The 122108-nt window shown below is 40.1% G+C and overlaps 2 protein-coding genes across 7 annotated transcripts; both read right to left on the reverse strand.

Moving 5' to 3' along the window:
* Nucleotides 1-34332: 34332 nt before the first annotated feature.
* usp31 (ubiquitin specific peptidase 31) lies at nucleotides 34333-86708 on the reverse strand. Of its 3 annotated transcripts, none has more exons than XM_088613009.1 (17): nucleotides 85104-86708; nucleotides 71649-71786; nucleotides 69219-69310; nucleotides 68673-68765; nucleotides 62181-62316; nucleotides 61290-61437; nucleotides 60744-60918; nucleotides 58334-58445; nucleotides 57835-57929; nucleotides 57423-57500; nucleotides 56227-56356; nucleotides 53893-54012; nucleotides 53065-53290; nucleotides 52029-52187; nucleotides 50632-50784; nucleotides 48071-49369; nucleotides 34333-34591 (listed from the first exon to the last, which is right to left on the reverse strand). In XM_088613009.1, exons 1-17 carry the CDS (start codon nucleotides 85626-85628, stop codon nucleotides 34482-34484), a joined length of 3789 nt encoding a protein of 1262 aa, XP_088469135.1. In that variant the 5' UTR covers nucleotides 85629-86708; the 3' UTR covers nucleotides 34333-34481. The 3 variants fall into 3 exon arrangements, with proteins under 3 accessions (XP_088469135.1, XP_088469133.1, XP_088469134.1); XM_088613007.1 differs by lacking the exon at nucleotides 34333-34591 and having other exon boundaries at nucleotides 40969-49369; nucleotides 85104-85664; nucleotides 86033-86707; XM_088613008.1 differs by lacking the exon at nucleotides 34333-34591 and having other exon boundaries at nucleotides 40969-49366.
* Nucleotides 86709-94470: 7762 nt separating this feature from the next.
* Nucleotides 94471-114849, reverse strand: cog7 (component of oligomeric golgi complex 7). Of its 4 annotated transcripts, none has more exons than XR_015928528.1 (19): nucleotides 114582-114849; nucleotides 113293-113552; nucleotides 112533-112681; nucleotides 110613-110729; nucleotides 109922-110090; nucleotides 108557-108639; nucleotides 106752-106874; nucleotides 106212-106410; nucleotides 105050-105177; nucleotides 104386-104540; nucleotides 103565-103681; nucleotides 103087-103152; nucleotides 102584-102770; nucleotides 102148-102288; nucleotides 101551-101634; nucleotides 100341-100455; nucleotides 99147-99290; nucleotides 96180-96319; nucleotides 95481-95616 (listed from the first exon to the last, which is right to left on the reverse strand). XR_015928528.1 is itself a non-coding variant. In XM_088613011.1 (18 exons), exons 2-18 carry the CDS (start codon nucleotides 113456-113458, stop codon nucleotides 95450-95452), a joined length of 2310 nt encoding a protein of 769 aa, XP_088469137.1. In that variant the 5' UTR covers nucleotides 113459-113469; nucleotides 114582-114848; the 3' UTR covers nucleotides 94471-95449. The 4 variants fall into 4 exon arrangements, 2 of the variants coding, with proteins under 2 accessions (XP_088469137.1, XP_088469136.1); XR_015928527.1 differs by lacking the exon at nucleotides 96180-96319 and adding an exon at nucleotides 98570-98779 and having other exon boundaries at nucleotides 95488-95616; XM_088613011.1 differs by lacking the exon at nucleotides 96180-96319 and having other exon boundaries at nucleotides 94471-95616; nucleotides 113293-113469; nucleotides 114582-114848.
* Between the last annotated feature and the right edge of the window lie 7259 nt (nucleotides 114850-122108).

A 122108-nucleotide genomic window follows, 5' to 3' on the forward strand; every position in this document is an offset into this window, starting at 1 on the left:
TTTCACATAAAAAAATCTGTCATCAAATATAGGTTTACCAGCCTATATGAGGCTGCAAAAGTGAATATTTTAATATAATACAAAGCACTGAAGAGTTCACTTACACTGCAGTGAGGTTTTTTTATTGTGTGATGAGGGAAGCCATGCACAAATCTCACAATCAACACTTTTGATGGAACAGTAACTAGGGTTACCAGTGAAAATTACTTTTTGGTGGCTATGTGACAGGTGAATTAAGAACTGACAAGAAATTTTGAAACCTGAGTGGCTGGTCTCAGGACTCTTACCTTTTTAAACTCTGGCTTCAGTCTGAAATCCACAGAATGCTATATTAATTACTATTATTACTAATAGTGTATTTGTTTGGCAACAATTACCTGCTCTGTACACATGGATTTTAGGTACCATTTCTGCAGCTGACTTTTCTGTCACAATGAAGCTTTGGTACTTTGCTAAGGATATAGCAGCAGAATCATCTTCTAAGAGTTAAAACCACACCCCTCTGGTCAGAAGGCCAGGGCCTTAAGCACTCTGCTTCAAAATGCTGCCCCTTAAGCCTTTAGAAGACAAGGTGTGTCTATTTCATACCTGCATTTTAGTATTAAATTGCTTCTAGCTAGAGTCTGGTGGGTGAATTGCAGATTCCAGTCTGCTGTTTACTTTTTAATCATCAGCATTGTATCCAACATATGTTAGAGCAGTTCCCCATATCTATAAGATTCATGATTCTTAAATGAGCTTTTCAAGCCTACTTATTGATGCCAATCAATCAGTGTCTCAGCCACTTTCCTGCTATTTCTGGTAATGTTTTCTTAAAAAATAAAACACTAATTTAACACTAAGAAAAAACAGTATAATCATGAAAATTAGCTTTGCAGCTGAAATAGAAATTAAAAGTATGGCTTACAGGAAGAGAAATAAGTCAAACCAAACGCTATTTTTTATATTCCTAAAATATGTGTCTGATTTCTGGCATTCTCATCAATATCCAGAGGAATCATGGGAAGCTCCCTGCACATCAGTTTTCTGTATTGCTCATCTGGAAAAGGATATATTCTACTGTAAAAATAAGTTTTGCCTTTAAAGTCATTAAATGTCATTCTTTTGATGTGTTCAAAATGAATTCTAAGGCAAAGCCACAATCACCTCCCTGTGTTCTATGGAAGTCACTGCCAGGAGACAGCATTCACTTTCCTCGGGTGTTGCCTCTGAAGCAGGCTAAGCAGACACAATGATAGGCACTGAGGTTTCATATCTGACAAGACTGGTGGTAAAAATCAAATATAATTGTTGTTTCCCACCTAATTTTCCTGAGCCATAAAGCTGCTACATCAATCCCAAACAGCAACGGCAAATGCATAGTTCCTCTATCCCTGTGGTAAAGCTCATTTAATTATTTCACTTGGTTGTTGTTCCTTTAATGGGGGCACCCTGGCTGTGAAGAAAATGTGATGTTCATTGTTTGATGTGCAATATGGGAACAGTGAAAAACACTTATAAATCTTGCATAACCGTCCATAAATCAAAGAAAAAAGGCCTTTCTCCAGGCCTCAGGCTCTTGCTAGGATGTATTATCGAGCAGATAAAAGTCCTACCCCAACCCCTCCCAACTCCTTAAGTCAGCCGGGGGACTCTGCAATACTAATTTAGCACACGCTTGTGGGTTATTTAGCTCCCTGAATTATTAAGCAGTCACTTAAACTGAACTTTCTTTATGAAGGGGAAAATGGATCGAAAGAGCGTCTATAGTGATGGCAGATGCCTGCAAATAGGCAGCAGGAACTCCTGCCAATGCACCAGAAAATTAAATAAAATTGTATGACCTCACCCTGCATCCAATACCATTTCCAATTATATCATCAGTGTCAATCAAGCAAATACACAGTGTTAAAAAATCCTGGTTGTTGTTCCCATTTATTAAAATCTGAATTCCCTTGCCACTCTGCTCTTTTCCTCTTAAACAACACAAAGTTCAAGGCAACATGGTTCTCCAGGGGACTGCATTTTTTTGTTTGTTTTTTCTACACACTTAACCAATAGCCCAGATTCCCTCAGAATCATGTTTGCCATGTAACAATATTTTAGTTTTGTTCCAACACCCTGCTGAAGGTACAATTGTATTCTGATTACCTATGTGATCAGTCTAAGGGACAACAGATTCCTGAAAAGTATAGAATTCATCATGCCTTCCCACTATTAGTATGCTGCCATTGACCTTGTTTCTGCACTGATTCAAAAACCTAGCTTCTCAATCCATTTAAAATATTGTTTATTTTAAAAAGTACATGGCATAAATGTAACTACTGGTTGCAGTCAATGAGTTCTTCATTTTCCCTTCTGAAAGCAGTGTTTATGCACTACTTGTCAGTTGCCCACCCACCTCGTATGTCCCCAGTGAAAGAAACTGGCTGTGAGACACCAGCATCCCTCACTCTGTGAGGTTTACTTGCTGGCAGCTCCATTCCTGTTTCCGCGGACGCAGCTGGAGAACCATGGGAGTCACGCCTGTGGCCTTTTCGCTCTTCATTAATCAACACTTCATGTCTTTTTGATAAAAATTGTCTCTCCTGTATTCGCCTGTATGTACTGTAGCAGCATACACAGAGAAGAGGCTCAATATTCTGAGTTTAGACCTCAAAGTTTCAGCTACTTTCTGAAGAAAGGATGATGATCAGAGAATCTGAGTATGATACTTAACTATTTACTTAACGTAAACAAAATAGACTTTCCAAACCAAGGCCCTAGTATGGAGACCAGGGACACTGTACTGTAGTGATGTGCCCTTGTTCAACAGAGATGTTAAATTACAGTTATTAATTATTAAGATTAATAAAACATTATTAATGTTTTAATCACGCTTAGTTATTTGTCAAACAGTCTGTCTCTAAAACAGGTACTCATTACCAAGCCAGCTGTGTCTTCAGCACAGGGATTGAGCTCCTGGCAGGTCAGGTCACAGGAGCTTCCAATAAACATGCCTGCAACTCACAACTACCAACCCACTGAAGTTCAGCAGGTGTGAGTCTGATCAGTACCTGAATGGGAGACCTCCTGGGAAAAACTGAGGTTGCTGCTGGAAGAGGTGTTAGTGGGGCAGCAGGGGGTGCTCACTCACCCTGCAGTTTGTGTGTGTCCAAATGCCCCAGCATAGTGACAGGGACACATGCTGTAAAAAGGTGCTGTCCTTAAAACCGTGGTCCTGATTCTCTGTGGTCATTAAAGATCCCAGGGTGTTTCTCGAGAGGGTAGGGGTGTTACCCTGGTGTCCTGGCCAAATTTCTCCTTGGCCTTTACCAATCATGGCCTACTAATAATCTCCATCTACAGTATGAATTGGCCATCACTCTGTTCTCCTCCCCACTGATTGTCACAGAAATTACTTTTCCTTTTTCTATATATAACCACTTCAATATATTACATTGCTTTGTAGTAATTCTATGTCCACCTTGCAGATCACAATGTGACAAATAATAATATGGATTAAAAGAATCAGCAGATGAATTACCACAGCACATTGCCAGTACTCTACACTTTGTTTTCTACCCTGCTTTATATTCTGATGGCCGAGTGTTAACGGTTAAAAATCCAATTAACTTCAAGTGCCACCAGATCAATGCTCTCGTAAAAGTGGTGAATCCCTCCCGTCCCTAAATGCTTGTTCTACAAGATTTTAAGGATTTCAAGAAGTAAATCAATCAGATTTCCAATAAGGACATATTTAAATTCACTAACTTGTAATGGCAGTCAGGTTATCAGCGAAGATTAATTCCACTGCCAAACAAAGCAATTCTTCTTCATAAATGGAGGGCACATTTAAAACACACCCTTTGTTAGGGCTGGAAGGCTTTCTTAAAGTTATGGTGGTGCTGTTCTTTCCCTTAATCACTTTTGATGCAGAATATTCTGTTTTCAAAATTGTATGCCCTCCGGCCATTTTACTGGACCTCATATCAGAATAAGACACCTGTTTTTCAGGAAAGCAGGTAAACAAAGATTATTTTATCTTTTCTTTTCAGGTACTATTTGTTGGGAGACAGATGCCTTTTCTTTCTTCTTTGTTACTGCCTGCAAATACTGTATCAGATAAACAATGAAAATCCATTAAATATAATTTCTGGGTTTTTACACTTCATTTGGATCCAGTTTCAAGCATTTGTGACTTAACTCTTTTCACAAAGCTAAAGCAATATTGGCATACAGTATGAAGTACAACAGAGATCTCCATTCCTAATCTTGCAAAGCCCCGGGATAATATAACCAATGTGTTTTATAGGCTGCCTTTAAATCATCAGTTTCTACAGTCCTGGAATAATTTGACTGTGATAAGTTCAACAGGTGGAGTGAATTATTTAAGTAATTTGGAGATGATTTGGAAAACAATTCATAATACTTTTCAGGGTTACAGGGTCACCAAGAGCCTATCTTGGCAAGCAACAGGCACAAGGCAGGTGACAGTCCCTGGGCAGGACGGCAGTACCTGAAAGGACACATACTGTATTAACACACATTAACACCAGGGCCAATTTTCCCAGAATCCAATCAACCTACCAGTATGTCCTTGGTCTGTGGGTGGAAACCAGACCTTCACTGACACATCACTTGCATAATTGATCAATTCCTTAAACAAGTGTTCATAATCTTTAAGTAATATGTGGTTTAGGGACAATTATAAGCATAACTTGATCAAGGTTCTCCAGGGCAAGAAATTGGAGACTCCTGAACTAGACTCTTGTTACATTATCTTATGCTACCTTATACCTGCTGCTTAAGGAGGAACTAAACAGCAGCTGTGAGAGGTATGATGAACCCACATGCAGGTCAAGAGAAAGATAAGCCAGGAAAGCTGCAGGCATTGTGGTGTGAACTAGGACACAGCACAGCAGTGCTGAGTACAGAGGCAGATATGTAGTACCAGACTAGGTAGAGTGTTGAGGAGATTGCAGGCAAGTGCAGTGCAGTAGCAAGCTAGGGAATTGGACAGAAACACAGTCAAGGGCTGTGGTCCAGTGAAACAGTGGACAGAGCCAGGAAGACATAGTAATGAAGCACAAAGGGAATACAAAGTTGAGGTCATGAAATACAAAACAGTATCCGAAGCTGAGTGGAACACAGTTTGTAGCACCGAGGGAGCCACCCAGCAGAGTTAGGTCAAGGGGAAGCTTAGGCCGTGAATCCAGAGAGAAACATAAGCGAGACACATGATCAGAGGTTTCAAAGGTTAGTCAGGAATTCTAGAACAAAGCTGGGGACCAAAGCTAGGATCAGAGAAGAATCCTCTCAAGTATTGTCCAAGCAGACCTTAAACATTCTGCACCACCTGATGTGGGCGTGGCTGCAAACTGTCCCCAGGTGATACAGAGCACGTTTCTGTGTCAACCAACACTGACTGACAGGCGAGTGGAGGTGAGGCTGGCTGTCATGGAACACGCTAGCTCGTCTGCAGCACTCCAGCAAGAATGAGCCTGGCACATTATCAATTGTCTGGATACTTTTCTGACAAGGCTTATACCACATTCAAGAGAGGAATGGGAGGTGCACCGTCCTAAAGAATGTATTAGCATAAATAAACATGAAACAAAATGCACTTAGCATTGTCTGATACTTACAGTAAAAATAGAAAGAGTAAAAATGGGTGTCCATGCATTATGCATGCAACATGCATTAAGAACCAAGGAAACCATGCTTGGAAATCCATGCAAGTCATTACTTTTACAAACTTGCAGCCAATGGAAAGTTCCATTCTAATTGCACTGGGATTCTAAAAACAGATATACAGTATAAGAAATGTCAAGATTGTGGTATGCAAGACTCAAAAAACATTCCATCATACTATATTTGATGCACAGCCAAGAAACACAAGAAGATGGAGACAGAGCTTACAGTACCTTCATGCCTGCCTTGTCAGAAGGTAAAGCTGCTCAATCTGTCTCCACCTGTCAGTCTTCAGGAACCAGCAGAGCTCTGGAGCCTTTCATCAGATTGGTCTGCGTGAACCACATGAGCTGAGTATTTAAAACAGCACAATTATACGAGAACACTGTGTCAGAGAGGCACCCAGGCTGCAAAGTACAACTCTAAAAAGGGATACATCCATGAATTTCTTGCCACTTGCAACAGATTATTGTTCCAAGGTCCATTAATTGTACCACATGTTCTTTGCAGATACCTGACACACAGTCTTTCACTCAGTGTGTTTCACCGGGTCTCAGTCCAGTTAACTTCAGAATACATTCTCACCATGGATCCTGTTGTCAGAATTTAGCAAACTAAAGCTTTTTTTAAACAAATGGACTGGACCTGGACAATAAGCCATGTAACCATTATTAGAACATGCTCAACACAGAAGTGAAAACCTTTAGTTCAAGGACAAGCTAAAGGGCCAGGATTATTTAAATATGGATCATGGAAAGTTAAATAAGTACTAGATTCACTTTCTTTATATCCTGAAAGGAAATGACAAAGTCAATCCCGGAGGCATCTTCGAAATCAATGCAGCAACAACTGGACAGTTCAGGACAGAAAACAGAAGACACCTCTTAACTCAGAGGGTAGCATTATTTGGAAAAAAACTCGCTTTATTGTTCTTCTGAAAATAATATCTCTTAATTAAGTTACTAGCAACTAAATGTGCTAAATCATTCTTCTTATTTGAAACCTTTCTTATATTCTGTGCAATGCCAAGTACAAAAGATCTCTTTCTGAACTAATGTTTCTGTCTCCAGTAGAGACAGAACCACAGTATAAGGGATCTTTGAAGAGGACTATGGCTGCAGTCCAAGTAAATGCCCATTAGTTATAGACTTCTTCTGTACCTCAGGTTAATATATACGGTGAAATTCTTGCACAATTTTGGAAAATTAAACATATGCATAATCTTGCCCCTAGCCCCTGAGCACACATCTTCATTTCCTCCTTAGCTGTATATAGGCTTTTTGCTAATAATTTCTTGCCATGGAAAACTTTGGTTGTCAGTTGTAGCATTATTATAAATAACCTACAGTACAAGCCAATAAGCCGCATGTCATTAAAAAATAATGAGGTCCAGTAAAGATTCATAAGTTGCTCTTTTTGTTTTTGTCATTGTTGCAATGGATATGTTTAAAATTGTATGTCACTTGCAGCTGACAGCAGCACACATCATTCTGATGATGAATATATTACAATATTTTACAGTTCTTAAAAAATACCCATTTATCATCATTGAAATCAAAATGGATAGAAGAGATCAGACAGTTGGGCAAATATGGAACAAAAATGATACTCCCTGATGTGTTCACCACAGTCACAGATGTGAAATTGCAGAGATGCATCAGAAGAAGAAACTGTTTGGTGTTGGAAGAAACAGAAGAATGCTTTGCTAGTGATTGGCAGAGTTTAAAAAGACAAATCACCTGCAAGGTGACAGGTGTCTGTTTTGCCAAAACTGTGGGAAATTAATTCAGACAGACCAAACCAGCAAGCACAATTATTGTTGTCACATCACATTTGAACTGTAAGTCACAGACTATAATCATTAAAGATGGCGTGTTTTGGCACTGTAATAAATTGATGAGCCAGCTCATTTTTCTAGCCTCTAGGTGTAATGAATAGTCAATAATGTCCACAGCACACCATTAGAACAGGGAGATGTAGATACTGTATACAGAAACTTTTCTGAATTGCCAAGCCACATATCATGTGTCAGACTTTTGGAGCCAAAATGAAGGACTGTTTTTTATGTAAGAAATACTGTATGTGGGTCTAAATTATCCCTATGCATGAGTGCTCTGTGATGGAGTGACATAGCATCCAGGGTGTAGTCCTGCCTAGTGTCCTGTGTTTCTGGGATAGGTTTCAGACCAGGTTTAGGTTGATGTGACCCCTACTGTAGATCTCCCTAGTAACAGAACACAACCATTTGGTGCTTATTGAAGATACAAGAAAGAAGGAAGCAGCAATGACCAGTGACATAGAAGATAATTTAATCCTTTCTGGCAGACGTATCTCCATTGTATATTATGCTCCCTAAACTGCCATCTTCATTTTAGCAAACACTTTGTAGCACTTAGTGCATTAAAGATTGATCTGCACCTCAGTGGACTTTATGTAGCAGTTTTTATGCTGTTAGCGAAAGCAAAAAGCAAATGCATCAGATGTGGTCTTAAAAACACAACCCCTCCCCAAAAATTCTTTTTTATGATCTTTTTCCTGGGCCAGAAATGAAGAAAAAACAATGAGAGAAAATAATGGTGTATCAAGCAATCCATACTCCTGAGTTAAAGTGGCAGTCCCTCTAGGGTCGTAGCAATAAATGGGTAATAAATGGCCAAACAGTGTTATCCCCAGCAACATTTTAGAAGGGCTTATTTATTTCCCACAGGTAAATTGCCAAAAACAGCACAGAGGGAGAAAAGCCCTGGACACCAATATAAAATACAGCCTCAGTCATCTTTCAGTGACCATCTAACCAAGAGGTATATTACATTTACACACAGCATGCATTATTAAAGAGCAAACAGAAATAATATTTCTGCGTGGTTTTAGGAGCCCTGTTGTGGCATCAGGAAAGATATTCAAACGCCTGCTTCACAGACAGCTGAGGAAGTGTGTATGAGTTATTATCACCTTCTTAAACAACTGACTATTCGCAAATTACAAAGTGCACGTGTTAAGATCTCAAAAATAACTTTAAATATTGCATTTGTCTGTGTTTACTAAAAACACAAGAACTAGAAGGCTTGTGAACAGGAGGCTACAACTGATACAAGTTTTGTGTTTATTTAAAGATATAACAGCAGTGTTATAATGAAAGCTTGGGAAAAGCCAATAACCCAGCCCATGTCAATAACCTACTCATTGGGGGTGTGAACTGGGGGGGTCAGAAGGCAAGGGTGCCTAGCTCCTGACCAGAAAGTCCTGAGTTCAATCCCAAATTGGGGTAAGTAATGTAGCTTGCTTTGATTCCTTCAAGTCTGCTTTCCAAATGAGTACTGGGGGTTAATCCTTCCCGGTGTAATAGGCTGGCTGGAGTGTGACCCTACCTGGGGTGTGAATACAGCTTCAGACTTTCCTTTCCAAGCAAAAACTGCCCACCGACAGTGCAGCAGCTCTTTGGGTAAACTGCAAAGTTTAGGACATTGTCACTGTCATCTGAACAAATAGAGTAATTATTGATTTAACAATAAGCATTTTTTTAAAGAAGTTGGAATCAACCTCCTTCTTTAACACTATAGCACCCTGTTATTTTAATAGTTTTACTGTGAATCGGGGTCTAGAGAGATGCATCTGACCAGCAACATGAGCTTGGCAAGGCCAGACTCCCTATGCAGTAAGTATTAAATCACTACAAGGAGCCACCTGCTGCTCTTTTTATCTGGTTAACAGCAAAAAAGACTATTCCCCACACACCACTAACACAGTGAGACATGGACACAGGTGAAAATGGTGTGGAAGTGCATTTAAAATCAAGAACAGGAAGCTCTTCTTTATACAAAGGGTTATGCAAGTCTGGAACAAGCTGCCCAACCAAGGTGAAGCTGATATCATGATTTCTTTTAAAAAGTGGTTGGATGAGATCCTCAGACCAGTAAGCTTCCAATTATATAATGGGGCAGAAACATCTAGCAGCCCCCTGTTGTTTGGAAATATCACATTCTTCGCATCTTGGCTTTTGTATTCTTATGCAGACAGAGGCAAAGACTTTTATACAACCAGTCACTTTCATGAAACCAGTCTTGAAAGGATTTCCACTTGCCAGTACAGAATTGTACTTAGAGGCAGAAGCCAGGCTGGACAAACAACGAGAACTCACACAGCGAGCTGTTGCAGTTTCCTTGTGTTTGCTCTCTGTTCTTGTGGTTCCAGTAAGAAGGAGAGAAGAAATCGTCAATGGGTTCGACTCCAATCTGTTAACATGACACATGGCAGGATCAAAACCGATGAGCTGCCCTCCGCTTAATAAACTGAGAGCTTACTCTGCAGTATAACTTTAACTATGATTCATTATCGCTGCTGCCTCATCTACAAGAATAAAGGAAGCAACACAAGGCAATGCAAATTCCCTCTCCAAGAAATTGCTGAGTCTTATTGGATTGAACATTAATCATTTCGGTTTGAGCTGAGTGTTCAGTCTGAAATGTTTACTTGCAGTTAAATACATACATAATATATACATTATGTATGTATCTCTGGAGGAGTTTGACTCCAGATTGGCAGTTTATGCAGGTAATTTGCAATGATCTTGCAAAAGACTGTGACTGGATCCATTCGCTAATGAAAACTGTTTTCAAGATAGAAAAGACAAAGTGCTAAATAAGAACTGGACTCTATATAGTGATTAAAGGAAACAAAAGCTTACAGAGTTTTAGAAGCTCCCATAATGTCAGATGACACATTATATAACAGGCTGATCTTGTACTTAGACTATAGTCAACTCCCTAAGACATATTTGGACTAACAAGACTTTCAAACATAAGGAATGTGATGCTTCTCAATTGGCTATTCACAGCAAGATGCAATAAATTATCCTGTACACCAGGACACTTTGTTTACTGGATACATTTAAATAACCATGAAATTATAAAAAAGAAAGCTAAATAACTTAGCATAGCAATTCACAAAATACATAGAACATTTTGAATGTTACAGTACCAAGACTTTCAGGAGTACTGTGATCTGATGCAAAGCCTGCTGAGAAACTTGCATCTGATCATGACTTTATGTCTGAGGTATTATCATAATTGTTTAATATTGTTATTTAGAAGCAAAGTTTATTCAAAGCAATTAACAGACAAGGAGGTGAATAGTTTCAATAACAGCACCTGCTGGACCACTTCCAACATGACCTTGTTTTGATCTAGTTTCAAGGACAGAGCACAGACAGATTCTGAAACCTTCTCAAGATCAGGTACAGCCATAAAATCAAAGTTCAAACAGGTACCCTCCTTGTAAGAACCCCTTTTAGTTTATAGTTTGCCTTCTATATCCACTCCAAACTTTTTATTTTTCAAAATAAAGTGTTTATAGTACAGGTCAGAACATCAACAAACACAGGGATTCACTCTGTCTATGGACAGGTTATGTGCAATCTGCCCCTTTTTCTGGATGTGGTATTCAACAGGTAAAGAAGAGCTGAAGTTATCCTCTAATGCATTAAAGACAGTGATGTAAAAAAGTAAACATTCCAATCCAACAATGAAGACCAGTAAGTCTATAGCTGCCTTATTGACCTTTTCCCAGGGACAGAGCTCTGGATTAATGTACTAAAACAGTATGGACAGAAACATTAACTTTCAATTATTAATAGAGAAACAAAGGAGGGACTTTTCAGGGTCATTTTCTGCAACATTGAAAGGTCATCAGAAACATAAACAGATGTGTTTTCGTACAGTAAAGGCTTCAATTTAATTTCATGTTCTAAAACAGGTATTTGCTCTTGCTGTTAGTACAAATACACATTAGCGTCAACCACTTGCAAAATTTACCAATTAGACAAAGCAGCTTTGGAACGCTGCTGGCATTTAGGCATTAAATGGTTTGTTGGAATAGGAGAAGAAAAAGGAGGTAAACTCATTAACATTTCTAAAAAGCAAACATGAAGCTTATCACATACAAAGCAGGACCGATGTCAGGGGTATGGTTAGGAAAAGCACATTAGCAGGAGGATGATTGCTTGGAAAATTCAGTCTGTGTACAGTTTTGATTCCAGGGACTGTTTGCCAATTGTTGAAAAAGCTGCTGAAGGCAAGATATCGTACAGCTGCCTCCAGCTGGAGTTTTCTCAACGAATCCCATGTGTCTATCACTCTGTTCCCCGGAGAAGTTGATAAAACTACATTGATCAAAAAAGAGAAATGTGGCTTAATTTATTCTTTAGGTTAAGCAAACACCCTTTCCAACAACACAAGGAGTTCCAACAATAGAAGTGCTTTTCCTACCGGGTTAAAAAAAAACAAAAATAGTCCCACGTAACATCACTTTAAATATTCCATCCAACCAACACTGCAAATGTCCTGTACAGGTTCAAAATATACAGTATTCAAACATAAACAGACATGCTCTGTGTACTGTGGAAAAAATAAAAGCAGTTTAAAAAATGCACAAACACATACTGTAATTTTTGTTTGCAAATGAGAAAAGTTCAGGCTAAAGTGCCTCGTTCAAACATTTCAATCACATAGCGACTATCCACAGGGCTACAAAGTTAATAAAGTACAATACATATAAATATTCATTACTAAATATACATAAGAACCTGTGTCTTTGAAAATGAAGATGACTCGACAGGCTTTAACCTGTAGGTGTACTGTAGAGGATTTTGTTCTCTGGAGATGGGCTTGGGGGGAAACCAAAATAGAAGGTTTCTGGGCCCCTTTGAATGAACAGAACCCCAAGAAAAATGTGCTCTGAACATTCTAGCTCCTGCTGTTTCAATCACCATTCCCCTTCAACTAGCCCAAAGACTCCAAATTAGTCTGAATTATTTATTTGTTGTGCACGTGGCCTCATGAGAACTGAGGACTACTATGTTTATTCATGACCAGGAGACGAATACCAGATTGCTCGCTTCTCCTACCCCCTGGAAGCAACAGCCAAGCTTCTCTCCTGCTGGTGTTGTCGTCAGAGGTTTTTAAATCTGCTGTGTACACACTGGAAAACAAAAGAACTTCTTGCTTTTCTAAGGAATGATCTTATAAGCTCCATATCCCAACAGCATTGCACTTAAATACTGCATGATTATAACACCGGTAAAATCTCATGACACAGAGTTTTTTTAAAAGATACAGAAAGTTTAAATGGGAATTAGATGCTATCTATTTCCTACATGAGATAAGAGGTGATATGCTGTTATTATTCATTATGTTCAATAGGCATTTCCAATTAACATATTGAGTGTCGATCTGCACCAGTTCAAGAATTGTTTGACATGAAAATGGATTGGAGTCACACTCTTCACACTCATATAACAGTGGCTCGCACCGACATAAGTTACAATGAAAAATAAGCCAAGATTTTGGTTCAGACCTAAACATGAACCTGGGCCTCTGCTTCCATCTATTACCTTCCTCTGGCCCTTGTAGAGGCTGAAGGGGAGTGATGAGTCTCGCTGGAACATGGCACATCCACAACTTCTTCCCAGGGGTTGAGAAGGGTGCTTCACCTGTTGTGTGCCATGAAAAGTGAATGAGAAGGCTGTAGATGATTTGTAGATGATTCCTGTAGCATCATGGAAACATAGAATCAATCGTGGTCAGGAGCAGTGAAAGTACTGTATGATAGAGATAAAGTATGATAGTGAAAGAGAGAAGAGGTATGTAAAACATGATGTATAAACCAAGAACCCAAGGAGGATCAAAGAAAATGCATGGTGTGAATGTGGCCATTATCTGCATTGATCAAGGACTTGAAATCTCAAGGCGCACTGGTACTTTTCCAGGTATGAAACCTCAGAATGGGGTGCTGGAATTGCAGATGAATTCTCCCCATTAATTCAGTAAATTATGGTAAAATGTGAATCAAAAAACCCTGTGAAGGGGACATGAAAATAGAATAACAACATTTTTTGTAGGGTTTGACCAAAATTGCTCACTATGCCCCTCTGTTGTCTGTAGATTGGACAGATCAAACCGAATAGTCACTGTTTTTAGCTGCCCTGCTCCTCTCTGTGTTGGATGATGAAACGTTTGCAGAACGCACCATTAAAGCCAAACACTGTGCTTCCTTCCACTGTCAAGCAGCATCAAAACCACCCTAACAGCACCTCATTATAAAAACGGAGATCATCTCAGTCCTAATGAGACAACGACTCTTGATATGTGTTCTTACAAAATCTAGTCTTTGAAAACGAATGGCTTCTTGCTTGCCCTGCTGAGTTTCCTAATGGCGCCTCTGTGTGTGATCACTCATTCTTAATTGTTTGTGGAATTGCATTTAGAGGACACCGTGAAAAAAAGGAATAAAGAATAGGACTGTAGTGGGCAGACAGGTCACTGGACAGTCATGCTCTGTGCTGGCTTTCAACCACAAAATTTTCCTGAGAGATGCGTCAGCACATTTTCTGATGCTGGGCTTTGCTATGAGAAATTCAAGTTTTATGTTACTATAAATCGCTCAAATTTGAACCAGTCTCTACTGAAAGAGGATCAATATGTACAAGAAGAGGTAAAACGCTGATAAAGGGAAACAAAATGTCCTAATTAGAAGAAGGTCTTTTTTTCAAGGGACCAAGGAGTAAAGATGACAGTGTCAATATATTTTGATTTATTTTAAGTCTCTATAGGACACTTTATTTTGGCTGTTACGACTTTAAGACACACAGCAGCTGCATCTTAATAAAGAGTAATACAAAAACCCACTTGCTGACAAATCACTTATGCTGCCAATTTACTTTCCATTACATGATTTCCTGAGCTGCCATAAATATTGTTTATGATACAAACAAATATCATGGGCGTTTCAACAGCAGCTAGCTCATTAACAACACATTTGCATTTTGAGTGTTTAGGTGGATTAGGGGCTGAAATCAGGACAAGACAAACATTCCCTCCTTTTTTTTCTCTCCCTCCCTCTCCTCCCCTAAGAAATTACCAAAATGGCCCAGAGGCAAATACAGAAATGTTTCATAATGCAGCTCATAAGCTGCAGTTATTGTTATTCTGTCTTGAGGCTGAAATAGTAAATGGCAGTCAAGAAAGATCCTACTGCAATTTAAAAGAATATGCGGTGCTATTCCAACAGTGTGGGAGTTCTGTTCTCATAGCCTTTCCTGTTAAGACTACAGACAATTTTGTCAGTCTGGGTGTAACAGCCATTCATACACTCTTTCTCAGTTGGACCTGTCTTGGTTTTTTGATTGCCAGCAGATAATTGATTCAGGTTCTACCAGATATTTCCTGAACTATCCAAGGAAATCTGCCTCATCATTATGGCTTGGAAGCTTTCTTAAAGACATCCAAAACCCTTTGTGTAAAGGACTCCTAATCTGCGTCATGAATTAACAGTCTAAACACACAAAGAGGTCCATGAAATGTATCAATTAGCACCAGTTTTTACCCATGAAAACCAGCAATAACAGGAGTACCTCAGGACCAAAGTTGGGAACCAATTAGATTATAGTAGTGATGCATCTCTCAAGAAAGCTTCTAGGATGCTAATGGAAAGTCCCAGGGCTCACTGTTGCACAGTAACCTGAAGACAGTAGCTGTCTCCTCTGACACTTCCTGTTTCACATAAGGCAAAGCCTGGATGCTGTCAGGGAACCAGTAGGTAGACTGGGAGGATCCTTCTGCGTAGCCATGAATCATGTTGAATGTAGAGTAGCACAGGGACAATATCCAAAACACATAATCCAGGGGATTGGTCAATTGGAGAAGCAATGAGTCCAGTAACCAGGGAAATCCAAGAAAGACAATCCAAAAAATGAAATCCAAAGAGCATGGTCGAAAAAGGCAGGAGCAAAGATAAGGAACCAGGAGTCAAAAAGGTTGAAACGAGCACATGAGAATACTATGAGAGACTTCTCAATAGTGAGCATGAGTTGGTGCGTCAGGGAACTTAAAATACTGAAGGAAAAGGAACGTGGTTGGATAATTGGTCATGGAGTGAGAATCTGGTGCACGTGAGAATGTGATGGGTTCAATTAGGAATTAAATCATGAAACACTGGGTTTGGGAATGTAACGGTGTGTGCGAGGGAGAGTGTAGGGCGTGACAGATGCCAGTGCAGCCTGGAGTATGGGCACCCAAAACAAGCATTGTGGGTGGTTAGAACCAGAATTCGATCAGCTGTCTTTCAGGCACCTCTGAGAGCCCAGCCTACACAAATGGCAGTAGCTGTCTCCACTGACACTACCTGTTCCCCAAAAGACAAAACCTGGACGTCAGGCTTTTTACAACTCTCCATTCTTTTTAAAGTGCTTTAATAGATTCTTACAGAACTTTGATGAGATTTGAAACACTGACCTTGAAGGATCTACCTGTTAAAAGGCTTAATCTAAGACTGCTATCAGTTCGGAGAAGAATAAATAAATACAGCCACAGGTTTAGTATAGACACTGTCCTATACTGTCAGGCTAGAAGATTCCAATCTTTTTAGTCCTGATCAAGCATTCAAAAATCTTTGAAGGCACTGACAAAGCGAACCCAGAAACACGAACCAGAGGACACAAGTGAATTCTATTTGGACGTGCTTTTAAAACCAAGAAGAGGAGGCAGTTCTTTACACAAAAGGGTTTTGGAATAACGAACAAGCTACCCAGTCATGTTGCTGAAGCCAAAAATATTTTTAAAACTTTCACAGGGGTGGAAGTGGTGTATTCTAGAACAAAACCATTGATCGATTGGTTGACCAATTAGAAAATGCTCATTTGTAAGCATTTGTAATTTCTTTTCTTGCTCATCAAACTCCATTACTACTCATGCAGTGCCCTGGATTTATATTGTATGTCTCTTTGAAATCCCAAGTGATCCAGGCCTGATGCGTATTTGCATTTATAGGGGGTTAAACAGAGGTAATATCTGAGCAGCACTGCTTATTGTAAATGTAATTTACTGCAGACTAATCGCAGTCATTAGTTCCCAAATGTGTTAGATTTTAATGTGACAAACCCAGCACTCAGTTATTTGTGGTTTATGTTATGCATGAGGGCAAGTTTTAGTTGTAATTACAGTAGATAGCAGGCTGAAAATCTTACAGCGCTTCTTGGTAGACTGCAATGTAAATTTACACAAAATTAAGAATAATTTTACAGACAGCAGCACAAGTCTTTATAAAGGAAATCACTTGAAATACGTTTCCACATCGTCTGAAACCTTCCACAAATTAGGATTTACTGCTCCACAGGCTTGATTCTTCCTGAAATGCTTAAGAAATATATATAAATAGTAATATATGTGATATACAGTTTATACTCACACATAACTCCTAACTACTTAAATTCCTTCAAGATCATCATATTGATAGATTATGACCAGAAAGCAGGGGGCCTTGTAAATTTCACACAATGCCATTATAGAAAAAGGCCAGAGCAGAAAAGTGCTAATGAAACAATTTATGCTTTCATCTAACCTTTTCCAATTGTATAGTACAAATAAAAGCTGTGGGGTTCATTCATTATTTAGGGATGAAAATACCATTACCTAAATACTAAGTATTGCAACCTGTCAGGTTAATTTGGGGGCACTTTCAGTCCATGATATTTGATACTTTTGAACTTCAATGTCAAAGTTAATTCCATCTCAAGCTGTACTGTACAAATAAGTAAAACTCTCTAGACTCTAGATGTGTCCTGCATTCTTACAGGAATAACTGTAAGAAATAGTAATATTATAAAACTTCAACAGGTGACACAAGAAAAAGAAACAAGATAAGTCTCTGAATCTGTCTACAGCAGTACAGATCCTGTCAGGGAGGACCGGACTTCGGAGGATTGGAATTCTATGCAAGCCTTTTCAGATTTGGAAGGTTAGGAGTAGAGATGGGAGGCGAAGACGTGGTTGAGTACAAGTGCTGGGGTCAAAATCCGGGAAGGAGTCGAGGGTTCGTCAGTACCAAATCGGGAGGTGAAGATGTGGTCGAAGGGAAGCGTTGAGTCGAAATGCCAGGCTAATTACTAGTTTTGCAGGTTAGGAAATGTACAAATATGCAGCTCAGGGAGGATACCTCAATCGTGAGTAAGGAAAGGAAGACTAGTGAGGGTTTAAATAGTGCTGAGAAGATTGGTGCGTGAACATTTAGGGAGAGAAGAGCTCGTGGGAATGTGGGAGCGCTTACATGCCCGAGTGCGATTTGTGACAGTTCCATGTTTCCTGGAATAGATTTGATCATTTTTAATTAGGAAAAAAATATTTATTTTTTTAGGATATACCTACCCAATATGGAATTGATGATTAAGACTCCTCTCTCTGGCAATGACTCCTGTGCACACTTCGGGAGAAGGAAGACCTGTGGACACTGTCACAGCCACCCTTCATTCCTGTAACGTGTTGTACGCTCCCCAGGTCCTTACAGGAGTCAGCTCTGAATGGAGGAGTGGCATGTCTCTCACTGACATCACGGCAGGCCAGCAGGATGATGGAAGATGCTCAGAATGACTCTGCAATGCCCACCCTACCACAGCTGCAGTCCTAGAATCATGAAGAATCCTGGACACACTTGGATAAGTGACACTGCAGGTACAAACTAGCAATGTCTGAGACACAGATTGGGCTTCAAAAAAACATCTTTACTGCTTGAGCCTATAACAGGAGCCGGTCCTGACTCTCATGAAGCAAGTAGTTTAGGACCCTGTATAGACGGTATAATCCGGAAGCGACTGGAGAAGGGCTACAGGGAAAGCACAGTGAGGAATAGAAGGGATGGCAAACAGGGGGCGGTGTTGACAGTGATCCAGGTGCATGGGGGGAGCGCAGGCAAACAAGTCCAAAACAGTCCAAAGGGCAAATCAGGGCTCAGTCTGAAATCCAAAATCAGGTGATCCATCCAAGACAAGACAAGAATAAAAACATGAACAGGATCAGGGACAAGGAAGTTATAAAACGGAGTGACGAGGCCAGGCACTCTGAGCCCCGGACTCAGCTGGTCAGGACGCCATTCGGAAGCTTATGCCTTCAAGTCTGCTAGGCGGGCTTTCAGGTGTTCGTATTCCAATGCAGAGCCCTGAGCTTCAGAAGCACAAGGTTTAAATACTATACGGTGAAATCAGGGACAGGTGTACTGTAAGTGATAATGAAACTAAAACACAAAAAGGGTCGGAGCGCCCTCTAGGGGAGGGATGACGATCGTGACAGAGCCATGCAGAGCCACTACTTCATAACACTTAGTAAGATATATTTTCGGGTAAATGCTGATAGTTGTGATGCTTTAGTTATTTACAGGAAATGTGATTGAAAAAGAAAATCAGAAGTTCAATGCATTCAAAGTCTACCACTGCTGAGAACTCAATCCACTCTAGGTACCAAAATTAGTCCTAATTCCTCCTTTCATGATTAACAATTTGACACGCAGCTCAGGAAAGGATAAGCCGGTTTTTGATCATTATCAACCTGATGGAAAGAAAATTCTGAGAAGTTCATATTTGTATTGTTTACCAGTCTGTTCATTGTATTGACTTGGTAAATGAAAATGAAGACTGCACTGCAAGATTTGAACATGTTTGTTTTTTTTAATTGTTGTGGTTTGCTATTGCTTTATGAGGATCATGCACTCGCATCCTACTGGAATGATTCACAAATATCTAAAGGGATTCAAGGGATTGTTTTCATAAATCCCCAAAAAACCTGAACAGAACACAATTTATGCAGGCAAACCTCTGTTAACTGTTGTGGGAAATAAAACCAAATCTAGGTATTTTGCCTGACTGCTAACAAGCTTGTTTACTTTGAAATATATAGAAAGTTGAAAATAATATATAGAGTTGGTCTGATTCCCGTCATAAGAATTACAAGCAGTTTTCAGAAAATGTGACCACTATAGTGTGTGAATATACAAAAAAGCATTAAACTGCTGGAGCAAAGTGGTGCATTTGGCTCATGTGTTTGTTAATACAAAAGTGACCCACAGCCAGGAGAGGTTTTGCAGAAAGATTTCGGTCCGAGGAAGAAATTGCTCCCCATTTCCTGAACAGAAGGAACCAATCAAGAAAGAGATAATGTGGCTGTAGATAGATTGTTTTTCTGTTTAAACGGAGTTTCAGATAATCAACTGGAGTTGGGATAAAGGAGAGAAATATTTCACTAGGTCAACCAAAGTTTGAAAGCTGTCTGCGCAGTGCATCTGAAGAGATTTGTAAGAATGCCATTATCGTCTCTCTGGGACTTTCAGTACATTATGAATTTCTGAAATCCCTGAAAATGTGTTTGTCAGCAAACACATTCCTCCTCAAGCATTAATACTGGGAAAACAATGTTTCTCATTCTAACTAGGTGCCTAAAATCCATCCACTGTCAGCCATAGGTTATAGTATGAATGACATTCCAAACCAATTGGATTACTTTATTCCTTCCTTGCAATACACCAGGGAAGCTGTGTTTGCATCTAGTAAACTGCGCTGTGGGTAAATATCCAGGATTCTCCTGACCTTCTGTCAGCTGATGTAGATGAGTGCTTTATGGCTCCAGACAGCATTGCCTGAGGAAGATGATGTTTTATTAGTTTACAGACTGTGAATTTCTGTGGCTAACTCTCTTTATTCTCATGACCTACACCAATCTTATTAATGCACTCTACCCAGAATCCAGTGCACTCATTCTTACAGGCATGTAGCAATAATTCCCTAATGTCACAGGCACCACATAGAGATGTGGTAGAATTACTGTATGCTTTACATTATGTTTTCATTTTCTCCTCATTGTTTGCTCTTCCTAAGCCTCAAGATTTCAGCGAGGCCAAAGCAATGAGTGCAGCCATTAGTATACACAATCTGTATCTCAAAGGAGTACATTTTGAATTGGTTAGAAAACCATAATAACTTGCTAAGATGAATGAGTGTTCAATAACTGTTGCAGAAGTAGCACTGTCCAGAACATTATGAACAGACTCTCTTTGTGCAGGCATTATATGGTTGACTTGAGAGCATGAGTTAGTAGAAGGGATGGCAGTGACAGTCAGCAAATCAGAGAGGTCTAGAGTGTTGTTACAGGAGGGATCCCTAATTCTCTGGCCATTAAATGTAATTTAAGGAACTATTTATTACACTTCATAAATTGGTGAATAACTTCTACAGTATTCCAGTGTCTATGTAATTGTAAGTACATTTCTCTCCACCTCTTTGCCTGGAGTGCCTGTGGGACCCAAACAAAATATTTATAATAAGAATTATCCTCTGTTTCATGTAATCCTTTATTTGCTGTTTTTGTCTGTGCCAAAAGAGCACCAAAACTCCCTTTTATTCAATGTAACACCTGATCCTCTCAAATGTTAAAGGAGCTTTGCAACATCTGGGCTCTTGTGAAAGCAGGTGCACATTAAAATGAAAAAAGAAAACAGTTTAATTTAAGAAAACAATTTTCTAAAATAAATAACAATGTCTAATGATAATGTGCATGCAGCCCTAAGTCTTATCCCCTGTTCAAGAAGCTCTCTGTGATCAGAAAGAAACAAAAGGTCATTTGTTTCTACTGATCAAATACTTCCTGCTCTGCGTGCCTGAATGGAGCTTTGTTTAGCAATGGAAATGACACATCTGGCAGCAGCTGGCAGGACAGCACAGTCTGATTCCGTGAGCTTTGCACAAGGCGCACAGCCTGCATGCGTCTATCCTGAAGCATCTCTGCTGTTTGATATTCCTCTGCTGCCATTCTGCATGAAACATTCCTTCATGGGGAACAACAGGGATTTCAGGGAAGCTAAACTCAGCTTATTTGAGTGCTTCAGCTCTCTGTGCCTCACGTTCATTTTTCACAGCTTCGTTTTGTCAGCTGAAGCAAGCCTGACAGCAGGAGGAAGAGACAATGTCCTCAAAAAGATGCCCAGATTTGGCTTTTAGTCTCGTAGACAGTTTGTTGGAGATTGCTGTGAAACACACTTCTCCCACAGTGAGGGCGATGTATAGAATAGCATGATACTCTGCAGTCTAGATTACTGTGTATGTGTCTGAGTGAAGGAGGCAAAATACAGCACTGAGGTCTACCTCTCAAAATGAAGTGTATTGGGCAGGAGAAATGTATCTTTTGATTCAATTCTCAACTAAGTAACTTGACTATTGTGATGATTGACATATCATAGTGCACACCCTAGTCTTCAGCCTGCTTAAATAAAGCAAAAGGCACAGTTCTTTACTTCTTGAAGATTAACATGTCATATTCTAATGATAACATGGATAAAATAAAGACAGTCCAAATGTAATATTTTTCAGCTTCATCATTCCACAATAAAATTGGAATCCCAAAGCTGAAACTGTTGAGAATTAATCGCCAGGATTAAAGTGAATGGAAGAGAACTTCATTAAGTTCATTAAGTGTTGAAAAAGTAACTCTCCAGACAATCAAACCAAGACAGTCTAGCGTTGGCACAAACACATATAGGCAGTCCCAGACACCAAAACAGTTAAGACAAAGGTCAAAATATATACTCTAACTCCATTCATCTGCTTTTCTCTGACAGCATATTTAGTTGGTGATGTCATTTTGTTTCAGCGTTCTTTGTTTTTCAGAGTTTTCTTTCCTTAAACATTTTGCTCTCAGTAGCAGTAAAGCTATTAAAAATCATTAAGTAAATATTTATTTCTACAGAAAAAGGAAAATGTTCCTTTTCTAGAAAAGATGTCCTGTTAACAAACAGAAGGTTATATTTTTCAATCAAAGAACAGTAAAAGAGACTCTCCTTAGGTTACTGCATGGTATCAACAGCTGTTAAATACTAACAAGCTTCACTTGAAAAGAATGGTTAATTTCCTTTTGTTTAATACAGATGGTTCTAAACATAACCTCAGTTCAGCTTAGTTCACATCCTTAAAATGTATTTAAATTTAATTTATGTTGGGTGGCACAGCGGTGCAGTGGTTAACATTACTGCATTGTAGCACTGGGGTCCTGACTCAGCACTTGTGTTGCTGTCTGTGTGGAGTCTGTGTGTTCTCACTGGGCTCGCGTGGGTTTCCTCCCACAGTCCAAAGACACACTGGTGGGTCAGTTGCTCCTGGTGTGAGTATGTCCGTTTCTGTGTGTGGGCCCTGTGATGTACTGACATCCATCCAGGATGCACCTGATGGTTGGACAACTTATCTTTCCTGTTCAAACATTAACATTATTTATTTCCACTTAACTTTCCTAACAAATGGGGAGTACTGGATTAGATCTGGAGTACTCCATTCCAGAAAATATTACACTAATGCCAGGGTATATAAAGTGACAACAGTTGTGTCATCCCCACACACAAAAATAGATACCAATAGAGAAATAGGCAACACTGGTATATGATCATGGGGGCTGAAGGAATTCAAGGCGATAGTAATTCTTAATTTTGAGAACTGGAAAGTGCTAAATCCTGGATTTCCCCAGAGAACCCCTTCCACAGGCCAGTCCAGCTTAAGGACCAACTTTTTACATTGTGGGGATCCTCATATTTTATAAGTAATATCATAAAAGAAAATTATATTAACTCATAATTCCCCTCAGCCTCAGGCAATATTAATATAATCTTAATATAATCACCCATAAATAAATTATGTCCCTATAGTTTAATAATCTGCCATCTGAACTAAACATTATCATCAGGTTTGACAGGATCATATGTCTTAATAAAGATGGATTGCTTTTTTAGGAAATGTTTATATTACATGTTCTGTATATTAAAGACATGATTCTTAAATATAGCCTCCCTATTGTTTTATAACATACTGTATATTAACAAAAACAGGGATAGAGTTTGAATGCTACGGTTTCGGGCTTTGACCTGCATGTGTGTATGTAGATTTAAAAATGCTCCAAACTACAAGACACCACAGAAATGCAGAAGTAAGGTTACTTCTTTTAAAATGGTATGTTAGTACTCTATTCATTTTCTATATCTCTGAATTTTTTTACTGCATCTAGCACAATTTCTGATAAAAGAGAACCAATCTGCTTCTTTTATGAGCCAGTGATGCTCTCCTATTCTCTTTTATTTCTGGACTCATTGGAATAACAGTAAATGCTGCTTTTATCATGAGATTCAGTAGAAGTAGCAGCACTATATAAGAACAATGGCTCTAACTAATTGATGACTGATTGCATAAGACACATCAAAATAACATAACAAAAGATTGGATGTCCACATTCTTCAAACATAACACAAAAAACAACTGAAAATGAATTTGCCTTTTTCAAACATACCCCTCTCACCCTTCAGAATGTCCCTACAACTTTTAAACAATAAAGCTTCTGGTTTGGTCCACACCTTTTTTTACAACACTTCTTCCTTCTTCCCCTGTAGTGGAGGAACACCAATGCATTTCACTTTGGTGTCATTGACAATAACTAGCAATGGACACAAGACTCCCAAAGGGAATAGAAACAATACATTGGAGCATCATCAGCTTGCATATTGATCGACACTTCTGTCAGTACAATCATAAAACCAGCAATGGTGAAAGATAGTAGCAAACAACAGTTCATCATTCATGGTATCAAATATTTCTAATCACTGTTCAGGAATAATGGGATTGAACATCATCTACTCTGTCACATACCGCCATTATTCTCATATTAAACTGTTCTTACTTGGCAAAATCCTTAAACATTTCTGAGTATAATATTTTTTGTAATTTGTAGATCACAAAGCAAGCCTTTTGCTGTTTTTTTTACTAAATATTTATAATATATTAGAGAATACAAAATATGCAATTTAATGAAAAATCAATAACTTGCCCTTCTATGTATGCATACTATGCAATCAAATATCTATTTATTATAGAAAGCCAGCTGGTTTATCTAAATTTCCAATTGGCCCTTACTAATCATGGCCTCCTAATAATCCCCCTCTATGAATTGGCTTCATTACTCTGCTCTCCTAACCACTGATAGCTGATGTGTGGTGAGCGTTCTGGCGCACTATGGCTGCCGTCGCATCATCCAGGTGGATGCTGCACATTGGTGGTGGTGGAGGGGAGTCCCCATTACCTGTAAAGCGCTTTGAGTGGAGTGTCCAGAAAAGCGCTATATAAGTGTAAGCAATTATTATTATTATTATTAATTAAAGTAGAAATGTGGTGCTGGCTTGGACAAAGGCTCTCAGAAACAGTGATCAACAGATGCTCAAAATGTCGGTTGTCCTGAATGAAACTCAAACTGTTTACAAATATCTTTCCTCTTCTTTGGAATATGGCTTTGGATATGGATATGGTTCTTTGGAATATTTGTTCTCCCTCATCTCTCATAGATAGAGGTTGTTGTTCCTGTGGATAACAGAGAGCTTATTTATAGCTTTGTCCTTCAAGTACATTAGGAGAGAAACACACAATACACAAAAACAAATGAACAACTGCACCAGTTTTCAAGGTTTGGTTTAGTTTGTCCCTTTGTGATATTAGTAAAAAATATAAAAACCATGGCCATGACTCAGTGTTGTATGAAGGACATTTCAAGCCCAAAATAGATTTATTTTATATAAGCAACTAGGACCAAAAGCACATGGAATTAAATTTTGTTTTTGTGGAACTTTACAGAGGTTGAGCTTTCTAATGAATGCCTGGTCCTTGTGCAGTTATTCCTGTTATTCTTGTTTTTACTTAATCTTCCATTGTCTTTACGCAAAAATATACATGCATTATTCTGGATGTCTTTTTCCCCTCTGGCCATCATTTAAAACATTCAAGTGTGAAGACAGGAAAACAGATTTTCTCATTTAACTGGAAAGGGTAAAGCACACCTTTAGAGCCTGTCATCACAGAATCCAGCGCAACAGCTGTTATACAGGGAAGAGACGAACCGCAAGGGTGAGACCTGCTCATTGTGAAAGACTCTGAGCTGTGTCACTTTGTGATGACACTCTAACAGCCCTCTGCATGAAAAGCAAGACACTTGAGTTTGTTCAAACCCAGTTCCTGAGTAACTTGGGCACCTGTAGCACCTACCTTCACCTGTAGGAATGCCTGATAAGTCAATGTCCCCCCAAAACTACCCCCCACTTTGCTGAGCATTTAAAGACAGTAAATGAGGAGCCCATTTATTGACCTTCCCTTGCAATGTGGAAAACGATGGCTGTACATTGGAACAATGTGACTGAATGTACAAGAGGATTTGAAACACATTTTCAAATAGGCTATACATTTCCATTTTGTAAGAACACTATATCTGCAAATTTTCTGCAGTATACATAAATCATTAAAACACGATTAACTTCTATATCACACAAATACAAGCGTACCATCTATTTTCTAGCTATCACCACACAGTTTGCTTTCTTTACGCAACACTAGGCACCTGTACAGTACTAAACAGCATCCTGAAAAGCAAATGTGTGTTGCCGTAGAAACAATGCAAATGTGACTGTGACCAAAAAATAAAAGAAGTGAGATTGAGGTTCCCACTCGGCTTTGACTGAAAAGACACACAAAACTCATGTCAGCCATCAGATTTCTTGTCAAATGAAATGTGTATTGTGTCTCATTGGCTATACTAACCTGTATGAGCAAATGCATAACAATTGGCTGAATGAAGTCACTGCTCTAAACAGCTCTTCCTCCTGCTGCAGGAAGGTACGGTTACACAGAATTAACTGCAGCTTCACAGAATCAATAATCACACAGCTCCTCCTGCTATGTGATGGACGTGACTTTCGATCTTCTTTCCAGTACATGCTGTCAAGCTGGCCTACCATACAAATTAACAGAGCTGCTCTTTAGCTCCTCGACAGAGTTATCTGAAAACTGTGGCACCAGGGTCTGCCAGCTTTGATTACAAAAGGTTCATTGCAACACCAGGAGATTTTACTTCATTAATGCTGAACAAGTCAAACGCATGGTCCGCTCCAGTCATTTTGTCAATAACTAACTGATGTTATTAAAGATACAGAATTTAGAAAAGATTTTGCTCCCTTTGTGTGGTTTACCACACTCAAATCACACTGAGGTGTAGCACAGCAAAGTGAAAGCAGGGTCAAACAATACAAAAGATGGAAAGCAATGATGTGAAAGTTCACAGCATGATGAGCATTTACAGATTTAGCCTGGGGTAATAAAAATAATTTTTAAAGACATGACATACCTCCTTTACATAAAATCATAAAATCTATGATTTCACTTCTGGCTTGGTTGATTTGCCCCATTTTTAGATACTCAGATATTGTCTTCACTTGTTAAATTAAATCTGGAATTCAAAACCTTCAGTGCCCTACAAACCAGCAGCAAGCATTAAAGATCCACAGAAGGTCAAGTTAGAACTGGGCGTCCTTTCAAACTTCATAGGGATATGTCTCTGTGACATTCCCATTTGCTGATGAGCTTGAAGGTGTTTTGATCTAAAACGCCTTGCTTAGATATTCTTCACCTTATTGTAGACTGTTCATTCCTTCTGGCTTTACAGGCCTTAGCTTACATGTGCTTGAATTACTAGCTTAAATTTTTTGCCTTCAGATTGCCTCTGCAAATTGAACAGCACAGAACCATATAAATTCATGTAACATCTTTATGCAGAAATTGCTCTCAAGGCACTTTGCAAAATAAGAAAAGCCAGCTTCAGGAAATAAGACTTCGTGGGCAATGTTGGGCACAGACTGGGAGTCAGGATCTAAATGATCTAGTAAGTGCTGTCACAGTATCTGGGCATGCTCCTGAGATTGTTAAGTGCAGGTATAGATATATAGTAGACTGTGTTATTTATTCAGTCAGAATTGTGTATTTTTACAAAACAATTAATTGTAGTTTTGCCATGTTCAGGACTCTGTTTAGGCTGATTATTTAAAAGCAAACTGGTTGAACAGCTATACAGAGGCTCATTAAGAGGAGATGGTAAGATTTTACAATCACCCTGCATGTGTTACGGAACAGTGTTTATTTCAGAGAAAGCTGAGGGAAGTTAGTCTTAGCAGTCCAGAGTCACGCTTATCAGCAGATACCAGACACAGCATGTTGTTGCATGGCTCACTTGATTTCAGCAGTGCTCACTGATGGGGCAGAGATATTGCTTCCCTAGCAAGAAAATATTCTCCTTCTTTATTAGTAGTATCCCCATCAAGTTCAGAATTTAGTCTTTTGAATCTGAATACATTGGTCAGTAAACCACATTAACGTTTCACAGAACAGAACAGCTCTAATTCTAAATCTTCTTGCCTATAGGTTATGTTTTCACATCCTGTTTTTTTCCTGGGTCTCTGAAACCTGAGGCCATCATTGACAGAGAAAGATTTGCAATAATGTAAAAAGAGCTACTATAATTTGAATAATTCCAACACCACCATTTATTAAAGTTCGATGTTTTAAGACAATTTGGATCAGACAAGATAATATGAAACCTAGGTGACCTTAACTTTTGTTTGTGTTTTTTGGCCACAGCTGTGTTGATCTGCTTGCACATCTACGGTATGTTAAAATCAAGGATGTACTAGTCTGGTCAGATGAGAATCAACAGAAAATGCTGCAGATTGTCTGATTTCTGTCCAGCTGTTAGTAATGTGATCTGTCCCTTTTGTTCTGATAATGTGCAAAACAAAAGCAAAACAGTCCAGAGGGAACTGAGAACCCGATCTCCTCTTCATTGTGCTTCTGTAATAAAATGTCAAGCCCTCTCATAAAAAATGCTCTGGGTTTGAAAGCCATTGATTCACAAATCAGGGGCTACAGCATTGCATCTTCCCTACAAAGCCATTTCTTATTAATGAGGGATGTTGTATTACATGCAATGCAGATAATTCTGAGCATCAGCAAGCATCTTTGATCATTTAATATCCCTTTTCATTTTGCTGTCTACTACAGTTTGTCTTGTGTGTGAAACATAGCCCATGTGTTGTTTAAAATATAAAGTGCTGTGGGTCACAGGTGCTGGCCCCTGTTTTACATATTTCAGAATCACAACATTGTCAGCACCTGGCCTGCTATCAGAACAATAAAATTCCAGCCAATGTTTATCAGTACCAGGTAAAAGTAGTGGGCAGATGAAACTTCCACCCATGATTTCCAAATCCCAATGATGCTTTAAATTGAAATCAAGGATTTACTTTTTTTATGGCACAGAGAGCAAACCACATTTAGTCATTCTAAAGACAGTTCCATGAAAATAAAGCATTTCCTTTTAAAAACGTACTGAAGACTTTTACCTGTTTTTCAACCCCGAGACTACTTTGTGGCAGAACTCTGAAGACTAAAATATAAATGCCCTTCTAAGTGGCTCAGATAGTAAAAAGCACATTTTCAGAACTCGGGTTGAGCCAGTCAGCACTGGATTGACCTATGTTACTATGTGACTGCACCTACAATGAACTTAAAATGAACTGAACTGATGTATCCTTGGTTTGCTGTGCAACAATGCCCTCTTGAGGGGTGTCTTAGAGTTCACAGTCATTATAAGCGAGAGCTGCATCACTCTTCCAATTGATGCCAACTGCACTGCAGGTGCTGCATGGCTGTGAGTGTGAAGCACAGTGCTCAAATGTCCATCTTTTGGTGCTTTTCACACTCTCCGCAACAGTACAAAGGTCCCAGTGGTGCAGAAACAAGTTGAATAACAATTTAAAAATCCATATCGAGCTGCTATGAAATTGGGGACAATTCCAAACTGGAAAAAAAGAACAAAATTCAGATATATATGTATTTTATTTTTAGTTTTAGATTACTTTTCAGAAGGTAGCGATACAGTAGATTAAAAGAGAGCTCTAGTGAAGAAAGTAAAGATAGCTTGAAGATTCAGAATAGAAGTAAATAAAAATAAACAGAATAAGAATGATTGATTATGACTTCATCAGGAGTAAAATGGTTTTCCAAACACGAAGAGCTGAATTACTGACATCTAAAAAGACTATTCACCACGAACCACGCTTACCGGTAACTGGGTGGCACTTTCTTATGATAGTTACATTTCTCAGCTATCAGACAGTCAAACAGTTTTCCTTTCCTTATTGTCCCCAGATCAGTCAGTAACCAATTTCCTGAGGTAGGAAGAATGCAGATAGAGCCTGGGAATGATCCAAAACTTAACAGCCACTTCAGCAATAAGTGAAGCACAGTCCAGAGCCATATTTGCAGAAATGCAAAGTTCCAAAACAGGATGACACTAGCAGAGGCACACAGGGGACATCCAAAGACAAAGTCAAGGTAACATGCAAAGCTGGGAAATCCAAACAAACCAACATAGGAGAACAAAACACAGAGATTTGTGACAAAGCACAAAGACTGAGCAGGGAGGTACTGTTGTGGCAGATCCTACATATCCAGTTAGAGAAGGGAAGTGATAATTTAACAGCGCACAGGTGGGATCGATCTGCTCAATCAAGTCGTCACAGCAATTGGTTGGTTGGTGGAGTCTGTTGGAACTCGAACAGTTGCCATGACGTTTCGAGTGCGCTGCCTTGCGGGTGTGACACCCATTAATAGATCAGGACAACCAGTTCAGGCCAACTGAGTGGGTGTCTCAGTGCGGACAAAGGGAAGGACAATATTCACATGACACTGGGGTGAACATTTTCTAGAAGCACAAAAGTAAGCTGGTACATTATACTGCTCTTAAAAACACCTGGATGCTTCAGCACGAAAATCATAGATGCAACAACTGCACAAACACAGTTGACGGAAATGGTTGTGTTTTTTCTGCTGAGTCCAAAAACTTTGTGTCCAAACAAAACACAGCACTGAGACACCACAGACTTTCTGCTCCAGGTCAGGAAGTGAGGTAGCAAGACTAAAAGAACTAATTTGCAGTATCCTGTGAATCAAACCCATATGTAACTGATAGGAGGATGCTGGAGCATTGAGTGAAAACACACACAAATGCTAGCAACATGCAAACCCCTCACAGACTGAAGCTGAATTCCATAATCAAACACAGAAGCTAACCCCCACACCATTAAAAGCGACTGCTGTAGATAAAATAGGAATAGCATTTATAATAACAATAACAACCGTAATACCTTTGGAGCAGACAGATTACCTTCTATCTGAAAGCATATTTTTATCACGACCTGAAGAGCTGGAGTGTTTTGTATGTAGATCCTCACATAAAACATTTTTATTTTCTCCTCCACTAAATGTGCTGCTGCATAATTCATTTCACTGAACCCACAGGATAAAAAACAGAAATAGACCTTTTATTTTCAAATGTGTTTTGAGTAAAGATGGTTCATTTTCCCCTGAGAGCTGACTTTGTGTCAGAATTACAAATGGAACAAGAAAGTGTTTCAATATACACATCGAACATTGAATCATTTTACATTTCATGTTTTTTCCATATTGTGTTCTCTATGTGTGGAAGACCTCTTCTAGACATCTCATAAATTAAACTGGAAGGGATTGTAGTTTGACATCTGTTCAAAGTGGACCCAGTATGTGGCATGTCACATGGCCCACGAACACTGTAAAGCTGATCAGACCTTAGTGTGCTTTGCTAAGGGAAATACTGATGTACAGAAAGACCTGGCTAGAGGAAAGCATGTATATTGTGTAAGACAACAGCACACCTGGCTTATGTGGTGTTCTCAAAGTCTTTAAGGTAGTAACTGGTAGATAAACAAAATACACACAAGAAACACAATATTGGTCTCAAGAAGCTGTTGTACCGCCAGCTATGTCTCGTTCAGATCTGCAACAACCCGTTTTGGTTGAGAGGTCCCATCTCTCCAATGGTATCTAGTGAAAAATACTTAAAAATACTGTGACTTTAATCACCTCTGCACATAGGTCAACCTGTTGTTAGAGGTATTCTCTGCTATGTTTGGTAGAGCAGTATATATTGTTATATGCATTTAAAGTGTTGTGGGAGTCTGGAACATGCTACACAACCACATTATTGAAGCCTATATCCTGGTTTCTTATAAGAAACAACTAGATGTGATTCTTCAATCAATCTAACTACAATCTGCCAAAGGGGCTAGATGGCACAAATAGCCTGCTCTCATTTATAGTTTTTTCTTATGTCCTCACTACAGTTTACAGGCCACCATTCCTTTCTGGCAGGGCTTGTCTCACAGGAATAAAGGCATTACACAATCAAGCTAGCCTTAGTAGTGCTCTGGGAGAGTGAACGGCTGATGAACTTCATTTGGAAACAGAGATAATGGTCTAGTGTGACTAGAATGCCTTTTTCCTAGGAGACACATGGCTCAGCTATGCAGCTCTGGTAATCCAATCATATAAACAGTGGAGGAACGATTTTTGTCTACCATCCCTGCCAAATGACACAGCAAGAACTAATATCTACAAAACAGCTTTTCAATTTCAGACCCAAACTTACTGAAAGCATGCGATCATTTGCTTACTTATAACAAAATGATAGAAAATCCAAGACTTTCTCTGATAACCTTTCCAGACAGAAACATCATCAGTGGGTTGCAATGCATTTTTGCTAGAAGTGTCTTCTGAGGGGCTTGAGATGCAGCACATTAATTCAAGATACTGGAGAAGGGCTCGATCCAGCCAACATCTTTAATCAATAGGGAAAAATTCTTTCCCAGACTGGTCTGTGGGGAATATCGGAGACTCTTTAAAGAATGCCTGTATCGGGTTTCACTTAATGGGAAGGTAATTAGAACTGACTGTACCAGTGTGTGTGAGAGACTGAAGACTGAAGATGGGTGGAGTGGTATCTTAGCACACCAGGAATTGCTCAGAAGAAACATATAGGGAGACTGCAGGATCTGGGACTGATAAGAGGTTAACCCACCATTGCAGGATCATGACCATCACCATCATGACCATCAGGATCATGTTTTATTCATTTGAATGTGAAGAGCTGCAAAATAATGTACTGAAACTGACTTTTGTAGTTTAGTCAAATTCTAATTAAAGCTAAACAAGCTGATGAATATAAAAGGACAGTGGACATACTGTATAAACGTGTTTCGTGTTAACACACCTGGCTGAGGAAAAACAAACAGCACTGTTACAACCCTCCTCACTTGTGAGGAACGAGCCAGGGAGGCAGCTGCAAGGGTGAAGACGGGGTAAAGGGAAGGGGGGGCTAGAAAAGATGTGCAGTTGTGGAGAGCAGGCTAGTATTTATATGTAGGAGTGTGTCTCCTAGGAGAAGGAGAGCAGAAGTGTAAGTATTTAACAACATGTTTCAGTTTCACACCCAAGGCCTTTGGAAATTTTTCATTTCCAAGGTTTTAACAATTTTAAGATCAGTGGGTCGCATCCTGGATCCTTTTCTTCCTGTTTCAGTAAATAATGATCATTTTTGTTTTTACTTAAAAGTCTGAAAATACAAACAAAAGGCAACACAAGCGTTTGTCAATGGAAATGTACCATTTTGCTAATGTCAAAGTGCAAAAAATCACGTTTGTGCATGCACAGGCAGGTGTCTCACACTTCTTTATTAACACCTCCTTACCAGAGTCAGATTCAAGGTCTACACACAAGTCCTAAATTACATTGTTAAGAAGGCTCGGTTACTTCAGCCTTGAGGAATCAATTACTATCGATTTTGTTATAAAGTTCGTGATGGCCTCTCTCAGATTATGTCAAAAGGGGACCAAAGAGATAAAACCACAGGTAAATTGCTTTGAGTTGTCCCCTGTTTACTACTGGAGCTAAAATTATGGAGTATAAAAATCACTGACTTCTATTGTGGGGAGATGAGTTTGACAGCATCTATACAATATGTAGATAACAGTTAAAACAATCAGAATTCAGAAATCAGACTAATCAATCCAGGCTGCATTTCTGAGATCTTTACTGGAAGTTATGATCTGGGGAAATATCTAATGGGTTGCATGTTCTCCTGTCCTACAGGGGGTGACTAGTTGGACTGAAACTGGATGTTTTAAAACACCTCATTGAAAAGCCAAGGCAGTTATAGAAAATACATCACATGGCAACTGGTGAAACAGGAATCTGACAGATATAGATTGTGCAAGAAAGCAAAAAAAGAAAGAATTACAGGAGACATGCAAATGAAATTGCTGTCACCATTTCATAATGCAAGAATCAGAACCACCTCAAAAGCCTTTTTCTTAAATTCTATTGCAGATACCTTTTGTTAAGGCAAACATCCACAGGCAGCTGTTTCACCCTAATTAGTCAAGGTACTATAACACAATGAATTCTAAACAGATCTAAACAGATGTCTGTAGTTGGTCATCTAGACTACATAAAGTATATGTGTAACAAAATTAAAAGTATTTTTAGACTAGCAATTTCATTTTCATATCACTCAGGATTAATAGATAGAATATGTCTGTATAAATATATGTCAGATCCATTTTATAATCTTTTGCAATGTAGCAGAAAGTCTTTCATTGATCACAGAGCCTAATCATTTGGCCAACAGGTGTTTCTTTGTTTAGGTTATTTATTAATGCAATGATTTTTTTCATCCTATTTTAATTTTTCTCTTTTGTGGATAGGCCTCTAAATGTGTTAACATTTGATTAATCTTACCCTGGGAAAGTTAACAGAGCGTGTTCAATTTCCTTGCATTTCGATGAATGGCAAATGGCTCAATTAATGAAACCTGACTTGGAGCTAAACTGTACAGAATTAAATTCTCCCAACTGCTATTCTCTATAGACGTGTTCTCCTGAACGCTTAAAGGGTTCAGCTAGAGATCTACAGAGACTTTGCTCGTATGGTACATTGAGAAGCCACATCAATGGCACAATATAATGACAAATAAAGGGCTGCTATCCTGGGTGATTTCAAAGGGATTCAGAGCTGGTATGACTTTGGTAAAACATGTTATCTTTATTATAACTGAATTTCTACTGTAAAAAATAACTCAAAGGCCATCCTTGTCATTTTCTTAACAAATCACCATTTAATATCATGTGAACTGTACTGAAACATTTTAGAAACTTTGCCCCACATTCAAGGTCAACATTAGGAACGTTAGGCGAAATAAACAGATTAATTCCATAGATTTTGGTGGAAGCAGCATTCCATCATGTTAACAACCAGATTCAGAGGAAAAAAACAAAGTTGAGAAATCATGGCAACATGGGTCACACATTGCTTTCAGGTCAGACATGGGCTCCTGGGGGTGCTCCTCTCTCCAATCTGTAAAGACAGGGCAACATCAATGAAGGTATTTTTCATATTCAGGTATTATCAGATACAACACAAATGGACCAAGGATGGAACCATGAGAAACACCATACCCAACAGTACCCACCTCAGAATTACAATTGCCACATGTCATTCTCTTATACTGACCTCAGCAAACCTGCAGTCACCTAATTAATCCTCTACACAAAACCTTTTGTACCTACACAGGGTCTACTTTAGTATTGCAGAGCAGGGAGTTTAAGCCAAAATGATACTAAGGGCAACCCAGTATGTAGGGGCACCAAATGATGGTTGTACCATTTTTTAATCTTCCTTGTCGGCCAGTTGTTTTTGTAGTAACTGCAGTGCATAAATAAGGTGGTGCTTCCGAGTCTAGCATTTTCTTGTACGGAGTTAACCAGGTTTGGAAAAAGAACAAGTGCTTATTTGCAGTCAGGGGCACAGCTGGAGTCTCATGATATAGCTTAACAGGTTAGCATGGCACAAGTCATAATTAGGGGTAAAACTGTTACGTGTTAAGTGTTTAAGTAAAGCTCAGAAAGTTCCATTCAGATAACTGTGGATCTCACCTTTTACGAGGAACCATTTTGATTCCTTTGATTGTATTAGTGCTATTGTATTAGAGCTACTGTAGTGTCTGGATATTAAGAAGAATAATTCTGAATATCCAGACAATGATTCATTCACATGCTGAGAAATCACAATTTGCCAAAATGCTTTAGTGAATAACTGTACTAAACAAAGGAACAGCAAATAGTTTCTTTGTACTTAATGTTAGTATTAACAAATTAATCAAATTAACATAATAATAAACATAAGTAGCATAATTACACACACCCACACGTCTTGCTCTAATGCAACCTAATTTATTGTTCTGTTGTCAAACTTGTTATATTGCTCTGCAATGTAGAAGTTTAGCATTATGTTAATCTTTCAAAAATATCTTTGTACCAGATAAAAACATCATCTAAACAAATTAAGAATAATGGTGATATTTAAGACTGAAGAAAGAATAATGGTGATATTTAAAAATTTGATAATGACCATCTAGTGCCAGAATTGTAAGTGATTTACCTCATTTCTAAATACTGTAGGTGTATCCATTTGGATATCAACATAATTCTCTGTTAATAAAAGAAATACAAGAAATGTCAAATTCTGTTATTCTTTAACTCCAATGGAACAAAATGTCCATGGTAAGATATCTTCCAATAATAATGTAAAATAATAAAAGAAATTGTATGCCCTCTGAAGTAATATATGATTTTAATGAGAGGGACAGTACCTCACCTGACAATAGATAATGTATCTCTCTAGTGGTTGTTTGTGGTACCTACATTCAAACCACTCTGCAAACTAAGACCAAAAAGCTCTGCATTTAAACACCATAAGACAAATAATACACTACAACATACATCTCTCCAGCAAATCCTTATATTGAGTTTTTACACAGTTCGGGAAGTCTTAAGATTGGCCAGTCATTCTCTGAATTAGACTTGCATTCCTTATTTTCCCTGAAATCTTAGAAGATTAACGCAATTCAAAGCAAACTTTAAAAGCAGCATTATATTATTAATTAAAAAGTAGTGTTCTCTTAGTGTTGTTTTCCTCTGTTCAAAACTGTAAGAGACATGTGCAAGAATCATACATAAACAGAACTACAGTAGTTCCATGCTCATCCTTTTAGAAATTAGAAAACAATGTAAGTTAGGGAATATTTTAAGATGTGTTTTAAAGGGAAAATTGAGGGTTTTCAGTGAGAACTCAATGTTACTGAATCAGTGCGAAGCAGAAATGTTACTGCGACATCATTTGTGAAAAGGGTTAATGTTGATTTGCTCTCTGAGGAAAATCTCTAATGGATGGCATTGGTATCTACAGGTACAGGTACTTGAGCCAAGAAAAAAAATCCATAGCTGTAACTCCACAGATGCAATTGGCAGTTGACTACCCCTGCAGAATCAGAAATAGGTTGATTTTTGTTTTCAAAGAACTGTCTTTCACAGAAAATTTTAGGTCACAGCCTAATCTGTGCCTTCGGTTAAACGTAAACCGCCGTCGATAAGAAGCCAGGTAAAATCAAGAAGTCAGTGTGGACTATTTACAGCACCCTGAAGTGACTAAAGACCAGGGATTGAAAATGCCCTGAGTGGCCAAGTATGAAGGAAGATTATAGCTCCAGAGCAGAACAACATTATTACTGTTCTCTGCAGGAGTAATCACTGCCTAATAGCTAGCACTATCACAGAGCAATCTGTATTGCATCACCTGCTGTTACGGCCTGCCTTCAGCCCAGCTGCACTGCTAGACTGGACACAAGGAAGACATAATAGGATTGGTATTGTATGTTGTAGGAGAGCAAAAATAAGGAATATCAGCACGAGCAGTACATTTCAGGTGTCTGTAGGATGCTCTCTGTGTCTATATTAAACACAGCATTTAGAAAACATCTTTATGGGAGTCATGTTGCTTGAGCTGTGGCACAAGCTGCAGGTGAAGGAGATCAGCTATTATCCCCTTCCAGGACTGAACAATCCTCAAATCTCAATCCCATTTCAAACTGGTGGCAACAGTAGAGCTCAGTCCCTCACACTATCCCCTCACCATAATCTTAGCTGAAGAATGAGGTGGGTCCTGCACTGCAACTGTTTTAAAACACCTCCTGACACACAGGAGAAATTCTGTTGAGTCACACCTGAGGGTCACAGAAGCCATCTCTTCTGGGGTTCCTAATATTTCAGACAGTGTGTATTCACATATGGTGCATGCACATTTAAGAACCTGGCACAGTGAATGCAGATATCTTAAGACAGAAGCAGAGGAGGCCTTTATCCAGGAGCAGCTTGATGAAAGTTGATGACAATAATAATGACTTATTTTGAGGAGATAGGAAGTAATTTGGTACTGACGTGATGAAAGCAATGGAGCTTTGGAAGTGTTTTAATATTGTGGCAATGCAACTGCGTATACAGCTCTTCATTCTTGCCCAATTTCAAGACTATTAAAAGGTTTGTGTTCATCAAGGGATGATATTTTTGGTGTCTGTACTTTGCCTAACTTTTTAGCAAGGGGTTAATATTTGGTTATTTAGTATCTGCCAAATACACCACATCTTTTATGTGGACTACAGTTATTAGTGGTACAGACTGTGAGTGGGATTCAAGCCCAGTAGCCTTACATCCTTTTGCACTGATGTCCCTTTTCCTCTACTATCCTGCCATCACTGTCGCTTAATGTATCATACCTCCTTCAGATTCCTTCTGGACAGCCCATAACCCTGCCAGCTGTACGGTCCAGTTCCCCTGCATTGCCACACTACCCCTTCCCTTTAGCCTGAAATCCATACTCATCTTTAACGCTCAGATATGTCTCTTTACAGTGTAGTCAGATTATTTTATTTTTGTATTTAGAGAGAAAGAGGCTTTGCAAATGTTCCCAGAACCATATACAGAGCAAAAAAATAAAATCCATCACAATATTCTTATTTCCTACCAGAGTCTGTACCTTTTTTCATAGGTCAGTTGGATTTGCAGTGGGCAACCGTGTAACTGGAATCGGCCAGTTCACACAGCTCTAGCATTGTGGTCACCCCACATTGTACAGTATGGACAGTTTGCAGCCTTCTCTCTAGGGTGGCTACTGAAGGGTTCAATCAGTATTCTTGAGAGCACAGGTCAACATATGGAGATCAGTCACTCCGGTGAAGCATGATCCGTTATTCAGTGGCACGCCAATTCCCAGAAGGGGTCCGTCAGAACAGGACAAGTATTACTGGAGGTCTTCTCATCTTGAGACGCCACAGCAATTCCTCAGTCTTACAAAGCACCTGGAGACTTGCAGTGAGGTCAGCAGGATGTGCCACTCTTCCTGTGAGTGCTAACTGTACTGCCAGGCACAGTGGAGCCTGCAGCATTTTGAAAGATGTACAGAGTGGACAGGTAGAGGGCGTCTTCCTTCCTTCCACCCAATACAAGCATTGCAGTGATGAACTGAACAGCTGAAGAACCAGTGCAATACCAGGGACATCTAATTGGGTTGGGGGTGTACAACAGGCTAAATTTAATAAGAAATTTAATTTTTAGAAGCTGCCAGATGCAGTACAGTACATGTGTCCAAGAAACTGTGAAAATTCACAAATATTCCAATACAGAGTGCAGATCTGACTATCACTTAATTTGCACCATCTGACACCACAAGAAATTGTGATTCCTGTTAAAAGCAATTTACAAATCACCTCTGGTGTTACCCCATTGCTGCTACCCTAAAACGGCTTTATGAATGCTTTTTTTTTTGCCCTAAAAGCATAAAGGGGTATCTGACATTTCAATTCTGTGCCAGCTGCATTTGGATATACGCGGCAGGTCAATGCACAAGGCACCAGTTGTCTCGATTCACATAGAACGCAAATCTGATTATAAGAAGGTCAGACAGATGTCCTGAGAGAATAATAAAATTTCCATTCTCAAATTCAGCCGATCTGCTGAACTGAACTATACTATTCAACAAACAGACAAGAAGGGGTGTGTTTGTTACCAAGAAAATGGCTCAAACGCTTAAGTACACACATCCCATAGTAAGGGGATCAGTAAGTGGGACTTTTTCCTTCCAGTGAGATTTAAAAAGAAAAGAAGCCAACAAGGAAATAAACAGCAAAAAAAATTCAGCAGTGTTTTTCATATCCTGGAAAAACAAAATCAAGAGTGGTTCAAGCCTGGAACATCTGAAATCTATTGCCAATACTAATTGCATTCTACAAACAATGCCCTACAACACTGGCGGCACTCACAACTGTGAATAACTTCAGGCAAGAGCAATATCTTGCAATTGTACTTGTCCAAAAGTTAAAGGAGGACATTACAAATAACTCCTGATCTCACCATGGGATTGTAATTTTCAGGTAGGGGGCGAATATTTAAAAACAATTTACGAAGGCTGATTATTTTAAAATTCTTTCCAGCCATGTTTGAGACTGCCTCATGCAGCTCACTGATAAGCTCCTGCATGGAAATGCTTCAGCTCTGATGGGTTGCTTTGTTTAAATGTAAATTCTGATGGACAGGTTGATACAGTGAAACCCATTGACGTCAGTGTGCTTTTGACTAAAATCGAGCCCATTCCATTCTCATTTCTTGTACAGCATTCAAATTAAGAAACTACATTAGGAGAAGGAGGCCTTCAAACAAGACTAAAATTCAGAACTGTAAATCTCTCAAGTATTCCAACAATATTGAAGTGAAAGTGTGCCAAGAAGTACATATAGCACAATCTGCAGGCACCAAGAGAAGAAGTCCACTTGAACTGTGAACTCAACACCAGGACACTGGATAAGGCAAGGACAACTTCAATACCGGTCTTGATTAATGACCTCACTAAGGAAGATAAGCGGCCATTAAAAACATTTAAGTAAGATAAAACAGAATTTTATGATTATCTATGAGCCATTCATTTGATTTGTAAAAAATAAATTAAAGTGTGTCCTACTGTCTACTAAGTACAAATCACTGAAAGTGATCAAACAATTGAAATGTTCTCCATCACTGGTCCAGTTTTCCTTTCCAGTTGATTGTTTTCCACTCCAACACTTTAAAAGTATAAAAGTTGAAGTTAAACATTTTAGTGGACACATCTTAGTTATGTCTCATCTATTCTGAAAGGCAAATAGCTTAACCCAAGGTCATCCCAAGGAAACTAAACAACAGCTCATTTCCTGGTTGTGGAACTTGTCACCATCAGTTCCTCTTGATGACACAAAGCTACAACAGCAAACCGGTGAGCATTACAAACAGCAGGATCAAGGCTGAAGACTCCTCTGAGATGATGACAAGAATGGTGCCCATCTTTAGAACAGACATTTTTGGGTACCCATCACAAGAGAATGGGGACAGAAAAGACTTCTCTTCAGGGCTTGGGTGTGGGTGTTGGGTCACCCAAGAAGAGGTGCTCCTGAGTCAAATCAGCTTCATGTGGGAGCTGACTCACTCCCACACTAGAGTTGGCCTTCTTGCTAACCGACAATGTGGGGCTCCATCACCATATAGAATCCACCCTCCTTGTGCAAAAAAACTGATGACAGATCACTTCACTTTGCCAGCTGCTCTCCAGCCAGGAAAAGAATTGGCAATTTATTTTTTAAAAGAACACAATAAAATTAACAAGATTTCAACCGAGTTAGGAACCAAAGTGCTGTGATTAACTTCGTGTTACAAACTTACCCATTCTTACTTTTCAATGTCGAACTAATTGTGCCTGTAAAAAAAACAAGACAACTGCGCCCTCTAGTGGATACAAATAAAAAAGGATATGGTTTATGAAAAAAGCGCCCACAATATAAGAAACAATCCACGATTAAAATAAATAAAATGAAGAGATCAACGTTCTGCATTTTATTGTGTTGTTCATTGTTTCTTGCATTGGTAAACCATGTATACAAACTTTTTTTCTCTTCCAAACAAATGCATTCTTTCAGACATAAAAAACAAAAATAAAAAAATTGCATATTAAAAGTGCATACTCTTCAGTTATTAAAACACACGAATAAATTAACAAAAAATAAAAAGGCATTAACACAGTCTCATGCATTTACTCCAGAATAAGTTAAAATTTACATTTACATTTTTTATTTAACTTTTATTAGTAATATTAATGCATTTTTAAACAACCTTGTGGAAGACCTGCTTTTTCGTACTACTACTGTACAGGTTTAATGACAGTAAAATATAACCTAGAAAAAGACTACAACAAATAAGTGACCCAAATCATTTTATGTACTACTGTCTTTATTAAAAACTCAGGATTTAAAGTCCAGTGTGTTCACCCCTAAAAACTGACATAAAAAGCATTTCCTTTGAAAACGATATCAATTAGGTCTGGGTCAAATTTCTTTTAAAAAAAGTTTGCAAAACAAATTACCTAATCGGCAATAGTCACCTTTCGATATTAAACACCCTCCAATTTTCAAGGTTCCAATTTGTACATAAGGAAAAAAGAACATTTGCAAACCCTCGTCAAGAACACATGAAAAAGCAAATAACTTCTTAAAAATGACCAGAACTGATCGGCTCTGAAGCCTACACGCAGGTGCAACGCCATCACAGCGCACCGATCGCGCAGGCTGCGAGACGGTTCCACGCGTGCTGCTCCCAGAGCTTCATTCTGAGAACAAGATCATCGCAGACACCTACCAGCTCGCCCCGGGCTCATCGGGAAGCTATTGCAAGTCTTTTCACACGTCGAGTGCAGTAAACACAGGAGCAGAGACGCAAGGGGAAGATATTACACGGAGGTACAGGAAACACTGAAAACACTAATGTGGACCCGATGTGCCAAGTTTTGTGTTTCAAATATGGAGTACACTTTTGATTCTAAAATCAAGAGGATGTCGATGTCGATGTGGTGGAAGTGTTAATCATTCAGACAGCAAAGGGCTGCTCTAATGCTCCGCAAGCTGCCGGTTTTAGTGGGTAGTGGTCATGGTTTTGTACAAGAGATCAATCAGTAAAAGAAATCCCGATATGTATGCATTATTACAGGATTAAAAATGCAAGGAAAACCTCCACGATAAAAGGATAAAAAAATGAGCCTATCTCTTGCAAACAAAAGAAGAAATAACACTGTTTTCCCAGGAATTCTTTTTTCCTGTGCTTGCACGCAGATTAGCAATACCCCCAGACTCACGTGACAATCTTACAGCAAAGGTCTCCCTTCAAGAATGTGCAAATAAAGCATTAGACAGAAAAAAAGGCGCTATACATGCACTCCCTCACTTGGATTTTAAAAAAATACAGTAAAAATATAGTCTAGACTTCTACATTAGCAGTTTCATAATTCAGTGCAGCCAGTATTAGCAACAGACACTTGCATAGTTAAGTACTGTACATGCAACAGCAGCCTACATGCAGTTTCCCCTCCATTAATTCTCCCACGAGAATTTGTTCCGCGTTGAAGTCAGTGCAGTGCCAAGCGGACAGCTCTGCTGTTGAAATGCCAAACCCAAAACAGTGGTCTGCAAAGATTTCCTACGTCCAGGAATACAAATAACTTTCTGGAGATGTGGGCCGAAAGCAGTCTTCGTGTGTGAACGCAACTTTAAAGATGGCATTGCAGCACGTGGGTTTATGATGAGGATCTCTGACCAGCATGACCGGCCTGCAGCAAATCGACATGTTGTAAGCTGGCATCTTGGGTCGGGGGGGGGGGGGGGCTTAAATTCAGCAACGCCTGTGGAACATATTAATGGTTGGCCACTGGCAACACTGAGGTTAAACCCTGATCTGTTTTTTTTTGTTGTATTCCAGCATTGTTGTTGACCCGAAAAAATCTCTAAGTAGATCGTGGCTATGATTTGTAAAAATCACTTTGTGCAAGACTGCCAAAGGAAATCACTAAGGAACAGTGCGTGGCAGAGCAGTTACAATGCAGTTCAAAGGGCAATACTTCACAATTGGCTGTGATTACAATGAATGATAACAATGAATGGATACTTAAGCCTTCCAAGTGGGGTGTCACTGGCATCCAGCAAATTCAACTATCACTCATTGCGTCCTGTCTGCTTTTCTGACTCTTTTCTGACCAGACAAACAGGAAATAAGTGGATTATTTTTTCTGCAATGAAAGGAAAGAGTACAGGTTTTGAATGCACTGACAAATTGTGCATGGTGATCAGAACAACTAAGACAAAATTAGCTTTTTTCTTAAGAACTGGGGCTCCTCCATCATCTTTCTCCCTCATTACCTGCCGCCTCGGGCAGTGGCCACCATCACTACCCTTGCCCTCTGTGGAGACGTGAGCTTTCTTGATGTCTACGGTCAAGTTGCACGGGTCTCGCGTGGCATGCGAGCCCCTGCCGGCCTTGAAGGAGGAAAAGCATCATCCAGAGGAAAGACTCCTCTCTCTATAGCAATGCTGCAAGCTTGCAGGAGTGGGTCAAGTGCACAGGACCACCGCTTGTGCCCTGAGGGCGTTCGGCCCACCTGTATGCCACCACATGGGGAATTCCCTGCCATAGCGGGCTGATGCCACAGCAGGATGAACCGGCTTAACTGCCTAACAATTGTTTTCGCTGAAAAGACAGGCAAAGAATCCTTTGAACATTTATTAAAATATTTGATGCAGATTCATTTTTAGACAACAACATAAAAGACAAAATAAGGTCCCTCGGTTACAACTTTTATATTTTAACTGCTGTATGTTGGATCTCAGTATCTGGAATGTGTAATTTCAGAGGATTTTGCACAAAGTGCTCTCTTCTGACCCTGAACTATTTAAAACCGCAAGTGAAACCAGAAAAAAATTGCCATCTGCAGCAGAACTTGATACAGAATTTATAGGATTGTGACTGCTTTAGAGAATAATGTTAATGCATCCACACATGAGAGTCTGGTGTTTCGCAGTTCTTCCTATACCCTGTGCATTTGAGAACTTGTTCTCATCACTTCAGTACAGTTCTGCTGGGCTCATGTCAGAGGGAGTCATTTATCTGGCTGCAGGGTTACAGAGACACTCCCTCAGCTGCCCCGTCCCTCTTCATTAACCGATAGTTCAGTAAAGTGCTGGGAGACCTGCAATACTGTTGCCTATCAGAATACACAAGAAAGCACAAATGGAGCATTGGAACATCTAATACCAAGGCACACTTGGGAGCAGTTTATGAAAGAAGCCAATGTATAGCACTGCCAGTTGTCAGAGCAAGAGAGCTATAATGACACGCGTAGTGCTTCCAGTCTATAAAAAGTGTCTGCAAGCATTTCAGCGGAAGCACTGGTGATCTCACCTACACCCCTTGCCAAAATATTGGGAACTCCACTCCCTCTTGTAGGGGTCTGCTAATCCTATCAGCAGGCAATGCAAATCTGTCACATGACAGAGTCCAGTAATCACTGCTAAGGATAACTAGGAAAATTGTAATCGAATGATATTAGGAGGGAAAAGACTAAATCTGTGCAAGATGACGACCCCTGTTTCAAACAAAGTATCCACCTGCATGGAACCACATGGTTAGAAAGACCAGTTGCAGGACAGGGACAAGTGACCCTTGGCTCACCAGGTGCAAAAGAACAGGCAGCCTACAGTTTAGCAACAGGAGGAGGCCAGGTGTAGTCCTTTTCCGCCCATTTCAACGTCAGCCCTGCATAAGGAATAGCAGTACACAGGGGTTCCCAATAATTTGGCCAGTCAGTGTAAAATCCATCTGAGAAATTGAAAGTTAGACTCTTCCAAAAAAACCCTGTTCAACATGTTTTACGCAAAGAAGGACTGGCTTCTTGCTCTGAAAGAAGCTGGCATTACATGGAGCAAGAGGCTGCTGTGCATTTCTGCGTTACCTAGCAAAGCCAACTTGTTTATTCACAGATCAGCAGCAGGCACAGCATGCACCAGGTACATAGGAATAGAAACCTCACCCACCTGACACAGTTCACAGGAATGAACAGGAGGTGGGTCATTGCAAAACAAAATTAGGGATACAGACACATTAGGAAATAATCTTGATTAGATGAGTATCACCATTTTTTCTGTACAGATTAAAATAATTAAAATACAGAATATTACATTAAAATATGTATCTATATCAATACTTTTAAGGCAATACTCCCAGAAGTAGTACAAAAACGTAGCAAAATAACACTTTATACTGAATTGTCCAAAAGCTAAAACTAGTAACATTTAGAAAATGCTGAAAGCTTTAGTGTTTTATTAAACTGATGTAAGTTAAAAAATTCAGGCTCTGAATGGTTTTGCTTTGAAGTCCAAAGTTACAGTAATATACATAATACCTTATCTATACTAATGTATTTGTGTTGTAAGATAACATTTGCTAACTGCTGTTAACACTTTACTGAAGCTAAATCTGCAAATTCCTTAAAAGGCAGATAAGACCACAGGTACAAAAATAACCAAGTGTTATCTCTGGAAAAAAGAGAGAGAAGGACATTAGTGACATTAGTAAACTGAGACTACACTCTGGAATGCAGGGTTCCTAAGAACCTATATTGGCCCAAGACAAGGGCAGGTCATTTAGCCACTGTGCTCCTTGTTTTCCTGCACACTAAATCAGTGGCTTCCAACCCTGGTCCAGGAGGAACATGCTGTCTGCTGGTTTTCAGTCTATCTACATCTCCAAGGCTCATTGATGACTTAATTGATCTGCCTCCTGGTTTAGAGTTGTATTTAACTTTTTTCTTTGGTCAGTCTTGAGGAACATCAATACCCCGGTTGAAGGGTTCTGTTTCCAACAGCTCAGCACACTGGATTTATACCTCTGCTCAACCTGCTTGCTATTATTCCTGGTTAATCAGTTAAAAAGGAACTGACACAGGTGGGAAAAACACTGTATGTGACATACTCACTGTGGGAGTGACACCGTCAGACATGCCTACAAAGAATGTTTTTTTTTCCTTTTGCAGAGATCCTTTTGGATCTCTTTTGGATGGATTACTTTTCAGACAACACGCCTGAATGAGGGCAGTTCAGAAATTCAGAAATCAGTATAGCATTTATACCAACCCTATCACAACTGTCATTTGATCTTTTAAGAGCTGAAAGCAATTTCATAAAAGTACCCTCAGACAAAAAAATGGAAATCAGTTACCATGTGATTAAGAACATGACTCGTGCAAATCTTAGAAGAGACAGTGTTTCTCCAGGACCAGGATTGGGAGCCACTGCACTAAGTGGTTCTATCCTAGAACCAAGCCTGGACATAAGAGCTCTCCAGGTATCTGCCTTCACCATGTGCCCTTGTATTGTACTGGTGCAAAACTGTCCCTTAACAAGTTTCAAGTTAACATCAATTGACATAATGCCCAGAAGAATAGGAACTGCTTATAGGTTTCTAAGCAAAATCAACTTCGCAATAAAAGCACAGCAAGAATGTGGTGTATTTAAAGAATATAATTTCAAACTCTACCATCCTCCTTGTTTAGCAGGCTTAAGAACGTGAAATCAAGGTGCAGAACGAGAAGATTTACAAATAGAGTTGGAGAAAAAAAACTTTCAGATAAAAACACTGAGAGTCTAAATTAATCACAAACGTAACCAACATCTAACCCAAGCTGGCATTTTAAAAGGTTTTTGTTTTGACCAAATGGAAACTAACTTTCAAGCAGTCTTTTTGTAATTTGTGACAGACGGGAGTGTTGTGTTTTTGATTTATACATAGCTTTGTCTGCTGACGAGTGAATTTTGTAAAAAAGCATTCTCTATATAAGGAGAGGATTGCTGAAGTGAAGAGTAAAATGCAAAAGTAATAGTGGCAGTTTAAAAGCTTTGCAATAACAATTAATCAGCATAGAGTAATTCCAATACAGAATCCTCTTGCATAACTTCAACATTTTATGAAGTAGTATGATAACAAAAAAAACCAAAATAAATGTAAAAAAAACAAAATAAAAGCTCTATTTAGATTTACATACTGAGCTGCACATTTGGTCACTTAAACAAATAGGTGGCATAAATAACAATGACAATTTACCTACTTGCTCCTTTTAAATGTAATATCACAGTGCAAATGAGTGGCTCTCCATCTGAAGTTCATTTTGAACAGTTTGTGCATTATCCCGTGCCATTTTTTTTTGGGGGGGGGGAGGTTCTGGAGAAAATGAGCTATTTTCAGTTTTCAGGGAGGACTGTTTTTAGTTGGTATGAAATAACATTTGAGACCCATGTTAGTCATTAGCTGAACCTCTAACTAATGTGTCATCTTTAAAAAACACAGCTGTAAGATATTGCCCTTTAAACTGCAGCTATCAGAAAGTAAAAGTGACTTCTCAGTAAGTTAGATTGCACTGTAAAATGTACTGTACAAATGTGACACCTTCATACAAACATATTTCCCTCGCCTACTAATGTTAGAAACTGGCCCCAAAACTTACCTCATCCAAGCATGCTACTGTAACAGGAGTTTAAAAATGACTTTGTAATCAAATATATCATTCAGTACATTATATAGCATTCTCTTGCAAAAAAACAACTAAATTCAATATATACAAAGTGCTCTGTTAAGACACAATCCTATACAACAATTCAGTTTTGTGTACAGTAGTAGACTTTTGTACCACACTTTGCCATTAAAATAATGGCAAATATTTGGTTCGATGGCAGGGTAAAAGGCGCTTAATTTACAGTAAGTTTTCTTTAAGAAAAGGAAAATATATGTAATATATTAGGCACATCAAAAAAAAAAGGTAGCTGCATTACAAGAAACTAAAACTGCTAGGTCAAATATCATTGAGGCTTCTGTGTGGAACGTGCAGACTTTTGCATGCTGGAAGAAAGCTTTCTGGAGGAGGATGTCTTTTCAAGTGGCTTTTTCCCATTTGCAGGAGATTGAGCACCTATATCGGATGTGGAAGACTTAGATTTGCCTGTGGATAATATTGAGCGTTTGACTGGGGTGGAGGTCTTAGAAGACTCCTTGTCTTTCACAGCAGTCTTGCTGGTTTTAGGCTCAGGAGACACTTGCCGAAGAGGCTTACCTGTCCCCTCGGTTGGCCCCGTGTCACTGCCTTTATTCCCGCTACCCGACCTCAAAGTTCCCTCAGAGGCCTTCTTGGCCAGCATCGTGGTCTTCCCAAAATCAGCTGACCTGCGCGTCTCCTTTTGGCGCAGAGCCGACTTGAAGAAGGACAGCCCCTTGTCTTCGGACTTGCTGTTTCGCCTGAGGTCCATCTTTGAAGACACGCTGGGAGATCTCAGGCTGGTCACGGAGGAGCTACTGCTGGAGCTCCTCACCGTCCGTCCCTCCACTCGGCCTCCCTCGCTTGTTTTGGGCAGAGGTGACCTGGCAGGGGTGCCGGTTCTGGAGGGGGCAGATCCAGGGGGCTTGTCCGTGAGTGGGCTGGTCCGAGTGGACTCCCTGCTCACGCTCTTCTCGGCCAGCTTGCTCTTCCCGCTGGACGAGCTCCTCTCTATCCCTGTGGAGGTCTTCCTCCCGGTTGGCGAGGGAGAGGTAGAGGACTGTGGTGTGGAGGATATCCTTTGCTTCTGTTGAGCCGCTCCTGAAAGAGTCCCCTCCTGAGCTTGAGATGGTTCCTTCTTGGGCTGCGTTGTGGATGAGGACATTTTGCTGCTTCCAGGCTTGGAAGAGCTGACCTTCTCCTTTGAGCTGGACGCCTTTGAGGAGCTCTTAACCTGAGGGCTGGAGGACACCTGAGAGGCAGGAGGCTCGTGAGCAGACGAGATGGTTTGCCTTTTCTTGGAGCTCTTCTCCGGCTCCAAGACTGCCTTTGTGGAGCTCCTCTTTGTCGCCATGCTCTCGAGCTTCTGCGCTGACGCTCCAGACCCACTCCTGTTCTTAAGGTCCTTCGTCGAAGAGCTGCAGCCAAAGCCACCCTGGTCAGCAGAGGAGATCTGGTTGTTATTGTCGGTGGGCTCGGCTTTAGAGCTTCTCTTTTCCGTCTGGGCTGGGATTTTGCAGTACGGCTCCTCCAGACTCACGACGGACCTCTTGTGACCGTTTTCATCACTTGTTATGCCCTCCATTACCGCCAGCGGAGCTTTTCCGCTTTGCTTGTGTTCGTGTTTGCTGTAGCTTCCAAAACAGGACGTCGATACTTTGTCATCGGACGCCTCACCTATCCTTTCTAAAGTAGGAGAGGAGTGTGAATCTAAGGAGAAATGCGAGGGAGAGTTGGATCTTCTCTGCAGTTTAGCCGAGAGGGACCAGGAGGGCTTTATCCCATTTTCGATCACAGCCAGGGGGCTGGCAATGGATGATCTGGAAGATAAACTCTGCCGTTGGACACTTCTTACAAAGGGCCGAGTTGAGAATCCTCCTTAACAAAAAAAGAGAAACATTAAACTAATGCACTGACACAGGGTAGAATGGGTTACCCGCTTTACCAATTAGATAAAGTTTCGAGTCATTCACTGCATTCATTCACAGAGTGGTATTAACGCAGTAAGGGGTCCTCTTATTCTTACCCAGCAATAAGTATCCAGTTTAGTTTACTAATCATGCATTTAAAAATAAAACATGTGTTTTCACTAAATAATACTTTGTAAAGACAAGTTGGCAGCACGTGTATCTCACCCAGGTCCGGGTCTGGAAGCAAGCAAAAAAGTCCGTACTTGGATGTCCACATGACAGTACATGAAGCAGTTCTGCTCTAAAAGGATATTTCATAAGCTTCTGATGAATTAAGGCATTCAAAAACACACTGGTCCGCAGTCCTTTCAATTTTACTTGATAATTATGAATACCACTTATACTCTTGAGAGTTTTTGAGATTTTTTCTCAAGAAATATCACCTTCAGTATTTCCCCAAACTCAGTCTGAAACCGAAGCTATACTGCTGATTGTGTGCCTGTGTATCTTTCTCATCCCACGCATCAGGCACCAACACCCATTGGTTCAGGCAGAACTACTGAGCCTGAAAGCACAACAGAACAGAGCTTCTGCTTTCTGCTTCACAGATGGGCTTCTGTGTGACAAGAGTTTTCCCCTCTCTTGGTCAAAATGGCGAAAAGATCACAGAGGTCCTTCCTGTGACAACAAACACAGCACAGTGCACCCTCTTACCGAGAGTGAGCCAGTGAGGATTTTGTTAGGTTCCATGGGGTTTTCATTTGAACAAAATATTTGTCATGATCTAACCTTTCAGAATTGGGGAGTATTACTGCAATAACACTCACACTAAATAGAAATCAGGTCAATGCTGGATGTATATAGAGAATAACAGCACTGTATTTACATTAACAGTGAAAACATAGTTTCTAATATTTGTTAGGAGATGTCAGGCCATAGACACCACACTACACAAATATTCTGTCTCTAACCTTCAGATCTTAAGATGTTAATACACTGCAAAGATCAAATAAAGATATTGCACAAGGAGTTAGTCAGCTTGATATGTCAGACTTTGTGCAGCATGAACCTAGATTATGAATTAAAATGACCAAGAATATTACAAGCATCTGTCTGAAAAACAATTTTTAAATGAAGAGATGAATTCATGGGCCGCGGTTAAGGGCACATTTCAAACCACTGAAAAGACACACAATGCTGGGATAAATAACGTGCTTGTAAAAACCTCACCATCGTCTTCGCTGCGGTCCCCAGTGAACTCCACCGACTCGGACAGAGACGCCAGGGACGTGCGCCTTGAGGACGCCGCCGAGGCCACGCTGGGCTGCTTGCTGCCTGAAAGCCTATTGACCCAGTGCTCGCACAGAGAAGAGCTGGTGGAGCCTGCAGGGGGCGACACAGAACACACTCAGACAAGGAGGGCTGCTTTGGTAAAACAAGGCACTGCAGTCGCTCTGAATGAGGAGAGGAGAGGCAAGAGAAAGAGGGCGAATGGGACCCTGATCATCAGCCAAGTAACGATTAGAGGAAGGGAAAGGCCAGAGCACTCAAAACGAAATCCAGTTCTAAGGAGGATGGACTGAAAGGATCTACATCTTTTAAGTCTCAGCAAAAGAGACAGATTTGACGAAGGTTTTCAATGTTTTTTAAAACGTAAAGATTAACAACAGTAGTTATTCCACATTAAGTTACAAAAAAGAAAACTGGCATAACTCGTTAAAAAAAGTTACATTTTTTATCTTCTCTGACATAGAGAATCATCAGAACTTGGAAAGGGTTATCAGGGCACAAAGGGGAAGCAGAATTGCTAAGATCTTAAAAAAAAAAGTTACTATAGAAATACTTGGTTGTACATTGACATTTACATTGGAATTAACATTTCTTCCATTCTCCCATTCATTTTGTAGAGTACATTAACCTTCAAAAGAAAGCGTAAATGTGCATGCAATTGGCCATTTTCTTTTTAGTTAGGTATTACTGTAGATTACAGCCAACCAATTTCTGCTACATCTGCGACAATATACAGCTAGGAAAGTTGCCGAGCAAGGGGCTGTACGGTTCAGGTGCTACCTGCCAAAAGTGCAGACAGCTAACATGACACTGCCAGCATTTGGTTCACAGCATCTTATTATTGCTCGTGCTGTTGGTGCAACAACTGTGATTGTTTTCAAGCCTCTTGATGACTGCCTAGGGAAATTAATCCGCTTAGTATCTCCCCGAACTCCACAACACGGCATCACATTGGTCCTGGATAACAACCGAGACTTTGCAACTTTACAAATCCAAATATGAGCTACATTTCCTTTCCTCAATCCAGTGCAGAGAATTGGGAAGTGTCATTTATTTGCAATATATCATTCAGATGATCTAATGCCACACACAGAAGAGCAATCTGCTTGTAGAGTACATTAGCCTTCACATGAAAGCATTAATCTGCATGCACTCGGCCATTTTCTTTTTAAACAGATATTACTGGAGGTTATAGCACTCCAATACTTAATCCAAAATCAACGAGGTGCTGTACACAGCAAGAGAACTGTTGCCCACTGTTACCAAAAACTCCGTTAGCAAAGAGGAGGGTTACATAATACGACACAACCAGCTACTTAAGACACAATTGTACCTACCAGCAACTGAACTATTAGCAGACCAAGATGGAATTGTGGTCCTCCTCTGATAAAACAGAATGTAAGCTGTCTGTTTGCAGACTTCGTCTTCAGATATGGGCTGAACATCGCTGTCATCAAAACAGTACCACTGTCCATCTACTGAATTCTTACAATAGGCTGCAAAAAACAAAAAGTCTTAGTCTCAAACAGAATATCAGACTCACACTGAAAATAGTAATGAATTACATATTTCGTGTAAATAACTGCAACACAGAGAGGGGCATCTGTCTCACTTCCTACTGCTTCTGAGAAAAACCCCGGGTTCTAGCCTTGGCAGGACAAAACATCAGTCACTTAGAATATAATGAAATAATGCCGAAAGAGAAAGTGAAATAATAAATGGATCAGGTACATTTTTGTTCTAAAAAAGCAAACAAATTACATTATTAAAAGGTCTTTCTTAAGCTCTATGTTTCAGAGCATTGTCTTGCTGTAAAAAAAAAACTGTATTCATGATTATTCAGATACTGTCTAGTGACCATGAATTTAAATGCTTTAAAATCACAATTCTGCAGTACAATGTTACACACACAAGGGTGTAGCACAATCTTTCCCACAGAGACATGAAATATATTGAAACCACAGCACAGTTAAGGACTTCTGTCAGCAAAACTGCAAATAAAAGCAGCAAAATGCTGTAGCTTATACTACTTAATTATTTAATTCAAAACAGACAAAATATTACTAAAATCTTATTATAAAGAATTTGTACTCTAGCCCAGTTTATGTTTTTACATACAGTAGCTGATTTTTCAAGTAATGCATTTCTGAAACGAATTTGTGAAACATATGTCCTTTTAACACACAATTCTGCACAGAATGCAGAATGTTCTGTACCCGTGCAGGGAACCCCGAGATGCTCTGTACCTGCACAGGGAACCCCGAGATGCTCCGTACCTGCGCAGGGGAACCCCGAGATGCTCCGTACCTGCGCAGGGGAACCCCGAGACTCCCCGTACCCGCGCATGGGAGGGAACCCCGTGACGCTCCGTACCTGTGTAGTGGCCCCCATGCATGGTTCCATGGTGATTGCACACAGCATACAGGTCATACAGGTAGTCTTCAGGATCCCTCCCAAGTCCATATGGCCGACGCCAAGGAGACCAGTGGGAAGGCAAACTCCAGCTGCTCTGACTCCTCTTCACCACATGGGGCGTCATGTCCAGACCCATCAGGGGAAACTTCACCATGTTCTGCATCTTCATCCGCCTGTCACCTTCCTGTGCATGGACACAGCAGCAGTGAACCTGATTCATGCCTCCAGTAATGTAGCAGCCTCAGTCCTGCTTGCAGTTAACCAACAGCAGTACGCAGGCACAGCGCAGTATATTCATCCATCTTTTTAAAGTCATCCTTCCAGCAAATTCATAAACCTGTTTTTAAGCTAATGTACAATATTATGTATGTTTAACACGTTACCACTTCAAAAGCCTTTAATTAAAGCATGTAGTATTCAAGGTTGCTGATGTGACAAAACAGTAAAGCAAGCAGTAAATACACTCCAGCCAAAATATTAGGAACCCCCACCTAATATCGTGTTGACAGTCTGCAAGCAGAAAAAATGTCTGGAAAGGAACACAGAATGTGTTTCACAGGGTTTTCAATTCATGCATTAACCAAGCACCTTTAACTAAAGATGCAGTAAGGAAATAATAAAGGGGACTGAACTATACAATCCATCAGCCTGCTACAGGATTGAGACCTGAGAGCTTTCCACAGTGGAAGTCTATCATAGCCTCCTGCCACAGACAGTCAATTCCTTTTGCAAGGTGGTCCTAAAAATACTGGGTGGTGAATGTAAAAGCATTTTCTCTTGTATTACCTGTCTGAACCTCTTCAGGTGTATGATGAGGACGTCGGGGAGGGTCCAGAGAGACAGCTTGATGCTGCCTTGCTGAAGCTGTTTACAGTGAGGGCACCGCCAGGCGTCATCAGGAGCTAGCTGCAGTGCACCCGGAAAAGATCCAACAACTAATTTAGTCCTACAGTATGCATTAATAAATTATTAATACAGTAAGCAACTTTCTTTGCTTCTTGACTGTTTTAACACCGAGGTCATGTCATTGGATTCCTTCCATCAGTTATGGAAAACCAATGCTGTAACCTTGTCAGTTCATTAAACAATGACTAATTTTTCATCTTCATATCCAGAACATTTAAAATATACATTTATTACAATTACTGTAATACAAATATACAATAACAATCCAACTGAATAATTGAAACAAACCTGAAGGTAGATCAACAGAAATATAAAGTAATAAATTAAGCATTTATTAAATTCATGAAACATCTTAAACAGGCTGCTGCTGTGGGTGGGTGACCAGTAGGTGGTGCTCATCACCCCAGTATTTACAAACCATTGCTTAATTACAGAGACCAGAGACACTTTGATGCAGGAGACTCTCATGAGACATGAAAATTGGAGTGCTGATTACTTTGCCGTTGAAAGTCCCAAGGCACCAAGTGACAAGGCACCAAGTAACAGCAGGGGTATAATCCTGGAGCTCTGCTTAAATTTCACTCTTAGCCTCAGTGCCTACAGAAATGCATGAAGTGGGTCCGCTTTTACAGAAATGCTTTTAAGTCATTATTAATATCTGGGGCTACGAATCAGTTCCGAGTTCAAATCTAAGTGCTCATGATAAAGCATTCCAAAGCGTTAATGTCAGTGCTGCAGCAAATGAAATTCAGCCCATTGTTTTTTTAGTCACACAGCGAGCACTGCTCATTGCAGAAAGTCACCACCCCACAAGGATGAGAACCCCCTGCAGACACCTCTTGTTAGAAAAAATTCCATACAGAAAATCAAACCAGCAAGTGTCTGGGAAGTGGGCAGAAACCCACACGAGCAATATCCCAATATCAGACTCGAACCCAGGGCCTTGGGAGCTGTGAGGGAAGTATGCCAACCAGCATGCCATCATGCTAAACTGTAATTGTGACCTGTCCCAAAAAAGGTTGCAACATAATCTGAGAAATGGGCATGATGAACAAGATGTTCTTTAAAGTTTCTGTATGCTTAGAGCATCAAGTAAAAGATACAAGTCCTTACTACAAATAAAGTCAATCCTTCATGGACTAATAACTAAAATCACTACCTGGAAAGACAGATCTAACTTAAAAGGCTGCCATATGTCCTCTACAGTGAAGAAAAGAGCTTAGCACGCTGCCTAACAGTGGGAGCTATTTTCAAACAGAAGCTTTTTATCAAGTCAATAAAATGTTGCTCAGCAACCAACAAATTTCAAATAAGGAACAAACACTGAATAAACTTCAACAAGGTAAAAAATAAATTCAAAGAAAGTTTTTATTTTTTGCAATACTATTATAATATTAGAATATGTTCTCAGTTCCAAAGGTCTCAGGTATCATGAAATGGGGGGACTATGTATAAAAAGGGCTGTGATTCCTATATGGTTCACCCAATATACACGTAAATACCCCCGAATTAAAGCTGACTTTCTGCACTTTAACCTCATAGTCATTGTTTTTATTCAAATCCATTGTGCTGGAGTACTGAGCCAAAACAGAATTGTGTCACTGTCCAAATATGGGCATTCTATTCTAATTTCCCACTGGCCTTTACCAATCATGGCTTACTAATAATCCCCATCTATGGACTGGCTTTATCACTATAGTGTCCTTCCCACCGATAGCTGGTGTGTTGCGAGTATACTGGTCCTCTATAGATGTCGTTGCATCATCCAAGTGGGGGCTGCACATTGGTGATGGTGGAGGGGATCTTATTACCTGTAAAGTGCTTTGAGCAAAGTGTCCAGAAAAGCGTTATTTAAGTGTAAGGAACTTATTACTATTACTATTATTCTTATTCTTATGTATTTTGTACATTTTGTCCCATGCAATGTAATTCAGACAGTGGCTTTGTTACCTTAGGAATGCACCCTTGAAGAGAGAATTTGCCCCGATTGCTCCAGCCCATTCAGCTGCTTAACCAGACACAAGCACTTTCATGTGATAATGGACTACAGATTCTTTCCAAGCAAAGGTTTTGGACTGTCCGTCTGTTTAATATTATCAAAAGCCAGGATTATCTCGGCTCACTCATGATCATCTTTAACCAATAGAGAACCTGTGCCTTCACAGAGGTGAGATCAGTAGCCTCACTGGCCTCCATCTGCCCGTGTGATCCTACCTGTTCCTCTTTGGTGTACAGCTGGAAACACTGTGTTAGGGTGCAGGCCTGCGGATGGTGGTGCTGTTCCCTCTGTATCCGCACACTCTCCGCGTCAGGGATGTACTCGTCTTCCGTGTGTCCAAACAGACTGAGGGAAAGCATACATTGCCAAACCTTGAGTATACATGCAATCTAGAAAAAACCTAAACTGATCAATTTTTTCTCCCATCAAAAACGCTTTTAAGAACCTGAAAGGCCACAACACTCTACATACAAAAATAGAGCCGGAACCCTTTACAGGCATGTCAACCAAGTTCAACTTCTGGCTAATTAATGTTATTGGAAGACAATCTGAGCAAACAGGAACATTTGCCATTAGGTGAAAGTATGGACATCTTAGAAATATGGATGTCCTTCTACACGACTTCACGCTGTAGTCTGTTTTTCAGTGTTTTAAGTGGCACATCAGTCATAAAGATATTACGCGCAAAGAGGTATATGCAGGCACACAAACAAACAGAATTTAGTTTCATACTGAAAATAAGAAGCAGTAAATCGCACAACATTCTGGTTACAGAACCTTCTACACCCTGAATGTATTTCGACAGATGAAATGTTGCATTTATCATCAGCATGGATTGCAACTCCTACTTGTTCCATTTCTAAGAAGAAAGGTTACAATCAAGAGGCCATCATCCAGGTAAATCATAACTGATTAGGTATTGCTCCTAACTAACCCTATGATCTTGACCAGCCATTTTCTGAAGAAAACCAAGGTGTCAGCTTCAACATGCCTTGGAAAGTTTCTTCCAGACACGCACAGTCCTTCATGTAAGGAAAGGCCTTATATTCTCATTCATGACCGACCTTCTGCAAATCAGACATTTATTGCACACTCTAATTCAATGTGTACTGTTTGCTATCTATACTGCAGGGATCTGAGACAAAAAGATGTTAATTAAAAGTAAGAGCATAAGAAAGGACACAAACAAGGGGAGATCATTCTGCCAATTTGACAGCTAGTAGTTAACTGACCTCATCCAGCCTTCAGGAAAGGAAAGGCTTCAACCACTGGCTGGTAGCTTGTACCATTCTCCCCCACCCCAAAAATGTAAACCTGAAACATTGCCAATAGGACTGAAGCATTTTTATTTTTATTTATTTTATTGTATTTTTGTTCTAACAAGCACGATTTTGGAGACAGTGTCACTTACTAATCCTTGGTCTCCTTGTCCCATTCCACAACTATCTTGATGTGTGGAGGTCCCCCTTGTCCACAGGATTTGTACGCCCTGTATGCAGGAGAGATGAGAGAGTTTTGAGCCTCTTGCTCCAGCAGCAGGATGCCTGCTACCAGGAAATACATATCAATCAGCCACACCAGTGACATGACTGGAGTGCCATTGGGCACTTAAGAACAATTACAGGGGAGAGGGTACCTAGCGGCACTCTTAACAGCTAGCCAGTAGAACTCAGCCTTGATCTTCTCGCAATAAATATGTTTTGCAAAACGCTCAACAGAGTGCACGTTAGCAATTCGCACAGGGTCTTATGTCTTGTCAGACTCTTCAAGAGCCACAGCCAAATTAAAAAATCCTAAAAGTAAGAAAAATGGGTAAAGGATACCTTTCCACAGTAGGGTGACACAGAGGCTGCTCCTCTTGAGGTAGAAGATATGTAATCCCGACCACACCAACCACACGCAGGCTAAAAGGACCAACCTTTAAATAAATAAACAGTTACAGGTGCATATAAAGATTCTTTTTAGTACATACTAGAGAATCACAATTAAAAAAGGTGCAAATTTCACAACTTAACAGAGTGAAAAAAGACCAAAATGTACACCTTCTTTCATTTAAATACAGACATTATCGTGCGCAACCACTTTTTAACACATTTGCCTAATTTTTGCAAAGAAAAATTCAAGTTCAACTAACTTCCTCAAAAGGCAAATGCTTTTTATAGACTCCATAAACAGCGCAAATAAAATGTCAACTGAAACCACCTTTAAAAAGCTAGTAAATATTAATTGAAGGTTCAACTAAAATATAACGTGAGCTTATTTCAACCATAATTCTCAAGAAAATTTCCTACACGTAATGCAGATGTTGGAATGCCGTCTTACCTGAATGTACACTCCTGGCCTTAACAAGTGTCGCATCTTTTCCAAAATTTCTTTCTGGAGGACATCCCAGGTCACGGTTCGCTCCAGATAGAGTACAAAAGGATGGCCAAACCTGGCAAATAATTATATCACAGGGATTTATGTCATCACAATGACACTGTACCCCACAAAAACCTTACTTCTTAATAGCTGTAGTCTGTTGTCTGTCTAATCACTTTTAGAAATTTGAGTAGGTAACTGCGTCAGCATGCAAAAGTTATGCATTTCCTAAAAGTTAATTCCATGCTGAAAGGGAAAAAAAAGAAATGCAATATTCTGGCTGCGGAGCGTTCTTCAACTCTTCTACTTTCAGCATGGAATAAACCTTAACATACTTTATCCATGCTGACGCAGCTATTCCGAGATTAATTCTGCAATTTCCCTCATGGGATTAATAAAGTATCTATTAAGGATTGAGAAAGATCTTTTCCTAAAGGTTTATTCCATGTCGAAAGGAAAAGAAAAGAAACGCAACATTTCAGATGTAGGGCTTTCTTCATGTCTTTCTTAATCCTTAATCTTAGATTCAGCCGAGTAAAACACGTGGCAAGAGACCTCCAGCGTTCCTTTCTCCCTTCTCCCTTCTCCAGGCCCAGCTACACAAGTGCAGCTCACACACCAGCAGGCAGGTCAAGTTTTAACAACCAGCTAGTCAACAGGAGGCCCAGCAGAAGACAGGGCAACTGTACCAGTCTCTGAAGGCAGCCGCTGTCTAAATTAACAAGATCACCTACAACTGGATCCACAGGAAAGAGTTTTTTTTTTTTTTACTTTTAGTTATCTGAAGAATTCAACTTTTGCATTTTTTTAGGAAGAGGCACTCTGAGACTGCTATTTAGATGCCGAATAATTTATTTTGTGGTAAGAGAGGATCTAAAGCTTCATATACATATGTTATCATCAACTGAGAGTTACAAACAATTTGCAGGACAATGTGTAGATCTTTACCAGATTTACAAGAGGTAAAGTGCTGCAAAAGCACAGTATAGACTACTCTATGAAGTAACTATCTAGCAATGTTTGACTAAACAAATTACTACAGATACTGAGATGTAAGAGTAGGACACATGCTTTTCATTAAAGCTGATTCAGTAAATTATTCTCCACATTCAGCAGTATGTAATTACAATGTTATAAATTCTATCTCTCACCACTTAATATATTCTTAAGTTCAAGCATATGGTTTTAATGTAACTAAAAACTGCTCTGAGGCATGGACTTGTCACCATCATCGAAAAGGAGCCAAGAAAGCAAAAAACATTAAAGGATTAAATTCAAAGGTTGAATGAAATTCTGAGTGAATCGCCCAAAATACTCAGGAATTGCTGTCCAAAGAACAAAATGTCTTCAGTAAACAGTTTCTTTGAGAAGCAATCCTTTGTTTTTTGTAAAACCACATTAAAAGATGCATTTTGAACACTGGCCAGTATTCCTCATAATACAAATCCTCCTTTGAATCTTTCTGACTTAAACACAAGGAATCGTATGTTAAAATTGATTATTTTTAATTTGTTTTCTAAAAGATATAACATCTACAATAGTTCAGAATACACAAAAACAGCATGGCGCTAGTGTATTTCTTTGAAGGCTTGACTATGATGTGTTACCCAACTCAAATTGTACCTGATGTAAAAAACCTGTGTCAAATGCCACAGATGGCTACTTTAAAAGTTATTATTCTTAATTTATTTGGCTGACACATTTATCCACCGTTTACATTTATACTCTATACAGCTGGGCATTTCCCCTTGGGGAAATCCGAGTGCATCTCCTTTCTCAAGGGTACAGCGGCAGTGTCTCACCTGGAATTCAAACCTACAACCTCCGAGGTTTGAGTCCAGAGCTCTACCCACAACTCTGTACTGATGCAATGAAATTAACAAAATTATGTAACTAAGCGCAGTACTAAATTTCTGATCTGTTATTATGTAACTAAAATCTGACAAACTATCAGAAACTGACAGAAATCCTTTGACTCACCCTAAAAAATCATGTTATTTAGATTTACCAGTAGACCCCCCTAGTGATTTAAAAAAAAATCATTTCCTGACAGGTTACTTATGCTCATAGGCACCAGAAAACTGCTATGTGCATTCAATTTATAAAACTGATTGCCTGAATGTTACTTTAATTATAAATTTAGAATTTAATTAAATTGTTATACAATTGTTGCTGAATATTCTGTTTATTCCCTGGTAAAAATGGAATAATATACACAAAAAAAGAGTGGAATTAAAGAGCAGATTACTGATCACTTAAGTTCTTCAAACTTCGGCAAAGAAAACAGATGACCAGACCCGTGGAGCAGCAGTCCCCGATCAGGGGGGATATTCATGTTAGAATCCCGAGCTCCACTCGCACATGGTGTTACCTTCTGCCCTGGTGTCCTGTGCACGCTCTGTTGCAGACCAGCAGGATGATCTTGTCACTGCTGGCATTCTTATTGGATGGTAAGACAGGCTTCACTGCTCCTTGCATGAATGAAGACGTTCTGCTGTTGTCGGTGCCAAACTTCAAGTTGTTCTGGTTTAAATTTCCGTGTAGGCCTTGAAAACAGTCATAACTCACTTGAACTGGGACTGAAGTGAAATACTCATTCTACTTATTGTTTACATCCAGACATAAAGATTTGAGTTCTCTCAACATAAATGGAAAATAAAAACTATTCCTATGTGTCACTGCTTAATAGTTTCTTCACTGTATTCATAAATAATACAGAGTGTTTTTTAGGTACTCAGCATGATTCATTGAATTACTTAATGCTACAAAACAATGGTGTAACAGAACATTTTGAATCAAACTGGAGGACAAGCCTGGTCATTCACTCATCAGCTGATCAATACATCTTACGGGGTTTATAGAGGTATGCAGCACTTGGAAAGGTGAAGCACAGTAGGGGAGAACTTAAAAGGTGTACCTCTTTGAGAAAGAATGGTTTCTGGTCTAAAGATTTCAGGGGTTTCAAATGCGAAGATGGAATCACTTTCTTGGATAATCTCAAGATCGTCATCGTCGTCGCAAAATGAGCGATGAAATCCATCATAGTACATCTCTGTCAGAACAATCTGCCAAGTAAAAAATTTACAATGTTGGGTGGCAGTGCCAGATTTCAGAACACCGATGTTAATATGATAATATGTAAACAACATTGGTGGTTTCCGGCTGGAAGGTTTACAAACGAAAGGCCATTCACTCAGCCTTGTTTTGTTGCTCACAGCTCATCTGTCTTCCTTCCAAAAAATGAGAAAGAAAATACATAAAATAGGGCTGAACACTAAAATTCACCAGAGTGATCTCAAATAATGGACGTTTATGACAAGCATCAATGACAAACAACTAAGCAGATAAAAATAACTTTCTTTCTTTCATCGCAAACCTATTGTTATCCCATGACACCACGAGAGCCCAGTGCTGTGACAAACAGGAACATCAGACACTGAGCTGAATTGTTCATTTCCCACAATGGGCACCAGAGAACAAAAGGCTCTCTTCATCCAAGTGATCAGAGTGATACTGGCACACATGCCCACAGGACAGGAGAGACCTGTGTCGGTGTTGCAAGAGCAACAGGCCCATGGTGAAAACCTTGCATCATCCCTCTGAGATGATAATACCTTAAAATAGACGCAAGAATCGTCATGTTTTAATTAGCCTTACGAGGTGCCCAAGTTACTTGCAGCAAAAAAAAACAAACTTATGAACTGTGGTGGTTCGAGAATGTCATCATCGTGATCATTGTTGTTGTTTTCATTATTACGTCAGTGTACTGGTGCATACCCCCAAAACAGTCAACTGAATGTAAACGTACCTGGTCAGTGGGGATCTTGGTTTCACGTGAAACAGCCTCTCGCAGTCTAGAGACCGTGCTGGACAGAGGCACGGCCACACCGATTCTCATACAGTGGGAACACTTTCCTTGGTAAACTACAGTGACATACAGAGGCCTGAAGGGGAAGAAGAAACTGATGTTAGCAAACTACAGGCTCCTGTCAAGCTGAGAGGTTTCCAAATAAATCCATTATTATAAAGTATTACTCCACACGTAGTTGTTAAGCAAAGTGCAAGTTTAAAAAAACATTGCAGACATTCAGATGCCTGTACTAAAAGATACAATTTTTTAACTAATTTAATTTGTCATTTTTAATGCAAACCTTTTGGGTACAAGCATTATGCTTTAATGTTTAGCGAGAAAACTGAATTTAAAAAGCGCTATCCACATTGTTGAACCAGTACCACAGCAACAGCTCTTCACACACAGAAAAGCCCAAGCACTTCCTGTGGGTGAAAAGTCACCAAGGACAAAGGTCATATCCCGATCATCAGGCAGAAAGGTACTGAAACAGAAACTCGAGAACTGTGGACTAACTTATTCAATTAAAACTATTAAATTAGTTACGGAATGAAAAAATGACAAGTTCCACAAAATAAAGGAAGAAAAAATGTGGGAACATGCAGCAATTTATAAGAAACATACTTAATTCTTAATTCAGACTTAATTCATCCCCTCTGTTTCTGCATGCCTGAACGAATATCAATTTTCATTTCATCAGATTAACAGCTGTGTGCGATAGGGGAAGGTGAGCTTTCTGAGAATGATGCTAGTTGAGTCAGACTGAACTGTAACAAACACAGCACTTCTGGAATCAGGCAGAGATTGGGCGACAACTCCCAGAGACAATAAGATACAGACAGCAGCACTTCAAGCAATCTTTTGCACTCATTAGGCCAGTCGTAGAAAAAGAAAACAGGGATTTCCACAACTTCATATGGGAGTTAGGATTACTGGTTATAAATAATTCAAAACTAGAGCTAGAGTTAGCAAGAATTAAGGACAGAAGGAGAAAAATTCAGGAAAACTATGAAGAGTGCCCACCTCAGTTCACAATTTACTGCAAGATATCCACAGGTGGCTGATGTTAAAGGGGAACTGCAGTCCCACTTTCTCTAACGTTGGTAAATGTTGGTAACAAAATTATTTAATTGTACATATCGAGAAATTTTACCAATTTTGAATTAAGCACAAAATAGTGAACTTTGTGAGAGTACTATATTATCTAAATTTTATCGCAAGCTTCTTGTCTCGCTACAGGCGAGAGCTAGAGTTCCCATGAATTGTGACTTAAACTTGCCCTTCCTGTTCACTAGTCACTGTAATGACTTAAGTGATGTATGTGCAAATAAGCACAGGTTGTACAGCAGACATTTCATCGCAGAATCGTTCCAACATGATCTGCAAGCAGAGTTAACAAGTAGTATTTGTCGGCCAAACCATCTGAAATTCGAGAGCAATATTTCTATTCGGTTGAAAAAGACGTATTCACAAGCCTGTTTGTTTACAATGTAATAGTGACGCTTCATGGTACCGGATGTTTTGTTGCCACGTTCTGAATCACAGAACATGGTGCTGCTGAACAGACCTGGGAAAAATTAATCTATTTTGTGATGTGAATTAGAGGTTTACAAGTTACTGTGTACATTTTATTTTTAACGTGGTTTGAAATGCACTCCTCAACGCTGACTCTTCCTAACCCTGAAATATAAAAAAAAATCGCACGGCACTTCTTCTTTAAACAAAGAAAACATTGAAGACACACAGTTACAGGGCATGAGCTTCCAGTCACATCCATCCATCTACCACCTTCATTCGACTTCAGAAACACCTCAGTCTCGGGAATCTGGCACTGGAACAGCCATACACACACAACCAATTCCACATGCCAAGAGATATAAGTGCGGGAGCAATAAACTGAACGTTCAGAAAATCAACTGTTGGTTTGGAGACAATTTTACCTAACACTTTCACCTCCGAGAACTCTGATTTAGCCTTGCAAGATTCCTGTTATTCCAATATTCAGTATTCCACGCAGAATCAGTAACTGCTGGAGCTATCTACTACAGACAGGAGGGTGAAATCGGGAGGCCCTAATGAGGACCCTGACGGCATTCATCGTGAGCTTGTGAGTTTTCACCCAGTTGCCACCCTTGATTCGCCCTCCAAGATGCTCCCACCACTGCCAGCGACAGCAACGTGGGTGACCGAAAACCTGACCGCTTTTCCACTGCATGAGAATGGCGAGGTCTTTGGAGCCGCGAAATATATGAAAAAAATTAAACAAAAAAAGCAGATTGTTAAATATAATAGTTTGAAATTAAAATGTTTCTCCAGGCTTGAGCAAGATTACCCGCATACTATGTGTAACTGAACTACAAGTACCGGTGCGAACATAACATGCAACACAACTAAGTAATCCAATTCCTTTGCTCCATTTGGGGCTCAATATCTCAACCACACTCCGAACCAATTTTGTTGCAACTGGTATTCATTTTTTCCAGATCGCTTCTAAAATTTGAGCGCTAGTCATTTAGACAGATGATTTAATGCCTTGAAAGTGGGAGCCTTACAGCAATTTCTCTTCAGATCTAATTTTCCATCCCAACGCTTAAGAAGGGGAATTTGATTAAAGAGCATTCTGAGGATCTTTATTACTACAGAATAAAAGGAGCAGATATGACATTTTTCCTTCAACTGAACAAGTCATCTGCTCATAGCCAAATATGTTGCTGAGATCATAGGAACCCGATTCTGACTTTTAACTTGTAGCACTGCTTACTATGTACTATGGGTCTGGCAGTCTTATTAGATATTAGATAATGCCCACAAACATGTAATAAATTCTAACTGACCCTCAAAGAAAAGGTGCCAGAATAGCTCACACTGAACTCTTTTCAGAGTTACCCGTATTTTAAAAGCAAAAAATAATCACAGCTGTCTGATGAGAAGCGTATTTCTCGCAAGTCCAGGACTATATGGAAGATCCTGTGCAAATGGGGAACAAAGAAACCAAGCCTCGCACACATTTCTCATGGTTGTCACCTGCAGGAAAAGCTTCACACTCTATAAAATTACACATTTTTAACCACAGCTTTTCTCTTTTCTCCATGTAGAGTTACTTCATGTAGTACTGGGTTTGATTACAAGTGAAAGACTGAGGAGGCCAACACCAGAGCTCCAATGCTGCTATAAAGGAAAAGATAAAAACAACCAGGAACAATGGAAGCTTACAGCATTTACAGCTTACAGCTTTTCCCAAAGAACACACAAAATTGAACTGGAAAACCACTGCCTTCCACATACACTTAATCAAGCCAAATTGAGGGCTTAAACTTTAGAGTCAAGGAATTGAATGTAATCTAAGTAATTTAATATCAAAACAATGGAATCTAAATCTATTTGATTTGATATTAAAATAAAGCTTCACAGAATAATTCCACTCACTGTGGGTTTGATTATATACGCACACAACAGACAGGCAATTTGATCTTTGCAAATGCTCTTCAGATGTGCTCCAGTTCTGTCACTTTCTGTGGTTTCAATGCTACTTGCAGACAGAAGGGTGGTCACAAATTGCTGACCTTTCTGGAGAGCACTGCGTTCAACATCTCTGTAATGTGCCTTTCTAGCTTGGAATGCTGAATTAAATGCTGCAGCGCCAGTTTGAAAAAATGCTTGACTATGCAAAACGGGGTTTGGATCTCCTGGTGCTCACTGAATTGAGGTTAAACAAATCTAGCCACGTCTACTTAAGGGAAAACAAAACATACTAACGAATGTTAAAATGTTTCATAGCATAGCTCAGACTGCACACAGTAAATAAAAGTTATTACTATTAAAGTACAACAATTCCAAGGTCTATTTTCAGGCATTTTGCAAAGAAATCTGTCATGAACAGTCTTTAATGCTGTAGCACTGAGGGTCACACTGTGAGAAACAGAGAGGTGGCTGTGTGCGCTGACTCGGCCTCAAGTGGCAGGGAAACAAGCAGAGGTTAATTACACACTGTAAAGCAAAAACAATAAAAAACAACTTTTCAGCTGTGGAGCCAACTCACATCCAAAGAATGCTCCACTGCTGAGACTTGGTGCATTTCTTCTTCCTTGAGAGCAAACGCACATTCTCAAGGAACATTACCACTTGACAGTGGGTGAAAGCAAACTTTTGATTTCTTCCTGGTCTTATTTATTTTGCGTTATGGTGAAAACATTAAAAAGTACTTGTAAAAAGTATATCTATACTAGTAGTTAAAATGTTAAACTACTTTGTTTTCTGTACTCCTGATGTGCTGTGATTTATTATAATCTAGATAAATATAAACTCCCATTAGGTTTTAAGTAGTGCAGATTCCCTATTTATTAGCATAATGGTGGTCTGTCTCGCATGAATGCCAGCCAGCCCCACATGCCCCTTTTTTAACCAATTGGTCACTACAACATCACTGTTCTTCCATCCAAGCTATGTGAACACCAGATGCCATTTACTGAGGTTACCGTAATATCAGCGATAAATGCATGCTTGTGCATAAGAAAGGTTACAACAAAAGTTACCATAATATCAGGGATAGATGCAAGCTTGTACATAAGAACAGACGAAAAGGTTACAATGGATATTGTAATGTCAGGGATTCATGCGTGCTTCAGAAACACTACACAGACACCCCCACACCCTCTTCTCTGCATGAAGATGCCAAACAAACACACACCAATGCCACATCCTCTTGTCCGGCCTGGCAAGAACAAGTTTGAGACATAACCCAGAACTAAAGAGCTCACAGGTGTCACGCATGCATTCTGGTATCAAAACAGGCTTTAGAAAATGCACTATTATCACACACACGCACACACACTAGTCACATGCAACAGATGGAGAATATGACTTTTTTTAAAGGTACTTTACACATCTAAAACTAAAATGAAAGCAACAGATATCAAGCAGCCACAGCAATTCCCTCCAATACTGGTAACACTTGAGGGCCTCTCCATAAAATTGACATAAGAGCAGCATTATAAACTGACATTTTCCAAAATGCAAAGAAACGCGAGATATCTATTTGTACCACCTCTGTTCTGCCTGTTCTGTATTTTTTTTACATCTGTATTTCTGAACTTAATTAATTCTTCCTCTTCATAATTATTCATGAATGATAACAAATTCAGTGGCTTGTCAACATCCCTTTGTTCTCTACCTGAGAAACATTCAAACCTCAGACATTTGAGGCAACTGCCCAAAATAGAATCCAAGACAGTTAGAAACACAGCACAGCAAGTAAAGCCAGTCAGAGATAATCTCATTCATGTGAAAAGAAAGAGACATTTAAGGATACATTCACAGAACACAAAAAATAACCAAATATGCAGAAAATAAAGACATTTTAATCGGAGCTGAAGAGAAGAAAGTTTTTGCAAACTCTCAAAATATAACACTGCAGACTAAACCTATTCAATGCATTTTATCCATTGATTTATTTATTTTATGAGGGCTAATAAGCAGGCTGTCCAATACAAGTCTCTACTCATTGGGAGGTAAATATCCTACTTTTGGAGGACAAGTATCATGGAGCTCTGCTGGTTTGAATCCAGGCTATGCCACTGTTGGAGTGCACATTGCAGGGGATGGCTAAATATCACCCTGGTGGGTGAGGCTGAAGCCAGCATGGAATTCTGATTTCACAGCACAGTAGTGGGGGTGGTTGGGTCGTAAGAGCTTGTAGCAAGATCAATAAAGACAGAGTGAGTCCTCCCTGTGACACAACAACTCCAGTATTTGCAGCTCAAAACTCACAGTATGAAAAGGGGCAGGCAGCTTGGTTCAGTAACCCAGTTCAGTAGAGGCATCTAAGACACCTTCATCTCTTCTGGGCTTGGATGTTGCAGTGACCAAGGCTGAATAAAACTAGTGCATCCCTTTTTTAAATACTACTTTATATATAAACAACACAATACATATATACACTAAATGGCCACAGTGCCTATTAAATACTTAAATCTACAGCCACCGTGGCCTGGCTTTAATTGAAAAAGGTCTTTTAGGTGTTTTTTTTTCTTAGGAGATACAGTTGGCATTTACTGCATGTCATGAGCAATAACTGAGTAACAAAAGTAAAACGTACAAAGTATGTCCAGCACACTGTATAATGTCAGTCCAAGGACACTTAGCTTCACTTCCAGTGCTTCCCACTTTGCCTCAGCACTAATTAAGTTTGTAGTGTGACTGGCAGATGAGAAAGTGATCTCCTTCTGTACAAAGCCAAGCTGACACCAGAGCTGCGCAAACCTCTGCCAATCACACACACACACACACACAGAGAGAGACACGGGTGGGGATCAGTGTGAAGGCTATTATCCCAGTCTGGTCAGCTGAACAGCAGAATCCTTCCAAGTAGACACAGATCCGGCCTCGGGCCAGGGCTAAAAGCAGATTCTCCTTCAGCCTCACACAATCCAATTCATTCCAAGACTTACTCACCGAGTGTGAGGCAAGGGGATGGGCAGGGAGATGCAGAGGAAGGGGTCGAACGTGTTGCTCTGCTTCTGGCAATGAGGGCAGGTTAGCGAAGATCTGCATAAAAACAAATGAGTTCAAGCTCCCATACAGGGACTGAAACAACAAAAGGAAAACTACAATAAACTGCTTTGTCACCATGTTAGAAATATATAAGTTTCACATTTATAATTATATAACTTCCAACAGCCAACAATTGTTCTGAAAATGAACTGATCCTTTGCACCTATAACATTGATCTGCCTATCATAGCAGATTTTACCGCAATCTACCACCCCAGTATCTGCTAGAAAATATATTTATTTATTTTTCATTCTTTGTTTTAGTTTGGCTGGGGGGATTCGACAATCTTATAAAGGATTATTTCATGTTCCACGCTGACCAAGAGTGGCCACAAACATACTTGAACGCAGCACAAAGGGAGAAGATACATTAAGATACAAAAATTCAATATAGAAAATGAAGTTGAGAGGGTGAAAATTCACAAGGTGAGCCAGTGAACCCTGGTACCTGTACTGGGCTTGAAACAGCTCCTGGATAAAAGAACCGGCCAGCGGCAGGGATGGGCCCTCAGGGGCTTCGTCGTCATCCTCTAACGGAGGCTGAAACAGCGGGGATAAACCACACTTACACATCACAGGACTCCAAGACAAACTGGCCTGATGGAAAGCCACACACCACTTCGTCAGAACTGCCTCGCATTCCTTGCACCTTGTACTTCTGACCTCATCTCAAACTGCTGTCCTGCAGGCTCTGTTTAAAGTCAATAACTTAAAAAAATAACACACTTTTGCACCATATTAAACTCACAGGGGATCCAACGTTCGACTTTGGAAGCCTGTAGCTCTTTAGGTCCTGTGTTCCAGCAGTTTACATTATGCTAAATTAGGCACACTACTGACAAGGTTCTGCCTGAACTAGCTCTGCGTGCTCTGAATACCTTCAATGCAGCCCCTTGCAGTGCAAGCATGAGAACGTACAAATAAGAAAATTTCTATCTGCAGGACATACATTTGGTCGTCATGTGTGATGTTCGAGTGGACCACTGTCACCGTCACACTCCACTCCTGCTGCCAGGCAGAGACATTTCCCACAGTAAACTATAAAGGCTGTTTTGCCAGTGAAAGTAAATCTAACAGTAAATCAGCAAGCATTCAAGAGCAGGCCTTTCACATACAGTACAGTAGTCCGGCATTAATGTTCATAGCATTTACCAACTGGACAGCTGTTGCCAACATTATGTCATGGCACACTGTCCCCAGAACAAATGTGAAGACTAAAAATAATTAAAATAAAGCTTTTTTTCCCCTTTCAGCTTAAAAGGGGAGTAGCAGTCCAAATTTCTCAGACTGGTTATTAAATTTCAGTAAGAAAATTAATTGATGGCATCGCAAAATTTTAAAAATTCAGAATTAAGCACAAAATCGTGAACTGTAAGTACTGTAGCCTCACCATGTTGTCGCAAATTGGTAGTCTCACCACGGGTGAGAGCTAGAGTTCATGAGAATTGTGACTAAAACCGGCCCTTCATTCTCACTAGTCACTGTAATGACTAATGTAACATGATGTAGGAGTGAATAAGTACATGTTGCGCAGCAGACATTTCACCACAGAAATGTTCAAACGGAATCTGTATGCAGAGTTAACAAGTAGTATTTGTCAGCAAAGCAGTCGAGAGCAATATTTCTATTTGACTGAAAGAGATATACATTCGCAATTATGCCTATTAACGATATAATAGGCCACTTCACCTCACCGGATGTTTTGTTGCCTCGTTCTGAATCGCAGAAAATAAAGGCACTATAGTGCTGAGCTGGAAATTTCATCTGTTTTGTGATGTAAATAGGAGGTTCACACTTTACTGTGTACATTTTAATTTAATTGTGGTTTCAAATGATTTCATCGATCTTGATTTTTTCTCACCTCGAAATATAAAAATAGCGCTGCAGTGCTAATAATAATAATAAAATTAATAATAATTCCTTACACTTATATAGCACTTTTCTGGACACTCCACTCAAAGCACTTTACAGATAATGGGGACTCCCCTCCACCGCTACCAATGTGCAGCCCCCCCAAATGATGTGACAATACGCTCACCACAAAGCAGCTATCAGTGGGGAGGAGAAGAGAATAATGAAGCCAATTCAGAGATGGGGATTATTAGGAGGCCATGACTGGTGAAGGACAATGGTCCTTTAAAATACTCTTTTAATTAAGAATCTGTGATTCTTAATGACCACAGAGAACAAGGACCCTCATCCTCATCCTTCTCATCCAAAGGACGGCGCCTTTTTACAATATAGTGTCCCCGTCACTATACTGGGGCATTAGGACCCACATAGACCGCAGACAGAGCTCTTCCTGCAGGTCCCACTAACACCTCTTGAAGCAGAAACCTTAGCTTTCCCAGGAGGTCTCCCATCCAGGTACTGGCAAGGCTCACACCTGCTGAGCTTCAGTGGGCTGCCATGTGTTGAGATGCAGCATGATATAGCTGCTGGCATGTAAGAAGGGTATTTCTACTCCTTGTAAACATATTTGTCCTAAAATGTTACATTGAATTAAAAATCATTATGGTTCTGGATCCATAACTGAGGGGTTGTGGGTTTGAATCTGTGGGCACTGCTGTTGTGCCCCTTCAGCAAGGTACTTCAACCAAACAGCCTCAATAAAATACCCAGCCGTATAAATGGGTGCAAATATAAGTCATTTTGTATAAAAGTGTCAGCCAGTAAGTAAAAAAAAGTGATCTCTCTACCATTAAAAGTCAATTACATTTTTGAATTGTGCACAGAGGAGGGCTATGAAACTTTAATTTAATACTTTCGAGTTCATTTTTTCCCATCAGCCAGAATTCGATTCCAGGTCAATACGAGAACAGAGAAGCAACAGCAGGGCAGACACTGGTGGGATCAGCCCCCACCGGAGCAGGCTTACCTTGATGGAGGACCTGGCACTGGGGTTTACGATGTTGTTCAGGTCTTCATGCACCCTGTCCAGCAGCCACAAGAGGAACTCCTGGGCATCGTGCTGAGCATTCCCCCTGTACTGCAGAGCATTCTTCGACACCACATTCTGCAACACAAACAACTCCTCTTACACCAGCAGCATGCGCGAGCGACGTCCGCTTATGGGATCTTAACTCCAATCAGGAAAATCCACTGTGATTGAGAGCTGTTTGAGATGAAATTAGGAAGGTCGAAACACAAAGAACTGAAATTATCCCTGTCCCGTGCTTTTATATGAAACACGCAGGACAAAAAAGAAGATTCCCCTAGCATACCACTCTGCTCTATGCATGTGATTTACAGGTGTTGACATATAACTTAAGACCAGCTCTTGAACAATTCCAAACAATATTAAGTTACTGTGACAAACCAGCAGATGTACTATGTATAAGATACTTCACATTGCATTTTTTACAGTGTTCTGCAGCTCTTAATATCTTAAATGGCCCAAACTGTTTTACAATCAGTCTTATTTTCCCATATCGTAGTGATACCTGCTTAAAAAATCTACCACAGATGAAAGACAGTGGAGACAATAGTTAATGACAAAGATAGAAACAAATCTGTAAAGATTAAGGCTCTCATGTACCCATGATTGCAGAGCAAAGGAATCTCTACTTTAGAATGAGCAATTCCATTCCTGCAAATCATTTAATCAAGCATCTGAAAGCTTAGTTTGAATATGCACATCTTAAAAACTCATTATGCCTCTTAAACCATTTTTTCAGGAATTTAAATATTTCAGAAATGCATTTTTACCACAAAACCTGTAATTAAATGAGCCAACAGCGGAGCAGTGGCACTGTGGCTCAGGATCTGCGCCTGTGTCTGGAAGGTTGCCGGTTCAAATCCTGCGGCTGACAGAGCAAGGCCCTTAACCCCAACTGCTCCAGGGGCGCCGTATAAATGACCCTGCGCTCTGACCCCAAGCTTCTCTCCCTGTCTGTGTCTCATGGAGTAAAGTTGGGGTATGCGACAAGATGAATTCCTAATGCAAGAAATTGTATAGGGCTAATAAAGAAACATTATCATTATTATTATTATCATCATTATCAATAACTCCAAATAAAAGCAGACTTACTTGACAGCATATACTACTAAAGCAGACACTGCATCCTGCAAACATCAGCAAATCTGTCCTTACATACACAGGGAGAAAACTTAATCAAATGGAGCACCTTAAAAGTGGAACCGAACATTATGAACCACTGATACTCCTCTGTCAAATAATCAAAACCTATAGCATACTCGGCAACATGGACACCGATTCTAATACTGTACATCAAAACAAGAAAATTGTGACCATAAGTCGCTGTCAAGCTGCAACCTTCAGGAGAGTTACAAAATGCGATGGTCTGACGCTGCTGGGGTTGACACAGCTGTGCACAAGGAGTGGTGGCTCTGACCTGTTACAACGGGTCACCCAGAAACTGCAAAGCTTTGATAAAAAAGGTCCCAAAAAGTATCCAGCAACAATGCCAAGACTGCTTTGTTCACGTTTCAGCAGTTTCCAGATGTCAGAGCAAACAAACATAGGAACTGGATTTGCATCACAGCCTTTAGCATTTTCAAGCCCCTGTCTAACATAAGATCTGTGCTAGAAAGCGTAGCTTACCTTGCACTGAACCTATTAACGTGCTTGATTAAGCACATCTAAAGGTGAACACCTTGCAATGTAATATATAGAGTACAAACACAGGCAGCCTTATTGCCTTATCTAGCTGTAGGGAAAAGAATAAAACAAAACTGTGCACAAACACATGCTGGCTAACCACCAGGGACAGTTACAGCCCGGCGCCCTGCAGCTGGTGAACTGTCACAAGCAGAAGCAGCTCTTTTACTGAGAAACACTGGGGTGTGAATTCCCTGCAGAAGGGTCATGATTGACACTAATCCTTTAATCCACAGAATGCCAACACAAGGTTCTTTGAAGATAATGAAGGGAAAAGGGTGTCTGACAAGGAAAAGAAACAGCACTTAGGATGGGTGTGTTTCTTAAAAGGGCCATCCATCTGAAGATAAGGAAACTAATGATTTGCAATAATATATATTATTCTACGTTTGAGATGTTTAAATGGTTTTTCTTCTCTAGCACTAAGGTGAGGATCTTGCGATACAAAGTAAAGAAACTATAATTGCACATAATTTGCATGCTGGAAACCCATAAGGAATTATACACTCTTATCTGTTTACTGTTACCTGAAGACACTATACAGATCTTAAAAAGTGTGTTTTACTTAGCCTCTTTTGGCTGTCAAAGAATTAGCTGCACGGTTAATTTTATTTTGCACAATTAAAACCGATATATCAAACACAGATGGTTCCTGACTTTCCTTCCTTGAGGCTTTGATTATTCACACATCAAAGAAAATGGTTTTTACAAAGGTCTGGCCATTTATTAATTAGGCTAATAATTTTAAGACTTGATTGTGGCTGGAACAACCATCAATATCACACCTTGAAGCACATACTCTTCTTTTCCTTAAACTGGTAAGAGGGGAGCGGTGGCACTGTGGCTAAGGATCTGCGCCAGTGGCTGGAAGGTTGCCGGTTCAAATCCCACGGCTGGCAGAGGAATCCTACTCCGTTGGGCCCCTTAACCCCACTTGCTCCAGGGGTGCTGTATAAATGGCTGACCCTGCACTCTGACCCCAAGCTTCTCTCTCCCTGTCTGTGTGTCTCATGGAGACCAAGCTGGGGTATGTGACAAATTCAAATCCCTAATGCAAGAAATTGCATATGGCTAATAAAGTGATCTTATCAGACCAAAATCCAGAACCAGCAGAAAAACTCAGTTTCAAAAATAGATCATTTCTATTCATCCTTAGTGTATATCAAACAAGCAAAAGGGAGAATGAACATTCAAATGTCTTTTGAAAAAGACACACAATTTCCACCAGTTTGTCTCAAACCTTAACCACATCAGTGCTACTGGAAATCCCAACAGCAAAAACATATTCAGTGACTGTATACTGAAAAATATAATGCTTGCATTTTGAATGCATTACAATGAACCTTGCATTTGTTAGTTAAAAAAATATAATTGCACCCTTGTAAGACTATGTACACTAAAGTCAGAACCATCAAAGGACAGAGAGAGAACAGAGGTTACTTTTGTATGACGCTGGTCTTTATTTTTCTCCCAACAGTATTTTATAACATTAAGCACCAAAGTTAGTTGGTGAACGGAAAGAGACAGAACAGAAACAGAAAAAACAACACACATTTCATTTTTTCAAATGAAAAGAAAGTCGTAGCACATGAAGAACAACAAAATAATTTCAAGGCTTCTCCAATATGTCCAGTCTGGATTAAAATTGACGGCTAATGGAACAAAGACAAAAAGCCACCATGACCAGCAGCTATATCATCCTGGAACTCACAAATGCCAACCCGCTGAAGCTAAGCAGGTTTAAGCCAGGCCAGTACCTGGATGGGATACATCCTGGAAAAATCTGAGGTTGCTGCTAGAAGGGGTGTTAATGTGGGTCCTAATGCCCCAGAATATTGACGGGGACACTACAATGTAAAGAGGTGCCGTCCTTCAGATGAGACGTAAAACTGAGGTCCTGACTCTCTGTGTTACCCTGGCGTCCTGGCCAAATTTCCCATTGCCTTTACCAATCATGGCCTTCTTATAATCCCCATCTATGAACTGGCTTCATCGCTGTGTTCTCCTCCCCACTGATAACTGGTGTGTGGTAAATGTACTGGCGCACTATGGCATTATCCAGGTGGGGCTGCAAACTGGTGGTGGTTGTGGAGGGGAGTCCCCATTACCCGTGAAGCACTTTTAGTGGGGTGTCCAAAAAAGTGTGCTATATAAGTGGAAGGAATTTTATTATTATTATTATTATTATTATTATTATTATTATTATTATTATTATGGCTACGCTACATAAACTGTTCAGGCTGCAAAAATAACCAGTCTAGACAAGCAAAGGGAAACTGAGTGACAGCTATCCATCTATTAGAACAGCTAAATTCACTGCAAAAAAGAAGCACTTCAGTGCCATTGACAAAATCTTTGTAGTTACACAGTAAGGTCATTGGTTATTGCTATTTTGTGATTTGGCAATGTTTTGCTTTTGAAAAAATATATTTTTACTGTAACAATGGGAAATAATTAGTTTGTGGTCTTTGATTATAGTGCATATTTTTATTCTACATCATCAGGATAACAGTCTTCTAAAAAATGAGTTGCCAAACAGGAATTTGAAATGCACTAGACAGAAGACTTCATCTTGTTTCTTATGATATATTTTGTGGTGCTGTGTTATGATTTTGCTGCTAGGATTTGATGAAAACTACTGGTAGGGCTGGACATTTTTTATTTCTGAAGCCAGCCATGGGTCACATTTTTTCATCTAGCAAAAAAGTTTCACCACTGTAAAAACAAATTTGATGATTGCACTTAGAAGATATAAGATGTCACTTGCGTGTGCAATACATCGTGAAACATTTTTTAAAATTTTGTTAATGAAAGTGTAAAGTGTAAGGCATTGTATAATTCACTGCTTGTCACGCCCGTGTCCACGATGAACGGAAAAGGTCAAATCAGTTTATTACCGGCTTCACTGGAAAGATAATAGTTCCACACAGCTTAGGAGCTGCTAGGTTAAAGAGACCAAAAATCATGCAGGCAAACTGGCCCCCCAAAACCAAGTACAAGGATGTCTAATCTAAGAGAATGAAAGTAACAGAATTCAGCTACCAACTTCCTGACAAACCCAAAGGAGATTCTGCATTCTCCCCCCAGTTCTACACCTTCAGACAACGGCACCACAATACAGGAAATAGGAACATGGCCAAACTTGCACTGGCGAGCGTATAATCTATATTAAAAAAGACAGTTCCAACTCTGGCTGGCACCCAGGGCAGTAAAGAGCACAAAATTAAAGCAAGAGCAAAGTATAGTAGCAGGCTTGCACTCTTACGACAGGTCCCGCAGGAATGAAAGCTGAGAAATGGCACTGGGTCAGGAGGAGTATCCTCAACACCGAGGCAGTTAAAAATGAGTCCTTTTTTATTTTGTTAGCTTGTCTGACATTTGGCTCGCACTGTGAGCCCAATACCAGGTCATCGATACATCAAGCTCATTTTCTTACATTAAGGAAAGAAGAATATTCATTTTCTGCCTTATGTTTTTAACAACAGCCTGTGTATTTCACAGCCAGAAATGGATCCTTCTCAACTTTTTTAGATTTTTGGATTGGACATCTCATTTACTAACCTCGGACTTGGAAGACCACTAGAAAGCAAGCTGAGCTTTTTTTAGACACAGCAGAAATCAGACTTCAATAAGCACGTCCCCAAGGCTGAAGTATGTGATGGGGCAGCAACAGAATTAAGTTTCTTAGTACTTTCGGTATGAAGATAACAAGCAAAATAAAATGAAAGATGGCTCAGAGACAAGACAGTTACCAAAACTGTGGAAGAGGGACAGCTCTGTCTGTGCACAGCTGAATAGCATAGTCCAATCCAGTGCTCAAAAAAGAAAAACAGAGAAACAGGCAGTACCATCAACCATGCAGTTGTGAGGCACCGCAAACTTTAGCCTTAATACACAACTAACTGAATAACCCTAATATACAGAGAGATTGAAGAGTTAACAGAAGTATTTATTAAGTTGGATCTTCAAGGAAAAACATTCAGAGAATCATTCCATCCATTTTAGAATTTATTTCCCCAAACCTGAAGATGATTAGTATGTTTAATTAACTTGTTTTTATATATATTTATATTATCCATTCTTTCAAAATGACTTGGAATACCTCAAAGATGCCCATGACGTATATCTGGTGGTTAAAAAAAGAATTTTGGCGATGTTATCACGCAGTAGCCAGTTCCTGTCCCTCGCACTAGTTTTCCACTTCGGAAGAAGCAGATTTTCAACCAATGGGCCAGGCACATGGGAGGAAAAAGCCAGGAATGGAATAAAAAGGACAAGAGATAAAAACGGTTTCCTGCCAGAAATCTCAGTGATATTCTGAATCTACTACAGAATTACACTAAACCCTACAATGCATGCTTTAGTACTTTTTTTACTAAAAGAAAGAGTCTTTTGAGGGGAAAAAAGCAATCAGCACTTTATACTTCGAATCACTATGAGGGATTGACTACAGTTTTGATTGATTTTCAAAGGATTAAAAACACACAGCTTAATTCCTGCTCTCATCTGATCAGCTTTGGAAGATGAGAATATGATGCCCCATTGTACTACCCAGGCATGTCAGGAAGAAAGCTATAACACTAAACGCCTATGTCAGCGGTTCTTCATATATCACACTGCCTTGTTCTGACAGATATGATGTAAAAGTTAAGTATTAGTTTCATCCCCATGATGATGCAAGTTCAATGATACGATGATGATAAAATTAGAGGCTAATGTGATATGAAGGTTTGCAATTTTCAATAGAAGGGGAGCTGCTAAGTCTATTAGCCAAGCTTTCCAAAAAATACAGGTGCATTAATAAATATTATAAAAGAGCAAAATAATATTTTAAATAGAGCTGTGAATTACAATCTACCATTGCTAGCAGATGACCACTGTATGATAAACATACTAAACTACAAGAAACAATGAAACAGAAAACTGCTTGTTTATAGACACAGCAACTCAAACAAGGGATTTATTCACAATCACAGGCAGGGTCATGAGTCAAACCGGAAGACAGCAGAGAATATCCATGCATGAGACTTAGGCTTAGGATTTTTACATTTGAAAAGACACCAAAAAACAAATTCTTCAATACAGATCCAAGGATGCATTATACTAGATCATTGTGGAATCTCTGAATTTAACTGCTCCTCAACCTCTTCCACTCACTAAAACAAAGTCTGAAAACTCCTTGTGACACAGCCCACTACTATGGTCTGTCCTAACACGCAGTACAGGTATTTGGGATTAAATATTTACAATAGTCATTGCAAACTTCACTGTAAATTTAATTGTGTCCCTTTAGTTAGAAAGACAAACTCAACTGGTTTTCTCTTGCATCAACACACATCCTGCACTTATGCTGAAATTCCCAACCAGGAAACCAAAACATCTCCTAAAGGAATTTGGAAAAGCCTGAGTGTGCAACTTTACACCTGCAGCCAGCCTCCACCCCAACCCTGCTGATTGCTTCCACTCATGTGAGGGGCCACGTGTTCCAGCGAGCCTCCCCTGCGGAAGTGCCTGGCATTGTGCCATCTCTTCGCTCTCCCTGGGGCCATTCATCCAGCAGCCAAATCACCCTGCAACTCAGAGCTGGCAGCCCACTGAAGCTCAGCAGGTGTGAGCCTGGTCAGTACCTGGATGGGAGACCTCCTGGGAAAAACTAAGGCTGCTGCTGGAAGAGGTGCTAGTGGGACCAGCAGGGGGCATTCACCCTGTGGTCCATGTGGGTCCTAATGCCCCAGTATTGTGGGGACACTATACTGTAAAAATGTGCCGTCCTTCAGATGAGACGTAAAACCGAGGTCCTGATGCTCTGTGGTGATTAAAAATTCCAGGGTGTTTCTTGAAGAGAGTAGGGGTGTAACCCCAGCATCCTGGCCAAACTGCCCATTGGCCTATACCAATAATGCCCTCCTTATTATCCCCATCCATTAACTGGCTTCATCACTCCCCACTGATATCATCATCATCATCATCATCATCCAGGCTGCTCTGTCCCTGTCAGCAGGGCAGGAGGGGGGCAGGGAGGCACTTAGTCCTGCAAAGCACAAACCAGCTGACTCAGGCAGGGAGGTAGAGAAAGAGGCAGAGAGGGAAAGTGGGACATTGACCAGGGGAAGAGAGAACACAGAGACCATTCTAGGCCTGGCATTTTACTCAGATTTCTGCTTTTCTGATTACACAGGCCTGGAGGCAAACAGTTACAACTGCAACGTAGTATTTGGCAGCGTATAGCTGAGATTAATCTACTTTGGGCGCAAGTAAGTGAACTGTATACATCAGCTGCTCTGACCGGAGAAATCCTACAGAATTTTTGCATCCAGATATATGCACACCTATGATAAATTCCATATACAAAATATGTGTTCATTCCAACAAAAAGTGTAAGACATATGTCTTGGGTGTTCAGCAAAGCTACAATGTTGCTATTTCCTGTGAAAGTAATTAGATTTCATGCATAAGGCCTTTGATTTGGCAGACAAATTACAACTATTTTTATCACCTTACATGACAGTTCAAAGACAATTCCAGCTCAATGTGATCTAAAGCAAATCTGCCTCCTTTCTGTGTTTGTATAATAACACTCCTTACTCCTTCAGCATAGGTCAGCCAAAGGTCAAGTTTCAGAAGTAGCATGCAACTGCACACAGCACAGCCTCCACTGGTTATTTCTGAAAACTGGATTAAGAAGCAGAAGGCACCAAGGATAGATATTTTTGTGTAAAATATTAACACTCCTAATTACTCCTTCTGTCTGTAACAGCTCAACACAGATCTTTCTTTAGAAACTGAAATACCTTATAGGCCAGCACTCTGAATGAAATGATAAAAATGTTGGCAGTCCTGATGGTGTTTATTTCCCAAACATATTGGCTTGACAGTTTTAAAGACCAGAACCACAGCACAAAGGGAAGCAATATGTTAAAGAAGTCAGAGTGCGATTAATGGGGGTGTGAATTGCAGACACAGTCTGTCTTCTCCCAGAAATTCAGGCTAGAAAAACCTACTGTTTATTTTCAAAACCAGGGAAAGTTGTTGTGAGTGTGCTCCTAACTTACGCCATTAAAAGGAGCTGCATCAAACTCTAAAAGAAGCCCGCACAAGGAGACACGGGAGTTCTCTGTGTCAGTTCAAACTCAACTGGCACAGAATGAGATGAACTTTCAGTGAACCCAGTCGGCAAATGAAAATTGGAACTTACCAAAAATTAAAACCAAAAAATAGGTTTCTTAAAATCCAAACTCAGAAGAACATACTGACATTTTAGCATAAGGCAAGGGATTTTTTCAAATATCAGTGTGGAAGTGTAGAAAAAAACAACTTTTCAGAAGTAACACGATCCACAGCACAATCCTCAGCTGCACAAAAGATCTGAAGTAAGTCAACGCTATGTGATATGATCTGGCACTAAACCGTGCAGCACAGTTGTTTGTTCACTCAACAACCAGCAAGATCTGCAAAACCGTGTAAAAGAAAATCCCGCGTGAAGAGTGACACAGCCCGGAATCTGACGACCAGCAGGTTCCTGTCCTGAGGAAAAGAGCTCAAAGGCAGACAGCCCAAACGTTTGAAAGGAAACTCCTGGTTTGCACATTATTTACTGTTCTGGAATCATGACAGTGGAAACCATGTGCCAGACAAACACAGTAAAAACAGCTGTGAAAAGCCCAAGGGTCTTTGCAGCCTACTCAGGACACTGAAAACATGCTCCACAGCTGGCATCAGTGGGCAACAGTTCCTCCCACTGCTACTGCTATTCAAGGCAAAGAGAACATACATGACCAGGGTTTGCCAGAATCGGGCCTCATGCATAAACAGAATAAATTGTGAGAAACCCATCTTTCTCTACAAAGTGTATTCTCATGAAAATAATTTTTCTCCATTTTCTTAAACCACATATTTTCATTCTACAATATTCATATCAGAAAATGAGTAACAGAAGCAATGGGGACCGCCAAGCCTGGTGGCCCATCAAGTCAGAGCTTATCCTCATCTCTTTAGCCTTAGGTGTACTGAGAGCACACGGGAGAGCATCCTCCTGCAGGGGAGGACAATTCATCACAGCAGTAGAGTTGGGAGGACTGCAGCAACTGGGACTAGGAACCTAATTTGAGACTACCACAGTACACACCAGGGGACTGATTGATCCTATGCCTACCCAATCAGTCCAAAGCAATTTGAGATTTTTTTTCCTTGTTGGCGTTACATTTGCTTTCGAATGTTACGGGATTTGATTTTTTTTTAATGGTATGTCATTTGCTATTGGCTCGCTGTATCTTTTGTGACCAATAAAAAAAAAAATGTAATTGCAGTGGGGCGGTGCACGCGTAGCCCAATTGGCTATCGTCGGCGTCAGACACTCTTAGAGCTCAGATCGTCTGAACAACTTGTCTATACTATCATTTGAACGGGAACATGCCGACTCTCCAGACAGCGACGAGATTATCGCAATATTCAATTCCAAGTCCCGACGCCTATGTCTGGTCTAGAAGGCCAAAATCGCACAACAAAAGTAGGCACTGGAACAAGTAATAGGTTTATTCCATGCTGAAAAGAGAAGAAAGAGTCCCTGTCTGAGGTGGGACAGGCGTCAGGTGTGTCAACCTGTCACACCTGAAGAAGGCTCCAAGTCCCAAATGTTGTGTTTTCTTTCTTCCCTTCTCAGCATGGAATTAACCTATTGCTTGTTCCTTTGCAGCTTACGTATGCTGACACAACTACCCACCTGAAAAAGTAGGCTCTGATTGTTTTGTTTCTGTGTTTCCACCATGGCACAGCAGCATTTGGCAGCCTACGTAATTGTTGCTTAACCTGTGTGAGTGTGTGTGTGAGTGTGTGAGTGTGTGAGAGAGAAAGAGAGGGAGAGAGTCAGTATGTATATATTGTGGCACCTTTGCTTGCCATTGCGACCGAAGAGCATTCGGCTAAGGTGCGTGGTGAAGGGCAGGACGGGAGCCACTGGCTAGTGCTGCTGACCATCCGGAACAGGTGTACACCGTCTAAAGGTTGCCCAGATCCCTGTAAATAGTTACCCCTGGTTTTCCACCCCCTTTTATACCTGTACACACTTACCACCCTATATCTACATACCTGTACCCCAAATGACCCTAGTGTGTTGTACCCTGCTTTGTCTGTTGTTGTTGCTGCGCCTGACACACGTACAACTAATAAGGCACTTTTATTCTTAAATAAAAGAGTTTAAGTTCCTGATTCCATTCTCGCCGACCCCGTCGTACTACAATATATATAAGGTTCTGCTAATTTTGCCGTTTGATTATACCGCATGAGGATTGGATTGTAAATAGTTGGAGGGGTGTCCCTGTGTTGGCAGGACAGTCAGTTACAGCTCGGATCACCTATGTTTGCACAGGCTCACCCAAAAATCAATTCCTGGCTACACCCCTGGTGCCCACAGCCTTTCACTGGAGAGTCCAGCAGCCTGACCGCTACTCTACACTGATTGCCACAGACAAAGAGACAGGAACTGCTTCAAGCCAGCACAACTAATAATTAATGACTTGGCATTCCTCTCATATTCTAGCAATGAATTTGAATCAACCTGCGTCTTCACAGGCTGCTTCTTATACAGATATAAGCTTTCCAAGAACCCCTCTACAGCAAGCGTGCTCTTCCAAAACAAGTAAAAGTGAATGAAACGCACCGTGCGCCAACAGAAAAAAAAAGACCATCGACTTCAATTGATTTCGTAAAGGAGTCCGAGGAAAGAATCTAAAACATTTTGGCCAAAAACAAAAAGCTGGACGCTGTCCCAGAAAAGTCCGGATGTTCATTAGATCACACTCCACAATGCTTAAGATCAAAGAAAGGTCAGTTTTATTTTCTCGCTCATCTTTTCTGCTTTTTTTCTTCAGCACAACACACCAGAGCACAATGACCAAACAAAAGGAATCAGGTAACACTCCCCAGCTGTTGCTCACGTCCTGGTTTTGTTGGGGGTTTTTTGTAACGGGCAGAAGGTGTGTTGCCGAATGTGCGCAGAGGTGGTGAAGGCAGAGAAGCAGCGCAGAGCAACAGGTGGCTCTGAGCTGGCGGCAGCCATGTGCACAGACACAGCAATGAGCAAAGAGGCAGGCGGGACAGTCTGAGACAACCTAAAGACCGGCCCGATGGATTGCAAAACGGTAATTTAATCCCACCCTACAATTAAGGCCCACATGACATGGCCAGGACTACTACCAGGCGCCGCAGTCTTGAATGTCTTTGTGTTCCAGCAATCTCGCAGCCTTCTCTGTCATTGTATAGCTGATCATCGCCCACAAACAGCAAAAAGACAAATGCCTTCCAGTGCTGTCAAATCTTCAGGCAGAAGAGCAAAACACCCAGCACTGGCAGAAGACAAGATGCTTTTGCAGTAACACAATCCGGTGCTTGCTGTGCTGAATAGTGCAAACTCCTCAAATTTTAATTGGCCTACTGGCTGAATCTTCAATTGGTTGCTGGTAGGAAATTCCAACAATGTGAGACCTCTAACTGCACTGACAATCTCAAAGGACTGCAGGGAAACCAAAAATATTTGTCACAAAGCAGTTCAAGTCAATCGTGGTTTGAAGGTCTCTGTCCGAGCCAATAAAACAAAACAGCAATGTGTTGAATTTTAACTGCACGTTTACTTGGATAAATAACTAAATAAGCTCAAGTACCCACCAGCTGGTGTTGGCTTCTACACTAGAACCTACGAATGATGCCCGCTGAGGGATAAATCAATTTTCCCGGGTTAGTCTGAGATCTCAAACCCCTCCCACCATTCTGAACACTAAAAAGCCAAAAGATACTTGTAAACTGCTTATCAATGCGAACCTACAGTAAATAAGAAGATTCTCAGATACACGGATACAATTATCCCGGGTGACCAATGTGGAGTCATATTTAGCCTTTGAACTCCTTTTAGCAAACTTCTTTGGTGCTCATCTTCTTCAACTTCAGATCAGAAGTTTGAAAAGCATTTTGGCAAAACAGTTCAGCCTTGGAGAAGCACTTCAGTCAGTCAAATTCCTCAATGTGAAGATTAAAAATTGGAATAAAGAAAGTCCATTAAATTAGGATAGGTTACAACATCCTAATTTCCTCTTGCACATGATTCATCAAAGTTGTCAGACACAGATGCATCACGTTAATAAGGTATCTGACGTCCATCAGACATCCCAAATGAATGTGGACTGCTACAGAAGGCGGCATGAGTTAGCTGTACTGCACAGTTTTATGTGAATCTGAAAGTTATGTATACCAAGATCTCAGCTTCTAAATGCACTTTGATATTTTCTTAACATTAAAATGTAAGAAGACTTGATCCAAGAGGATATTCACATTGGTATGGAATGTCCCTCTAGTGCCATATTGCTCCAGAGCTCTGCCTATCTTTTCAGGAGCGTTTCATTTCCCAACCCAAAACAGTGAGAGACCCTGAAAACAAGATCCAGGACGCTCCAATACAATTTTTCACCCTTTAGAGTGAGGACAGAAAATACAACCCCAACGGCGGCCAGGACGAGACACTGCGAGCCTGCATGTGAAGCTCAGCCGGACTGTAACAAGCCGGGCCTCCGCAGTATCCACCTGTGTAACCCCCCGACTCATCGAGGGCAGCTCGGGCCACACACCTCGTGTTTCTCCCCTCTCTGCAATCAGGGCAACCCCGAAACACGTGCCAAAACAAATGAAAAGGAGCGAGGTTGGGAGGAGGCGGCAGTGTTCGCTTACCTTGAAGTCCCGACTATGCTGCGGGGTGTACTCGAAGGTCCACAGCGCCCTGACCAGTCCGGACAGCTGCTCCGTGACCTCCCCTCTCTCCTGAGGGCCCTTTTTCTGGAGCAGGACGCTGTTGGCCTTCGGCTGGTCGTCGGCGTCCTCGTCCCCACGGTACTGCTCCAGAGCCAGGTACTCCGCGAACAGCTCCGTGTTGCTCAGGCACTGCAGCACGGCGTTCATGAAGCAGGTGTTCCCGTGGTTTTTCAGCCCCGCCACCCCGGGGACCCTGTCTCCGATAAGGAACCCGCCGCAGTCGCTCTCGTCCGACTGGGTGGAGCTCTTGCCCCCCGACTTAAAGGTCGCGAAGCCCCCGTCGTCTTTCTCGTCCTCCACCGGGTGCTCCTCGGTGCCGAAGTGGGACAGGGTGGACAGGGTCTTGAGGACCCTGCTCATGAAACTCCCCACGGACCGCACCGAGCCCCGGCGGAACAGCTTCTTGCTGAAGGATTTCTTCTCTTTTGTCGCCGCTTTAGACATCGTACCGCGTCTCTAAGGGCATGCCCGTGTATCTATCTTTTTTTTTAAAAAAAGAAGAAACAGGTTCGGTAAGACTCACTGAAACTGGCTGGGAGACTTTCAGAGTGCCATTGCGTCCGATTTGAGCTCATCCACGCTGATGGCAATGGGAACTCCACGAACTTATATTATCGATCACGAGAGCTGTTATTATGGCCATTTTTAAATGCCCTGAGCTTGTGCCAGGTCTGAATATTCACTTTTCAGTTTGCACCCATGTCTACGCCAGTCAAGAAGAGTTTAAGATCCCATTCACTTCACCTTTACTTTAGCACTACAGTAGGCAGCGTCAATCCTCTGCTGGACGCCACTGTTTCTAGATCCTAAAATAACAATATGTACAAATACAACCCCACTGTAATTACCTCAGTTAAAAGCTAAGGCCGTCCCCTCCTTTTACCGAATGTCATTTATATTCTTCGGTGCCATCTTCGGTTTGTTCATTCCAGTTGACTCAAAAAAGGATTTAAAATTGAATCACAAATCGCCGACCCATGACGGAAAACCATGCTGAAAACCAAAAAAATGCAAACCCGGTGGGGGGGGAAATCGAACTTCGTCCCCACACTGCTTTCCCGATCTTCACACGGCTCATGTATAATTAAATAAACCGCAGCTCCACCCCACCGAATACATTCCCGGCGATTTCAGGTTGCAGGCAAGGAATTTCCCCTTTCGCATTGAAATGAAGCAGCTTTTGCTAGCTGCTACTTTGCCGTTTTCCCAGAGAGTAATTGCTTCCAATGTCTCCCAGCGCCGGCGCTCTGCACTCTAGCCTCTGCCTGCAGGAAAGCCCCCCGAAAGCCCACAGGAGACGCAGAAGTGCCCCTTCCCCCAAAAAAAACTCCGGCTGCAATCCGGGCATCGGAAGATCATGTTTCCCGAGGCTTCGGCCGCTTCTTTTTCCGGGCTTTCGTCGTCTCAGACCAGGAATCTGCCGAACAGATCCAGCTCCATTGCAACGAAGGCCGCTGCTCCCTTCTCCATCAGCAGAAATCACAGACACTGCAGGGCGGTGGTGACGGCTGACGTCACGGCCAAACAAAAAGGGTGTCCACGGCGCGCAGGTAGCGGCTGATCATGCCTGCGAGGAGCGGGGTGGGCTGGCACAATGCGGTGCAGATCTAAATATAACCTTTATTAATCCATTTCTCTTTCAGCGACGAGAAAGCCCACTGCCGTGCCTTAAAACAGACGTTGTCTGTTACAGGAACTTATAAAAATAAAGTCTGGTTGTTGTATAATAAATTGTTGGTGTTCAGAAGTCGGGGTGCTAATATGGTTTTCGCCTTTAGCGTGCCAAGGGTTTACAAACCGCACACACGGCAGATATTTCTAGTGCGATTTAGTGTTCTTTCTTTTTTTGCGGAGCCACACTGGATAAAATGCACATTTTAAGTGAACTCTTGTTTTTTCAGTGTTTATTTCACCTGGATATTAATCTTTTTTAACCTGTTTAATGGCCAGCCGATTAATGCCGTCGAAATGAAATGTCCTGACCTGAACCTAATTGGAGTCAATAGCAACAGATGTCTGCTACAAACACGTTGGATACTGTCACACTGCTTTTATTTTCAACCACTTTTATCAAAATCACACAACTGACTTCTGTTCTTTCACTTCTAGTTCTGTTTTTACTGTTTTGAGTGTTATCTAGTGTTGTGCTCTTTAAATCACTGACAAAAAGAAAGTATTTTAAGCCATTCACGGATCTTAAATAACTTAGATCAAATGGTATAATGTTGCTCAAGTTTTTTCTTCACACCTGTACAAATTGTTAGAGAACAATTATAATCACTTTATACGGTCCACAATGAAAATCTCTCTTCATAGCTGAATGACGACACAGGGTCTTCAATCGGCTTGATGAACACGTTTAGATATTTGCTTTTTGAAATAGTTGCATCAGATTCATCTGAATTGTGATTGAATATTGCAAAAAAAAAATCTTAGTCACATCCTCTGGATAAAACAATTTCGATTTGTAATAGCGCTGCTATGTGCATTACCAATAAAGTCATTACCTTAGAACGTTACTAGTCCTTTGAAGCAACATTCAGAGGACTACATTATGGTGAAACTTACAGTACTGTTGTGAAATCAACGTTGTAAAGTGTGCGACTTAGCAGGAATCGATTCTGAAGCACAGTAGTCCGTAACTGCTTTAACATTTAACATTAAAAATACTACGTTATTTTATGGGTTCAATACATATATTTAAAGATGTAAATTACAATAGGTAGTTTTTGTTCATGGAAACTGGATAATACACATGTACAAATAAGCGCACATATTTACTTTGAGAAATAAATATATATCAGAAAAAAATAAAATAAATGTTCCAAAAGGCATACTCGTGTACACGTTCTACAGACAAATCCATATTATTCTCGTTATTAATAGCGAACAGTCCTTTAGTGATTCTGTATCTTTTATTCAGTGGAGTGTCTGCTACCTTTGGTAAATGATTACTCTTATGCTTGCGTGCCTTTCCGCGAGTGAACGCGGACTCTTCAGACCAATCTGTGTAAACCGGAGTCCCTTGCAGTACCGTGAGGAAATGTTGTTTTGAGTGGATCAACGTAATGTGGGTGTTTGACTGGCTTTGAGTCGGTTTTGAGTTTTGGAAAGAGCGAGACGGTTAACATGGATGTGTTAAAGAGACGTGCATCGGAATTTTACCTTTTGTGTTCCCAGAAATTTTCCTTCTTTAAACCTACGTTATTAGCACGTTTAGAAGTAATCCACGGCCAACAATGACTCAAATGGTTCAAAAGTTTCACAGGAATTTATTGAATTCTCTCTTTTAAGTGGAACTTTAACAAGAAATATGTTTTTCTGTGTGTATTTTCTACTGTTTTCTCCCCTCTGCCCCCTTGTTTATTCCTGTTTGAATGAACTGTCTCTGCCCAAACCTACTACACAAGACTAGCAAGAATTGGATTAATCTTGGGCTGCAGCTCGGGGAGTCGAAACAAGTCCCTGCATGACGACTACAGCAGGATAACGTCCTTACTGCACAGCCCAGGTAGAAGACTAATGAAGGCGAATCAACAAGACAGGACATACTCTTCACCTAAAACTCTCTTTGCTCTTTTCTGTTTAGAATGCTTTACATCTAAGGTGAACACTTAATGCCTAGAAGCTGGATCTGTATGTATTACAATGTAATATAATTTACATGTAATTATACTTTTATTTTGTGTGGTCAGCTGATCCCCTATTCAGCTGTTTTATGATTGTATAATTGCTTTTACTATGAAAGCTTTTAGCCTCTTTACCTACAATGGGGAATTGAATTGATGTCTTTGAGTTATTTCTGAAGTAGGTGGCTTCTGCTTCATGTAGCAAAAGCAAGAAAACATAATTTTTCCATTCCAGTTAATGTTGTTTGTTTGGGTTTTTTTTTCATCTGAACAATTTCTTGCTTTTCCAGATTGGGCGGTTACAGGAACTACCCATTCATGTAGCTCAAGAATGGAAGAGAGTCAAGACTGACACACAGAAGGAGAGAGAAGGAGTATAACTAAAAACTAAGTAGTAGTCTTTTTTTTTCTAAATCCAATATCAAGCTTAGGTGTTCCAAATTCTCATTTCTTTGAGCACCACAGAAATTGCAACTTTCTCTTTACTGTCCTACCTTGTATACCTTTGCTTTGTTATTTTAGGGACACCAATGTTGGAAAAGCAACATTTCTTCCATTCAGTTCTACTCCACTATGCACATTTCGCTACAGTTGTTCTACTTTTGATTTTTACCACCAGGAGAAAATCAGGAGATCAAAGATCACAGTCACAGGCCTTTCTGGAATGCAGACGGCAAATGTTGAGTCCATTCTGACAATATAGTTTGCAGACGTTAAAAAGCAATGCGGCAGCATGTTTTGAATTACACAGCTGCTGAAACTGAAATTCCTCCAAAAGTTCAGCACTGGAGAATCTTGCTCACACTATCAGATCTTTCTACAATTCCAATTACATACTACTGTACGACTTCTTCCAGTGTTTTTTTTTGTCACTGTAAATATTTTAACAAAATGTAAGGTATTGCCATATGCGTAAGTGACAAAGGAGAGGAGGCCATTCAGCTATTTTGGTCTTTTCATTGTCACTAGTTTGATTTTGTCCAGCTGCTTTTGGGGAAAATTGCTTCAATAACCTAGGTGGGCAGTTTTTTCCCAGTCTCCCATAACTCTTCTTGTAATTCCCTGCTACTGTTTTTGGACATGTGTGCATATGCACTAAGCCCGTAGTTGGAAAATGTCCAAAAAACTTACACCTGATGAGAGTATTGTGAGTAATACTAGTTTAGTCCTTCAAACAAATGCTAATCCAGAAGATAATGGACTGTGTACCAATCTGTACATATAGTACAGCCCTGAAGGGTGGATCTGTAATTACCAGATTCTACAATTACATTGACAGTACATTGGTCTGACAAATATTAAAGGGATTAATGAAATTAATGACCAGGGGAGGGTGCACAGCTGCATTTACAAGTTTCTGGTTCCAGTCTGACTGGTTTTTCCACACAGACTCATGACATTGCACTTCTGAACTTTTCTAATCAAACTATCTGTGATGCTTCTAGTGATTCAGTAATGTAAAATGATTTTAATTTGAACAACACCTTATCTTTATACCTGGTTTGAAGTAATGATAAATTATATTTTATTTTTTTCCTGAAATATTTAACTTGGTTTTCAGTACCTTCAATTGTTTTTGAATTTCCATAAAATGTATTGCAATATACTATATCTTGCAAGTTACCTTTGTAGCATGCCTTGGACAAAGGCTTCCATAATGTAAGTTCCTGTCAATAAAAAACACAATTCATTCTGAAACCCAGGATCTCTACACGAGGAGGAGGAGCTCATTGTTAGAAAAACATTTTTTATTTCTTTAGTTTAAAAATACTTTGGTGTTGTGAATCTCATAACATCAGGTATCACACTACCTGATCCCAGTGATAAATATTCCCTTATAATCAATTAAGACAGAGTAGTTTTGAATTGCAAGAGGTGACTGACAGGTCGTGATGAAGAGAACGTGGTTGGATAATAATCCTTAAGTAATGTCCAATTCCTGATACTTGAGGACCAGTGACCACAGCTGAGCAGGTTATGCGAGTCTTCTTGAACTATCAACAGCGTAAAAACCTGAGCAAAAAGGGTTAAAACTGTCAATTTATGTTTTAACTTGTCCATGTTAACCCTCTTCCACAGTTTCAAAGCTTTTGATAATTTAAAGATACATTCTGGACTGTAGCCCTTGACAGAACCAAGAATGTAAACTCCTGATTCTGCCATCCTGATGCCATTCATTCCTTATTGATTTTCTCTCTGGAGCTCTGTGTATTCTCTATAAGCCTGCTGACAGAACCCAAATGATATAAAGTTTACAGAAGCCTAAGGAAAGACATATTTATTCAAGGGTGTAAGTCTGCAAAGTCATTCAATTAAACTAATGTGAAGGCGGGATGGGTTGATTTGTACAAAACCCTAAGACCATTAAAAACTGTGGGGCATTCCAGGAAACCTGCTGCCTCGAGTCTTGGTTTTGTCTCAGGACATGATCATTATCTCAGGGTGCAGCAAGTGACAACGGACTGCTCATTCAGAACTGCATAGAGGAAGGACTGTAATGGTGTACATCAGGGACAGTGGCCAACTCTGGTCCATGGGTGGCATCATTAATCGTCAGCTTTAAGACTGACAACAAACAGAAATTTCTGATCCATTTATTTACTATAGTAGAATTCCAGTCTGTTGCGCATTCTATGGAGTATTGCGGGGCTACAGCCCAAGCCTATGTGTTTTTTGCTGGTTATAATTGACAGAATGACAATGCAGTTTCTATTTGCAGACATTCAGACAAGGCCAACATAGTGCATCTGCTGGAAGACTTTGCCATTCTAAGAAGTCAATGGATTCAGTGGACTCATTCCAAAAAGATAGTGCGGCTTTCCTTCTGTAATGTTTTATTTGTCTGCGGTGACATTTAGCATAGGTGCTAAAAACAGAGTGCCAATTAAGTTCCTTAGGAGTATTAATAAGCCAACTATGCTGCCAAGTCAGTGAAAGGCAACACAGAACAGAGGAGGCGCACTAGATGAAGTGTAAGATACTGGCAGACAACAGAAGGAAATGTTTCTGCAAATTCAGACTTACGGTTTCATACCAGGATAAGCCCCAATACCACCAAACCTAAACCCACCCTCTTTTTGATACTTTATCTTATTCCCATGTCATCATGAAACAGTTGTGAATCTTTGGTTGACTCAGCCATGGTTTCTTGTGAGAAAAACAATTTATAGAAAACACACTGAGCCATCTGCAGGGTTTCAGTTAACTGCTCTTCACACCACTTTGACATTTCAGAACAATTTCTAAAAACTGCTCCAAGCTATTAATAGAAGAACACAGAATTACTCAAATCTATTAACAAGTATCACTTGTTAATTATTGTTAATTAGCAGTATTCTGTGCAGTCAGTTACCATTTTATGTAGATCCTTTCATGTTAAAATAAAAATCACCTCTAGTAAAAGTTAAGGTGCATAAATGTCTTTCAATCTAAACTTAAAAATACAAAATGCTGTATGTATCCTTGCATATATTGGGAACTGACTGGAACATGGGTCTCCCAGCTCAGACAGTCTTGAAACCCATTTCTCAGTGAAAGCAACTGCAGTCAACAGGAAAGTGCCCTCTGAGCAGAGTCAGGCCGTCTCTGTGAAAGCAGATGGTAAGCGTGTAAATGTCCTTATTTTGGGTGGTGCTCTAATTGGTGGTTTGGGATGCTGGGAACTCTCATTGGACATAATAACTGACTTCAAATTTAAGAGGTAAATGTTTCAGACTTTATTTTAATAGTCCTTTAAAAATCCCTTCATCTTTTTACAGTGCTTTCAATTGCAAGAGGTGGTGTGGCTTGAACACGCAGCATGGGAGTCTGCTTCGTCAGAAGCTGCGAAAAGCTCATAGCCCTTTGTGCATTGAGAACAAGAGAGTCAGCTTGATAATCTACATTTTCTGGCATTTTCTTGTCTTCACATAATTATATCTAATGTTAAAAATCATCACACTTAAGATACAATACATGCAATTCTTCACTTTAAAAGAAAACCATTGTGATGATTAAAATCTTCTCTGGACAGGTTATTAATGTGTTAACAACCCCTTCACCCATTATCGCATCACAATTTCAAAAATCACTCTGTTGATTTTCCTTAATGCTACAAGATGTATAAAATGTGTAAATGTAACAACATGTTCATGCTCCTGCAATATTAAAACAACTTTTGCCTGTGTTTACGGTACACATTTCTATTCAGACAGCCCAGGATGTTTACCCTAAACATCCTGAAACGAATAAATTTGTAATTATTTAAACCCTATATACAATATAAGATTCCTCCATATCAGTTAATTACATGAGTGGGTTCCTCCATGCCTATGAAACAGTGTAAGAATAATAGCAGGCTGCAACAGTCAGAATCCTCTAATTTGAAACAGGATTTATTAGTCCTCAATAATCACTTGTAAGTCCTACTTCCTAGAAGGCTCACAAGCTGTTTTTTTTTTCAATGGGAGAAAAATAATATAAAATAGTCTAGATCAGAGCTACTTAACACACCCTTCTCAATCCACTCAACTGTAAGACTTAAGTACAACTAGCATCTTAATTGTAATCTGAATCTTGCTAATCAGCAATTAAATTATTAACAAATTGTGTACAGTACAATTGCACAGTTGGATGCAAAGAGCCAAAGTTGGGATATCTTCTGTTCTGGACTTTGGCCTAGAAACAACTAAAGATGCAAACATAAAAATAGATGTTTAGGAAACAACTGCAATCTGTTTTTCCCTCACACCAGCAAGGAAAGGATCAATCCAGTCCAAAAAGTAGCCAGGGAAGGTTAGAGACAAAACCATTTTCCCTTAAGAGGCCAGCGTAATTGGAGAGCGAGAGCTAGCACAGCAGTCTGTGGTCCTCAGCTTCCCCCTCCATCCCCTCCTCTGTGGCTGTAGACTGGCTGATGCACCGCCTCTCCTCATGTGTGGAATACACGCCCCCAGGGCCCAACGCTCTATGGCATCAGCAGTGAGCTGGGCAGCAGGGGAAAGTGGTCCCAGACAGCGTTACATCACAGAGTGGTTACATAAAGGCCCTAGGCTTAAGCAGTACTTGAGTGGGAGCCAGCAGTGTCAGCAACTCCAGCATCAAGGCTGCTGTAAATTGAATTGCTGCCTTTTTTTTGTCTCGCTGCCCATCGTGCGGTTTGAGAACAAAATGTTCTCAGAAAGCTTTCTATTCAGGGACCAGAATTCTGCTTTTATGTTGGCTGTGAGGGCACCACGTATCCACAGTCAATTTATATAGACGGAGGGCTTTTGAAGGAGAGAAATGACTTTGTCATCAGGTCCCTGCATCTGGAACTGCAGCCTTTGCAGTGACCAGAAAAGGACAGGTTTCACTGACATGTCAGCCGACTGTTTGCAAGCATAGCCTGCAGCAGTCAAATTCAATTCCGTGACTGTTTCCATCACAGAATATCAAACAGTTGGCATTCATCTGACACTCCACAGTAGTGACAAAGAAAGCATGAAGAATGTTGAAACATGCAACCATAATGACAAGTGCAGTCAACTGTCAATTTGGTTCTATTCTAACTAAAAACTTAGATCAGCATTAGGCATTACCAGTTCCATTAGTACATGTGAACTTGCCACAGTTCTAACCATGAAATACAAGTGAAATACAATTCAGATGGAAATACACCAGCAAAAATACAATTAAGATGGAATTTAAGTGCTTTTATTTAGGCTAATCATGTTACAATTGAAACAAACTGCTAACTCATTTTAAGAGTAACTTAATTATTAATTTCTGTGAGTGATACTTTTATCTAAAGCAACTCACGTTTGTACTGATTTATACAGATGGATATTTTACTGGAACAGTCACTGAAATATCTTGCTGAAGGATGCAACAGCAGTGCCAGGATTTCTGAGCCTAGAGCCCTAATAGGTCCTCCACACTGCTGCCTCATAAAATACATTTAAGACTGTATAATAAGCCTCAGCTAGGGCTATCCTTTAGAGTTTCTAAAGTTTGTTTAGCATAGGACAAGTCATTTTCTAATGCCTTTCCTTGACACTTGAACAAAAAAGTTAGATTAAGGGCCTTGTAGCCGGTTGTTTTTGGAGAACCAGTTATTCAAGTTCCTGCTCAAGAACACAAAATAAGTCCTGTCAGGAGTGCTTTATTTAAATTCTAGTTTCCCCCAATCCCCCAGTTGCAATGTCAGAGCCACACTGACGGCAGTGTCATCCAATCAGGAGAGAGAAATGAAAGTCCTTCATATTCTGATTTGTCATTCCAAAGTGTCTCTTCGTTACCTGCAGCACAAACAAGTCACAATACAATGCTAAAGCAATGGGGATAAGGTGAATATCTAAGCACCATTTTACACCCAATGTTCTTAGAAAAATGCTTTTCAAAACATCTGAATTCAAGAAAGTATTCCTTTAACTACAAATGATTAAGTAGTAAGTAGGGATTAAGGAAATACAGTATTTATCATTTTGAAACTACGAATTGTAAAAAATCCTCTCCCACAAGATAGTCACTACGGACTAAAATATTTCCCTTTTATTTTACACTTCTTAAAGAAAGATTTTAACAATTTATATGAGCAGAACTGTACACAGCAAGGAGGTGATGGCCCAGGAAATGTTATGGGGTTTCAGCTGCAAAGCAGCACCGAGCTCCTATAGTTCAGTAATCCAGATTCCTCATGGCTGCGACAGTGGATGACAGTCTTCGAGGAAGGGGTTTGGCTGTCTGTCTGAAGTCCTCGGGTTTGGCCTTTAGGAGGGTCACTATCTGCTGCAGCGTGCGAGATGCCTGCAGTCCCAGGGCGTCCATCACATTGCTCAGGTAATCTACAGAGAAACAAACACCCCCTAAGGAAGACTGATATGCAAAGCAGCACAACTACAGCACTTTTCACACACCTCTAAACCTAAAGCAGTGCTAAGTGCTTCACAAGATACATAATAAAGACTATGTAGCAGAAATAACAGGATCCTGGATTGGCTAAAATGGCGGGCCTCTGGGAGCAGCTAGAACAGTTTGAAGAGGATGGGCCTCATCTCTGCAAGACGTCCAAGAATATGTGTATCGCAATCCCACCCCCCTCTTCCAACAGGGTTACCTTCACTGGCAATTGAGAGGAGGATAATGCTGTGTGGGTCCAAACTGTGCTGTCTACCAGCTCCTCTGGGTTTCAACAGAACTGAGACCTGAGGGTTGTTCAGGCCAGGAAAGATGGTCAAAGTCTGTCTCAAGATCCTCAAATCAACCACACAATCCCTGTCACAAGAGAGCCTGTTCATTTGTCTGGGAGTTCCTAATATTTTGTGAGAATCACCCTCTCCTTGTGCCAGTAGCAACACAAACCCTATCATGTAAAATTCCATCTTGTCCTAGTGCGACCTTGTGCCACCTTTTCTTCTGTCCTGCTTCTCCTGCTGCTCCTCTTTCTCTTCTCAAGCACCTGTGTGGGGGAGCTGTCTGCCTGCAGTGTCAGGAATCATCAATCCTGTCTTTACAGACCCCAGCCATGACCCCTGTGTCCCTTCTTCCCTGAAACCCACAGTCTGTCTTAAGCACTCACATCTACGTTTTCATCTATCTCTTATTTAAATATTAGGACATACGCCTAGCTTTACGGGTAATTAATCTGTGGTTCTATATTATACAAATTACATAGAATTGTGTTATAATTATTTGAATTGTGTTATAGTTACTTTATGTAAGGCACTTAAGCTAAAGGCATCTTTTAAATGCATGTGTTTCCCTTCATTTTTAGAATGCTGATCCACGTAGGGAAGATCTCTGCTTACATCGAGTGAACAGAAGTGCTGCCAATCTCAACAAACACAGTCATACAGTCATGCTTGAAAGTTTGCATAATTTGAGATTTTTTGTTTTTTTAACCACAAAATGCATATTTAATCAGAATGTGTCACTTCATAAGTATAATTATTCACCAATTTGAGTGTTTTTAAAGAAAACATCCATGCAGCAAAATAATACACACAGTATATAGAAATTGTGCAGGTGCAAAAATAAGTGAAGGTAAAGCAGGATCAGGTGGGTCAATGACAGAGTGTTAACCAATTAACTGAGATAACCAATGAAATTGAAGATCTGAAATTATGTGTTAGGGAGGAGCAAACAAATAGTTGCAAGAAAGTAGGTCAGTTACTCTTCCTACGAGTCTAGCATCATGCCTCGAACTAAGGAAACATCAGCAGATATGAGAAAAAAAAGTAGTGGATGCTCATCAATCTGGACAAGGTTATACAGCCATTTTGAAAAGATTCGGACTCCATAAATCTAATGCTAGGCAAATAGTATACAGATGAAGGGCATTTAAAACAATGGCAACCCTGCCAAAAGGTGGTCGTCCTCCTAAACTTTCACCCAGGGCCACAAGGAGAATAATAAAAGAGGTAAAAGGTAATCCTAAAATAACATCCAGAGATCTAGAAGCCTCCCTAGCTGCCTCTGGAGTAGTGGTGCATAGATCAACGATAAGAAGAACCCTGAACAGAAATGCCATCTATGGAAGGGTCACCAGGAAGAAGTCTCTTCTGTCAAAAAAGAACAAAGCTGCCAGTCTGACGTTTGTCAGAGGTCATCTGGACAAGCCTGAAGAGTTCTGGAAGTCTGTTCTCTAGACAGATTAATCCAAAATGTAACTATTTGGGTACAACAACAGGGCACATGTTTGGCGAAGAGCCAACACAGCCTACCACCAACAAAACCTTATCCCTACTGTCAAGCATGGTGATGGGAGTTTCCTTGTATGGGGCTGTTTTTCTTACTCTAATCCCAGGCAACTTGACATCATTGAGGGAATCATAAATTCTGAGAAATATCAAGGAATTCTTCAGAAGAATGTCAGGCCATCAGTTCGAAAACTCAAGCTGGGCACAAAGTGGATGTTTCAACAAGATAACGATCCTAAACATTCAAGTAAGTCCACTAAAGAATGGCTTAGGAAGAAGAGGTTCCATGTTGTGGAATGGCCAAGCCAAAGCCCTGACCTGAATCCTATTGAAATGCTGTGGCAGGACCTGAAGAGGGCTGCTCATGCAAGACATTCTTCAAACCTCACAGAGCTGGTGGAGTTTTATAAAGAGGAGTGGGAAAAATTCCTCCAGCTAGATGTCAGAGACCGATAATTGGTTATAGGAGACTGCTACTGCTACTACTATAGGAGAAGTTACTGCTGCTAAAGGAGGTGCCACAAGTTACTGACTGAAATTGACTGACTGAAAATCATTTACTTTAAGACTATCCGGTGACTTGTTAAATATCAGAGTCTAATAATCTATTAGTTCAAATCTCTTTTTATGTGTGGGAAGTCTTTATTTAGGATATTCATTCTATATATTCATTAGTTCAGGTTCATATAATATCTAAAAATTACCACCTCACAAACTTTCAAGCATGACTGTATAAGTTCACAAACTTTCAAGCATGACTGTATGTCATCTTGCTGTGCCCAGAAGATTAATTCCTCATATGTTTTAATTTTGCACCTTTAATGAGTCAAAATGAATTCTGCTGACAGCAGTGTAACGGGTTTCCCTATACGTGCAAAACCCAACAGAAAAGACTACGATTAACCAGCACATTACAAACTTCAGCAGTTGCATAAGCCTTGAGAGAATGATTTGCAAGGTACAGTACATGTACACCCTCACTGCACGATTTTTCTAGACACAATCTGCTAGTTTCGTGCAAAACCTAAGAGGGGTTGCACATAAACCAATTATGTAGTGTTCAGTTTCTTTTTTCTCATTCACTAGATACAGATCGCACCTTTTCTCTGAACAGTGGCTCAGGTTTCCTGTTGTCAACAGTTATGTGATACCTCCCCATGAACACATGAAATGAAATCAGATGAAAGCACATATTCTGTGACATTTCAAATATAGAACATTCTCTGTTTTATATCAAACTCACCATCAAGTAGGCATGGTTTTGTAGTATTGAGGTCAACTAAAATTAGAAAATAAAACACCTGCAGTGCTGTAAAATACTGAAATTTCAGTGAAAGTTACCATCAGTTTTGAAAGCACGTACTGTAAAATGATCAGCAAAACTAGCTAGTTTTTAAGTATTTTGTAGCTGTACCATTATTGCATGTTTGCAATTAAGAAATGCATCCTCTTATATTTTTCATTGTGTTAACTTTACAAGCACTTTATATTTTTGAAAAAGCATAAACAGTATAGTTTAATCTCACAGACCTCAATTAGTGCTAGTGCTAAAAGACCTATATAACCTACTCAAATTCCTCGTGCTGGTCAATAGTTATTACACAGTAACACAGCCTGGAAGTAAAAGGTTTGCGAATGCTGTCCAAAGTAAGAAAAAAATGATTTTTCTTTTTTACCAATGTCGGTGGCAAGCTGTTTGGCTGAGTGAGGGGTGAGTTCAGGAATCTGGAGAATGGCATCACAGTAGGTCTGCATCGTTGCTCTGGCAATTGAACCCAGCCAATAGTCTGCGATGTTATCCAGCTCGGGCAAGTCATCAGCTACTCAGAGTAGACAGGAATGACTTAGTTTACTGAGACACCTAAGCAGTTTACACAGATACCTGGATACTTTTTATTAAGTTCTCATTTATACATTTGAGTTGTTAATGCAAATCCTTCCAGACAGCTCTTATCTGAAGGTACTGTATGCTACAGTTTAGTTATGGTCACCTGATCCTTTAAAATTCATGTTTCTTTTTTTCTTGAGGCCAGTCACACTAAAAATCAGCTCAAAACACCATTAAATCACCAGCAGCCTTATCAACATACATCTCACAACTGGCAACCCACTGAAGGTGTGAGCCCGGTCAGTACCTGGGTGAGAGACCTGGGAAAAACTAAGGTCGCTGCTGGAAGTGGGGGGCACTGCAGTCTGAGTGGGTCCTAATGCCCCAGTATAGTGATGGTGACACTACACTGTAAAAAGGCACCATCCTTCAGATGAGACATAAAATCGAAGTCCTGACTCTCTGTGGTCATTAAAAATCCCAGGGTGTTTCTCAAAAAGAGTAGGGGTGTTACCCCGGTATCCTGGCCAAATTTCCCATTGGCCTTAACCATTCATGGCCTCCTATTAGGGCGGAGCGGTGGCTCTGTGGCTAAGGATATGCGCCTGTGACTGGAAGGTTGCCGGTTCAAATCCCGCAGCCGGCAGAGGAATCCTACTCCGTTGGGCTCCTGAGCAAGGCCCTTAACCCTAACTGCTCCAGGGTGCCGTACAATGGCAGACCTGCGCTCTGACCCCAAGCTTCTCCCTGTCTGTGTGTCTGTGTCTCCATGGAGAAAAGCTGGGGTATGCGAAAAGACGAATTCCTAATGCAAGAAATTGTATAGGGCTAATAAAGAAACAACATTAACATTAACCTATTAATCCATGAAATCCTGAAAAGCTCTTTACGTGGAGTGTCTAGAAAAGCACTACATAAGTGTAAGCAGTACACTAAGTACTAGAAGGAAGCTTGGAGGCTCACTGATCCTCAGGGTACAGAGGACCAAAGTGGGGGCTGCTGACCGTCCACTGCGCTGAGCTCACAGGGCTGAAGACATTACCTTGCTCAGGGGGGAAGGGCAGCTTCCCCGCGTGCAGCGCGAGCTCCAGAGCCGGGTCCTCCTGCGTGACAAAGGGCTCCAGATGCAGTGGGAGTGACATGATGTACTGGCCAATCTGTGGAACAAAGGCACACCAGCGGGTTTCAGTCCAGAAGGATATATCTCGCCATGTGTTCAACCCTACAGACTCTACCTTTAACCTCTTCTGCATATCTAATGAGATGAGTGGCCAGCCCTGGCCCTGGAAAGTCACAATCCAGCAGGGTCTAGAGGATACCCTTGAGTAATCAATTTCCAAATAATGGGAACAACTTATTTTTAACTACAGGTACGTAGGCAGGTGATTCATGCAATCAAGTCATTTAGAGAAACAAAATGTACATTCCTGAAATAATCCAACCAAATTAACAGTCTAAAATGATCAATAACTGTGCCAAGGTTTTACAAAATGATGATTTAGAGATGACCAGCTCAAATGTGGCTATCCAGGGTTGGCCACCCCACATATATCCTGACAGGATGTGCTGTAAGACAATATTGACTCAAGCTCCAGAACTCGAGCCAGCTCTGCTTAATATTTTAAACACTGCCATCTGGTGGATTACAGCACTTACACGTGGCTTGCTTCCCATGTCACAGACAAAAAAAAAAGTGTTTTTTAAAGGGCACCCCTGTTACTGCTAATACTACAAATCTGAACAAAAACCTACATATTAACACTGAATCCTCTTTTTGTCTGAAAATCAATAGAAGTAATAAGTAGTAATTCAGGAGACACTCTAACCCGGAGAGATTTACAGACACTAGAGGTGGAGCTATGCCTCAAGAACTCCTGCTGCAGAGCTGCTTACCACAGATGTATATACAGTATTCATTGAATTTGATACATTGGCTATATTCAAAAGGATACCATATCCATACAGCATACAACATTGCTGTTTTTTAAAGAACTTCTTAAAACACAGAGCAATTCTTTTTGAATTATGAGCTACCTACTGTCACGGTATAACTTATTTTAACCAACAGAGATAAATGACTGTTTCATGTCAATTCATCAAGCAAGAACAAAAGATTAGGAAGCAAGAGTGTACGACACATTCCTATTCCTTGGCTGTGCGTTTTCTCTGTCCCAATCCTAATGTCCACCTTGGGGAAGACCTGAACAAGCCCCAGTGTGAGAAAGCACTGTTGCAAACGCTGGCACGCTCACATTAGTGATGTACTCCAGAGGGGACAGGCTGAACGTCGGCAGGTCTTCTGTGAGCGTCTCGCCTGTGCCACTAGAGCTCCAGCTCTGTTGACAAGGAAAAAAAGGAAAAAAAAGTAGCCAGGATGTGATGAACTCGGACGGGCTGTCCAATTGACAATCATGAAGAATGAGCGTCATATAGCGGTTGGTTTTGATACAAATACAAATTGGACTATGTAATGTGTACCACATATGACACACCAGTGGGAATTGTTAGGATATACCAATACCAGCATTTCCACCAATGATGTGCCCTGTGCTGTGTCTGGTCATAGTGTAGAGCACTAGCTTGCCGATATCCCATCTGCTAGTCTATCATATGTATTTGTTCCTCTGTGAACAGTTTTCACCATTGAGGGGTCAGAATAGCCTTATTTTATGAGCAACATACAGTAAATTGCTGACCATAGGAGATATTAGGTTCTCAAAGGGCCGGTGTGCCAATCATTCGCACATGGTATTCGCGTAGCTCTTATGGAAATAAATGGGTTGAGCTCAAAGAAATCTAATGAATTCCCGAGAACGCTGCTGTTCAAGACAACAGAAATGTTCTCTTACCTCCATCCTGTGGACGAGGGAGAGCTGGTGTTTGATCTGGAGGAAGACGGCGTCAAAGGCCAGCTGGTGGGCCTGCTGGTTGAGCCGGGCAAGAGCCGCGCGGGGCTCTGCCAGCAGGCTGGAGTTACCGGTGCCCTTCTCCTGCAACAGCCGAGGAAACACCTTCATGAGCAGCTGTGACAGCAAGGCACAGAGAGCCGCCCGCAAAGGACAGGAATGGACCAAAACCTTGTCAGGGGAGCTACTATAGTTCAGTTATATCTGTGGTGCAGGGCAAAATCTGACTCTACGAAGAACCACGAAGTACAGTAAATGTTTGAAGTAGCAACCCAGTAATTCAATGATTATTCTGTGTGTTCGGGTCATGAACTATTAAAAACAACTAATGACCCAACCATTACGAATGCCATGGCTGGGAAAGAATGGGGTCTCTTACCTTTAGGTTATAGAGCATCTCCATAAGGCTGGCATGCTCTGCCGCACTGCCCTTCAGTAAGTAATTATACTCTTGCCATGGGTTCCTGGTGGAGCTCTTCCTGTCTGCAGAGCTGGCCTCCTGTATTCCAGCAAGAGTGCGGGGACTGTAGGAGTCAGACAAGTGCTTCCCTGCAGTGGACAAGATCCTGCACGCACACAGAGCCTCAATACACAGTAGCAGCCATAGTTCACTCATTCAAAGCCAGTGTGTTACAAAAGTCCTTCAGAACATTTGAATGAATAGAGCTGAAAAGACTAGATAGACAAGATCTGACACATTTCATATGTGTTGAGGGAAACCAGAGAAAACACAGTATTTTTTAAACAATCACTGGCATTTTTCTATGCAGAACAAAAACTATTTTGAGGCAGAACAAAATGAGTCAACCGGTGTCATGAAAAAGCAGATAAGAAGAATTCATTTACATACAAAAAGAATTTGAATGTTAAACTGCTACTCACCTGTTCGCTAACTGCTGCTCGTAAGCCCCACATTGTCTCTGTAATTCACCGCATGTTGCAATGATTCTGGAATTCAAGAGAAGGTAATATAAGAACAAGCAGGCCTGTTATTTCCTTAACATAAGGTAAGGTTTGTTACTGTTAGCAGTAGAGGAAGCAGAAACTGAAATTCTTGCAAATGGTCTTACAACATTTTCCTTTTGAAGTGGTCTGCCTCAAAATTAATTACACGTTTTATCTAACTGGTACAATAATTCATTGATAAAAACAGACCATGTACACTATTACAATGAGAAAACCAGTATTTGTTTGCCTACTGGTCCACAATGTGCACGCTGCAACATTCATATACTAAGAATAAACATAAACACAGTACATCAACAGAGTGTTACTTTAAGCCTCAAAACACAATGCATATCTGTGAATGGAAACCAAAGAGCTGGTCAATGCTTGCATTTCAGCTCTTAACTAGACATACCTGACTGAGTTCTGAAAAGCCGTCCAGTCTTCCCGAAACAGAGAAGTATTTGGTATATCTTCCAGTTTGCACTTCTTTCTAATAGACTGCAGCGTAGTAGAAAAATCAGAAACATATCTGGAGGAGGAGAATATTGTCATGTTAATACAAATATAATACAAATATTGCAGCACTATTGGATCCAGTTTTCAGGGAGGAATTAACTGAATCTGTCAGTTTTCACCCACTTCAAATTCTAGTACTAATTTCCCTTGAATTTACAGAATCGCTCACTTCCTAATTGAACATAACATAGTATCTCTTTTGTAAGCAAGTGACAAATGTGTATTGGGCACTAGATAAAGCCAGTTTGCAGGACACTCTAGTCTAAACCAAGCCTCTAATTTTCACGCCTGGAAATTAAAGTCGCAGTGAGAGGATTAAACAGATTATAAATTCCTTCTATTTTCTGAATTTCCATTTAATTGTCACCTTACACTTTGGAAGATGGCAAACGTAGCTCCAATACCGTACTGCATTCTCTGCAAGAGCAGCCATGGCCAGCCCCGTTCATGGATATTTACAACAAAAGGGTCATAGGAAATCGAGCTTGCCAAAGCTGCATGCATAAAAGAATTTCCAGGTAAAGCTCTTCCTAGAATCTGTGCAACCATTACAGCTGCCACTTTCACTACTAGAGCTGCTTTCTGTACTTCGTGGTATTAAATATACTAAAACTATACTAAATGCCAACCATTTCTGCGGTAATACAAACGTCACAAGGATAATTCTGTGAAAGGGCTCTGTATAGTGGAGTCCCACCATACCCGCCAGTCTCTTACTTGGTAAAAAGAGCCCTCAAGGCCCGAAGCAGCCCGCATACGCCTAAGCCATCAGTTAACTTGATGCAGCGGTCCACAGACGCATTGGCCAAGCCAAACAGCTTGTTTACAGAGTGACTCAGTTCCTGCACACAATCTATCACCTCCCCACGCTCCTGAGCAGAGGAAGAAGATGGAAATCAGTCAGTTCACCTAGAACCACATAAAGGAGTAACTGTTGCCAAAATTCAGTATAACAAAGTAAAATACAGCTTCACATGGGCAAATATAGGCATTGAAGGGCAAGTATTATGCAAAGGCCAAAAAGGTACAGTTTTGCATTTTCATTTCCCAGTCCTGTTGCAGACAAGATGTACACAGAGCTGTAGTGTTTACACCAGAGGCCTGACCATGCAAATGTGTTCAGGGTCATGATATGTATTTGTATTCTGCATCCAAAACAACTTAACTCTTTTATAGTCGCAAGAATAAAGACTTCCTGCACTTTATCTGTTTTTATCTATGCTGACAACATCCAGAAAATCAACATCTATAATCCTGTCTATAAATCAGAAACATCGACCTTCCAAGAAAAATACTTGCAGTGAACTGAAACAGACTAGATTCCTGCTTGTATGCTACATTCTAACATGTTAAATTCAAATCATCATCAGAAAGGACTTACCAGGGGCACAGCACTAATCTGAATGAGCAGGTTGGACTCTTCCAGCTCACCGTACTGCAGCTGGTATTGCTTGTATGGCCCATACACTGCTGTGACCAGCTCACTCACTTTCACCAAGTTCAGGTCACCTGTGGTGGCAAAAACAGCAGTTCACAATTTAGACTGAAAACCTTTGCTTATTTCAAGAGACATCGTCTTACCTTGTAAAGCACAGGCTTAGACAACAAAGATAAATATTCTTATAAAGACACAAAGTTGAGAGTGAATGGGAATGTTTTCTGTGTGACAAACACTTCTTAATCATGTGATTGCTGGACCTCACACATTATGTGAGCAGGTAAGTACCACTTATACCTCTTCACATCATAAAGTATCCTTTACCTGAATAAACATCAGCCTGAATTGCCCCAAATGCACAGAATTTATTGCTCTCTACCCAGGATATACAGTATATATGAACACAGAAGAAAAGGTTCTAGGATTTGGGAGTTCACTTAAATCACAGTTCTATAAAGTATAAACAGAATATCTTGCAATAAGAATTCAGATCACTTGCTTTTATTATATTGTATTCCAGAGCATTTGTTTTGTCTAGTTAGAAGACTGTAGCCAACGGTCATCTGAAAACTTGTACTTGACTGGCACAAGAAAGTTTAGGATCTTGTAGGAATACTCCCAGAAAATGACTTTCCCAAGCAAAAGAGCAACAGAAATCTTGGGATACACAAAAGTATTTTTGTATTTTCTTTCTTAAGAATTTCTTTCTTAGAATCCGTAGTTATTTCTTCCTCTTTTCCAATCTCCAAGGCGGAAACAGACTAAACATTATCCTGTCTAACTGCAAAACCAATGCAACCAGAGATGAAGACATTGCATATGTAAATTATATCTCTCTAACCAAGCTGCTTCTGAAACCTGCAATCCTGGAACTTCAACAGCTGAGGCTTAGTATCTACAATAGAGTGGATTCAGAAGATTTGTGTCACATGTGCTGAGCTTGCTTGTGATTGATAGTTTGAGGAGGTCTCCAACCGACCCATCCCAAGCAAACTGGCAGCCCCAACTCTGTGTCACTGCTAGGCTGGAATTGCAACACTTACCTTGATGCAAATCTGAAATATTAAAATGTATTCTGGCACTTGGATTACGGTATCACATTTACCAAGGTGAGGCAACATGGCAGCTTCCAGCCCCTTTCCGAAATGCGCGGCCGTCTCATACAGTTCCAGCAGCACCTCCAGCTTCTCCTCTTGCCCTGTGCGCTCTATCGTTGTGCTGAGGCACACTGGGATTGAGGGTACCATGGCACCCAGGGTTTGTATCAGCAGAACTGTCACCACCTCGCTGGGATTCCTAAAAATCTGTTTGGAGCAAAGTAATTGATACTCTGAGGATAGTCATACACACCATTCATAATGAACTGAATCAATTAATAAACAATTCTCCATCATGAAAGAACTGACTAAAATTTGCATTCATGTCTTCTTTTTTAAAGTAGCTTAATGCACTGGAAACATTATATGACATAATGGACATAAATAGAAAGGATTCTGCTCACTGCTCAGGAAAACTATGAAGATCTTCTAAAATATGACCAAAAATCCAATTTCAGTCACATTTCATGTGGCTTTAAAACTGAATTAAAATGGATTAAGCTTTCCATTCAGATTTCATTTTCCAGGGGCTGACATGGGCACTGTACCTGGCTGCACCACTGCAGCTGGGAGTGCCAGGTAGACAGGAGGGTGTCATAGAACTCTGCCAGCTGCTTGCTGAGAGTCATCTCGCTCTGACACAGGTCCTGCCAGGAGCTCACCAACAGACCCTGGGGAGCACGGGGAAGAAAACGCGCTAAGACAAACCAAACCCTTTCCCTCTTATTTAAAGTGGAATTTATGTAATTCACCTTTGTTCAATTTAAAAATCGCCAATGAGCTTGACTCATCGTGACAACCCTAGCACTAGCACATGAGAGATGACGGCCAGTCCACCTGCACTTTTCTCTCCAGCGGCAGAGCCTGGGCATCGCACAGTGGACAGGTGAGACTCTCACCAGTAACTGCATGTTACCTGCAAGTCACTAGGATGGCTGCTGTGTGCAAAGCAAAAGATACTGTGATAGCTCAGGCCACATCACCTTACCTTGCAATGTTGATTGAATGCTTCCACTTGGGGAATCCCCAGTAATAGTTAAAAACAAAAGTTATATTTTGTGTTGCAAAGTCTGAAGTATAGAGCCCAATAAGTGTTCCAAGTGTGAAGTTTCATTTTTAAACATAATTTAAGAGCGTGATATTGATCTGGGTGTTTCTCAAATGTGTATTCACTTGCCAATATAGGCGGCACTTTTGTTTAACAAAGGGTGGTGGGTATATAGGATAAGCTACCCATTACCTAATTAATTAACTAATGGCAACCAAGCTCAATTGGCCCAACTGCATCCTCTTGTTTGTTACTTTGTTACAGTATGTTCATGAATTGCATTAAGAACCTTCACTGAAATATTTAGTGAAATGTAACATCAATCTGTCAGGTGCAGATTTGTCACAGACATACAGATGCAGCCATTCAAAATGCGCGGGCGATACCGCATTATTTTCCGGTGCGCTTTACGCAGTCTACCGCGAGTTACCGGTAAATACCGCTAGTTACCGTAAATTCTCCTATAATACCGCAAACAAAATAATAGTATCCGGAATTTCCGCAAGGTGGAGCTAATAAAGCTCAACCTCTCATGTTTGAGCTGTCGCCATCAAAGTCTTTAACGAAGATATTACTAATAGTATTAATAATGAATAACCTTGGACAAGCTGTAAACTCAAAGTACTGCCCTGGTCCACATTATTTTTTTCATTGACCGTCTTTGTAAAATTAACACCACAGCATTTCGCAATCACGCATTTGTTTCCAATCATGCAAAGTATAGTGATTCACCATGCCTTTCACATGCTCATAAAAGAGATTGATTTAGGAACATAAACATATTACCGTATGCAAACTGTACTGTATACAGTATGTACAGTTTACTGTAAATCTTTCTACGACAGACCAACGGACCACGAGTGCCCCTGTCGGTCAACCAATCACGTACCGCGGTACCGCGCGTCATCGTGCGTCACAATGCGTGACGCCATAGCCAATTACCTCTGGTTTGTGTGTGTACCGCGCACTTTGAATGGCTGCATCTGTAGATCTAAACACCCAACAAAAAACTACAAAATATTGTGACCTACAAAAAAACATTCTGACATTCTGAGCATTCATTCTGAGCATTCAGAGACTGAACATGATATGGCGTTACACTACTACCACAGCCTTTAGCACCAAATAAATGTGACACAGTTGATAGAAATTCTTTGAGCAATAAAATTAGGTCCAAAAAGCACAAGTTAAAGAAGAGAGAATGCATGGAATTGATTGGAAGAGAAGAAAAACTCAACAGCATTGCTTTTAACCTGAACCTAAATTAAATAAGTTTCATAAAAATAAAAAGTAAAGCTGGCTAACCTTATGACACTTGTAGTAGTAGGCGAGGAGTTGGGGCATTCTGTCAATCTCTGTGAAGACTTTCACAAACAGTTTGGCTTGATCTAGCAAGAAATACAGATCAGTAAGACATCACATAATGAAGTTTAACCCTAGAACACTATGTACTGATGTCTTCATGCTGTTTCTACCCTAATCATTTAAAGTCCACCCATAGACTATATTGTCTATGTCTATATTGTTCCTGATTTCTCTAACAACAAACCCAAACGACTTCAGCTTGGCAGAATGCTCCTGCTGGGTTAATTCCTGGTTGTTCCCCAGTGCTGTGATCTTTACACCAGCTTCTTGTGAGTTCAGGTACAAAATGTTGTTAGCTATAACATCTTAACAATCTGTCATTTTCATGACTAGTTTTCTGCCATCCCAAACATTTCATGCACATTTCATGCACAAAACATTTTAACTTATTTTCTACAGTAGCCTTAACCAGATATAAAGAGCAACTTAAAAGAAAATATTATTTATTTTACAATGTCACTATATTTTATTGGCAACACAACTTGAGTTTGAAATTTAGGTTTGTCATTTTTTCTGCTATTCCAACCTGAATTAAGAGAGAGCCCCTTCACACTAATCCCTACCCTGCCATTGGTGGCTCAGAGTCAGTTGCCTGCTGATCTTTGGGGACTCCTGGTCACAGCGGGCTAGTGACATGACCCGTGGGTGGACCTTGTCATATCCTGGCATCACCAAGTTCAGCCTTTTCCCTCCTGAGCTACCTTCTTGCATGTTCAAGTTTGCTAGTTTCAGCTCAGTATTATTGCGCTGCAGTGATGTATCTGTTTTTCTACCAGTTTTTTTTCCAGTTGCTGCTCTGCACTCCTGGTTGAATGTAATGTGAATGATCATAATAGGTCTCTGTGAGACTTATTAAATGAGACTCTTACAGCAATACCATTCTCCTAGTACTCTCAAGAGCCCTTGTGCCAGGGGGCATGTTTTGGAGTGTTGTGTTTAATCTCAATTGGGCTGTATGGATCAGGAATGATTTGAAATCTGGTGTCCGACGACCATACACACCATTAACATATTGGATAATTTATGCAAGTCATTTATATCACTAGGCCTCTATCATTTACATGCATTCATATTTATACTCCCTTCTCAAATGCTGCAGGAGATCTCATCTTGATTACGATAAACCCTAAATGTGTCAAATTAGAAAACAAGTCAGAGTCCAAAACAAGTCAGAATGTTCTCCGTGTGACTGAGCTAAATCAGCATTTATCTGCCAATGAAACTCGCAGCCCCCATACTGTTGCTCTACAGGAAAGTGGTTCCAGACCCCAAGACAAGAAAGCATGATGCTCCACAACCACTCACCAGTTGACTGTGAATTAAATGTAGCAACAATCTGTGGGCTGGCTAAAGCCTCCAGTCTGTTTTTCAGTGCTTCTAAGTGAACACACTTCTCTGAGTAATCAGGGGTGTCTGCGAGCATTGCCAGACTGCTCGTCATGCTGGTCAGCTTGGAGGAAATAACACTCAAGTCCTGCAGGGGAAGCAGAAACATGGTCTCTCACTTTCCAACAGAGTGCTTTAACGAGGGCAGAGATTCATGCTTGGACTTCTTGAAAATCTGCAATGTGGCAGGATCAAGTGATAAAGAAATGGTCATAAAACACCTTGTCGCTTTCCCATTCACTAATTTTTCATCTTCTTACTGTAAATATAATTATAATCATCTGCTAGACTATGAAAAAGCCTGAAACAGGACGTGACAAAAAAGTAATAATTTTCTAATCTCACAGACAACCACAAAATGATATATAGAACATTTAAATTTAAATACATAATATATTACAGTTTATATAGCTGAACAGACAATCTACACATGACGGCCTCAGAATACTCAATTAAAAAGTGAAACAAGTGAGATCCTATTCCGAGAAACTTCTGTAAAGTCGAAAGTTTGTTAGGTTTAATTTGATTTCAGGGAAAACCGGTTATGTTTCATTTGCTTTCAGGACTGCTGCAAGATGCCCACGCCCAATCTCCCTTGGAAGACATTCACCTGTGTCTTGAAGGTCTCTTCAATGTCCGCACTCAGAGTGCTCCACTTGTCAGCCTCCTGCAAAGCCTCTGCGGCCAGCTGCATCCGGGATTTCACCTGATCGATCTCCACCAGCACCTTGGACACAGAGATATACCACTTTCAGTTTCTCCAAGTGAAAAGGGAAAGATTCTGCACTCACACGGACAAAATGTTTTTATTTTTATTTTTGGAAAGCATGTCCAACAACATCACTACATTATTACATGCCCAGCATCCTTCTTCTCTAGGACCAGACAGAGATCAAACCCTCTCAGCACCTTGCTCAAACCACCGAAGCTTTCTAGATTGCTCTCTAAGATGCATGCTAAATATTTCTTTCCTTCTTTCTCGTTTTTAATGTACACCTGAGAAAATGTTCTGCAGCCTATATGTTGTGTATTTTATTATTTTTACTGTTTGGTGTGGAAGTATCCTCAACTACCTCTAACACTATCTAAAGGGTGAATGCCAAGTGTCAGATATCGAACCTCTCAGTCCTCCAAGCTGAAAAATGTTATTTAGTGTTTTTACACAGAATTTAGAGCCTTTTCTATTTTTACCTTTTCAATGAAATTTACGGGCACTGTTTTCTTCAATATAATGAAAATACTATTCTTTGAAAAACTATACTAGTGGTTTAGGCACCTAAACCCACAAAGCCGCAAGTTCAGGCTATATTACTATGAAAAGCACTGGGAAAAAATGAAGAGTAGCAATTTCAGTCAAGATTTCTGAAAGATAGCCTGTTCCTGAGAAGACTATTGGTAATGACATATCCAGCGGATCAGGCAACATTCGTAGTTTCATTCTAATGTGAAAATCTGGCAGTAGAATTGATTACAAATGGCTTTCAATATCTAAATAAAACAATGTAATTAAGTATAATGAAAAAGGGAGATCATTCAGACCTCTTTTAGCAGTATTATCTGAATGGATCAGCTTTACTAATCCACCTGCTAAACAGGATACAGATCACAATGACACCAAAGATCTCACTGTTTCTATATATGGCCTGACCACAGCCGTGCTTTGATGCACATTTTCAAATTTCCTCTGTTCTAGATTCTCGGTAACTTAGCAGAAAAAAAGCAAAAATAGCAGTCAGAGCTGAGTTCACCCTGTGACTTCAGTTGACCTCAGATTGCAAGATTTTATTTTTTTTGTATCAGGACTAACCCACAAAAAGGGATTCACTGTATTATTACACAAATAGTACAAGATCCAATTAAAACATTGTTTTAAAATATAACTAACATGTACCCACTAGCAATGAGAGGTAAAAAACAACTAATTAGCTACATAATTAGAAGGAAACCACAGAACCTATGAACAGAAAAGGACTCACTAGCAACCTTGTGGTAAAGATGGATGTACAAAGTTAATCATACCTGTATAGCAAGTATAAAGTAATTGTGTCTTGACATTATATACACACTTGTAGCTCAACCAAATCACTGGAACAACTCTAGAGTCTAAGACGCTTCTATGAATCAAGATCAATGTCGGAGTACAGGTGGTTAAAGACATATCATACAAACAGCAGACTTCTAGTGGCAGTTTTAAAAAGGCTATGATTGTGTTGTGTATACTGATGAATGTAAATGGAAAATTCCCTACATGGGGTTAAACAATCTTACACTGGGGGTCCTGGTCTTCATGCCCTCTCTGATCTTATTTAAGTGAATTAGTTTTTTGCACAGAAGTCAGAACAGATATTTTGGATTTAAATCAGGTGCCATTTTAAAATTACCCATAGTACAAGTCCTACAAGATTCCAGGCCTTTTGCCTATTTCTGATGGACAAAAGATGACACAACGATTGGCCCAACATTTATTTAGTGATTTAATTTTACTTAGTGACCCCAGGTCATTTAAAAATCTTCTTTGGTAGTACAGTACCTGCATGGACTGGACTGTGTCCTGTTCAAATTTTCTTATGTCTTCCTTCACCAGGACCATCTGCTCCTTCAGGAAGGAGGCCTCCTGCTTCAGAGCCTCGACATCCCTCAGCACCCTGGGCATGTTCTGCAGGGCCTGGTTGCTGCTCTCTGTGCAGACCCAGGGGAAACAACCTTTCACGGCAATGCTTAGAACAAGGCCAAAGCCCACCTCCAAGCTCTGGTGTGCCTCAGAAGCTGCAGATGCCCATGTGTCAACAGGTCTGTCCTATCAAACCTACAAATTGAATGCTTCCTGCCGAGGATCACACTAAGCATGACTAAATTAAGACAATTATTGAATCAATGAATTGAGAGAGAACCTCCGTGTAATGAGTAATAAGAGGGAAGAGGTTCTGTAGCTCTCCAGCACCAGTTTGAAGTTCTTACAACCTTTTTCACAGTACACAGTATAATGGGCATATCTGAATGTGAGCAAATTTAACTGAACCTAATTTCTATTTGTACTTAATGTTATTTTAATGTTCCTATTTTTTGGTTTGTTTAGCAGATTGTGTAAAGCATGTCCACAGTAGGCTAATTCTTCATTAACTGCCACTGCAGTTTTGTGGAGGTATTATTGTCCTTTGTCATTGTTGACTACAGAACCTTCAGGGCTCCTTCTCTCCAGCATGAGGAGTGAAGAACTCCGATCTAGAAAAACCAAGTGGGTACATGCTGGAGTGGCACAAAAGTCAATGCTGTTGTTAAATGCCTACTACCTTCAATGGCGTTGTTGACCTCCTGAATGAAGAGCTGAAGCTTCATCACCAGTGTGGCAGCGTGCCCATCTGCCTTCCCAGGAGCCTCCTTCTGCACCATCCGGAATGCCCCGTTCACCCACTCCTTCACGTCAAAGTCATCGTCCAGAAACTTCGAAAAGTCCATTGCTGCTGGCTCTCAAAAGCTACACCTTAGAAGGATGCCGGTCACAACACATTCCGTTACCCAATGCTCTCTGCTGCTGAAGTGCTTGGGCTATCTGTAATTTTCAAAATAATGAAAAGGGACATGATATGAAACAGCTCAAAGGTGCAAAGCATACTGAGAGCAATGTCTGAGCAGAAAATGTCTTTGCTATCCTTTTTTCTGGTATTTAACTCTAAATTACTGAAGCTCATCAAAACCTTTTTGAAATATTTATTTTCTATTTATACATAAATATTGTACATAAGCCTAATTATACTGCTTCCTTGAACCATGTAATTTGGGTATGTCCATCAAAATTAATTCCATAACACTTAATAACACTGTTCTCAATGAGGAGGTGTCTGGAAATTAAGCAACTGACAATATGCAGAATTAATGATTGGTATTATGAAAGAATTCAACCTCTGTCTGTTTATCTTTAACTGGCAACCCATTAAGAGCTGTATACATTTAAACAAGTACTGGAAATCAAGTTTGTAAGTTGAATACAGCAGAATTCTGTGGGAATTATTCAGAAATTAGTTCAGTTTGAAATTCAATAAAGCTCAATAACTACTGTAGGTTCTGCAAGAAACAGGATCACTGCTCTACATAGTGCTCAAAAATAAAAAAAGCAAAATACACTGTTGATCGTGTTGAATAATAACAGTTAATAAACTGTGGTCACTTGTCTATAGGCTAAAGAGAAGGAATTATACACGATGTATCTGGAAATACTTCTGTATTCGAGGTGCGTCACTCATAGTATATCAATACCAGTCCGATTCAGTAACTGTAAGTGCCTCACAAAATTTTACTTTTCGTTACTACGATAACACTTAAAAAATAGAAACTGCAGGTACATCCATTAACACACGGACAAAAACAATGGAGAGGTAGATACTTAAAGCACAAGTTCAAAATGGAATTAAGTCTGAAAATTGAATGTTTCCAAAACAGCTTTCTGCAACACGGCTGCAAATAAGAATTTAAAGATTGTGATCTCCCAATTTCAAACCTTTCCATAATACCAGAACAAAAGCCTTTCCGCTTTCTTCGGTTTGTAAACTGTATGGGCTGTAGATATTTTATTTCAATCTACCTTGTCAGTGTTTCAGTGCTTCAGCGGATTCTGTAGTACCATCAGAGGTCTAGAGACGAAAATGGAATAAATTATCCAAGACAACGAAATTAGCATAACAGCTATGTAAAGTTCGATCAATGCAACAGCGTCAGCCAGAATTAAGTGACAGATAAGCCTGACTTTCTTGAGAAGTCCTTAATAAATGTCAATTTTTAAAAAATCTGTCAGCTTCCACGTCTTTGACAGCTACTTCCTGAACACGTTAAAGCAAGAGTGCTGAGAAACATTATCTCAGTCTCTTTGGTTCCTGTTACTGAATACAGGATCCGGAATAAATAAGTTAACCTCCAGTTTATTTAATTTTTAAAATCTCCGAAAGTATATCATTGTATATATGTTACATACAATTATATTTCTTATTATTTCGATTTTGCGGGAAATATACAAAACCTACAAAATGTTTGACGTGGCTGTGTGTTGCAGGTATTTTGGTCCGACTAGCGCACGTTTATTACTTTATCGGTCCTAACCCGTTGACAGTAACTCCATTTTTAAATTGATCTGGCAGGTAAATTAACCAATTACAACGTTTCCTTTCAATGGTATGTTTATTGCGTTCCTGAAATGACATTTTATATGTTTAAAGGTTTTGGTCTGCACCTTTTTATAGATATATCAGTCTTCAACATGGGAGACTGCTGGAATTGGTGTTAATGGGCCAGTAGGGTGTGTTCACTTGTGCTCTGTGTGGGCCCTAATGACCCTGTATAGTGACGCGCACACGACTGTAAAAAAGGCGCCATTCATTGGATGAAATGTAGAGGTCCTGACTCTCTGTGGACATTAAAAATCCCCGGGTGTTTCTCAAAAAGAGTAAGGGTGTTAATCCTGGTGTCCTGGCCAAATTTACCCCTGACCTTTATCAGTCATGGCCTCCTAATTATCCCCATCTATGAATTGGCTTCATCACTCTGTTCTCCTCCCCACTTAATGCTGGTGTGTGGTGAACATACTGGGCTGCCATCGCATCATCTAGGTGGGGGCTAGACATTGGTGGTGGAGGAAGGGAATCCCCATTACCTGTAAAGCAGAGAGGAGTGTCCAGAAAAGTGCTGTATAACTATAACTGTCAGGATTATTAAAGGATTATTGTTTTCTTAGTATTTCCATTTAATCTTTTTCATCCACTTTAAGGCAACAAGTTGTGACTAGGTAATTGTCAATAAGGACTGCTGTCCATAGAATGATAAAAAGCAAAGATGTTCACTGAAAAGAAACTTGTTGTGCTTCATCGTGCTGAGATGTTGGAGATGAGTTTGTTTTAAATACTTTTTTTATAATGGTACCAAGAATTAATTTCTGCTAAAAAGTTAAAGGGACTGAATATCTAAATAGAATGAATTATAAGAAGGGAAATTCAATTATTTAAGACCTAAAAGGAAAGTAGTTGAAATTAACTAACAATCTATAAACTAATTAACAAATAAACTATCAGTGAGATTGTGAGATCAGGACACACTTCTTGACAGTGAGAATCAGTGATGTCTCGAACATGGTGCCCTGTAATGTTGTTAAACTGATTTTGCTGGATTCTTTTTGGAAATGACTGGATCAGATTCTTTCATCAAGTGACCTTTTAACAACAAAATTAGAAAGAGAGGAGAAATTGCCTCCTGTTTTCTGTAACTTACTTTTTTATGCTCCTCAGTTCTTAAATATTACCCCATTTCTTATAATACACAAGGGAAATTCACTAACCCGTGTCATCGAAGGTGTTAAAACACAAGTGTATCTAACAGCGAGAAACATCCTAGTGCGGTTTCAAAATATGAAACAAATAACAGAGAACCTTAAGGGAGCGATGCCTTTGTGTTTTGGTTTTGATTGTCAACACCAAGACCAAGAGAATGTGTTAGTGTTAGAATGAGATCATCTAATTTTACTTAACCTTGGTTACTTGCTTTTTGTGGTACATAGAGTCAGAGACAAAAGTATTCTTTTTGAAACCAAGTCATTCAACATTCCTGTTTATCATAGTACTGTATTTGTTTGCTTTAATTTGTTTTTTAATTCGACGTCAAGTAACCACATTCATTAACAGATTCAAATTAAAATATTATGGTTACTCAACGGTGAACTGTTTCAGATTTCTTCTAATAATAATAACATTTTTCACTGTCCTTAAAGTCCTTCACAGCTTTGGACTTTTGTGTTTACACTCCCCTCCAAATTTATTCCCCATACCCTTGAACTACGAACAATAAACGTCAAAAAACAGAAAGATGTACAGACTAGATTATGTTTATTGCTAAAATAAGTCTAAAACTGTAATAGCATTACATAACAGTAACAGTACATAACAGTAAACTTAATAGTATTGCACAGAGTAATGCCGTGTTCCAAAAGTGGCACTAAGCTCTTCCTGCAGGACCTCACTTTTGTGACATACTGTAGACAGGTGTTGACTTAAGCTGCGTGACCATTTGAGGGTGCACTGTTATAAAAAGGGTCTTGGGATATCCTTCATGACATGGCTCAGTGGTTACGATTCACAGTCTCAATAAAGTAACCTTGACAATATCTCTCTCTGATTATTGAAAGCTTTGTACTATTAAATACTCCATCTTTCCATGTACAAAATACACTGTAGGTAAACAAATATTCATCAGTCAAAATGGGGTAGTTAACAAAATAATATCTTTATGTCAACACTTCACACCGAGAATACGTGTGAATCTAAAGCAGCCTAATTAAATTGTTTGTTTTGATCTTATCTTGTCTTAAAACTGTAAAACTATATAATATTTTCTCCATGGCAACTTCATTCCTCTTTGATATGTCAGAACATGAAAAGTCACAATTTTGCAAGGCGTTTGTGGCAAAACAGGCCAAAAGTCAAGTCAAGTCTGGTCGAGAACTTGAGAAGGGTGCTTAAAGTGTTCATTGGAGCTGCCTATGAGCACCCCTGTGAAACACAATTTAGAAACAGAACACCCTAAACCCTAGCAGACCCTTGTGGGAACGTGCATATGAAGTTAACGAGACCGCAAGCCTCGATACTGGGACACAGCCTAAGTCATATTTGTCATAAATAATTATTTTAAGTCTAGAAAATCTGAGTGTATTTATTTACATCTCTGCAGTAAGAATTTTGTAGATGCTCCTCTGGCAGGGATTACTTTGATTAGACACCTCCTGTAGTGTGCTGTAAGGCTCTGGCACTTCAGACATGAAATGTATGAACATTCTCTCTTGCAGACCCTTTAATTTCCATTAGTGAACTGCTATCTGGAGTTGCTGTATACTGAGATAACCCATCTAGAACATTTACATAAACTGCAGTTTACCATTTTTTTGTCAATTTGGATGTACTGTATGCTTTAGATCATTTTTATGCTGGAATGTCCATTTTCAGCTAAGCATGAACTTCTTGGCAGAAAGAATCAGGCATCTGGCCAAAATGTCTTGCTAAGTGCTGGAGTTCACCGTTTTGATCAGTGTGAAACAACCCTAAAACATAATAGACCCACCACAATATTTCACTGTGGGCATGAGTGTTTTCTCACCACGAAAATAATAATATTTAATAATAATTTTAGAACATCTTATTGTTCTAAACATTGACAAGATGAGCATGTCTGAAATGTTCAATTTGCATTTCATCTGACCATAAGACATTGTTTCACTTGTCATTCAAATCATGTTTGGCATGTTTGAGTTGCCTCTTTTTGGGTTTTGCCCTCAGAACAGGCTTCTTCCTTGCAGCCTGGCTACTGTACGAATGCCACATTCATATAGATGAATTTGAATAAATGGTTTCAACACTTTGTATCCTGAAGTTGCTGGTATGTATTGAAGATCATCAGCTGTTGACATTGGAACTATATCCCATTGCATATACAGTAATTCCCAAGCTAGCAAGATACATTTGTGTTGTCTTCCTGTCAGGGTGGCCACTATACAAATACTTAATTTATGGAGGTCAATAACCACTTGTCTAAAGCCTTTGAGGAGCTCTCAGACACCACTCTCAGGCACACTACAACTGATATCTGTTTGTTACCTCCTTTTATACTGCAGGGAAGGAGGAAACCATTGGAAGTATGCCTACCTACTGTATGCAGCTATGTTCCAATATATTTTGGAAGACTTGATTAAAAGAAAACTTTTCAGTCAAATCGAATGAATTTGCTATACAGTATATCAATAAATTGAGCTCAAATTATACTGGAATATGAACATATGAAAAGCACACAGATGATAGCCCTTTTACACCATCTTGTATCATATTGTACAGTAGAAAATCATGGCTGTGGTTTACCATGGGCAAACCTAACGGGTGATTTCAGTACTCAGGTAAGAGGTCACGCTTATTTCGAGGGGTGCAACGTATTACTTGAGTAAATTATTCACCCGAGGTTAACAAGCAGCTTTATTCCTATTTCTCAGGTGGGCTCAATCGATGTTCAGTTGGTGAACAGGTCTCGGTACTCCAGAAGGACTAGGACAGTGGGTGAACTTGTTTGGCTCTTTAGGGACAGCAGGTTATTTGACAAGGCAGGGGTCCAGATAACGGACTGTTCTGTCACATCACCTAAGTTTAGTGCAGCCATGGATTGCTGAGTAACTCTGAACTTTACTTTGTCTTTACTGTACATTTGCAAATGTGAGCGGTTTTTGTGGCTTGTCTTTTATTTGAAGTGGCGTCTGTTTCAGTGTAGATGCAAACATTTCTTTCCTGTGCCTGAGGGTTGATGTAAGGTTCTGTGACAAGTGGAAAAAAAAATAGCTATTGTGTTTACCATTTGTTTTCCAGGAAGTATCTCAAAATAAAGTGAAAGAAATGCTCACATGAAAACTTAATAATTTTTAAAATGCAGTAGAAAAAAAAACAATCCCTTTTTGCAGCCAAAGCTAGGACATAAGAAACTGATCTGACTATTGGTGTGGTTGTTTCACATTTCAAATTGCAAAAGCATGTCTGGTTTATAGGATAATCTAAACTAAGTGTATCTGTCACTGCAGTGTCTCTTTGATTTCTTCATCTTTTTCCATTACTTCGTGATAAGAACCAGAGTATCTATCTATATTCATGTCAATCACATGAATTAGGGGTATGAGTATGTACGTACATTTACTGTACGTAAACATTTAGTTTTCATGATGCGGTTAGCACATCCTGATTAAAGCAAGTGTATTTTTTAGTATTTAGGAAAAGGTTGTTGCATGTTAAAAGAAACTAACACACTTAATCTGCAAGTTCTGGAATGTCGACATGTGACACCCATCTAAAGTTCTACAGTTTTCTAAGTAAATGGAGAACATAATGGACTGTCCTCATACTAAGAGTGGCAGAATATAATGAAAGAAATGGTTTTCATAAATATGTTATAGCAGTGATCAAGGCATTACACACAGTCAGGAAGAATGAACAATGTTGTTCTCCGATCAAAAGATTTTAATGGTGCTTTCAACCATTTAAGTGGGACTGGAACTTATTTATTCAGCTTCTGTCTTATTATGGAAAACAATTGATCGTCGTGTGGTACAAATAATAGGCTTATGTTTCGTTCAAAGCTTTGTTTCAAATTCAGTATCAGAGCATCATTTTAAATTGTCTTAAAATTTTAATTCAGACAGAGATTGGAATTGGACATAAGCTTGCAATACTTGGCTAAAGATTATGGTTAGAGAATATGGCAATGATGAACTCTAACCTGGGGTACTGTCTGCATGGAATTTGTATGTTCGCCTCATGTTTGCATGAGTTTCCTCTGGGTGCTCTGGTTTTCTCCCGTAGTCTAAAGACATACTGGTAGGTCAACTGGCTTCTGGGAAAATTCTGTTTTTATGTCTGTGTTGCACTAGGATGGACTGGTGTCTCATCCAGGGTGTACCTTGCCTTGTGCCCATTGCTTGCAGGGATAAGCTCTGGCTCCCCCACAACCCTGAATTGTATAGAAAATAGATGGACAAAATTGTTAGAATATAGGAACAGTTACAAACAAGAGGAAACCATTCAGTCCATCACGAATTTCTTAGTGCATTTTGGGTAATGATCTTATCTCAAGCATATTTATATCCATTTGCAGCTGGCTATTGGTGGAGCAATTTGAATTTACTCAACCATAGAACAGCAGGGCCACTCCTGGAGACTCGAATCTACAACCTCCATACTGCTGCCTGTGTTAATTGCATTGCAGGAATTTGGTGTGTGTTTTCCACACACCTCTGTCATCAGTTCAAAATGGCCATCAATGAGGCCCTATGAATCACTGACACAAAAGCCTACACTGTGATATTATCATTGAGACGAGTGGTACAGACAAAAGCATCAGTATGAATGTTGCACATCTACCAGTGCTGCACCACTAGCTCTGAGGACAAACAGAAAGATGCTTTTGAAGAGCTTGGTACAATCCCACACACTAGCATTATGACTTATTTCCCTTTCATGTACATCAGCCAAAGTAATGACATAAAACTGGTATATCCCAATGCAGCTCTTGCGTTTGGGACAGCACAGTTTTCAGTAATCGTGAAAGATTAGTTTATCTCTGACCTCTTTTGTGCCCAAAAGCAGGATGAGATTTCTTTCAAAATCATGCAACATATTAAAATGTCTTTGAACAGTGGTCACAGAAATAGGTGACGTAAATATTGTTAATGTCTGCTTCATTTTGTTTAATAAATGTTATTTAATTATTCGAATCGCTCAATAATGTATTTATCAAGCAGTGATTTATCTTAGAAGCAGGAAAAAGTATTCCATTTGAACAACTTTATACCAGAACAGACAGGAAGGGATAATATTTTTAACTAAAACTAAGAAATCTCTGTCCGTACAGAAAAATGTTAAGTTCACTCATGCTGCAGTGAAACTGCTGAGTCAGAGCAATGTTCTGAAAAGAACACAACTTAACTGACCATTAAAAAGCATTAGGGTCATACTTGGTTTATTTATCATTCTTCTTCAATTCTATGGTTTATTTGTGCGTTTATGGCCTCCAGACAAAATAAAAAGAAAGCTAAATCCGAATTTATAATAAATAATAAACTTTATTTTATATAGTGCCTTTAAAGGTGGCTTCTCAAAGCGCTTTACAGAATGTCAACAACAATAAATAAAAAGAATACACAAGATAAAATACAATGACAATATACAGAGGAGACCGAAGATGGTGGTACTAAGAAAAGCAGAGGGGTGAAGAATGGAACCAGTTCAGTAAAGGCTTTTCTAAAGAAGAAGGTTTTGAGTCTGGATTTGAAGGAGTATAGAGAAGGTGACTCTTGTACTGTATATCCTTGGGCAGAGAGTTCCAGAGCTTGGGGGCATAACAGGAGAAGGCCCTGTCACCCATACAATGTAGACGGGAATGGGGGACAGTAAGGAGACCAGAATTTGAAGAGCAAAAGTTGCGAGGTGGGGAGTAGGGCGATAATAGTTCAGACAGGTATTGATTTCCAAGCCATGCAGAGCCTTATACTGTAGGTGAGCATAAGGATTTTAAAGTCAACACGGAATTTGACAGTAAGCCAATGCAA

The sequence above is a fragment of the Lepisosteus platostomus genome, chromosome 19, assembly GCF_059453375.1.
Source record: "Lepisosteus platostomus isolate fLepPlt1 chromosome 19, fLepPlt1.hap1, whole genome shotgun sequence".
Taxonomy (NCBI): domain Eukaryota; kingdom Metazoa; phylum Chordata; class Actinopteri; order Semionotiformes; family Lepisosteidae; genus Lepisosteus; species Lepisosteus platostomus.

Coding starts and splice junctions, on each gene's coding strand:
- usp31 (XM_088613007.1), bottom strand. CDS start 85,628: ATGTCTAAAGCGGCGACAAAAGAGAAGAAATCCTTCAGCAAGAAGCTG. Junction 57,501..57,834: donor TGTCACCCTACTGTGGAAAG/GTATCCTTTACC, acceptor TCCTGCATACAG/GGCGTACAAATCCTGTGGAC. Junction 56,357..57,422: donor GACAAGGAGACCAAGGATTA/GTAAGTGACACT, acceptor GCTTTCCCTCAG/TCTGTTTGGACACACGGAAG.
- cog7 (XM_088613011.1), bottom strand. CDS start 113,458: ATGGACTTTTCGAAGTTTCTGGACGATGACTTTGACGTGAAGGAGTGG. Junction 110,730..112,532: donor ACACAGTCCAGTCCATGCAG/GTACTGTACTAC, acceptor TCTGTGTCCAAG/GTGCTGGTGGAGATCGATCA. Junction 102,771..103,086: donor GAGCAGCAGTTAGCGAACAG/GTGAGTAGCAGT, acceptor GTGTGCGTGCAG/GATCTTGTCCACTGCAGGGA.